We start from the raw sequence: 134,141 nt of genomic DNA on the forward strand, positions 1-134,141 counted from the left end.
GATGCCACACAGCTGGTTCAATATCAGTGAAGTTTCCCTTTATATTCATTGTCTTGTGTGGCGATCAGCAGTGATGTGGTGGTTCACTTTTACACTGTGATCTGTAGCCTATAGTTCGGCTTTAGCTTCTAACTATCTTTGTCTTTTTAACCTGTTGTTGCTGCTGAGTCAGTTTGACATCCTGGATATATCCTTCAAGTGCATTTTTTATGGATATAATAGGTGGGAATGTGTCAATTGGTCCGACCAAAAAACTTTCCCAAAACTTTGGCAGCACAGTTTTTGCCCTTGGAGCAGTCTATAACAGGGTGCATAATTTCTAAAAGTATTCAAGTAACATGACCACATTTTATAAAAAGACACAAAAACAGACACCATTTTGCCATGTCCCTTTGATAATTCATGGACTGGTTGTTGTTGGGTGGCATCACTGTATATGCAACAATTTTTTTTAAATCGAATCAAATAACAGGTGACGATTCTGGCCTGTTGAACAAAGTAACACACACCACTGCCTGTACGCTATTACTGGTATTAGGACTTTTATTGTTTCTCGGCAGACAAAAATTTTAAGAAAAACACAATTAAAACAGCAACAGTGAATCATTTTTCTGTTTCTTTTACCCACTAAGCTAAATATCCTCTATGTGAAGTGAAATGCTCTTAGGCAGGCACATTTATATCTATACACAAGCACGTGTACAGTAACCTCCCACCCCTGAAGAATAGGGCTCCTCGGGAAGCCACATTTGAACCAGAGTCCCGTACGGTTCTGATCTTCAAGACTCAATCCCGACTTGGAAACGCAATGTACAATACCACACCTGCCTTAGTTCTGCAACCAGATCCAACCAGCAAAACTGTGTAACACTTGCCTCAGCCCTGGTACAGAGAAAGACCAAGAATCTATTAAAAGTGCTTTGAGCTAAATGGTATCATTCTAACATTTGGCAGCTTTGTTGTTTACTAAGTTCAGTTTAGATGTTAACATTTGCTAATTTGCACTAAACACAAAGTGTGACATCTACTGCATGTCTGTCCCATCCCAAAAGAGAGAACCTTCTCTGTTGTGGGGAGTTTTCCTTAAAGATAGAGGGTGTCATCTGCTGTTCAGACTGTAAAGCACCTTGAGGCATATTTGTGATTTGTAATATTGGGTCATATAAATAAAACTGTCTTGAAGTTATGGTGCAATCGGCCTTTGTTAATGGTATTAACAACACCTGTGCTTTTCCTACTGACAAGTCAAAATACTTGCTGTGAAAAGGCCTATGACAAACAAGACCTTTTAATAGTTAAAGTAGCATGACTTTCAATTATGCAAATTTTCCAGGCAAAACATTTTTAAAAATTGCATACAATTTTTTAAATAAAGACTGACCCTGAACATTTGACAAAAGAAACTAGGGCACCAGAGTCATCTAGGTCTGTCAATGTATCTGTCAATATCAATATATGACGCTCCCACCTGGTGTAGGAATCAGACTGATTTGCAGTTTGCACGCTTTAATTACAAACCCTAAAGTCTTCACATTCTCTCATTCACTTTGTGAGAGAGAGCAGCAATAGCAGCTAACAGATAGTTTGCACTGAGATGGCTCTGAGAGATCATAATACAGAGAAGTAGATCACTGAGCCTTTCTTGCTTAAGCATTAAGTACAGTTGTCAACAAAGAGGGATTTGCTAAAGAACAGGCAGTTGAAGGATCTTGTAAGAGCACAAAACAAACACGGGGAACTGGCAACAACCACGCAGAATTACAAGCAACAGAAAAGCCACACTGTAATCTGTCCTATTAAAAAGACATATGCCAGAGAAACACTGAATGTATGTGATGCGTTTCTTTTCACATACACTGTCTGTGTTCACAAAACAAGGAAGGCAAACAACCACTTATATACCAGTATGCTACACCATTATGTTCAATATTTCTGTGCTTAAAGGATTAATAGACTGCTCATTTAGTAAACTGAGAAAATTCTATAGATTATATACTGTATGGAGCCTTGATCTTACAGTGGTACAGCCTCAAACAAGAGGAAGACTGGTTTGCTTTTCTGTCTCATATGAATGAATGGTTGTCTGGCTCTGATAATGCAACTGTTATTTTCATTTTTTACAGTCTAAATCATAGTTGCTCAAAGTGAGGCTTGGCCCAGAACCATTTTGTGCAACCCCTGGACATGACCTGAAAAACGTGCATTATATTTAATCATCCAAGGTCCATTTCAATAGCTTGCATTGAGTTATCTACTCAGCGAGCTCTGGGCGGGCGTAACATGATGACTGTGCCGTAGGAGTCGGAAAGTAAACAGCCAAGATGGCAGCTGCCGAAGGACCGTGTCCATTCAATTTAGCTTTGGAAGAAACGCTAAGCCAGCTGCACTTATCTTTTTCCTTGAGAGAGGAACAGAAGACTGCCCTAGAAGCCTTCGTTTCCAGGAAGGATGTTTTTGCCTATGGGATACGGCAAAAGCATAATATATCAGTTAGCCCCACTGGCCGGCAAACAAATGGCCAATTGCGTGTGGTGGCATTTAATATGCCTCAGTTAGTGCGGCCCCTTGGGTAGGAAGGGTGTATGTATCGGTGAGGGCCAGACTCAAAATCTCTCTAGATTTGAGTCTGGATTTCCAGGCTAAGGGCTGTTGGCTAAAGTTAGAGCAATTTTGGTAGTCAAGTTGACAGTTTAACATAGAAGTGGTATTTGTCCATTTTCCAGTGCATCTCTCAATCACATGCTGGCTCCCACAGTTGGCACTCAGTCGTCAAACTTTGAGAACTCCTGGTCTAGATTATCATTTTTTTTTTATTTTTTTTTTTTTAATTTTTTATTTTTTTTTTTTTAATTCAACAGATGCGGGGGTCGTATCACAGTCAGAATTTCCTAAGTTGACTTGTAGTCGACAAATCTGGTGGGGTGGATGTTTTTCCTTCAACCTACAATGTATTATTCATGGCCGCCACTAGGGCTGGGTATCGTTACTTGATACCTTTATGGTATCAACCGAAATAACCCAGTATCAAATAGTACCAAACTACACCACTCAAACAACACCTGCATTTGATCCATTTTGTACCCAGATCTGAAAAAATAACAGTGTAATAATGGTTTTGCTCCCAGCCAAACACCACAGGCAATCTTCCATTTAATGCAACATGTGATTGGCCCACTACCGCAGCAGCTACAATCCATACAGTCTTGACATTTTAGTGTGCAGACTTGCCACCAAAATGTCTGACAGTATGACTATGCTACACGTCTATGGTATTTGGTGGCATTTTACGCAACTTAATGATTTCATCCAGATGATGGATATTGAAAAAAGTCTGTACATAAAGACGGACAACATGACAGTTCCCCAAAAGTGAAGCTGAAACATCTCAAACGCCTCCTGGTGGCTGGCTGCAGTATAGTATAGTATTCCACTTGATACGTGGAAATTGCAACTGGGCAGACTGACTCCGAAAGACATCATCAGAGCAACATGGCAACGGCCATATGCGGGATATTTTAGCTTCACTTCTGTACAGTGGGGGTGAGTGGAGACATGTCATCCATCTTCATATACAGTCTATGGTATGGAATAAAAAAATAAAGAATCAGATTAAGCACGGCAGTGGAGGGGATTGTACCAGCGTTTGGTTCAAATGTAGTTTAACTGACTTTGTTAACATTCAGAGTGGCAAACAAAAACTAGTCATGCTGCCTTTTCATTATCCTTCTCTGGTTCCATCACAATAAGTTTTGTAGTTAGGTAATTTTGAGACAAGGCTGAGTTTACAGCAGTGCAATACTCTTATCCTGGGTTGCTCTGTGTACAATGACTCATCTTAGAAAAAAAGTGCAATGATGAGACAAAATGAGATTAGACTTTTCTTTCTTGACCAACGATCCCAGTCGTAGATGCTTAGGGGGCAGCCCTAACAGATTAATTGATTATTAAAATAACTGTAGCTGCAGTCCTACCTGGAACTGTATCTAACCATAAGCCTGCTCACCATCAACTGAAAACTTCCCTAATGTCCCTGCTTAGAGAAACATGGTTATTTACTTGAATACTCTTACGACTAGTACGGCTTCTACCATGAGAAAAACAATAGGGACTTTTCTACTTCTTACCGTGCCACTAACCCTGACGTCGTAAAGCCGCCCCCAGTCATCCTCGTGGCTGTCCACCATCATCATACTATCGTCTTCCTCCAGGAACCACTCCGCCTGCAGGTCAACCTTCACCTCCTCCCCCATGGAGTGCATCCCTACGGCAGGGAACAGCCCCTCTGCCGACACGGGAACCTCCACTGAACCGACCTGCATAGTGGAGGGATGTTAGAAAACAATGGGTGAAGAAACAAGAGACAACACAATACATACAGACAGCTCAGCCAGAGCATGTTTGCACTACAAACATTACCGAATGTCATTGTGACTAAAAACGCCTACCTCTTTGCCATTTTTGGTGAAAAAGACTGTAGTAAAGCCTGCATCAATATTTTCTGAGTGTATTCCACAGCCAATGCGGTCACCACGAGCACACTTTGGCCCAAACTGCTGACCCACAGGGTTGCCATTATATAACCTTGAAAGAATGAAGAGATGAAAATCAAAATATAAAAACTAGATAGTTACTGCAACAAAACAACATTTAAATAATTATTCTTTTTACAGCTAGTGTTCTCCAGGTAGACAGCAATCGCTGCATTAGGGCAGCTTCCTGCTTGTGTTCTCTGCTGCAAGTTTTCGACACCAGTAGAGTAACATACAAGGAATTTATCAAGCAAAAATGCAAAACACTGGTTGGTTCCAGCTCCTCAATTATGAGGATTTGCTGCTGTCTTTGAGGTTATTTGGGTTTTGGATATTGGCTACACAAAGCAAGCAGATCTAAGAGGTCACCTTGACCTCTGGGAAACTGCAATATGCATTTTTCACTATTATAAACTTTCTTTTCTAGTACTATAAATTCATGGACTAAAGATTTATGCTGTTGAAAAATGCAGAGTGAGAGCTAAGCAGAGCCATATAGGGAATGACTGATGTAGTTATGTGTGGATGCAGCACCAACAGGCCACAATCCATTTTCTTAAACCATGCAAGAAACCAATGCTGTACCGTGGTGAATAGATGACTGTGGTTTGACTTACTTGCCGTTGTCAGCGTGGTAAGCTACAGAGTATGGCAGCCAGCCAGGCTGGTGGTCCAGCCTGTAGAATTTAGGCACCAGGCCCACAGCAATGGTCCCCCTCACCCCTGTGTCCACTATTGTCACCTACACACACACACACACACACACACACACACACACACACAAAGACAACCATGGCACCAATTAGCAACACTTGGAGCAGGCCTTTATAGAGCTTGCTCAGTCAATGTATGTGGGTTTTTTTAAGGTATTTCTAAAAAAGAACAGCATGAATTTACAGCACAGAGCCAAAATCAAAACACAAGTCTTATATTGAGAGAAACTTCAATTTCAATGAAAAGCTATACTCAGGAAAAGACGCCCCCCAGTAAATCTCTGCCTTACTGAGTCCTCATTCTGTCTGGTTGGTATGGCTCCCTGCCAGATGCCCAGAGTCTGACTCCCTGCACGGGTATACAGCTGTCCAGAGTAGAGATGTGCTGGTACACCGGTTTAACCACATACCATCAGCTATTTCTATTACCGTCAATACTGAGATCAACACTGTTTTCAAAGGGCCAAGTGAACACAGCACGGTACAGCAGGAAACACTGCAATGCTCTCACACTCTAGGAAGTATTACAATATGGTAAGTTGGATCATAACTCCCGAACAAGCCCTCAAAATTCCAACACAGTAACATTACCATAAACCACCAAGTGTCAAGTCAAGACTTTTTTTTTTGTTTGTTTTTGGATTCTCCCAAAATACTTTTGCATTCTCTCTAGGGCTGCCCCCGGAAAGTCAGATATTCGAATCATCAGTCAGAGACCCATCAGTCGACTACGACTGATTTGTTTTTTGTTTTTTTGGCTAGTCAGGTTGCTGTGCAGTGTTCTTCTGGGGATGTTTTGGTCCCCAGATTTTGTGGTGAAGTGACAGCTTACAGATACTTAATACGACAGTCTTTGGCTTTTGTTTGATATCTAGTGTTGGCAAGAAATGTTGCACATCCCCGACCTGTCGTTAGCGCAGTTAGCTTGTCTACTATGTTAGATGAATGCCGCTGTCACCCTGAACGTCCCACTGAGCCCGTTCAAATCTTAAAACTTCATATGGAAAAAGAACAAATCCTTGAATATTCGTATTTAAGGGCTGAATCTGATTGGACTGGCAAAATTCGGAGTTGGGTACAGCCCTAGTTCTTGTAATAGCTTTTCTTTACTTACTTTTCTAGGATTAGTTCAGGGTTTCCCACACATTTATTTATTTATGGCGACCCTCTGTGATATCAACATCCGGCGCCTTCTGGTGTTTTTAGTCTATTTGATGTCCAACAAAGCTGCAATTTACAGTTCAGTGTTTAGTTTGTAAGGTTTAATTAAATCTAAGACAACTGTGGTGTAGAGTAATTCCTGGAAAGTCTGGTGTCTATGGAAATAATACGTTAACCATGATATTTCGGCCACAATAACTGTGGCATGTACATACACCAGTACATCTCTCATCCAGAGATCCACAGTCACCTCATCATCTGTGGCGTTACTCCAGCCTGCTAGTTTAGTCAAATCAGGGCAAAATGACACACACTACCAAGCAGAATTAGGCGAAAGGCAAACACAAAAAAATAGCCCCATTCGGTGTTCTCTTCCTTTGTCGATGACCTCTCCAAGTCATCTCTCACCCCTCTAAATTCTCTTCCTCTCCATCATTCCTTGCATGCCCTTTTCCCCCTTCCCCACTTATCTGCCTCCCTCATTCTCTACCTCCCTCTTCAGCCCAGACCTTCAAATCGCTGCTCCTGCATTACGGCACATGTGAAACCAAACTTCTTGGGTTTCTCTGACTGAAAATTCCTGGCACAGTTCCTTTCCAGTTTGGCACTTTAAGGATAATACTCTACACCCCTGCTTTGTGAAAGAGCTAAATTCTTGGCCCTGGCAGGTCATCACTTCCACACGTAAACTGTTAAAATACCATTTGTGTCTGTACGATGGGAATAAAAGTTAGAAAAACATGTGAAATGAGGACAGAGCCGGAATGTCCTCACCGATGAGCCGTAAAGTTATGTTGATATGAATTTTTTCAAATAAGTCTATTAAAACAAGTGGAATGCTGCAGATGTTCAGCTGGGCTTGAAGAAGACAGATGATGAAAACTGGAGAACGTGCAGCAACAGAGACAGAGGAGAAATGAATTCCTTGTGAAAGCAGAACGAGGAGAAACATGAGGATAGCAGTGACGCATACCTCGACGGAAGCCTGACCTTTATCAGAATAAACGCTCCCAAATTTTCGAGATATCTTGGAAACTGACAGCATGTGCGTCACACGGTGGAGAATAATGTAGCATAAAACTCTGGGTAATGACCACACTAAAATCCACTTGTTTAAATGTCAGAGAGATCTATCAGGCTCCAAATGTGATTCTCATTTAAATATAAACGTTGTTATCGTTGAGATTTTCTTGGTAGGGAGGAGAGGGAGTGATCTGGAGGTCAGATGAGGGTTTGACATCACATTTAATAGAAATGTCACATCTGGCACAAATCTGGGACACCTCATTGCCACAATAAATAATGTCAAAGCACATTGTCAGCCTGTTTAAATGCAAATCTGAAATGTTTCAACATATGTCCAAGGTTTGCTTCTCATCTGAAAAAGAAAAAAAAAACCTGAAAAGAGTAGTGGAAGAAGTAAAGCTTTTACGCTGATGCTGCATGGTCTTGTCTGGCTCTATTTGCAGCTTGGCAGAATGACGTAGGTTTTCAGGATAATGTATAGCCTAATGTTTCCCCTGAAGCCTAAGAACACAGACAAGGAAGCACGTCTGCCTCACCTGCCGTCTCTGAACCACACGTCACAAGGCGTGCTCTGACGTGCACCATCAACAAACAAGCTGGCTCATAAATAAAACACTGCAGCCCTCTGCACCTAATTTATGTCCGAACTCTTTCAACCTTCCCATGCTAAATCATAAAAATACTTTCTACCTCACACTCTTCTGTATGTATGAAAACTATTAGAACGGCCTCATCACATTTGCTAAATAAATGTCCAATAGTTTCTACTGCTGCCAGCCTGCCTGCCCGTCTGCTGAAAAACACTGTGTGTTAGACTAATCTTTTTGCTCAAAGATACCACCTAACCCACACCCTATCCCTCATTCCAATGCAGCTCGGACATTCTTGAGGTAGTGGTTTTGCACTGGTGAACTGGGACTGTAGGGGGGCACTCAGAATTTAATATGAAGTTGAGAAAATTGTCAGCAATGGGATTCCAGGGGATAAAATTGCTGGCTGGATGGTAAAGCAATCTTGGGCACACACAGGGACGATGGTATGTGGTGGTGAGCCTATCATATTGTGAATAATCCCCCACCCAACATTTCAAAATGAATGATTGTGCAAAGGACTAACAGTCTACTTATTTCCTAATGATAACCACATATCCACAAAAAAGTAGACAGAGGTAGAAGCTGAACTAATGATACACAAATAAATCCAGGGAGAGCTAACAGTCAGGTCCTGCAACTCAATCAGAGCTCAGTCACAATTACAATGTCAGACTCTGACTTACAGCATCACTATCAATGAGCCTTACCTCAAAGTAGCAATTTCCCTTTGATAAAGGATGGCCAGCCACATAGCAACCCACCTCTTCAGAGTTCCCTTGGTAACTAAAGAGAAGAAATTACAGGTTAACAATAGGTGACTTCTAATAGGTCCAACTGCTGTATGCACAATCAGAAATACATCTCGAAGAACAACTTTGTCTTTTCGATGAAAGACTGCTGAGACACGTGCAACAGAAATGAGACTAAAATGTGCACACATTATCAACAGTTATGTAACAATGAAAGCTGATTTAGAGTTGCCCTTTAGCCAATGACTATCGGAAGATATATTAAATGCCATGCACTTGATTATTGTCTGTTGCTTATTTGCAAGATACGATGTCTAACAGCTTTATATCAGAAGGGAAGGATGTTTTGTTAAGGAAGGGAAACTGGAGATGCAAGGACAATCCTGTTCTGAGCAGCTGAATCATTTGCCATCATCTTTACGATAAGGAATCACATTCACAACTACAGTAAACTGCATGGTAGGTCCCTGAGGTTTACAGTCAAACAAAAAACTTGGTTCAAACAAAACAATCTACAAAAACGTATTACGTGTCATGTTATGCTGACCTAGAAACAAGCCTCCATTGACACTGACAGTGGCTCTGAATAGAGTTGAAGCGGTATACTGGTTTCAAAGTATACCGTGGTATGAAAATTGAGGGTTATCATACCATGTACATTTGCTTAATTACGGTATAGAAGAAAAAAGACAACCAGAGAATCTCACCTGCCCGAGCACACTTAGTTCCTTTCCTCCTCAACTGCCTGTCAGACTTTTTTGTTTTGGAGGCAACCAAAAAAACCTCCAGTTTTCATTCCTTTAAGGGTCATTTGTAACTGACATTAATAATAGTAACTGTGTAATACCATGTACCATGATACTGTGAAACTGTTATATCTTTTGCTATACCATTTTTGCACCACAAAATCTCATACCACTGCAGCCCTTGTTCTGAGGTATGCAATTGACGAGTTTGGGTTTATCACTGTAAAGCGGAACAAACAACTCCACAAGCTGTTTGTCTTCCATCTCTTACCTCCATTGTGAGTCAGTGATATTATCACCCCTACTCTTTCTCAAATACAAACATTAAAATGTTTTAAATGGGTACAATCAGGGTCCAACATTAGCACCCACCACTCGCTAAATACAAGTAAAAACCTACATTGCCAAATAAAATAAATGAGGTAAGCCTCATAAGAGAGACTGCGGATGCAAGCGGCCGAAATGAGTTTCCTCTGAAGGCTTAGAGATTGGATAAGTAGCTCAGACATGCGGAGAGACCTCGGAGTAGAGCTGCTGCTACCTCGCATCGAAAGGGGTCAGTTGAGGTGGTTCGGGCATCTGATCAGGATGCATCCTGATGCCTCCCACTGGAGGTGTTCCGGGCTTGTTCAACTGGTAGGAGGCCCCGGGGCAGACCCAGAACACACTGGAGGGATTATATATCTCATTTGGCCTGGGAAAGCCTTGGGATCCCCCAGGAGGAGTTGGAAAGAGTTGCTGGGGAGTGGGACGGCTAGAAAACTTTGCTCAGCCCACTGCCCCCACAACCCGGCTGAAGAAGGGCGGCCAGACTCGAGATGCTGCGATAAGGATTCAGCCTACGCGCTTTACCAGGTAAGCTACCAGGGTGCCGCATGCTCATTTGTTTGTGTTCTTTTTAATTCTATACAGTTTTATGGCCGGTTAAAAAGTATTTTGGAAGGTAATTCTTTTCTGTTTATTGGCCACTGTCAGATAGACCAAAAAGCTAATTTTGGATCCTGGGTACAAACTAGTACAACCCTCTCATAGGCCAAATAGCTCATAGCTAGGAATACACTGATATGATCTTAGCATACAATGGGCTAGCATGTTGATGCTTAGCAACACGCAAACCCTTCAGGATTTTATTTACAGCAGTGGCTTCAGAGCCTTTTTCTATCTTAAATGAATAGGAAAAACTCAGCCCATAAGAATGATTATAAGACAAGAAAACACGCCCGCCCAACATCTTGCCAGGCATGACCAATACAACGGAGAAAATATTTGAAAATATGAAATAAACCCACTACAGCACATTCAAGTTTCAAAAACCACCAATGAGAAGGCAGAGAAACCAACACAATAAAACACAGAAGGATCTTTTGAAATAGACCCAAATCAACAAAGCCATATTTCAGCTCCACTTCAGTTGAAGAACAGGCTGACCTGAGTGTGTCTCCATCCTTCTGTAACCTCATGTACCGTTCCTGTGCTGGGCGCCCATCCCCAATATCTCTGATTCGACGCCTCAGATTCAGGAGGCATCTGTGGTGCAGGACATTGATGTCATCCATCTGAATCAAAAAAATGGGGGACAAAAATCATACATTACCACAATTTTTTGCAGACTGTACAAAGAAAAACACAGCTGGGAGAAAACATGCATTAGATTCTATGTGCCAACAGCCCAGCTACTCTCAAGCATATGCTCCCAATTCTTCTATTCAATAGCTGCTTGAAAGTTTACACTCTCATACAATATTCCTGTAACAATATCAATATGTGGCCACGATGATGGCACTGAGGCAGATTTAACAATTGGAAACATTAAATTCTACTGTTTTCACATTGGTACTGATTAAGAAATTCTTGACATATGTCCTGTGGTTTTCTCGGCAGGTAAGACTGTAGAAGGTTTTCTGTCTATCGTAGACAGTTGGACACTGACTGCTCTTGTAATTAAGTCCCTTTGTCACATCATACTTTAAAGGTACTGGATTTTCAGTGAGAGTGCAATGAAGCAGAGACACTCAGACAATAGCAGCATATTTTAGATTAACACAAAACAAGGTCAGAGAAGACTTCAACAAAAGGACACCCATTTCATGACATAAAATTTAGCATTTAAATACTGCAGAAACACACAAACTTTGACAGTCATTTCATAAAACACCACTCAGATGTACAGTCAGCTCCAGAACTGGCAAGTCTGAAACAAATAGCTATAGCTTAATGAGGCATTTGCATGTAAGATGCCTCTGTGTCTATGTTTCTGTTGGGAATTCTAACTTAACTATATGTGTTTACTGACTTTATTAAGTAATCTTTTGGTGAAGCAAATCACGTATGTATGTAGGACTACAAGTAACAAATATTTTCTCAAATGAGGGATTAAATGTTTGGTCTATAAAATGTAAAAAAAAAAAAAAAACCAGTGGAAAATGCCCATCACTGTTTCTTAAAGCCTGCGGTGACGCCTCAAAATGTTTACTTTGTGCACCATACATTTTAAAATCTAATAAAACCAGTTTACATTCAAATAAGACAAAGAAAAGTAGCAAATCCTCACAACTGAGAAGCTGAAACTAAGGAGCGTTTGGCGTCATTCTTCATCAACTGACTAATTGATTAACCCACTAATTGTTTCTGCTCTAGATACATAATTTGAAAGGTGAAATGTTCAGTTTTTATAATTAGGTGCGTGCATACAATAAAGGAGAAGACACAGTCTACTGACAAGCAATTATAAGCTTATATACTGTATTTATGTATTTGTACAGCCTCACTTTCACTCCCTCTGTATATGTTAATATATGCAATGTATTATAATCTTACATATTTCTTTATCTCTCTCTGTGGAGGTTTACTGTTCTTTCACACACTACCACTACTGTTATATTTTATTCAGGCAAGGTTTGATAAACTCATTAGCTCAGCATGTTCATATAACCCCCATGTCACATAATTATGTGTGATGTTACTTATTTATTTTTTTTGCAGTATTACCTTGCAGTGATAAGAGATGATTTTGGGCCTCTCTAATGTGCCAATAAAACACGCATTTGCAAGAAAAAACAGGTGACTAGCCCCAGAATGCACGAAGACAGACACACTGATGAAGCTGCCGTAAACAATACTCCTTATATGCATTGATTGTAATGATTGTATTCATCTGTTTTTGGTTTGGGATGTTGTTAAGTGATGGATGATCTCATGAGAGCACAGCAAACATGATCCCCAGCTCAATTTAAATTTAACTTTCAAATACAGAGGTCTATATCAGTATAATACTAATAAAAAATAAATATTAACTATATCTTTTTCATACTACACATTCAGACCCTTTAAAGGATTTTATGTACTTCCCTCGATCAAATGTTAAATGTACGTTTCCCTGGCTCAACTTGTTGAAATTACCCACCTACACCTTGCTGCCTACTGATGTTACACTCCTTTAAACCTACGTCTTCATATTTAAAGGAAAGGCAGTTATCTTGCATTTAAATATTTATGTCTCCACAGTAGCTGCACAGATTTTTACCAAACTGCATTTGAAATGTCCACCTCCCTTCTTCTCTTGCAATTGAACTGTGATGATAGCCCTTACCAATCTCTGATCATGTTAGTTTATATCAAGAGACATATGTAAAATAAGATACAACTTTATCCTGAGGGCAACTGCTGTGCAGCAATTGCAAAAACAATGCTAGAGAACAAAGTGTGCAATATACAAGGACTAAAATTACATAGCAGAAAAAGCAAATGTAAAATATAATATACATTAAATTTAAACTAAATAATAGAACTAGATAACAGTACGGTGCAAAATATAAAAACTAGCTATCAGTAAGATTAAGGCTCAAAGTATAATAACTCGCTAACAGTAAGATGCAAAATACAAAAGTAATCTAAGAGTAAGATTCAAAACAGTAAGCTGCAAATAAGATGCAGTACAGTACACCTACAACGACGCAAACAGGTTGCCAGTATAGATGATAAATACAATATGGTTGCTTATATTTTTTTGCACAGTGTCAGATCTTAAGGTTGTGGTTGGTGGTAAATCTTTAAATGTTAAATCACAAGGGAGACAGATGTTAAGAGTGTCTTATGTGTTATATGGAGGGAAAGCAGAACAGGGGAACATAAGACCCTGGGAACGTAGGAATGACCCCCAGAAGTCTACCCAATATTAAAACAAAAGACGTTTAAAGTGCCGCAACGAGGGGGAGGTGGGCGTGCCAATGTTTACATCCTGACGCTGTCAAGCTCTGCAAGCTAGCTCCCGTGCTAACGGTAAAGCTAACCTAAGTTAAGCTAGCATGAATGTCCAAAGCCAACTGCTGCCATTTAAGCTGACATGGATTACAGCTGCGTGTTACCGACATAACATTTTAAAAAGGTACGTATTTGTTTGTCAGTTGGTGACGAGGCGCGAATTTAGTCGCAAAGCTAAACATGGGTTAGCAACATTAGCGGCTAACGTGATAGCTTCTTTGCTTTAAAGCAGAGGTTCGGCGCTCCGCAAACAGGAAGACTATTGCTAACAGTGGAGCGGAGAGCAATGATTAATTACAGGTGCCAATATCGATTAGTCGAACGCTTACCTGTTATCTAGGGGGCTAATGTGACAGAAAATCACTTTTGTCCATCAGCTATCCATAGCTCCTCATAAAAACTTTGGAAACTAGAGTTCGGCGCTTCTCAGTGACGTCACACCGCGTTACTGAAACAGCCACTCGCATTGAGTTTTGGGAAATGGTGACAAGCTTTCAGCCAATCATGTTTCTCGGATTGTGTGCGTCCGTGTGTATGTGTCCAATTTGCCCCACTTTACTTGAGTAAAAGTGGAAAACTATTATGCTAAAGCACCAAAAGTAAAAGTATTCATTTTGCAGATTCGTCTATATTATATTACTGAATTAATGGAGCATTAATGTGTGCATTAATTTAATGTTGCAGCCAGTAAAGATGGAGCTAACTATTTTATATACTGTTGGGTATCTTAGCCTACAATAATACAAAATGATTTATGAGTTGATTTACATCTTGTATTAATAATCTGAATCCACAAAGTAACTAAAGCTGTCAGATAAATATAGTGAAGTAAAAAGTGCCTCCATAATGTTGTGGATTAGAAGTGGCATAAAATAGAAATATTCAAGTAAAGCACAAGTACCTTAAAACTGTACTTAACTAAATGTACTAAGTTACATGCCACCACTGGTTTCATGACCCTAAACTGAAATATAATCACCGTAGCAGAGGTCAGGGGCATACTACTCCACAGAGCAGCGTCCCACCACAGGGTTTTGTGTGGATTCTGGTTGCTATGTTGAAGTGGCAGCAGAGAGACCTTCCGAGCCAGCTGGGATATAATTGAGCCAGGGAGGCAGAGAGGAGGAAGAAACCGTGTGGCTAGAGGAGGAAAAATGAATAACCCAAGGGCAATGTGGAAAAGAGAGCCCCCGTTGGTCTGACGTGTGTCCTGGAACATCTCCTGATGTGTGGAAACAGAACAGCTAGGGAGCTGATGGGAACACAAGACGGCAGGTGATTTCTGCCCTCCTTGCCAGGATTAATTAGACCAACAGCCCACTGATGGCAAAGCAAATTGTGGCCTTATGTGGCCCCAAATTCCAGTGGGAAGTACAGGCCAGTGGGTTTGTCTGTGTGTGCTCTGTTATGTCTGCATTACTACTGCAGGAGCAAATGTGACCCAGTGCCAGGCAAACTGTGCACAGCACATTTTGTGTCTGTACGTAAATGTCCTGCTTATTTCAAAGGCACCAGTACAAGTCAGCATTGTTACATTAATATCCAAATTCTGCTTATGCAAGCGTTCTTTTTTTGGTATCATGTTCATATTGCATCTGTCCACAGAGCGCCCATGGCAGCAAGGCACTGTCAGATAACACAGGAGACAATGAGGCTCCAGATAAGAGAGGAATTCTTCAACACTCTACTGATGATCTTCGTGTGCAGATCCTTGGCTTTGCTTTCATTTTCTCCTTTTATACATACATATATTCCTGCAGTGCCACAGTGTGCTGCGTGGAAGTAGAGCGTCCTTACTGCAGTTATCAAAGTATAAAAATAACAAATATTTTGCACAAATAGAATTGCTGATGCCATAAATGTTATATTGGTTATAATAGAAGACTCTTCCTCACATTTTTCTGGGACAATCTCACAGAAAGCTAACAAGCTTACATAAAAAGTTTCTAAACTTCTCAGAAGTGGAGGTTGGAGAATACTTCACAGGCTACTGAAGTACTTTAACTGCAAAGTAACTTTTTGTGTCTGTATTGAAGAGTATAAAGACTTTGCCCTGTATATTTAAGGATAACAACATCATTATATACGCAGCAAATAAACTGTATTTTTTCTGTCACAGAACTGTTCAGACATGGAAGCTGAATGGCAGGATCAAATGTCGTGTGTTAAGTCGTGGGTCAAGGACTCAGTAGCGATCTTTTGAAGATGGCACCCGTGTAGAAAATCCCAGCTGGCTGAGTGGAGCAATGGATTGCATTATTAGCAGCTTGGCTCGGGCTGGTCGATGTGCATTCCTGCAAAAGTGAGTGCTCCTCCTCCTCCTCCTCCTCCTCCTCCTAATTATCCAGATGATTACTCTTCCAATTCAAACAACTGGTGAGCAAACTCCTTCGTTGCCCTCACACTTTAACATTTGATATGAAGTGAGTTAATATCTGATAGCTGATGAAATATAATCTAGAAGTTGAGTTGCTTATTAAAGACAAGATTAGCCTTCTTGACTCAGCAGTGATCTGATTATGCGGAGCCACAGTTTCACTTGTTACATAAAGTAATGTCACACTTCTCTTTGGTAATATACATTTTTAGGGAATCTAATTTCTTTAATGTTTAATTTATAATGCATTCATTCAACATCCTCTAAACTTTGATGTGTGTTTCTGTCATTTGGACAGAAAGACAGAGGTGTAGATCTCAGCTGTGGTGTTATATGTTTCTCAAGGAAATATTCTCTACATGATCCGAGCAGGAGAAATCACACAGCTGTGTATTTATTGTAGCAAATGGCATTGCAGTGGCGAGGCTGATGGAGGCACATATACATTTGTATTTGTTACCATGGCAAATACTATTCCAGAAAGGTCTCTGACACTGGAAAGAAAGTGCAAAGAGCCGAAGTGTTTGAGCGTTTGTAACGTTGAGCGTGAGTGGAAGAAGAAGGCTGGATGTATGTGTTAGTATATAACAGGAAAGGGTGGAGAGATTTTGATAATTTCTGAAAGGAACATAATCCACCCCCCACTTGCTCTCTCCCTCCCTGCCACCTCCCTCTCATTCTCTCCCTCTCCCTCTCCCTCTCTCTCTCTCTGAGTCCCAGCCCCTGAAGGTGTCATAACTGTGCTCTCTCTCTCCCTCACTCACTCACTCTCTATCACCGCCTTTCAGATCTTTAAAAGCTGGTGCTTTGCTGTGTCTCTCTCGATCTCCATTTGTCTCCTCTGGCACTGCAGGGGACTCAACCGGCAAAGCACCAAGGAACAGCTACTGTATAGAAACGGGAAGAAGACTGAGGAAAGGGGAGAGAAAGGGAGAGAGAGTGAGGGAGAAATATACATCCAGAAATAGCATCAGCCACATTTAACTGACAGAGAGGGACAGAGTGGAGAACCTGAGACCTGGACAGAAAATGCCTATCCTTTCTAACTTAACAACCGTTGTTTTGTTGCTGATTGCTCACTGCGGATCATGGACCGGGGCAAACCGCTTGGGCCCCTTCAAGGTCTGTCCCTCCTGCAGGGATCCACTGGGGGCAGGTCGGCCCCCCAGGGACCATAATGCTGCCGGCAGCACGTCAGTGTTGGCCCAGGGAGAGCCCTGTGGTGTGTACACCCTGAGCTGTGCCAAGGGGCTCCGCTGTGTTCCCCCACCAAGGGAGCACAGCCCCCTCCAGGCTCTGTTGCAGGGAAGGGGCATTTGCGCCAAGCACAGCAGGACTAGTCCCACTGAGAGGCCCCACCCCACAGGTAAGATACTGTATACACACACACGCACACGTGCATGAAATCATGTATGCACACGCACAATGCATGCACCTACAGATGCACACAGACACATGCATGGACACTGCAGGTAGGCGAGACATGTGCATTGGCACAACCACCACACGTTACTGTATTTAAAGTGCCGTGGATTGCATGTGATGCTGTGTCACTCACCAACAAAAAGAAAGGCCAATTAGTGTGTGACATTTAAGCCTGGATGCATTTGTGCACCGCAGATGAATTTGCAGACCTCAAGCATCCACTAGTGCTCAGCAGTGCCTCTGGAGTCACTGTGATAAAAATGTCATTTGTCATTACAGTCCTGTTGTAAAGGACTGTGATCTGTTAATCAGATATGACGGCAAATCACATAAAACAAGCAGCTTTGATTCAGTCTCTGGGTGCTGCAACAGTGTGTAAGTGAAGATGCATTTCCCTGCGTTTATTTGATTTGTACATATATTTCATCCATTTGAATGACAGGGGTGCATGACAATCATCTGTCCTACAAGTCAGCCTCTCTGTAGAGATTTAAGAATGAATGTGAAACTGTCACAGTGTCACCTACATCCTGATCAAGCTGCTTTTTATTGCAGTGATCTCCATCTACTGTTCAAACTGAGATACTGCGATTAACTATCTGAAAAGGAAACATACTGATGGAAAATTAGGTCTCTCATTGAATGACCACCCCGGATAGATCTCATCTGAGTGACTGCTCAGTACTGTCTTGTGCAAAAATATGCAAAGATTGTCTAAATATCATATATGCAGCTTTTACTGTAAAATGTGACATTGGATGTGGTTTGATGTTGACAGCTACGACAGTTTTATGTCAGATTCTCATGCCCGTGTGTCGTTTCCTCTCAGGTCCCCATCCCTCACACAGTGGTGACATTGAAAAAGTAAGTTCATGCTCTTATTTTACAGTCTTTAATGGGTGAAGCTGATGGAGCATCACCTAAATGATGAAAAATCTGAGATGTATAAAGCATTTTATGTGGCAAGATTGTGTTAATACACATCATATGTGATGGAGAGGGTTGTACATCGAGCTGCATTGTGTTACAGAGAGTTATTACCATAGATCCTCTGCTGTTTGGGGTGTTGCAGTGGCATGTACACACACTGCCCTGAAGCCATGCATTATGGTGCATGATGTGTGTGCTGCTATGCGGCAGAACTAATTGAGCATGATGTGAATCAGGAAAGTTTCAAGTCGGCCGCTGCCGCCACAGATTTCTCACTTTGCGAGCCGGGTGATCTGCAGCATTTGAACTAATATGTGTTGTTGTGATCGTGGGAACAACGATAGTCACAGAATTGATCAAAATGACATAGTTTAAGTGACACAAAAACGCACAGTCACTTCAAACCATTCAGTGACCTGAAAAGCCAAAGGATTGTGTAACAATATGGTTATATAATGTTACACAATATGTGACATCTGATATATATAAATATACATATTCCCTGCTTCTGGCTCTGATGCTGCATCACTGTAGCGAATCCTTTGTGATTCACATCGACATGTGTTGTGATCAAAGAGGATTTCTGCCAACACAATCACCTGAGGGGAGATAGCAGCTTGCCTCTGCCACTCTTTAGATGAAGACAGGTCTTCCCTCTTTGCCTCTGGTGATGTTTGAAGTCACACTCTGCGTTGCTGTTTTCAGGCACCCTGCCGCAAGCTGCTCAATAGTGTCCTGAGGGGTCTGGAGCTGACAATCTTCCAGTCTGACCGTGACATCTATATACCCAACTGTGACACTCGTGGCTTCTACAGGAAAAAGCAGGTAGAGTGTTACAGTCACCTGAAGCATCATGAGACATGTTAACTTTATGTGATGTGAGAATGTGTCTTTGCTGCACCGACTTGGTGTCTCTGTACTGTATGCATCCCTGAGAGCTGCACTCCACTGCAGCTTTCTGTTCGGTGCATCCAGAGATTTGTCTGTGACCATAAGGGGCTGAGAATAACTGACACTTCTCTCTCTGAGCCTCTCAGCTGTGAGCTCAGAGAATCAGTACTGCGCTATGATGACATATCATTTTCTCTCTCTTCTCTCCCTCACCACCTTTCCCCACGCTCCCACTCAATCTCCGCCCTCCTTCCCCTTTCAAAAAATCTCCCTCTCTGTCTTTTAATCTCACACAGTGCCGCTCCTCCAAGGGCATGCAGCGTGGCCACTGCTGGTGCGTGGATGAACTCGGCACGCCCGTGCCCTCACGTGCCAGCGAAGATGGTACTTTACCATGCGATGGGGAGTGAGGGATGAGTCTGTCCTATTGCTCTGAGCCTGGAGGAAGAGGAGAAGGTGGTGGAGGAGGAAGAGGAGGAGGTGATGGAGGAGCAGGAGCACAGGGAGAGGGGGTGGCTTTAGCATGTGCTAGACACTGCCTGGACAGGAGGTAGCAGGGATAAACCACTTCCTATGGAAAACACACACCAGTTAACGTTCATGTCCTCTCTAGAAGCAAGACACACACACTCTCACAGTCCAGCAGCAGCAACAATAACATCTGCCTGAATGTTCAACAGTTGCAGCAACGTCCTCTGCGTCGTCCAGTGACATGCTGCATGCTCACATTAATGCTCCGTGAACTGCCTCAGTGATCCAAGCGGTATTACTCCGAATGATCTCTATATTCCCTGGCTCTTGTCCCGGCTTTCTGGTAGAATTTTATTTTCCTTTTTACTTTAGGATAGCTGACACTGCCTGTGTTTGTTCTGATCTCAGTGGGCTGAAATACTGTTACGCAGGTGATGTGACACAAATGTTTGAAAAATGTGTCTCCCTCACCGTCCTCTCTCCCTCTCTCCAAAGATACACTGATATCAACATACCTAATTGACAGAATATTTCTTTTTCTATTAATTTATTTTTGAGTATGTGTTTCCATCAAGTACTGCTTGAATCTTACAGTATCTTATATATATGTCAAGTCAGAAAAAATAGTCATACAGATATGATCCTGGATGCTTCTGTTCATTTTATTCGTCAAAATGGCGTTCTGACTGCTTATTAGTTGATTGTTTGTACATATGTTGGAATTTTGTGGTCGACTGTGTGTTCTGAAGTGGCAGACAAAAAGCTTACGGCTGTTACCCTTTTCAAAAAGTTGTAAGGCATATTTTTATACACGTCAATATAATATTTTATATATGAATTGTTGGTTTATTTAATGAACTACAGTACAATGCCATGTATTTTTATATTGTCAGCAGTTTCTTATTTAAAGACAGAGATTATTTTATTTCATGTTAGGGAGAAGTGTTGTGCTCTAAAGGCACCTTTATGGCAAAACTCATCACACTCATCAGAGCTCTATTCAACTGCTGCACATCTTATGGTTATATCTCATGTTTTTAAGTTCCTTTTTATTTATGCTTTGTTTATTTGAGAATTGAGAATGTCCATGTTACTATTATGTTTTATTTTTTTGGCACATCATACTACAAATTCTGATTTCAGTAGAGGAAAAAAAAAGATCAAATTTGTTATTGTTATGTCTTTCCCAAGTCCTTGCAAAAGTCATGAAATTGTGTGCTATTAAAGTGTGATTAGAATTTATCTATTTCTGAACAATCTTGTTGTGCCAATGTGTGTGCCGTGATGATAGGTCCATGCACAGAGGACCTGTAAGATTTGCAAATATGAAAATAAAACATAATGATAATAAAAATGGAGAAGAATTAAACATATATTAATATAACGACGGTTGTTGGGTGTTTTCTTTCTGTGACTTTGAGTACTGCTGCTGCTGCTGATGATGATGATGATAAGGAGAGGAAGATGAGAATAACAATTATGTCTATGATGTTTTGGGATTATTTCAGGAAAGCTTAATTACATGTTTAAAGATAGACAAGATTAAAGACAAAAAACACANCTTTGAGTACTGCTGCTGCTGCTGATGATGATGATGATGATGATAAGGAGAGGAAGATGAGAATAACAATTATGTCTATGATGATGTGGGATTATTTCAGGAAAGCTTAATTACATGTTTAAAGATAGACAAGATTAAAGACAAAAAACACAAACAACATAAACCAGAAAACCCTGAGTATGCCAAAAATCTAGTGGTTGAAAATAACCAATTAAATTTACTTAAGTAAAACTTTCACTTTCTTGTTCTTATATTTATGCTACTATTCTTTGACTGCACTGCATAAATATTGTACTTTTTCCTCCTCAACTTTGATTAAACAGCAACAATTACGCCTTCTAGTGACTTTAGGATTAATATTTTATATACAAAACTGAATCATCCTATGACACAAAGTTGAGCAACTCTGGGCAACAGTTAATAAAGTAGTTAGCCAGTACTATACTTCCACATTAAATGCTGCCTACATGTGATGATAATATTAATAATAGCCGTGATATAATAAACTCTATATTATGACTACTTCTACCTTTGATGCTTTAAGCAGGCGATATTGCCAATAATCCCTTCTGTACATTTACATATGTAGGATTTTAAATGTAATGGACTTTTTTTTACAGGCTAAGACTACCACACAATAATGTTTAGCAGGTAATATTTACCATGTTCACCATTTTAGTTCATTGCATTAGCATGCTAACATTCACAAATTAGCTCTAAACACAAGGTACAGCTGAGGCTGAAGGAAATGTCATTAGTTTTGCAGATATTATGTCATAAAGCAAAGTATTGGACAATATTAAATTATGACCTGATGATGGCACTAAAGTAACAATCACAGTAATAATAATTCGTCCGAAGAGGGACATTAATGTCTGAACCAAATGTCATAGCAATCTAAAACTTGTCAAGACATTTCATTCCAAACCACAAATGTCGACCCCATGGTGGTGCTAGAGGAAAGGTCAGAGGATCACAAAAGTCCAAGAGATAACTCGTCTGGGAACCATGGAAGTCTGTATGAAATTAAGTGCCAATTCGTCAAGTAGATGTTAAGATACTTCACTGGATAAAGGAAAACTTTGAACTACTGCACTAGCTGAGAAGCCAGGGGATCACCAAAGTCATCAGGCTCTTCTTGGCTCCACATCTGAACCTTTGTACATACCTGGATATGTGTACCAAATTTCTTGGTAATCCATCCAGTAGGCGTTTCACCCAAAACCAAAAATGTCAACCTTGCGGTGGAGCTTGAGGAAAAGTCAGGGATTGACTCTGACTTCAAAGCAATCTATCCAATATTTGTTGAGATATTTCAGTCAGGCCCAAAGTGGTGGACCAACCACCAGACTGTCATCGTCATCCATTGAGCCGTGCTGCAAAATGATAGGAATACATCTAAAGCAATAACTCAAAGGTCAAGTGTGTAGGATTTATAAAAAAAAAAAAAAGAATTGTTGTTCTAGAAAGAGTCACTGAATGAGTCTACATATGGAGCAGGTCCTCTATCACAGAGTCCACCATGTTGTTTCTACAGTAGCCCAAAGCAGACAAACCAAACACTGGCTCTAGATGGGGCCATTTGTGTTTTTGTGTCAGACACTGTAGTTCCTCCTCCTCCTACCCTTTCATGCTTGACACATGGGAAAAGTTTCAGTCTTGCAATCTCACGACTAGATCAAAACTTCAGCAGCCAGAGGAGAGACTGTTTCTGCAGCAATGATTTAAATTCACAGAAACAGAAAAATTAAGTTTTGCAATTTCAGATATGCTATTAAATGTAAAAATACAAGGTCTGCCCCACTGGATCCCTGCGGGAGGCCTGAGCAGTTTGTTTGATCCACACTCACATGAGAAAAATCAATTCACTGTGTCAGTCCGACTACAACAGCACTTTTAAAACACATGTTAACATGTTAGTCCGACTGAAATTGTACCAAATCGAATTTCTGAAAGTCAGACTACCACACCCAGATAATGTGACTGGGAGTTGAATTCCTCCTGCATGTACACAGCCAATCAGACCCAAACTGGCTGAGGCACCCTGCGCATGCGCCACAGTTTCCACCTTCGACCTTGAAGACAAAACGTCTCAAATGCATAGCAGAAAAAAATAGAAGAAAAAGTAAAGCTAACTTGTATGTCAATTGTTTGATCTGTGACTTAATAGGTCAAAAGGAAAAAGGTCCAATACTGACAACCTCAAAGGAGACATATTGCCACTCATCGTAGCAGAGTTGGACATACTTTGGTCAGTTAATCGATTCCCCTCCCGTGCTTGTATATTGGGACAAGGACAGTAGTCCAATTCGATGGCCTAGTCTAGCTGTAACCGTAGCTCGACTTGAGAAATCAGCAACAAAACCACAAGTGTTAGAGTAATATTGTGCAAGAATTGGTATTTTTACAATGTGACGCCACTGCAGTGTCGGTGCAGGGGTTTGTGCTGGCTGAATTTAAGTTGCTATAGCCCCTAACTGAAAGTCCGTTTGGTAAGGTAGTCTCCTACCGCCTCACTCACAGGGCGCGCTAGCTAGCTAATTCTTGTCTCCCATTTCTAAATTAAATTGGATATTGGCAGGGACGTCCATTCTGCTGTCAGATTGCAAAGTTTTTGTACTGTCCTGACGTAAAGTGCAATCTGTCTCACAGCGAACAGAAAGACAACCATGCACTAGTTTGCTCAGTTACAAGGCATAATTCACGCAATGCTTGCAGTGTATTAGGTTGGGAGATTTATAACAACAGTCGTTTGCCTCTGCCATGACCAAAGTTCAGAGAATACCGAGCTAGCTTCTTCTTATAACTTGCTGATGGCGTGTGACGTAGTGCCGAAAAGTGTTTCTCCCAGGTGATCCTACCAAAGTTACATAGTTCAAGAACAGGTGGCACTAAAAGAGGCGCCATTCTTCCTATTACAAGTCAGTGTGCCATCAAAATGACCTGAAGCTGTAATTTCAAGGTAGAAAAAGTTGCTTTAATTTAGAAAGGATAGGCATTGTTCAGGTCTCAGAGATGCAAAATAAATAAATAAATAAATAATTCCATCTTTAGCTTTCTCACAAGCTGCTGAATATGGAGCTTTACAGTCATCTGGAACAAACCATAAATATTTATAAGCACAAGCACGCTCAATCTTTCTGCTGGGATGGCTACAATAGTGATGAAGATGATGAAGTGTGACACTAAATCAGTTGCCAGTCCCATTAACAAAAACAAAGACTTCTGCACAGTCACTCCTGGAGCTCTGACTGCTGTTCATATGAGCAGGTTACTGTGTTTTACTGATTCAGTGTGAGGCTCTCTGCCCTCTGCAGTCACAGTAACCAGCAGCAGTGAAACAGAGATTACACATTAGAGCACATTAGAGTCATGCTGCTTTCCTGCCATTACTAGGCACATAAAGGATCATTCTCTCCTGCTTCGCAACACAGGGACCAGATACATGCCTGTTTCCAAGGTAACGGCATAGAATATCCCATTTGTCCATGCGTGATATGAAATGAAGGCCTCGCAGAAAATGAAGGAGGAAGCATGATCCTTTGTAGAATCACACCACCACACGTCCTACTTCTCTATCTAGGGTGGTTTGCTATTCTTGGAGATTCTTTTCTGTGCATTGAGCATGAGATGAAGCCAGTGATACGTCTGTCAAGCACAATACATCCACCTACTATTCTGTATACACTGTTAGTATGTAAGTATGATGTGAGTGAAGACTCAAGCACATTTCTGTTTTGAAATTACAAGAGTCTTCGATGCAGATAAGCTCAGTTCTCTGGGTCAAGGGTTAGAAAATGTCCAGATTTTAAGGATGATAATTGTCAGAAACTCATTATTATCTTAGATATTTCTATAGCACATAATTTACTTGCACACAAGCAGCAAGCAAAATGTTGAAGAGAGTCGATACCAAAACTCCTGCACTCATTTTGTCTTCATAAGGGATGTTACCTTTATATTACTTTGTTCTGGTATTCATTAAGGTCAATATATATAACACATCAATATGATGTACATGTGTCAGACTGAGCCAATGGGCAATAAAGAGCTTTTCACACAGACAGTGCTGTGTTCGAGGCATATGGGAAAAAGGGAACTTCTAATACAATAGATTGACAACAGGCTATCAATTTGGAATACACACACTAAACAAATACTTCCCTACATTCAAATAGATAAATATAAAATACAAAAGAACTAATGAAGCATCCCCTGAAGATCTTGTTTTTGCTTAGCTCCACTGGTTCAGCTTCTCACCTTGCTGCAGTGATGTGCACGTATAGTCCAGGAGCCTGTGACATCACTGTTGCATGTGGTTACAGGTTCAACCAAGCACACAAGTGACACTTTCAACCAGAGAGGCAAGTGAAACACTGATTTTCAACCTGGTTCAGTGTGTAAGATTTAGGGGGATTTAGTGGCATCTGTCAGTAAGCACTGCAGATTGCAACTCGCTGAAACTTCTCCCAGTTAAAATTCATTCTTCAGTAGGTTTTTACCAGGAGCTGAATTATCTGCAGAGGTCTCCTCCTCTCCAAAACAAATGGACCTGGTGATCAGTGTTAGTGCTCGCCCATAACATGCTACTGCATGCTCACCCTTTTTCTCTTATAACCTGATGTGTGCTTGTCCTTTTTCTGATCCAGACATTGAGGTGGATTTTACCAGGAGCCGAATCATCCACAGAGGTCTAAATAAAGTAGTTTCACGTTACAAATCAGTGTATCTCCAGCGCTTTTTGGCATGGATGCTAGTGTGTGCTCGCCTTTTTTCTCTGATAACTTAAGATCCAGATATTGAGGAGGTTTTTACCATGAACCGAATTATCCACAGAGGTGATTTAAACCACTAAAACACTAAATAAAGCAGCTTCACATTACAAATTGGTGTTTTTCCAACACTGCTTGTTGCATAAGGGCCTCTAACAACAGTGGCCAATGCGAAAAAGCAAATACTTGAAAACCTGAATGGCCCTATCTAGAGCCAGTGTTTGGTGGTTTGTCCATTCTGGGCTACTGTAGAAATATGGCGGTGAACATGGCTATATTCGTAGACAAGGACCTGCTCCCTATGTAGATATAAATGGCTTATTAAAAGGTGATGAAATCACAACAATTCTTATTTTCAGGTGATTATACACGTAAGAAAAATATACTTATTATATTCACTCTGCCCTGTGATTCCTACACACTGGACCTTTAAAGGAGCACTCCACTGATTTTACACATAAAGATCTGGTTGGTCCTACTCGGTGCGTGAAAACCAGGCCCACGGGAAGTGTGCCAGGCTTTAGGCCCGTTTCTACTGAAGAAGTTCCTGGTACTATTTGGGGGGCAGGAACTACTACAGGAACGTCCTCTCGCTCGGCCCTCTCAACCGCCGTGTCTCCACTGAGAGAGCGGAATAGGAGGAAGGTTCCTGTAAAGTTACCGGGCTCTGTATGTGACGTAATCGTTGCGCGACCATTTTGACCGGGGCGACGTAGGGGCGTAGGGACGCAGTTAGCCGTTAGTGGTGTCTGTAATAACTCCGGTCACGGTCCGTGAAAAAAATATTTTTTCCAGCAGATGTCTTAGTTACAACATGATTGAGCTAACTGGAGTAGTTTCATGTCGTATCCGACAACGGGAGGCTTTTAACAGATGACGTCCTGATGTTAGCTTTGCTGCTGCTGTTAGCTGTCCCTGTCAGCTGATGCTTTCTAGACATCGTGATTTCCCAAAACTGAATAAATACCACACATAGCAACACAAAACTGCTTTGCTAGCTCAATCATGTTGTAACTAAGATATCTGCTGGAAAAAATATTTTTTTCACGGACCGTGACCAAAGTTATTACAGACATCGCTAACAGCTAACGGTTAGCCCAGCTAATGTACGATAACCATGTTGTCATTTACAAAACTTCACATCCTGCCCTGAGTATATCCAATCAGCACCAAGTAATCCCCAAGCCCCAGCCAGGAGTTTCTCGGGGCCGTTCTGAGTACCTACTCCGAGGCAGGGACTTGTTTAGCCCCTGTAAAAGTTCCAGAACTCTGTCCTTCGGGGGTGGTTCCTGCAGTGGAGACACGCACCAACAGCCCCGGCCCCGTAAAATTACCCTTAAGTTCCTGCGGTGGAAACGGGCCTTTTGAAGCCAATTTTCATAGTGGTCACACAGTGGTACTGCAATTTCCAGGGTCCATCACGTGATGCCCTGCAGCCCAAAAAGACTTCTTACCATAGACTTAAATGACTTTAAATCCGCAGATACATTGTTGGAGAGTCTCAAACCCCGTGAAATGACTAACAACATTTGGAAAAGTCTGAAAGTGTCACTTGACTGAATTGTTTTATCCCCATTTAAGTTAGCAGAGCGCTGAACCAGGAGTCAGCCTCTTCTGGCCGTGCTTGGATGTGCTCGGTGGCTGTAAGTCTCTCATGTGCCTGCTCTATAAGCCCAGCACCGATCATCTGGGTAATTTCATATCGCGGAAACAGAGCTTTTTTTTTTTTGCTTCATGTGCCACTGAGCAACTTGACAGGGAATGAACAGGGCCCCACTGCCAGTGCTGTATCCAAATCTCTTGATACATCCATGGTAAAAACAAAACAGTTGTGTAATGTATTCTGTGGCTCTACAAGGAGAAAATAACCCTGATAATATCAGAGAGAGGTCATCAGGGTTCAATCTATATTTAAGTGTTGTGGCTTTTTTAGGATTACAAGACGCCTTTATTTTATAACCATCTTGTGGTCTTGCATGTACAAAACAAAACATGTGGAAAAGGAAAGAAAGAAACAAACAAACACAAAAGAAACACAAACAAGTGAAGAGACTACCAAAGACTTACAGATTATCTTGATAAAGCGCCGTCTTTCTTATCCCCCAGGCTGTCTCCAGATAAGTGGCTGATTTGTTCAAAGTCGTTCAAACATAAACAGATATTTTAGTCTTGGGGAGTCTTCTATATTTACAAAATTGATATCTGTTTTTTATGATACTGAACAAAGTATCACAGTTACCAGTAAAAAGGACAGTAGAAAACAAAATGGAATTAATTTTCTAACATTTATAACTGAAAGTCTGTCCTTCAAACTGGAGGTTTGGAGATTCTTTACCCATATAAGTCTGGATATCTCAAACTCTGCAGCACAAATATTGACCTTTTATTTTTTTATCTGTCTCTCACACATCCACCAATAGTTTTATGGAAGTAGAAAACCACATTGCTCCAACACCCATAAAACAATACAGGTTCATATAAAACTGTGGCCAGCTCTGTTTATGTCAGAGGTTTATGTACAGTAGTTGTACTTTGTTTAGGGATTATACTGCCCCCTAGAGGTTAAAAAGCTCCTCTCATGTTGAAAAGCTGCTGTATCATTTATAGATCTGTGTACATCTGGGTTCCTCCAGGTAAAGTAGGACACCAGAACAAACGGTCAGAATGATAATGCATGGTTTGAACCAGCCAAGCTCACTGTCTTTCCAGTTTCATCACTCAATCATCATCCATCAGTGGTAAAAGAAGTTTACTACTCTTACTGAAGTAAATGATCTTAACATTGGCACTGTACACTAGCAGTAAAGTGATGGAATAGAAGCATAAATTAGCATATGATATAAACACTCAAGTGAAGTGCAAGTACATAAAACTGTACAGTAGGCTACTAGTTACCTCTTTTAGGGTTAAGGGTTCAAGTACCATGTAACAGATAACCGAACAGCCCCCTTGCTGTGTTATCTACACCTTCAGCAAGTGAGGTTTACCTGGAAAAAGTCCTTTCAAAGTGACCAACTATTGAGACTGTCTGCTGCACCAGTGGACTTACTTTAATGTATTATCTGCATGGTTTGAGTTTATTTAAGGAGGAGCAATCCCTTAAAAGGAAATGAGTTTTTCAGTCAAAATCAGGGCTCAAATATCTTTGAGTATGTGATCAGTGAGAGCTCCATCAGCAGCTGCTGACAGGTTAAAACTCTTCTGCAGCTCTGAGACATTTCAGCTGAGATATGAGTCACTTCACATGTTTGGAAAGTTTATAAAATGTTTTTACTCATCCTAAAAGAAAAACCACACACGTGTCACTCTGAGCACTTGTGTCCAGTTCAGATTTATTGTATGAAATAGACTGATCCAAGACAAGCTTTTTTATGATAAGAGACACCTTCAGTAATAAATCCTCTGAGCGCTGACAGAAAAAGTCCAAGTGATTTGATTCCAGGTGAATCTCACACACAGAGGGTCAGTCTGTCAGTGTGAATGCGTTTTAATGTGAATCTGATTTAGTGTAAAGTCTGCAAACTTTATTTCTCTGTATGTTCATAAAGATGAAGTTTCTGCAGCTTCATCCTGATCTTCTTTGTCTCACTAGGTCTTTGTATGACTCAGTGCTGGATGATGGTCCATTGGTGAAAGACATTGACTGCCGACACAGAGGGGTGTCCTTGCAGCCCAACTGAGGTTTGTTACAAAACTGTGTGTGTGCTGAATGTGTGTGTATTTTGTCTGCTCAAAACAACACAAACTAAAGATTTCAAACACAGCCACCATAAAAACTGTTTATTGAGGTATTGCGTCGATTTCAACTTGCAAATTTCCAAAAATTTCCAGCATTGACTTACGAGGAGGGAGCAGAGAACACAGAAGTCCATGTGAGCTCAGGAGGTCGAGCCAGCTATAGCTTGACGGACATTCTGGATGCTTTTTAAATTTTAATCACCTCACATCATCTGTAGTGTTTTAGTCCGCAGGCTGTTCAGCTGACAGGTGATAGAGGAGCAGATAATGTGACCTTCACCCTCATATTACATATTATGCAGTAAAACTGTCTTATTAAGGCTTTTTAATTGATCATCTGCAGGCTTTCAGTTAAAATGTAACTGAACAAGAACAATTATTAATACAAACTATAAATCAACTGATACCTTACATGTATTAAACCATCCAGCAGTATATAAAGTAGTTGAAATCTGCTCCAGCTTTACTGGTTGCAACGTTTTTATTTACGCAGTGATTGAAACATATATATATGTATATATATATATATATATATATATATATATATATATTATTATTATTATTATTATTATTATTTTTATTTTAAGTCATTTTGATGTACATTTTTACTGGAGTAAAAGTACAAAGGTACTTTTTATTTTATATACTTATATTTTTACTTAAAGTACATTCTGATATTAATACTTCTGTACTTTTACTCAAGTAAAACAGTATTTCTTCCACCATTGAAGTAATGTACCAAGTGCCGACGTCACAGTCAGAGAGCTGTACCCACCCACCAGCGATCACGTGACACCCCAGTATCGCTGTCATTGGTCCCTGTCACCTGTCAATCATAAACTCACCACGTGGTTGATAATAACATGGGTGGGCTCGAGGGGGCGGTGGAGGACTGTCAGCGATGATTTGGGAACATGAAGTCACGTATTAATGAAGTGAAGTAATGATTCATACCGCAGGTTGAGAGTGTGCGTTAGAAAAATAGCGTCAGTTTAACAGGACAGCTCGAGAGGTGACCTTTGGTGTGTGTGTCCGTGTATGTGTGTGTGTGTGTGTGTGTGTTTGACAGAGACCCGGGGAGGAGCAGAGACAGACACGTTAGCTAGTTTAGCTTAGTAACGGTAGCCATCAGGAAGAGGTGTCACCGCCGCCTGCCGCACCAACAAGGGACAAGGAGAGCCCGTCTGTGGTCATGGCCGCCCTCGGTAACTCCGGGGCCACTTCCAGTCCCATGGTGGTCCTGGCTCCGAAGACTAAAACGAAGAAGAAGCATTTCGTGCAGCAGAAGGTCAAAGTGTTTCGAGCCAGCGACCCCGTCCTCAGCGTCTTCATGTGGGGCGTCAATCACTCGGTGAGTCAGTGCAAGCTAACTTAGCTTAGTTAGCTGTTAGCTGTTAGCACGCGAGCCTGCTGCTGGTGTTACAGCGAAATCTGTGACCCGGCAGATTCTGTGACACCACAGGATCAAACTGTAGTTATAGACTAATGTTGGGGCTACATGTCGACAGGTGGTGTGCTCCGGATATACTGACGGGGCACAGACACACCTGGACACACGTTTACACCTGTCAACAACAAGCAGCACCTGGATATGGGGTCACAGTTGTTGATTAAAATGCTATTAAAATGCTATGGATATTGGTAACAGCTATCAAAATTCAGTAAGGGACAGTGGTAACAAATGTCCTATTTCAATGAGTCAAGTGCAGTGTTCATTTCCTAAATTACTGTACTTTACTTCAGTACAATTGTAAGCTACATGTCCTTCTTATTCTACCATATATTTCTGCTCCACTACATTTTGGAAGCTAGTATTGTACTTTTTACACCACTGCATCTATTTAACATCAATTACCAGGTACTTTAAAAGTTTAGATTTAATAGTCATTGACTAATAAATTGCAATTGATTATTAAGAATTACTCAGTAGTACATAAAGTAGTTATAATATGCTCCACCTTTACCACCTGCAATGACTTACACATTAATGCAGCTGTAATTATACTAAAAAATATAAGTAGCCTATATTTTAATGCTAATACTTAAGTACTTTAACTCAGATTTTTTGTGCAGGTCTTTTACTTGTTACTGCTTTTTTTACTTAATAAAAAATGCGAGTACGTCTTCCATCTAACGTTATAGTCTCAGGTGTGTACATGGTGACACTCAGTTTGAGTGTCAGTGAAGAGGCCAAGTCAGTATTATAGATAATGCTTTCAAAAATACAAATAGTTTAGACTAGATCTGCAGTTGATCGACAGAATATGAATCTGCAGCATTTGCAGCTTGTTCCTTTCTGACATCATAGTACATAAAATATCTCGTACACAGTTGCCTAATAATCCATTATTATGTTTTTGAAATTAATTTTAATGACCCTTAAAAGAATGACATCATAAGGGTTTTTTAGCTTGCACAAAGGATTTATTACAGTTGAAACTTAATAACATGGATGACGTTTCGGTACTAGACCTTCATCAGATTTTTTTGCCTGATGAAGATCTAGTACCAAAACATCGCAAATTAATTATATATTGCAAGTTAGACAGTGTGCGTGAGTCCTTCTGCAACTTTTTGGTCTTCTCTCTCCAACGCACCTGTCTTGTTTAATAGATGTGCTAAGTGTTTCCTTTGTTCTAAATAAAAAGAAATAAAATGGAGGTAAGATTCACCATCTGGTTGCATTTTTTTTTCTAATACCGTAGATAAGCAAAATGTTCATAATAACTGTCAAATTTCATATTACAGTAACCCTTAAAACCAGTATATTGTTGCAACCCTATTGGTCAGACAAGACATTTGACGACATCACCGTGGGTACTAGGATGGACATTTAAAGTGTGTTCTGACATTTTAGAGACCAATCAGTTAATCAAGGAATTAATATAGGGCTGCAAAAAAAAGAAACCCCAACACAAGGTCCCAAAGCCAAATGTGACATCTTCATATTGCTCGATTTGTCCCGTCTACAGTTCAGACCCTCAGTATATTCAGATTATGATGACAAAAATGAGAAAGGAGATAATCAGACGCATTTCAAATTGACTGTCAAAGTATTATCTACTAATCGTTGTAGCTCAACAGAAGATCACTTGATGACATTTAACGTTTCTCGCAGCCCTATTTTAGACTTATGTGCTGTTTAATGGTCGTCTTATAGCAATTCCTTTTCCATCTTTCAGATCAATGATCTCAACCAGGTGCCTGTTCCTGTGATGCTGCTGCCCGATGACTTTAAAGCCAACACTAAGATCAAAGTCAACAACCATCTCTTCAACAAGTAAGACACAGACATGAGTAAATACTGAAGCAGGATTGGTTGAAATGTGAATAAATAAGACTCATGAGGAAGTACCAGACACTGTCTTGTCTCCTGCTATTCATAAACAGATGAAGTCATGACGTCTTAGTTGGACTGTAGAGTTTAACTGGTGTTTTGGTTTATTGGAAATTTCTGTGTGTGTGAAAGATTTGTTTGTGTGCCAGCCTCTTCTCACTTCCCTACCTCTTCCCGTTTTGCAGAGAAAATCTTCCAGGACATTTCAAGTTCAAAGAATACTGTCCTCAAGTCTTCCGTAATCTAAGGGAACGATTTGGTATTGAGGATCTGGACTATCAGGTACGTGTCTGATTTACGAAAAGGATGTATCATTATTTCTAAATAATTCTAATTTGAGTAAGAAGGTAGCTGATCCCTACACTTACCCGTGTGCTTCATGTTCTCCAGGTTTCGTTGACCCGCAGCCCCCCGATGAGGAGTGCCGATGACCAGGGAGATTGTCTGCTCCTCAACTCCTACGACCGAACACTGGTCATCAAGCAAATCTCTAGTGAGGATGTTGCAGACATGCACAGTATCCTGTCTGAGTACCACCAGGTAAGATCTGGATGGTTGAAGGAAGAGTCTGGCGATGTTCTCTGTTTTTCTCATTATCAGTAAATCTCATGAAAGAACCAAAAACCAACAATGTGTTAATTTGGTGTCTATATTATCCTGTCCTCTCTGTGGCGCTCAAGACTTGTACTGTGAATCTTTTAAATGTGTCACAAATATATACTTAAATTTAGGGCTGGAGCGACAGCTACACAGAATTGAACCTATTTTAAACCTGCTGTAGTTTTTGGGGGCTGTTGCGATTCCAGGTGGTTAGCTGACTCTGGCTATCTCGAGTGACTCTAACAGTCGCATCTCCGAGAGGAACAGATGGAAAAGGGTCTCTGAGCGCTGATTTGAGCTGATTTGAGCCATTCTGTTTGTTGATGAGGCGTTACCTGTCATGAGAGTTGAATCCTCGAAGGGAGTCGACTAAAAAGTCTGCTGGTTCTGCTTTGTTCAGTCTGTTTCTATCTGCTGGGTATCGGACACTAACTAGCCAGCTGTCCGCAGATAGTATGCTGTTGTCATGAAACACAATCAGCTGCGGTTTTTTGCTCTGTCTCTGCTGAAACTGATTTTAAAAACTGGGTGTCCATGCTCTACTTGAAGCATTTGGGATATGTGGTAACATATATTTTGTCCGCTGTGCAGGTGTTTTCCATGAAGGACATTTCAGTCAGGTCTTAGTCTAGTCTACTATAAAAATTAAATTGTCAATCATCCTCAAGCTTTTATTTTTTTGGCCGTGTCACCCAGCTCTGGTTTTCATTGTTAAAAAGTAATGCTGAATTCCCTTTAAACAGCTGGATGTTGTAGTTTTTAACAAACATTAGTTAAACAAGAGGAAAATAGTGCATTTGTTGGGGACTATTTTCTACAGCAGATTTATTCACATGTGGTGCACTAGGGAGTATTCAGGGCTTGCCTGGGTTCAGACATCAGAATCCACCTACTCCAACGAGTTGACCGATTCATCTGACATCGTGATATGAAACAGTGATTTCTCAATTAAAGTAAAAACCGACCAGTGAACACCACTGGGGGACTAACAATTAGCCAATCAACACCACAGTTGAGATTAACCAAGCTGTTTTCAAGCAATAGGCACGTTTGAGAGTAGTCTCTTACACAGATGCCAATGACGTCAGCACGCTGGCTGACTCTGTCGTCTGTGGACATTCCCATAGGAAAGTAGTAATAGAACTAAGGCTGGCTCCCAGCGGCAGTGATGTGATTGGATCCAAATCCGTGTACTTTCGTACTTCCTCGACCAACGGCTGATTAGCTTTGCCTTACACCCCTACACCGGAATTGCTGTTCCCCGAATTGTTGTCCATAGTACAACAGAAAAGGAAGTGTTCAGTGCATCACAAGAAGAGATTAAAATGGATATGATTTTATTTGATTCAGCTATATTGCAGAGCTGCAACGTCTCTGTTACATGTAACACACGTGCTGTGCCTATGGCAACGCCGTCACGTGGTCTGATATCCCTGCCTATTTCTATTACAAAATGAAGGACGAATGTCCCCAGACTCCTATTCCAATGTAAGGGAGGCTGGTCACGCGAGACTAGTTTGAGATGAGCCAGGCCTGTGCAGATTCGATCACCGGTGGTCGCGGCACAATGCATGCTGGCTAGATTCGTGTCTGACTTCATCCCCACCAGCTTTTGAAGTCATGCAAAAGTGGACAGCGATACTCACGAGATTGAGTTGGCCGCAGTTTTTAGAGCCTGGTGCTGAAGTTGCTTTCCTGCAACTGCAAGACCCAGGGCATGATGGGAAACACCTGGCTCTCACCTGATCTAACAGCTGATTGGTTTAGATGTTGACACAACAAGATGACATTTTAGATAAAGTTTTTTATTTTTGTTGAATTTCAGAGATTTAAATTTTATTTGTCTGATTTGAAGGTTTATTCTACAGAATACATATTGATGAAGTTTAGTCGTCAGAGACTTAATACACTTATCATAAACTATACAGAGTCTACTGTACATTAAGATTGGACTGTTTTAATTTAGCATCACAAAGACTGGTGGTCAGTGGGATGTGATGATTCTTATAATAACGTGTACAGATGTGAAGCCCTGACGGTATCTGACTGATCTTTAATGAAAGCTGTTGTCTTGTGTTTTTTTCCTCTGACAATATTAACCTTATAGTCAGACACAATTTATTTAGCCTCTGTAGTTGAGGGGACAGGTCAAACTGATATGATGCTGATTTACAGGAGAATTAGTATAAAATGGAGGTTGAACCATGAACAGAAATTACAGACCGCCTGTAAAGCATTTTAATAGGCTACTTTGTCATAATTATTAATTAATTAAAACACTCGGAGGCTGCGAACAAACTGATATTTGGTTCTGATAACATTTTAAATAAAGTGGCATCAGATCTTCTGTCACTTCCTGTAGAGACTGTAGGCTGCTGGAAAAATGTCCGACTTTACTTAGGCTTTCTGTCACCGTCTCCTGCTGCAGCTGTCCGATCTCGTCCACTTTCCAACTTTCATCTCAAACTAGCCTAATGTCAAACGGTGTGCCGGAACCAATTAGGAATGACAACAATAATGGCAAGCACTATAGGTGAGATTTTCGCTGCCATCGTTCTAAATCCACATCATCCTGATATCGGCCAGCATCTTAGTTTGTTTTTATTGTACTCTGTTCCACTCTTAAAACCTCAGGAAGGCTAGCAAGTTGGCATGGCTGTGCATCAGCGTGGACTTCAAATGATGTTAGATTGAGGAGGATATGTGGGTCTCCAGTGATTGGTTAGAGAAAATTGAATCCCTTCCCCTTCGCAGATTGGTTAGAGTAGACGCAATGTCAGACTGAAGATGAAAACACACTGTAATGAGTTGACAGTTCTGTCTAATATCAGGCAAATTAGGGGCAGTAGGAGGATGTATATGTGATTGAGTAGAAATAAAACTACAGTATGTGTGTGCTCATGGAAAAGAATATCACTAGACAATATTCAAAGCTCACACATGACCTGGATTTGAATTAGATTTTGTTCATGTGCTGCAAGATTATTCATTATTGTTGTTAACTGAATTAAATCTGGACCCAGATGTGGCAAAGAGCTGGGTGACATGAATTTGGGAATAAATCACAGCTGATGCTGCCGCGAAAATCAGGCTATAGTTAAACTGCTGTCTGCTCATTCAATTACGCACTCCGTCATTCATTAAAGGTTTGCCTGTCGGTCTCCAGACGTGGTAACATCACACACAGAGCCAGGATCACTCACCTCCCGTCTGCTTCACTGAACTGTGTATAAAGCTGCACATCTGCGGCTCTGTGTGTCCTACTTTCACAGAACATTCTCTTTAACCTTTGTCGGGACCTTTTGTTAGCCAAAACCCTAAAAAACCTGAGTTCCTATAATGAGCACTTCCTGGGGGATTTTTTTTTTATTTTTCTGCCTCTTAGGTGAGGGAAGTCGACCCAAATATGACTATTTTTAGATTTATACATCTTGCGGAGAGCAGCACAGTGATACAGTGAGAAGGAAGACGTGTTCGAGGACGGCGAACATCTGTCCTGCTGAAGTGTCCCTGAGCAAGACCCTAAATGTGGCTTTAAGGTGCCTCTCTCCAAAGTGAACCTGACTGCTGACCTCCCTGTGGGGAAACTGAGAATACAGACACAACAAAATCCCTCGTCATCAAGGTTATAACCCCGCTGTGCGCTGGGAACAAACACTCTTTTATGTGATTGCTGGTGTATTAAAGATATGCAAATGCTCATATCGACGCATCTGTGTTCATGTAAATAGCAGAGTACATTTGTAGGAGAGATAAGAGCGAGGTGACACACTTTCACCTCTATTTTGTTTGTTTCTGTGAGGCTTTATGTCACATTTGCTGCCCTGCCGTGGTATCAGCGCTCATGTGGATACTTCAAAACTGGGTCTCACTTTGGCCTAAACACACCACTGTGTAAACTTTTGGCTGCTTTGAGCTCCTATTGGAATGTGCAGCCTGTGGTTATGCAGCCTACATAGAACTGGGAGGGAGATGAGGAAAAATGGCAGCTCTGTTTCAGAGTGTTTTTTAATTCACATGGCCCTGAATGAACTCATTGTTATCAGAGCTTCTGCGTTGGCGTTGCACAGTTTCCCTCATTCATCATCACAGTTTGCAGGTTGCATTTTGTTGTATCAGTTTTCTTGTCAACATTAACTTTGAGGTGTGTGTTACTGTTTCATATTAACCGAGTGAAATACTGAATTACTTAAATATCTTTGTTTTTCAGCTGCAAAAAACTGAATATTGAGATACTAAATACTAAAAGTTTTAAGCCTGATATGACTGCTGTGCTGCAGGGGGCTTTATCATTGTTATACTTTTGGCTTTGAGGCATTATTTGGATGAGTATTCAGTGTTTAGGATGAGATTTTGTGTTTTTTTAGGCAGGTGTATGGATTTGATCTTGAGACCAGCTTCAAACAAACATTTCTGAATTGTTTTTGCACTTAAATAATTCAATCACAGCCTCTAAAGACCAGATTAGTTATGTTTTAACCACAAAATGCTGGCAATTTTCCAACGGATTTCACTTTCGAATTTCCAATGTCAGAATAAAACCATGAGAGTTTCACCTCAGTTGGTGCGCTCCCCTGATCTCAATTGTTTAGTGTTAGGTGGTCATAAGCTCAGTCTGCGCTGTCTTAAGTCAGTCTTTTTCATGTCTTGATGTTTCAATAAAACCAAACAATCATAATATTATTGTGAGTTTTTAGTCTTGACCATAGATCGTATATAAAGATGGACGATGGATCTCCACTTACCCCAACTGTGCAGAAGTGAAGCTAAAATATCGCGGATATAGCCGCTGCCATCTTGCTCAGGTGACGTCATTTGGAGTCAGATGGTGTTTCTCAAAGTCAAGAGAGGCAAGGCAAGAGTCCTTCCTACCATTCAGTGAACACACATTGGACGGGCTAACGAGTATCCCCAGGTGTGTGTCATTAACCCTCAGCGGACTGAGAGGGTTTAAGGGTACTGTGATAATTTTGGACTTTGCACTCTCTAATGTTGTTTTACAATTTTGAAAAAATGTCAGCAGTTTCTTTCAGAGTCACATGACTTTTCGGGAGAATATATTTCTGCATTATACTTTAAAAAACAAACAGCTAGGCTCAATGAAACGTTTGGGGCACATCACTGCTGTAAATGTGCTGTAAAAGTTTTTTTAGGTTTATGTACTGTATGTTAATCACATTATTTTAAAAATCTCATTATGTGGCAGCGGACACATTGGAAAGTGCAAATTATGAGGTTTCTGTCAGTATTTTCACGCTTGTATGATAAAAACTTGTGGAGACATTAACCCAAGTAAATTACATATTCATTTAAACCCTGCCAAGCTGCTGCAGGTTTCATTGAAGAGGCCCTGCCTTCACTTACAGGAAATCGTGTGCAAAGCATTGTGGGGATTTTATACCAGCTGAGGATCCACACGTGCATTCTGGGAATTTCTCTGAAAGAAGGGCTCAGTCCTTGGTAAAAATCCAGAAGGATCCTTGATAGAGATGCACCGATCCAGCTTTTTCAGTTTCGATACCAAACCCGATGTGGTGGCTTTGAGTATCAGCGGATACCCGATGCCGATCCGATACCATGGTTGGCCGAAAAAGCTATATACCTTTACATGTAGAACAGAAAAGACTAGAGGCATCAGGCATTGATGACTACACAGTTCTTTCCTAAGATAAAATGAAACAAGATGAAACAGATTAATGCAATGATGAACGATTTATTTTTAGCAAAAATAAACAATTGTGCAACAGCAGTTGAAATAGTGTGAAATACCTCCACACAGCAGATTCTCTCCTTCGCTCCATGACGTATGACATAGCTCACGTCGCAATAGATTTAAAGGGAAAGGATCGCCTCAGGTATAGGTTGCATTTTCCCATACCCGATCCATCTATTTTGATGATATCGGGGCCGATATTTGATCCAGATATCGGATTGGTGCATCCCTAATCCTTGACATAGGAACAGTCCTTGGTGGAGATCGATGACGTAGCGTCCTTCAAATTTGGCCATTTGAGAATCCTTCCTTGACTTTGAGAAACACCCAGTCTATAGCAGTGGTTCCCAACTGGTGGGTCGCGGTCCCAAAGTGGGTCACGGGCCCATTCTGAATGGACCACAAGTGATTCACGAATCTGTCAAGTTTATAAACAAACACACTTTTTTTTAAGTACAGGGATTTTCCAGCACAAGCTTTTATTTTGAAGTGCCGTTTCCTGTTGTAGAGTGAGTGACTAACAAACAGCATCACAGAGACAGCAAACAAGCTCATCGACATGGCCAAATACAAGTATGACGCTGAATATACCGAACTGTGTGGAGCTTGAACTAATGACTAAGGAGAAATCTGGACCCTGTGGCTGTACGAGTTGAGAATCACTGTTCTATGGTCTTGTCTCGTGCAAATACTGACGTGAACGTTGTCAACCATCAATAATTGCGCTGTCTCCAGCACCAAACAGCAATTAACATGCGTTAATTAGTCCATTAACATGGAAAGAGGCCCAAGAATGTGAATATTATATTATATTATTGGGTGATAAATTGTGCAAATTGTTCAAATTTGGTTTATCTTCATGGATTATATAGATGCCGACTTGACGAGAATACTGTCGACATATGACGCCTTTGATCTTGTTTCTAGTGCGATGTGTTTTTGTGGACACATAAGTCATTATTAATATGTCATATTTCTTAAAGGGAGATGGGTGTAAGATTTTCTCCAGGAGCAAGATGGGAAATAATCTCAAAAGGAATTTAATTGTGACTAAAAACTCACCTGACATGTGTCAGGGTGTCAGACTTAAGTCTCTTGTAGTGTATGGAGGGCATGGATTAGTTATGTGCAAACCTTTGTTATAAACCTTGAGCAGAAAGCATTAATAGTGTTAATTGAGTTATTTAGTTCTTGTTTGGTGTTAATCCATGTGGTAAAAGATTTGAAATGAGAATATGTATTACAATATGTAATTTTGTAGTGCTGTAAATGACAGACGATTGATGTTTAATTAAAAGCTAATTTGCAGATAAAATAAACAGATTGGAATCCAACTAAATAAACACCTGCAAGAAAACTAAAAGGGATTGCTGTCATGATATAAATGATTTGGCAAAGCATGTACTTTAAACAAATATTATCTCAAGGTGCAGTTTGTGTTTTGTCGTATTGCACCACCCAGGCTACATTATTCACATTGCAGACTCTGCCGATGATGCTGGGTTGAAGGCACCATTTGTGTTGCTGCGTTGTGCTGTTGTCATTTTCTTTTGTGTAGAGCTGCAGTGATAAATAGATCACAGCTAATCGACTGGAAAATTAAGTTCTTCTCAAGCTAGAGGGCCAAATATTTCCAGCCTCTCAGTTTCAGGATTTGCTGCTTTTCTCCGTTGTCTGAGATCATGAACTGAATATCTGGGACAGACAAACATTTTGCAGCATTTTGAAAAGGTCATCTGAGGTTCTGGGAAACTGCGATTGGCATCTTTTTGTAGTGCTTTTTATGCCTCCCTGCCAGCGACAGTCGTGGCCGGAGATTTTGTTTTGGGGTTGTCTGTCGGTCTGTCTCATTCTCATGAAAGAGATTTTCCAGCAACACCATCAGGCAATTTCTTCAAATTTAGCACAAATGTCTCCTCAGACTTATCGATGAACTGGTTTGAATTTCGTCGTCAAAGGTCACTGTGACATCATAATGTTCTGCAAAAATACTTTTATGGCCATTATTCCACAGCATGACTCAGGAACAGAGGGGAGACATTTGGTCGAATACTGAAATAGTGACACTAGTTTTGGGTGTCCATCTTGAGACTGTGCTCATTGTATTTTTCTTTTGTGCTGCGAGGTTGAGGATGTGTGTAAAGCTTTCATGTTATAGAATTTGTAGCTTCTGTACAACAACATCCACAGTTAAAGCACTGTCTTCTGTCATGGTGACAACTTTTCTGTTCTCTGTGGTTCCTCTGGTCATCCACCACAGGCACATTGGTTCTGCTGGTATTGAGCTTCAGGTTATTGTCGTTGCACCATGTGATGAAGCTCTCTATTAGTCCTTTGTAGTCCTCTGTAAAATAGTCTCTAAGAGAAGACAGCATGTTTCTCACTTGAAATTATTCACAGGAATCATGTCTTCAATTTTGTGCTGCCTGTTAATGACGCTGTGGGCTAATGGGCATGTAGCTACTTCCATGTTTCAGATGATACGTCATGTTTGTAGTCGACCAATGAAGATGAGTTTACATATCACCTTGGGTTCGTCCTTCACCTTCTCAAAACGATCCCACACTTTGGATTTCCTGCCCGACATGTTATTAACTAGCCTGTGGAATAACCGCAGGTACCAGCCCTGGAAATTAACCTGACTCCTGTCTGACTGCTGAGGTTTCGATTTATTTTGACAAGGTGCAGCTCCTAATAGAGTTTCATGTTTGCGTTTGCGTTTTTTGCGAGCAATTAAATCTTTGCGACTACCTTTCTGGTCGACTGACGTTTGGTCAACTTAACATGTAGGCCTCTAGTTTCGCAGACTGGGCGAGGCGGAGGTGCAGCGCACCAATCAAATGTGCCCCTCTCCTCGCCCTTAAATGCGCCGCGCAAAGGCGTAATGAGAGTTTACTCAATTCGCCATGGCAGAAGAGAGCAGCAGTGTCAGACGGCCAAACTTCTTCCAGGAGGAAACTGATGTTTTGGTCCGGGAGGTCCAAGCTCGCAGTGTCCGAATATACGGAACTGCGAGCAGACCTCCACGGGCTGATGATGCAAAGGTAGCCTGGGAGGAGGTCACCACAATTGTAAATCAATGTTGCGTTTCTCTCGTGCGTGCGCGCTCTCTCTTTCTCTCTCGCAGTCTCACTCTGTTTCTTTTCTTTTGACTTTTCTAAGATGACAGATGCTGAATATATACTCCCTATCTGATGCTGTGGCTGTTTGTGGTTGGCTGAGAGGGATGTGAACTCATTAGTTTGCAGCTGTGTTAATCAAATCAGGTTGGGTTTCCATTACGCGTGCCAAACGTGCCAAACGGTGCCAATCCCCTTTGATCTGACATCAGATGTGACGGGACAGTCGATATAGAGATACATTTATGTGCTGATTGCAGATAGTTGCATTGAATAGTGGTTTTTTGGGTATTTATTGCATCGTTAATGTGCCTGATATTCTGGAAACCTGCCTGTGAGGTTTTGGTGACGTGTGCGCACTGTCCGCCGGTCAGCCAAACTTCGGCTTACACCGGCTGCGCTCCCCCTGCGCTGACAGTAGACCTGGTTTCAGCTGGCGAGCTTTTAGCGCACCTTCGGCGAAGCCTTTTGGCACGAAACTGTCACTGCGCCAAGCTGGATCTGTCGACACCTCCCCCTGCTGCGCCACCACACCCATCTCAGCGCACCTCGGTCTGCCAAACTACCAAACTGAGCGCGCCTCGGGTTGCGCTGCTCGAAACTAGCTCTGCGCAGGGTTCGCCACCCTGCACCGTGCCGGGAAACTAGAGCCCGTAGTCTGGACAGACATGGATATAAACTGCAACTTGACTGGTAAACCGAGGCACACAACTGCAAGGCAGTAATTCTAGTTGGTGTCTCAAATACAAAACGATAAATTGATCAATAGATAAAAATAATTGGCAGATTAATTAATAATGAAAGTAATAATCAGCTGCAGCCCCAGTTTAGTGTGTGCTGAACACAGGTGGACAGAAAGAGACCCCATGTATACTACTGCTGTCCATGTTGTTGCCAGCTTTCCCTGCTGCATGGGGAGGGTGTAGACCGCCATGTGTCTCCTCTGATACCCAAGCAGCCATCAACTGCCTCCTCTCACCTGCCAGAGGAGAGCCTCCTCCACCAGCAGGGTGTCACAAAAATATTCAGGTGCCACATCCAGCAAGTACGAGCTGCTGTTGCAGTGACAGAAACATGATACCTGAGGTTTCACCAGGGCTCCAGAATAACCCTGAGGCACTGTAGCTGGGGATAGAGCCTGGTCTGTTGTGGTGTTGAGGGGTTTTCCACTGTGCCAGGAGCCCAGGGGTTAGAAATTTAAAAAAAAAAAATGCATAAAACAGTGTTAAGACAAGAAGAGCGGCGTCTTTTTACATTCTGCCCAGTGTGTTTCAGGGGACACTGAATTAGGTCAGTCTGAAGTTAGTGTCTATTTTAACTGACAGAGCACGGCTCAAAGTTTAACCTGGATACACTCAGTAATTGCTTTGCGTTCAAAGTGACCTTTAAATATGACCAGATGTAAACCTGTAAAGGGACAGTCCACCCCAAAATTAAAAACTTCATATTTTTCCTCTCACCTGTAGTGCTGTTTATTAGTCTACATTGTTTTGGTGTGAGTTGCTTAATGTTGGAGATATCAGCTGTAGAGATGTCTGCCTTCTCTCCATTATAGTGGAACTAGATGGTACTCAGCTTGTGGTGCTCAAAACGCCAAAATACATTTTTAAAAAAACCTCACCAGTGATATCTCTTCCCAGAAATCATGAACTGGTTACTCAAGATAATCACCAGACCTTGTTGTGAGCAGTTTCATGGAGGAATTAGAGATGCACTGATTGTGAAATTCTGGGTTGATACCAATACGGATGTTTGAAATAAGAATTTGGCTGCCTGCAGCTAACGTTAACCATCTCTCCTCCCGCTGATGTCAACTCAGATTTGTTGTTTATGATGTAGTGGGTTCACTGCGTCCTTATGTCCCGAAGGTGTCCCGGGGAAGTAGTCGGTTCATTCCAAGCACATTTTGTATCGTCTCCATGATGATGTGACACCATTAGTCTCGAGCCCTGCTTTTCAGCCTATGCAAAATTGATGTAACACAACGGATAAACATCGGTCACTGCCATCAGGGGAATGACAGGCTGATGGCAGGCAACAAAATGAATATCAGCCTGTACCGACATGTGGCCGATGAATTGGTGCATGCACCTACCAACTGTATCAAGGCGCAGAGGGAATCATGCTCTAGAACTAGCTAAGAACTGAGCTATCTAACTTTACAGCTCAGCCGAGGACAACACCACGAGTGTTTACAGTTTCTCCCATGAGTAGATGCATTCTTCCTCCTGCATGATGATACAGTTTGCAGGTATAGTTTGGTAAAAAGAAAATTGTTCCTACGTGAAACTGCTCACAGCAAGGTCTGTGGATTATCTTGAGTAACCGGGTCATAATTTCTGGAAAGGAACATTGCAACTGAGTTTTTCAAACATATTGTTTTTGGCGCTTTGAGCACCACAAACTGAGTACCACTCACACCAAAACAATCTAGACTGATAAACAGCACTACAGGTAAAAGAAAAATATGTGTTTTTGATTCTGAGGTACTGCCCCTCTAAGATTGTTTTCGTATTAATCTTTCATCTGTCTGTTACTCTTTTACTCTATTTAACCACCTGTATATTTAACACTGAGGCTGCCCATGCCAAGGAATCCACTCTCTCTACCTGCCATGCAAATTCACAGTTGTTTCCTGTCTGCAGCACATAGTCAAGTGTCACGGCAGCACCCTGCTGCCACAGTTCCTGGGCATGTACCGGGTGAGCGTGGACAGTGAGGAGACCTACCTGATCGTAATGAGGAACATGTTTAGTCACAGACTGGTGGTACACAGGAAGTACGACCTGAAGGTGAGGAGGAACTGCACGCACATCCTTATTCTCATCTCTGGTTCACAAAGCAATGAGGAAGTTATATAGCAGTTATCTCTAAATGGTCCAGAGATGGTTTGGAGTCAGGCCATTGTTACCTTTTTCTCTCAGAGCAGAAGCAGTTTCATCCTCCTCTGTGTTTCTGTGTCACAATATTTATAACAGTTTATTCTTGCAGGGCTCTCTGGTGTCTCGTGAAGCAAGTGACAAAGAAAGGGTAAAAGACACATCTCACTTCATATCCATTTTGTATCATGATGTGAGGCTGTCTCCTCTTTATGTCCCGTGTGTCCTGCTAAAGATTTATTTTACTCCTAAAGGTAAAAGAGCTTCCTACCTTCAAGGACATGGACTTCAGGAACAACATGCAGAAGGTGTACGTGACCGATGAGCAGAAGGAGAAATTCATGGAGAAACTCAACAGAGATGTGGAGGTAGCTGACCTTTTACATGTCTTTTAATGTGAAGCCTCACTGTTGTTGCACACCTCCACCACACAGAGGCAGCAGCAGCACATTAAGGACGCACCACTCCTGTGATGCCATTTTGGCAGCAGGAGGATTGAAGTAAAATTGATTTACTAATAAAGAAGGCAAACTTAGATATCAAATGATTTGATTGAACATAAAATGATTTGTAGATTACTTGATTCGTCAAAGATTAATCAGCAACTATTTTGATCGTTGTAAAAGTCATTTTTTAAGCACAGTGCAAACAATTAACAGGTTCCAGCTTCTCTATGTGAATTTTTCAAAACAACTATTACGTTCTCTTTTCCTCCTACAATGAATCATGAACCTTGTTGTCAAACCTTCTTAACGCAGTCCCTCTTCTGTTTCCTCCAGTTTCTGGTGAAACTGAAGATCATGGACTACAGCCTGTTGCTCGGTATCCATGACGTGGGTCGAGCTGAACGGGATGAGGAGGAGGGTGAGGAGGTGTCCAACGAGGAAGAACCGGAGGCGGAGAACGGCCTGGCACCAGGCGCTACGGTGGGCTCCTATGGCAACTCTCCGGAGGGAATCGCTGGTTACATGTCTTCCTGCAAACCTCTGGGGCCCGGGGAGTACGACCCTTACGTGGATGTGTACGCAGTCGGGAGCTGCCCAGGTGATTACTCAAGATAAGGACTGAAACAACAGGTTTTAGGTAGGGCTGTTTTTCCTCCTTTGTTCTCAAAGAAAATCCTGTTCACACAAGCACTGTTATAAAAAAATCTCCGTCCAAGTGAAGACACAAAAGCACAACTGAAGAGGTGTGGAGAGCTTGCCAAACCGACAGATGGTGAGGTCACCCTAACCTTAAAGCCAAGCTGAAAAGAAGAAGATGTTGACTTATCAGAAGCCAAAAAAAAAAGCTACTACCAGAAGTCGTGTTGTGGGAGTGTTGCATCATGTCACAGTGACCTCTGTAGCGGATTCTGGCGCCTCTGTTTCTCAGTATAGTCGAAGAGTAACTGTACATTTATGTGTCAACATGTAAAAAGTCCTGTCCTAAGAGCCAGCACTTCATTGGTTTGTCTGCAATTCCACAAATATCTCCTTACCTGCTATGCTTCACAAAGGATATAATGGCGCGTTACATGCCTAAGGTTCTCCCTATCCACACATGAACACTGCAGGTTGCCCTAGGCAGCCATTTTGGTAAGCTGCCAGTCAGTTCTTCTTGATCTTCAAGTATATGTTTTTAATATTTGCTGCAATAGAGATATGTAAATATTGCTGTTGCAGTCAGAGGGTGGCACAGTGGTGCAGTGGTTAGCATTGTCACCTCACAGTAAGGTGGCTCCTTGTTTGAATCGGGGGTTAGCCCTTCTGTGCAGAGTTTGCATGTTCTCCTCATGTCAGTGTGGGTTTCCTCCAGGTACTCCAGCTTCCTCCTACAGTCCAAAGACATGCAGGTTAATTGGTGACTCTAAATTGTCCATAGGTGTGAATGTGAGCGGATCATTCTAATAAAAGTTAGCATGCTGTAGTCCTTTACTCCAATCCTCAAAAGTTTTATCTGCAACTATTTTGATAATTGAATAATTGTTTGAGTCACTTTATAAGCAGCAATGCTAAGAATTTACTCCTGAAATGTGAGGATTTCTCTCTGTGATATATCGCCGTAAATGGAATATATTTTGGGTTTAACCTACTGGATGCAGACATTTAAAGACGTCTCTTTAACAATTTTCAAACATTTTATTAACACAATATTTAATCGATTAATCAAGAAAACAACCTGCAGATGAACCGTTATTTGTAGCCCGTCCAAAGACAGAATCTGTTTTAAATGTTCCTTTGAAGTCTTCGACATGTCTGTTACAATATCATCATCTGTGTCATCTGGAAAATAATGATACACTTTAATAGGCTTTGATATTTATTTCTTACCAGGGAGCTTTAATCTCGATGATACATCAGGACTGTCACAATACAATCCTGTCAGTACAAGCCCAATATAATAACCCTGATTGTTCTCTGTCTTTCATCTCAGGAGCCCCTCAGAGGGAGGTCTATTTCATGGGCCTGATTGACGTACTCACTCAGTACGACACCAAGAAGAAAGCCGCTCATGCAGCAAAAACTGTCAAACACGGGGTGAGTAGCGCCAGAGAGGAAGGAAAGAGGTGGAGGGGCTGCCGTCGGGTTGTTGAAAACACTCAGCCGTACCTGCACAGAGGCCAAACGTTTGATGTTCACTCTTGTGTCATGTCATGAAATGATGTATACAGATGTTGTTTGTGACCTCTCTTTGTCTCCATCTCCTCTCTCTGTGTTGCAGGCCGGTGCTGAAATCTCCACAGTCCACCCCGAGCAGTACGCCAAACGATTCCGCGACTTCATCTTTAACATCTTTGCGTAACACTTGGCGACGAGCGCCGCCATAAGTCGATCCAACTGAGAGCTAAACGTCTATTTTACCATTGACCAAAAATAGTATGCACACACAGATCGCTATTTAAAGACGGTGATCTGAGGCGAGACTACTTAACATTGTAGCAACATGATGTACTACTTCTGATGCATATATTTATTTTTAAGATTTAAGATGCGTTTCTTATAGATATTAAGCACTCTTTAATGGAATAACTCTGGAGCATTAGGGTACATTGAAACAAACTGCTGTTGATCAGTGTTAGACCACATCAGTGCGAGATCAAATATCATTTTCTTTTTTTTTTTTTTGTTGTCAGTCACTTTGCTCTGGTTTCCCAGGCATGAACTAAACTTACCGAAGGAGTTTGACACGTTTGAAAAGTGCGCTTATTTGCTTTCTTGCCAAAAGTTAGATGGGAAGATTCATATCAATACCGTGTGTGTCTGTTAAAGGTTTCCTGTGGAGTTTTTGACCTGTAGTAGTGTTTAGAGTCATATCCATGTCCCCATTTTGTGTCTCGTACGTGAGGACGCATATGCACATAGTCTCGCTAATGGTGTCACACTGCTCCACTGATCTACAGGGGTCAGTAATACACCAAGATATGCAGCAATGAGGCAGCAGAGGAAGTGAAAAATAAGACTGTTAGCAAGTGAACGATGCAGGATTTAAAATGCTTAAAAAATCAGCTTTGCAAATGTTTAATGAAAGGGAAAGATTTGTTAGTACTCGAAGATAGAGACTGTGGCTGTTTCCGAAATTCCTTACTAACATGCTACTTAGTGGGCTGAAACAGGAAGTGAGATTTTTTTAGTACATATGAAACCAGTATTTTGTGAAAAGCATCCTATTTTCGGTGAGACATTACAGTATGCAAACACTACGCTACACTGGCACACATGTCACACAATGCAGTAGGGTAGTGACGACAATGTTTATGACAACGGACAGCGGCGGAGGCAGCTCTGTAACGTCAGTAAGTAATAAATGCCTCTCTGGAGGTGAATAACGGTGGTTATAGCCTGATGTGCAATTAAGTGCTGCAGGGATGACGTTTTTCTGGAAGTTAGCGTCGCTCTGGTTCCCTCATCAAAAGGCCTGTGGGATTTTTATATTGGATTTTTGAATATTGCAGAAAATAAACTTTGTGTCAAACAAAAGTTTATGATAAAAACTAACATCATATAAGACTACCCAGGTGACTGCTTCTGTATTGTGCGGCTCGTAGAGAAGGCGCGTTAGAGACTTCTGCCGACCGATCTGGCTACATTCGTTTTAGGGCTCCATTTACTTGAATGGGAATAAATTATTTAATCGTGCAGCTCTTCTAGACTTTCCAAATGCTATGGGACCAAATCCTGCCAGTGAAACGTCATTTTCCTGGGGGTTGAGATGCTCAAACAAATGTATCCACTGATTTACAGACGTCTCTTTTGCCATTTAAGTCAATGGAATAAAATATTTTTGGGCCGCAGGGCATCGTGTGAGTGACCCAGAAGTTCCACTGTTTCGCCATTACGAAAACTGGCTTCAAATCGCGGTGCACCTCCTGGAGGCCTGGCAGGAACTAGGTAATTGCAGCTCAGTACATCCTGTTTATGTCAGGCCCCCTTGCTACCAATTTTTCCCAGTGACCACTCGTTGTATTGCAGTGAAAAGAATCCCCTGTGGCCCAAAAAGCATTTTCCCCATAGAGCGCCATTATAAAAGAGACGTCTGTAAAAATGTTGACAGGACACCTCAAACTGCAAACAAGGTCAATTATGAATCTTTCTATTCTGACTTTTGTATCCATAGAGGTTTTATATTTGTAGAACTTTCCTCAAGCTGAGCAAAGCGATTCAAAAATCTGTCGTCACATTGTAAAGTCTTTGAGTCAAATAGGAACTCATGGGCGGGGCCAGCGGGAGAAACACTACTCCGCATATTCAGTGGGCCGCATACCGTGGAATTAAACCTGGAAGCTGGAAAACATTTTTTTGGCCTATGCACCAGGCGAGCAACTCCACTGGAATGAATATGCACCGTCTTTGAATCCGATATCTATGCATTACTATAAAGCTATGGTTAATTTAAACAATAGTTTGTTGAACGATGGTACACATGTTGGATATGTAGTGCATAGTATGTGATTTTGTAGTGTAGAAGACTCCACAGGATCCCCTTTATAAAGTGAAGCTATAGGAGGACCAGGAGATGCTATGCTAAGCTAGTTTAGCCTAGCATAAATACTGAAAACGGGGGGAACAGCTGGCCTAGCTCTGTCAAAGGGTAACAAAATCCTCCTGCCAGCCTCTAAAGACGACAGTTTGCAGTTTATATGATGTTATGTGCACGACTTGTACTTTTTACATCTTGGTTTTTGTACAGATTAATCAAATAAGATATAAGATGCTAATTAGTGAGCTTTAGAGGAGCTGTTTGGCAGAGTTTTTATCTTTAAACAGAGCCAGGCCAGCTGTTTCGTTGTTTCCAGTCTTTATGCTAAGCTAAGATAACCAATGTTTCTGTCCGCTCATCTGACTCTTGTTGAGAAAGCAAATAAACGTAGTTCCTAAAATGTGAAACTTTTCCTTAAATCCTAGAATAATCTTTAATGGAGATGGGTATTAAAAAATGGTAATAATGGTAGTCTAGACTTTGCATATTATTATTGATCTATTGAAGCAGGCCATTTGAATTTTTAGTGTGCCAAATGTGTGGGATCAAAGCTTTATCTGAGCAGGATTTGCACTTTGCAAACCGTAAAATCAGCTCAGTTGTGACCAAGCGGTTCAACGAAACACAATTCGAATGAATCTCCACCAAAGTCTTTGCTAAATTTAAAAGTTAATGTACAGAACAGCCTTGTCAAGGGTTGGAAATTAGCGTCATCCACCTGCCTAATACTGGTAAAATATGCAAGTGGTTGCAAGATGTACATCACTCACCAGCCAAAATAATCTATTGAGTGGCTGGTAGAGTTTGGAATCCACCGGCCACAGTGGCAGGTGGGCAGTGAAGTTAATTTCCAAACCTGTGGTAGATGTGTGGTGTTAAATGGAAAGCATATCAAATCACTTGGCCTGTAAACATGTTGGGCGGCCCTGCATCTCTCAGCTACCACAGCCTGTAAGGAGGATGTGGGGTGACTGACCTTGGAGCATTTACCCACAAAGCTGGGCCCGTGTTAATGAAGTGACTCGTCCAAATGTCCGGATCAGTCCTGCCTTTTTACTGACATACCTTCATGTGTCGATGTGTGATTTGACACTTTCTGAAAATGAGCCCTTCCATCATTACTCTGGCGAGACTCCTTTTTGAACATGGTGTAGTGTTTGTGCATTAAAAAGACAACTGTGCGCTCTGTGAATCATTGTGGTAGGATAAGACTTAGACAGATATAACAATAGAACTATCGTCTGTGTATCGTGATGACATTTGAGATTTAGTGATAACCAGAGTACTGTGGTAAACGTCGACAATAACACTACATTTCAGTAGCTTCTGCAGTTAGCCTTAACACAGTGACATGATACAGCATTCCTAAACACTGGCAAGGCAGCGTAGATACAGTTCACCCTGTATGATGCCTCATCTCCTCGATGATTGCACATGTTGTATTTTTGCAAATCAGCTTTTGGACCAAAATATATTTTACAAAGAATTTCTGAAAGTTCTTTGAGTCATTATTGTTTGGAACATGGGTGTGGGTGGGGGTGGGGGTGGGGGTGTGTGATGACACTACCAATTTTAATGAAATTATGTGCAAACATTCATGCTCCCCAGATGACGAACCCCACTGACTTTGGTGACCTCTGACTCTTCCTTTAGCGCCACCAGCAGGTTCATATTTGTGGTTGTATGTAAAATTTCTGAACAGCTTTTTAAAGGATTGCCATGAAATCTGGTTCACATATTCATGTCCCCCTCAGGATGAATTGTAATCACTTTGATGATCCTCTGACTTTTTATCTACTGCGAAACTCAGGTCAAAATATTCATTTCCAGTACCTTTTTTCTTTTTACTAAATACCATGGACCCTATAAAAGAAGTGGATGTAGACATTGTGACATCACCCATTAGTTTGTTATGCTGTTTTGATGCTGTGAGTTCGGCATTTTGACCGTTGTCATCTTAATTTTTGGTGCCAGAAATGTCCATGTTTGGACCAGAGTGTCTGTAGGTCCATAAAAAAGTCTTAAAATGTCTTATATTCAATTTAATAAATGTTAGGGCCTTAGACGATAGCTCATTCATTCATTTTCCATAACCGCTTATTGTGTTAGGGGTCGCAGAGGGGCTTGAGCCTTTCCCAGCTGACATTGGGTGAGAGGCAGGGACTATCACAGGGCTGACACTTAGAGACAGACAACCATTCACTCTCACATTCACACCTACGGACAATTTAGAGTCACCAATTAACCTGCATGTCTTGGAGAAAACCAAGCTTACACGGGGAGAACACGTAAACTCCACAAGGAAGGGCTCTTCTGTGTGGCCTTAAAAGTAGTAATTTCTAATGTTTGAAATCTTTAAAGGTGCTGAATGTAACTGGGTGAAAGATAGATGATTGTTGACTCTCATTGAGTCCCACCCAAAGTGTCATCAAATACTGACGCTTTGGGTTGGTAGTTTGGTTAAAAATACATTAAAAAGGTCTAAAACAAGAAAGCTTTAAATTTGAGCGTCTGTAGACACTGTTTGAGGATAGAGCATTTAAAGGGTGAGGACACAATCTGCACACAGCCTGTCACTCAAAGCAGCCTTCATAACAGTTAACCAGGTGGGTTATATAAAAATTCACTCACCATATGGTTGTCATGAACGGGGGAATTGGCTACAGGGACCAAAACCGTTTTGGCACAAGGCTGTACACGTGTCTGTATCTGCTGTAAAGTTGGGCATTTTAGTTCAGTTGGTTTCATTTTCTGGCCCCGGAGGCTGGCGCTTGCTAAATACCTGCAAAACTAATGACATTCCCATCAGCCTTAGCTTTTTATTTTTATTTTAGTGCTAATTAGCATGTAGCGGCACAGTGGTGCAGTGGATAGCATTGTCACCTCACAGCAAGAGGGTTCCTGGTTCAAACATGGGATCGGGGAGTCCCTCTGTGTGGAGTTAGCATGTTCTCCCCGTGTCAGCGTGGGTTTCCTCCAGGTATTCCAGCTTCCTCCCACAGTACAAAGACATGGTGACTCTAAATTGTTCGTAGGTGTGAATGTGAGTGTGAATGGTTGTCTGTTTCTTTGTGACACTTTGGTGACCTGTCCAGGGTGCACCCTGCCTCTCACCCAATGCCAGCTGGGATAGGCTCCAGCCCTCCTGGGACTTCTAACAGGATCAGGAATATGATTGACATTATACCTGCAAAACATCAGCATGTTAGCACTGTCATTGTGAACATGTTAGCATGCTGACAGTCAGCCCAAAGCCTCAGAGTGCTGCTTGCATGCTGCAGATTTCTGTATCTTCAGTAAATGGTATTCTCAGGGAGTTTACTGGTAGCAAAGATGTAATTTGCAGGTCAGAATATCAGGTAAACTGTAGATGTTTTTTGTTATAGTTGTTCTAAGATAACATGGTTGAGGGAGGGGGGTGTGTGGAGGGTGTTGGTGGCTGCTTTTTGTCTCCCCCTTCCAGAAGATGTGTTTTCGCTGACTGGTTCCTTCCTGTTTCATCAGAGACAGAATTTGCTGACTGGTTCCTACTTGCTTAACCAGAAATTCAATGAAATAGGACAATAGGATTCAGGCAGGATAAGCAGCGAGACAGAAGAAGGGGGCGACGTTGAAGAGGTCAGCAAGCAACAAACTGCTGACGATCTGGAGAGCGACAGTAGGAACACGCCATTTCCAGGGAGCAGATCCCATTAATCAGTGCGAATCGCAGCCAACACAAACGTCCCTGCGTTCTCTCTCCATATGATGCTGACCTCGGTCGTGACCTTACTGAGGACACATCTAGGCTCGCTGCTGCTCTGGTTTGCCCAATGGCATCATTTCATCAGATGGTATGAAAAGGTCATGCCCGTCACTCACCGTGCCCCCATAGCACAGGGGGAGGGGGGGCTTCCTGTTATTGTTCTCTGCTATGTGGGGCCTGTTTTTCTGTTTCTACACCATTCCTGCCTTCAGTGTACGTACACACAGGATCATGCAAGGTAAAACACTGAGAACACTCACCATCATGGAGGTCAGGCAAACCAAAACTGATGATTAAATGAATTCTGATCTGTGGGAGCCAACTCATCTAAAGAGATTTTTGCTGGAAAAATCAGATTTGTATTTTTATAGACCCCCCCGGCCCCCCCGCGGATGGTTGTAATTCTTCTGTTGTGTAAACCAGTCGTTACATCAGCTCTCCAGGTGGCTGGTATCCGCCGATCTTGCAGGTGAAGATGCTGCGTGTGGAGGTCCTGAGCTGGTGTGGTTACTCGTGGTCTGTGATTGTGAGCTGGTTGGATGTACTGCCAAATACACGGAATAAACATTGGAGACGTCTTATGGTTGTGAAATGAACATTCAGTTCACAGGCAACAGCTCTGGTGGACATTCCTGCAGATAGCACGCTCCCTCGAGACCTCTGTGACATCATATTGTGTGATCAAACTGCACATGTTAGAGTGGCCTTTTATTGTGACAGCACACCTGTGCAGAAATTATGCTTTTCAATCAGCATCTTTTAACAAATCTGCGACCAAAATTTGAGAGAAACATATCTACTGACTGAATTAAGCCTGAAAAAGCAAAAAAAAGTGTTCAAATTTTTTGCTCAGTGTAGATTTACTCAGGTACTCCCCTTAAGGGAGGGCCTGCAGGCCAATTCTAGCCTGCGATGGAGTGCTGGGTCTAATTTACAATGAAAATAAATTGGTTCAAACTCTGATATTTTTTTGTACTTTTAATGGAAATAAGATGCCAGAGTGCATAAAAAAAGCTTCAAAATGGAGTTTGACTGTGGTCAGAGGTCCAGGCTAATTATTTAAATATTAATTATTTGTTGAGTATTCTAGTGAGGCGGCACGGTGGTGTGGTGGTTAGCACTGTCGCCACACAGCAAGAGGGTTCCTGGTTCGATACCGGGTGTGGGAGCCCTTCTGTGCAGAGTTTGCATGTTCTCCCCGTGTCAGCGTGGGTTTCCTCCAGGTGCTCCAGCTTCTTCCCACAGTCCAAAGACATGCAGGTTAACTGGTGACTCTAAATTGTCTGTAGGTGTGAATGTGAGTGTGAATGGTTGTCTGTCTCTATGTGTCATCCCTGCGATAGTCTGGTGACCTGTCCAGGGTGAACTCCGCCTCTCGCCCAATGTCAGCTGGGGTAGGCTCCAGCCCCCCTGCGACCCTCCAGAGGATAAGCGGTTAGAAGATGGATGGATGGATGGATGTTCTAGTGAGAAGGATTTAGTGGCATCTAGCAGTGAGGTTGCAGATTGCAAGTTGAATTTCTCCCGTGGTCCAAGCATGTAGGAGAACTACAGTGGCCAACACAATACCGCGAATGGCCCTATCTAGAGACAGTGTTTGGTTTGTCCTTTCTGGGCTACCGTAGAAACAACATGATAGACTCCATAGACAAGGACCCACTCCATGTAAACATAAGCGGCTCATTCTGAGGAGGCAAAAAGAAAACAATTGTTATTTTCAGGTGATTATACACTAAAGAAAACATAGTTATGAATATTATATACAGTTTCTGCCAATATCTTCCCCTAAATCTGACACACTGGACCCAAAAGTTTTATTCTGTTTGGTTTCTCCCATGAGTGCTGAATAGAAATTCTGAGAAACACATTTTATGGTTGAAAACATTTTTTTTCCCCAACTAAAATGAACTTCCCTTAAGCTGTGTGGGCGTCCCTGGGCCTTTACACCACTCCCCATTACTGACTGAGGATGTCCTGTTAGGGGTGTGTGTGTGTGTGAGAATGAGAAATGGGAGGGTAGACACTCGTTGCTTACTTGATTGCTCAGATAGCCCTCAACATCAGAGCTGGAAGGAGTCATCTCGTGTCTGTAGGCTCCACTCGGAACAGAAGATAGCGAGGCCTCGGGGGGGACCTGCCCTCTTCATCTCCAGCACACTAATCATCATCATAATCATCACAGCAAGGTACAGTAAATTCCAATTGTATATTTGTGGAGATGTAACAACCTGTTTCCACCTTAAATTTGTATAAAAGAGGAACTCCACTGATTGTGCACATAAATGCAGTTTACAGGTGTTGGGGAGAACTACTGCACATGAAATAAGTTTGGAGTCAGATAAATTGCCTTAAGTGATGTCACTTGAGTCAGCATCAGTTTTGTCTAAAGTAGTGGCTCCCAACCGGTCCAGCCACGGGGTCCAGATTCCTCCTTAGTCATTAGTTAAAGGTCCACACAGTTTAATACATTCATTGTCGTACTAGGGTTTGGCCATGTCATCAACCTAGTTTAACGTCTCTGTCATGTAGCTGTCTGGTAGTCACTCACTCCACAGCAGGAAACAACGACACTTTGTCCATGTACATGTTTGAAAATGTAGCATAAAGTGAACTTATAAACAGCTCAACAGCGCTAATGCATGGAAATTACCGCAAGAACAATGTTGCTTCCCTCTCCCACAGAGCACAACAGCAAAAGGGGAGAGGTAAGGCGGGAGACACCCCTTTATAGGAGGGGTACCCCCAAAGGTGAACGTAGGGGTACAGAAACTGACTATCAAACGTTCCACATGTTGAGTACGGAGGCCTAAGCGTGTCAGGTAATAACAACTGAAACAGATTTTGTGTAATTGAAATACTTAACACTACAAATGTACATCTGACCTTGCCACACACATTACTGCTGCACAACTGACCCTGTTACTGTACACCTCAAAGTGACAAATATGTTCTGAACTGCATGATGTTGGTTGTGAAATGGCTTTCTAATAATCTGTTGTGGTGTTGGTATCCACCCCTGAAAATCATTTGAGTAACACTTCAACCCAGCACGTCTGCCACCCTCCTCCTCCTCCTGTGCTTCTGTTATGTAACGTCTGAAAACATAATCAGATTAAACCCAAAGTAAATCTGAACTCTGTCCAGATATGAAACAGTTTCCTTCTGCTTCTCACTCCAGACCATGAGCGCTCACGAGCACAACCACTCACTGGACCACTATAACGGCACGCCATGGTTTATCTTCGAGTGCACCCTCCACCTGGACACCGCTGCAGACTACCGGCGCATCTGCCTCTTCCTGCTCTACCTTTTCATCTTCATGGTGGGCCTGCTGGAGAACGTGCTGGTTGTCTGGGTCAACTGGCGCAGACGCCACTCGGCCAACGGGGTTCTCTTCTGTATCATCAACGTGAGCCTGTCGGACCTGATGGTGATTGTGATCCTGCCTTTCTTCATGATGGAGGTGACCGTGGACAAGGTTTGGCTGTGGGGCCGCTTCCTCTGTAAGGTCACCAACCTCATCTATGTGGTCAACTTCTACAGCAGCTCCTTCTTCCTTGCCTTCATGACCCTGGAGCGCTACCTGTCCCTGACCAGACCCACGTTCCCTGCCCTCTTCCCTGTGGTGGGACAGCGCCGCTGGTTGCTCTGTGGAGGCCTGTGGGTGCTCTCCTTGCTCCTGGCTCTGATGGAGAACGTCCACGTGGATCTTCTGGAGTGGGACGAGCCGGGCTGTTACATGATGCCTGAGCACAACTACACAGAGTGGTTTGCCTCTGTGGCTTTCCTTTGCCTGATCTTCCAGTTCCTGGGCCCCGCTGCCGTCATCATCACCTGTAACGTGCTGATTGCTCGTGCAGTTAAAACAGCACCAGATGTGCAGGGCCGACGGGACGTGTGGCTGGTGCACGTGTACTCCCTGGTGTTTGTCGTGTGCTGGCTGCCCTACCACCTGGTCATGTTCCTGATGATCGTAGACGACCTGGACCCCTTCATCCTCAGCTGCAACACTATAGAAGTCCTCTACTTCTCATTCAACGTGGTGCAGGGCGTATCTCTGTTCCACTGCGTCGCCAACCCCATCCTCTACAACTTTCTAAGCAAGAGCTTCCGTGACAACATGATCAACACTGTGATGAACTACATTCCTAGGGATGCAACTATGGTTCAGACGGGAGCAGGAACCCAGCCAAACGCTCCCAACGGAGGTGGGGGAGACCCGGGGAAGCAACGCAAGCTAAGTAACACCAGCACCAGTCAGTCTGATGTCGGATCATAAAAATGAAGCTGAGATAAGAAAGGCGAGAGCTTCAGGAGTGAGACGTTTAAAGATCTGACAGAACTGAATCCAGTGTTGGTGCTTCAGAATACTAGAGGCACAGACTGTACGTCTCACTCTGGTCAGACTCATTGTGCCGTTTGTTACGAAACAGATGGGCTCACAAACACCTTCCTCTCATAATCCACTTCCTGTTTTTTTTCCCTTTTCTATCATTTATCTGATAACAGTTTTAAACGGAGGAAAGCAGGAAATGTTTGATGTTTTTCTTTCCCCCCTCAAAGCTGCTTGACTCCCACTCATGGCAACCTTTAAAATCTCCTGACACAGAAGAAAACGAACAATAGTGCCACACCAGGAATGTGCATAAACAAATCTGCTGTCCGTCTGTGGAGAGCCAGATAAGAGCAATCCTCATAACCACATAAACATCTTGCAAATGTGAAAATGTAACTGTGTTGTTTAATTACAAATCTAGCAGATAAATTATAGTTCAAATTATTAATGCGAGAGGTGTGGACTCAAGTCCTACATGTGATGACTTTAACTAGACCTGACAAAATCAAAAATGACTTGGACTTTGACACCAGTGACTTTGACTTTACTTGGACTTGAGCCTTGAATCTGTTACATCAATCTCCTTAATGCCAAACTCCATTGAAAAAAACAGTGATTTAACATGGCTAAACACAGGAGCTGCTGGTCTACCGCTACTTCCAACAGTTATTTTGTTTGTGTTATTGTGTCACTTTGGGGTTTAAAAGGGTTAGTGCGAATTCAGCAAAGTCACACAATAACACAGAGAGACTAACTGATCAAAGCAGTGCTCCTGTGTTCAGCAAGCTTAAATTACTATTTTTCTCAATGGAGTCTGGTGGCTTTGATAAAAACATAAATGGGCCTTTAGCGCCTACCCCATTGACATGGGCTGTATGATGAAAAGCTAAAGCAGGGACAATACTCTCAATATGATGTACATTTAAACGAATATAGATTTTTTTAGGTGTCTAAGTTACATTTTGTTGCTGCCCCTGTCCACAGCAGTACATTTTTAGCCTCCATGTTGGACTCCAGCCTGCTTCTCCAAACTGGGGGTGTGCTTGCTGACGTCTACTGTATGTAATACACTGACTATGGATAAATACCTCATATAAACCCACTTAAAAAAATCTTTATTATCCCTTTAATTCATCAGATGATCCACTTAGTTTGTACGAATCCGACAGCATCCGATTAAGTCGCAGTAAAGAACAACGAAGAGCTAACGTTACTTTACTGAACGCCAGTTAGAAAAAAATTTGTTTATGTATAAAAACTACACAGGCTCAACAAAACTAATTGCAGAATTCAAAACTTGAAAATTGAAATTGAAAATTACAGAAGAAGAGGCAACAACTTCAGACTTTGTTTGACATTTTAAGTTGCACAAACAACAGTAAGTCAAGGCTAATATTAACATAGTTAGTGAGCTAATGCTTAGCTAACGTTAGCTTAACGGTTGAGGAACTTTTAACAATCTTGTTTTAACAAACAGCTCCTAAAAACTAAGTTAGATTTAAGACTATTTAAGGCTTTTTTAATGTCACTGGAAATGAAATTTAGGACCAATTTTACTCTAACTAAAATTAAAGGAAGAAAAAAACACGAACCAACATAAATTACTTTGGGCTCAGGACAATTTTGCTGAAATGTTTAATGTAACATAAAACCTGACATCTTCGGTAAATGACCTAGCATTTGTTGGTGGGTTTTCTTTGCAATTTTGTGTTTCCACTGCCTTAATTCCCATTGTGACGCGAGTTTCAAAAACCTGCATAAAATACAAAGAGCCTCTTAAGCCAGTTTTCGCTGAATTTGCATTTTCTCATGTCAATCATCTCCTCTGAGCATCGCGGCCGGAAAATGTGAGTGTGGTTGTTTCAGTTATTCTGGTCCACGGATGTAAATGCAAGAGGCATTCTGTAAATTATTTTTAAAAATAAATGATGCCAATTATTCTGAGATTTTTTCAATGCAACATGTTGCTAATGGGAGCGTATCTATGTTTCCAGGGTTCTATGTTTCCCGGGTTCTATGTTCCCCACTTAACCCTGCAAAAAAGGTTTTATGTTCCCTGCTTACCCAAAAAAGGTTCTATGTTTCCCGGGTTCTATGTTGCCCGCTCAACCAAGCGAGAAACATAGAACCCTTTTTGTGTAAGCGGGGAACATAGAAGCTTTTTGCAGGGTTAAGTGGGGAACACAGAACCCGGGAAACATAGAACCCTGGAAACATAGGGATGACCCCTTGCTAATTGCCTAGCATTTTTAAGACTTTCGACAGACTGATATAAGACATTTAAATTGTAATTAAGGCTTTATATTGTAGATTAATACATTTAATGCCATTCAGGACTTTAATGAGCTGCAGGAATCTTTAACAAATAAACACAAATTTTGAAAAGCACTTATGATTTTTGTAAGTGAAATATTGGCATTACATTAGTTGACAAGTACATTGGGACTTGTTCAGGACTCGAAGCTCAAAGTTTAGGACTTGGGTTTTAAGTGAGAAGACATGAGACTTGCTTGTGACTTTAAAAACACTGACCCACCTCTGCTAAATGCCTATTCATCTCTTCTCTGGATGCTGCTGTAGTCTACATGTGCTGTAACATGGCCGCCTGTTAAATGCAATAAAACTCCATCAAGCACTGATTTTATCACTTCAAGCTGCAGAACCTGAGTTTGTACTTTGTTATCACGGAGGCACAGCAGTGAAAATGAACAAGTTTGGGGACGTGCGTGTTCGGAAACTTAATGTGTTTATTTAACGGAGACACTTTGCTGTTGTTGCACTTAGCTATCTCCCTTCTCGCAGTCTTTTTCACATTTACTTCCATTTTGGTCTTCATCTGGAATGTGTCGACAGTTTAAATGATAAGAAGGCAGGAGGAGGAAAAGGGGGTGTCTGTCCACAGATGGCACAATGGCAGGAAGAGACCGGGCTTTAAAAAGAGGCAAAGGTCACAAGCCCCTGGAAGCAGGAGGTTCACAATACTACGCAGATTTCTGCAAGTTCATCACTGAAATTCTGATGATGGATGGATTTTGTGGATCAGGTCATTGAAAACAGATTAAAACATCATGTCCGGGTGGATAACAGTCTTCCTAGAGGCGTTTATTTAATTCTTTTCAAAAACAATAATTTAAAAAAAAGGCCAACATTCATAGATAGCTTTAGAAACAGATAATGGCATGTATAAAGGCATAAAAAAATAACACATAGTTACAATGTCATCATAAATATGAGGTAAGCCACAGATATCACACAGACGTGATGGGCACTTAAATATTTCTACAGAACGACATGCTTTAAACGCTCTAAACAAGTGAATACAGCATGTGACTAATGGCAGATAGACAGCTTTCATAAAGACGCCTCCTCAACATTAAAAACATGTTTTATGTCTCAACGAGAAACAAAATGAACTTCATAACGTGGCTGGTCATGCTGTATTTGTAAAGTGAAGAATTAAACTTTAAAAGACATAAAAAAGTGTGAAAATAGTGACTGCAAATATAGGAAAATAATTTCTATGCTACAATGAGGTGCTACTTTAATAATAACAGTGTAATTATCAACCACTGACATGAAAACCTATCGTCATATTTAGGTTGTAAAGATACAGACTTGTTCAGAGTACATATTATAGGCAGAGCAGAGCGCTGCATGACATGGTCAACGATCCACCAGCTTCCCTTCTCTCACTGACACAGAACAGGATACACTGCCACCAAGTGGCTTCTTTTTATCTTAGTTCAAAGAGGCCGAACCTCCGAACAGGTCGACTCAGTGAACGGCATCTGACAGATAAGATGTCCACTACAATCTAAAAGTCTAAGTCTATTACTGAGCTGATTAATCGATTAGTCGACTGATTGAAAAGTAAAATGTGGTTTAGGAATAAGAAGGAATACTTCACCCAGAAAATGACCATTTGTGTATATATGTCTTTAACCGTTAAAGGATTTTTTGAGACAGACAGACAGAGGGATGTCGTACGCAGTAAAGCCCTCTGAGGCAAATTGTGATTTATGATATTGAGCTTTATAAATGAAATCAAAAAGAATGGGATTGAATTGTATATCAATGACTTACTGCGTGTTACAGCTGAAATACATGGGACACAAAGGCTTGTCCATGTGTGCACCCCACTGCTCATTGTTATATGTACGCGGCTGGTCTATTTTTTTTTTTCTACGACAGGTAAAAACTACATAAAACTGTGTAAAAAACATGTACAACCTGTCTACAAATCATTAAAAATACCTCATTGTACAAGAGGCAATGATACCAGCAGAGCAACCGTGTGTGTGGTTTTAAATTTCACTTTAAAATGAATCAATCAAATATATGCATCCTGTAGTTAAAACACTCCTTTTAATTAATTTAGCACCAGTTAATAAAGCCTATATCAGTGGTTCCCAACAGCTCCAGCCACAGGGTCCAGATTTCTACGTAGTCTTTAGTTCAAGGTCCACACAGTTTAATATATTAAGCTTCATACTTGCGTTTGGCCATGTTGTCAAAAAGCTAGTTTGATGTCTCTGTCAAGTAGCTGTCCATAAGTCCCTCACTCTACAGCAGGAAATGGCACTTCAAAATAAAAGCTCTGTGCCGAAAATTCACTGCACTTCAAAATAAACTGTATTTTACAAATTTGACACATTTGCGAGTCACTTACGGTCTATTCAGAAAGGACCCATGACCCACCAGTTTGGAACCACTGGCCTATATGTTTCCAATCCCAGCAGACCCAACTGCATCATCACTTGGAAAACTCACTGCACACACAATAAAGCTGGCAGCAACCACATGCTACTGAGACGAGTCTGTGTAGCAGGTAAAAAACCCTGCTCCGCCCTGCCTACCTGACGCATCATATCTGTGCCCCATGAATTTCAGCTGTTACCTTGAATACCTGCAAGAAAACAGTTCTTCTTCAGGCCTCCACGGTGAACGGAGAATCCAAAAAACGTTCTTCATGAATTGAAGTAAACGGTCCACATTTAAAAACATCATTTACAAACTCTCACACAACTCGTGCAGTATGATCCAAGTCTCATTTATCCAGTTGCACGCTCAGTTCTCCAAAACATTATGATTTAAGACATGTACATACGACCAGGTAAGCTCAGGGTGGGCTACTGGTGGGTAGAAGTGATTTATATTCTTACGTTTTAGCAGAAATACATCTGTTTGGGAAGTGCTGAGCATAAGACTGGATATATGAGACTTGGGATATACAACAAAAATTGTGTGGGAGTTCGTAAATGGATGTTTTGATGTTGTTTTTTTGTTGTTAAATGCAGTCTCTGTTGACGTCAATTCATGAAGAATGTTCTTTTTTTGGATTCTCCGTTTACTGAGGAGGCATGTGAGGAAACAAAAGACTTCTTCATGAATTCAAGGAAACGTGGTGAGTAACTGATATACTGTCATTTTGCAGCTGAAGTTTTCATTTAAGACATTTACTAAGAAAAGATGATGATTTGCTGCATTTTTTTCTATCATCATAAAGTGAATATCTTTGGGTTTTGGACTGTTCGTGGAATAAAACAAACAATCTGAAGCTGTCACCTGACATTTAGAGCAAAAGTGACAACCATTTAAATTTTTTTCAGGCATTTTACAGACTAAACGATTAATCAATTCATTAAAAAATCAATAATAAAAATAATCATTATTTTCAGCCCTACTAGTCTATTGTATACAGTTTGTGGTCCACGACAACCAGACACAGAGGAAGTGTCAGAGAGAGGGAAAAGGGACGAGGAGAGGAACACCACGCCGACACATCAGGCGTCCACAGTGGGCAGCGGTTCTTTAGAGTGATCATTGTACATGAAGGTCTGCTCGATGTTGAAGTCCGGGGGCAGGTGGTCCTTGTGGAGCTCCATGTGCGATGACACCAGCTTCAGCGTGGAGAAGTAAAGGCCGCAGACGGTGCAGCGGTACATAAGGGCGCCGGCGTGCGTCTTCAGGTGGCAGATCATGGTGGAGCGGCCTCTGAAGAAGCGCAGGCAGACTTTGCACTGGTAGGGTTTCTCCCCGGTGTGGATGCGCAGGTGGTAGGTGAACTCACCTGAGTGTGCGAAGCGTTTGCCACAGTAGCGACACCGGTACCATTTCCCACGGACGCCTGCTGCCCCGACTCCTCCGTCCTGAACTGAACTCCCATTGGTCAACATCCCAGAGGGCAGGTTGTGCATTGACCCTTGGAAAAACTTATCTGGTATGCTGAAGCTCATTCCCAGCCCCAAACCTAGGCTGCTCATTTTGACAAGGCCACCGACTTCCCGTGGAGAGGAGGAAGACGGTGGGCACTCCAGAGACTGGTCAGCTTTACGTTTGCCCAACCAGCTCGGACTCCCGACACCTCCCCCGGCCCCCAGGGACTCGTTGGTGTGCAGGCTGAGGTGGTACTGAAAGGCAGAGGAGGAGCGGAAAGTCTGTGGGCACAGGAAGCAATGCAACTCCTCCACTCCCGCCATACCACCTCCCCCGACTCCATCCGCCCCGACTCTGTAGGCCCTCAGCGCCGACCGCTCCCGCTCCTTAGCCGCCGCCTCCTCAGCGTGTACAGTCATATGTCTATCCAGCAGGGAGCGCTCTACGAAGCAGCGGGCGCAGTGCGGACAGGTGAAGACGGGCAGAGAGAGGTGGGCGAGGGCGTGCCACAGCAGGGAGCACAGGGACAGCTGGGGGAGGTGACACACACCACAGCTCAGGCTCTGAGGACACACGTGGCCCAGCAGGTGGTCTTTGACCGTCTGTGTAGGAGGTAAGAAACATAAAATAGATATGAGAATCTCATGATTAAAAAGTGACTCCATATTTTTAATATCTGTCCACATTACTGTCAGATTTGTTTTTGTGAAATCAGTTGTATGTAGTATGTATTATGTTCCATTTTAGCTACTGTAGCTTTCCACTTTATTTATTGGTTCTTATATTATTCCAAGAATAAATAATTATCTGCATGCTACATCTACAGGTTGTCTTGAAAGAGAAAAAGTCTAATCTAAGCTTCCTGCCGAATTAAACGGACCGTATTGTATATACACAATATATTAAGGCTGCAACTAATGATTATTTTTTAGGAATAATTAAGCTGTAGTTGTATTTTATGATTTAATGACTGTGCTTACATGCACAAAATATTCAGGTTTGTGACTTTAATCCTAAAGAAGAAAAGTTTCCCCACTAAACTGTTCACATGGCTAATGAAAATGAATATTGACCCTTTACATGCAGCCGTGCACACTCGGATTAACATGCTCTCATGTGTAAAATATTTAAAGTAGAACAGCTGTTGCTTCTGCCAGGATTTTTGCAAAGTTTTCCAGTGGCAGCAGACTTGTTGGACCGCGCAAACGCAGCCTCCCTTGTTCATTCCTTTAACCACCTTCTTGAAAAGGTCGGCCTTGTGATATTTGCGCAAATCTAAAGACCTGTTGACATCCAAGTCTTCTGTGATGTTTAAAAGTGTGTGTTTCTCCTTCTGACCAGATATGTGGATTTTTGTTATGGGCATGCATCTCTACCACAACCTGTTAAATGTCCACTCACCTGGAAGTCCTTGCTGAGAGTTTTGTTGCACACTGCACACTGCAGCTCGGAGCTCGGCCCCTGGCCGCTGCTGGTCAGCGCCCCCTGTGGTATCGTGTAACTGGAGGCTGTCTGGTGGTGGTGACGCAGCAGTTTGTTTTGGCTACAAAACTGCAACTGACACATGTCGCAGGTGAAGAGCTGCAGCCCAACGTGGGAGAGGGAGTGGGTGACACCGGCGGTGCGGTCTGGGAACGAGGTTCCACACAGTCTGCAGATCCCCAGCTCCGTCAGGTGAGTCTCAGCGTGTCTTCTGATGGCGGCAGGGTCTGCTGGCAGAGGCACCGCGCAGGCTTTACATGACAGTGTGTTCCCCGTCACCTGGAGGAGTGAACAGGATTATTTCTGTTGTGTGGACTCACGTTTATCTGAATATTTTACTGCTGACAAATGCAAACATTACCTGGCTGCTTGAGTTCCCTCCCTCTCCATTCTCCACGTACACAAGGTCATCTTCATCTTCCTCCTCATCTCCTTCCTCCATAAAGTTCTCATCGTCGCTCAGCTCGATGATCTCACCTGCCAGCTGTCTCCACTGCTCCTCCTCCGTACCCTCTATTGCTCCATTCCCTTTCAGAGCCTCCCTCTCCTCCTCACTCACTCCCGCTTCCACCTCTGCAAACATCAGCCTGCCGTCCCTCTGGACGTCCACCACGCTGCCCTCCACTGATCCCACCTGCAGGCTGGCCAGAGGCTCTCCTGAGGATGACGTTGGGTCACACACCTCGGCTCCGAGTTGAGCTGAGGAGTCAGGGAAGGAGCAGGAGACAGACTGTGCAGCGTTGCTGCTCTGTGGCAGAGAGCTTCCCGCGCTCTCAGAAACCATTTGTCCATCTGTGTCTCTGTCCTCACACCTGCCTTCGGCCTCGTCTTCCAGCCCCTGCTCTGTCTTCAGCTGCAGCACAGGCCCCGGAGGCAGCACGCCATCACTCTGACTGGAATGACTGTTGGCTAGAAGACTGTGTCCTCCTTGTAGTTGATGATCTGCTGCCATCTGCCCGTAGCCGATATGAGACTGCATGTCCTCTGCCTTCAGGTCCAGAGACAGAGCCACACTGTGAGTGTCCCGGCTGATCCTGGCTGCCCTGGCTTGGAAGAGAGGCGAGGGAGCGGCAGCAGGGGTCGGGGCAGCAGACGGACCAGCTGGTGAAGACAGAGAGGAGCAGGAGGCGGCAGAGGAACACACAGATGATGCAGATACAGAAGCTGCACTAACGGCAGCCACTGTGGACGCAGCAGCAGCAGCAACCATGCTAGAGTCCAGGGCGAGGTCTCCAGGACTGCCTGCTTTACAGTTTGCAGACACTGAAGTCTGCAGGTCTGGGAAGGTGGCGTGACAGGCCCTCACCAGTTCACTAACGCCCAGCCTCTCTGCCAGCTCATACAGCACCCCGACATCTATGAGGTCAGTCAAGATCTCCCCCGTGTACACAAATGTCAGCACCTTCTCAAAGTTGGCTGGGGAGATGAACTCCAGAGAGAAGGCAGCGCTGGACGAGGATGGAGCCCGGGCGAACAGGTTACGGAAGTATGACCCAGCACAGGCCAGCACCGCACGGTGTGCTGCAAATGTGCGGTTGCCAACCTGCAGGAACACATCGCAGTATCGACGTGACTGGCGGCAGCTGTTGAGTTCAGCGAGAAGGCTGGCAGCATGGCTGGGACCCTGCAGCCGGATCCTCATCTCTGCTGCTGCTGCTGCTGCAGTCCTGGTGCGCTACAATCCAACTGCAGGAGCAGAGAAGACAGTCGGTCACAGCACAGGAAGAATATGTGTGGTACGTACTGTAACAGTCAGGTAACACTTTCTTTCTTTCCGAATGATACACTTCAGATTTGAATGTTTAAAGACATGTTTTCAACCAAAAACCCCAGAATGTTCAGTTTACAATGACACACACCTATATAACAACACTGCTAAGTGACTATGGTCCTATGAAATCACCAAGTATTAGAACAAATCAATGACTGGATGTGACTGGGGCAGCTGTGGCTCATTCGGAAGATCAGCTGTTCGATCCCAGGCTCCTCCATTCTGCATGTTGAAGTATCCTTGAGCAAGATACTAAACCCCAAATTGCTCCTGATGGCTGTTCCGTGAGTGGTGGTGCGTGAGCGTGGTAAAGCTGTGTAGGAGGTGGCACCTTGTACGGACCTTGTAGCCTTGGCCACCAGTTTGTGAATGGGTGAATGTGACATGTAGTGTAAAAGCGCTTTGAGAGACGCTGTATAAGTGCAGGTCCATTTACCAAAAATGAACCAAAGATAAAAAACGGACGTAACTGTTTTTGGAGCCAAAGAAGAACAAGTAAAATTAATTTCTCGGCTCTACAAACCAAGTCAGAAAAAGGTGCAGTTGTGGACTGACTCAAAATAAAAGCCTGAATTTCAACATCCACATTAAGACAATTCTAAAATCTAGGCACTATCATCTAACAAATATTTCAGAAGGATTTAGGTTTCCAGCAGGCTGGCTTCCTGAGTGTCAGAGAATTAATATTTAGAGCCTGCACACACTTCTGATCTGCTGCTGCCTTACAAACCATCCAGATGTCTCAGATCATCTGGGTCAGGTCTGCTCACTGTCCTCAGACTCAAAACTAAACATGGAGAAGCCGCAGTCAGTTTCTATGGACCACAAATCTGGAGCCAACTCCCATAAAACTTTAGATCTTCTTCAAGTCTCAAGTTTTAAATTATACCTTAAAAATTTTGGGGTTTCTTCATTCACATATTGCAGCTTATTTTTGGTCTAATTTTGTATTTTACTCTTTTAAATCCTCCCTATGTCTGTCTTTATATTGCTTCATGCTCCCTTTAGGTTTTGTCTTAACACCTTTTTATCTCTTTTGCACTACTCTTTGAATAGTGGTTGTAATGCATCAGCAAATACTAAGTAGAATAATTTTATGTGGCCTTAAATCAGATTATTACCACAGTGACTGACAACTCCAAAGTGCATTGCCATTTTTAGATAAAGTAAACGTGAACGTCATGGATATTTGTCACTTAGGTTGCTGTCTTAAACTGTAAGTGGATTACTTGAAATAGCAAATAAAACATTGATTAATTTACAGTGACATGTCAGAGAATACAGAGTGGGTGCTGGATTTATAAGCATTTAAGACCTTTGTTAAGAGATATTTTAAAGTGCTTAAGAAAAGAATAACTGTCATTAACTGTACAACCAGTGATGAAGAGATAAATGAAGCTGTGGTTACTCCTCCTCCACCTCTATCACTCCATCACACATAAAAACAACTGTATGTTTCCAAAGAGCCGCTGTGTGACATTAGTTTGTTTTGTTATGCTTTATATTCTTAATATACATTTTAATTTCAGCTCTTTATCATGAAGCTAACGGAGCTTAGCCAGTTTTTTTTCCCCAGACACGTTATGACAACTCAGTTCACTAAATCAGACACATTTTACAGAATTATTCGGAACAAAAATCTCCCTGGTTTTAATATAAACGTGTCGTTAGTGTTAATATAATTACTCACTCATTAATAAAGATGTCTGCAGGTGACGATTACTCCTCTCTTTGTTTTCAAAGGGAGTCTGGTGATCGTCCACGGACTGTAAATCTTATAAATTATTACAACCCCTCTGATCGACCGTCGCTTTTTGATGACGTATGTCAACAAAACTGTACTGAGGTCACCCCCTACAGTCTGACAGAGTCACTGCAGTGAGAAGGCTCACACAACACAGTGGGTGGAGGAAGTTTTATAGTACATATGCTCCAGATTTTGATTATAAAAGTGGAAGAAAAAATATTTTAGAATATAAAAATAATGTATATACTACTACTACTACTACTACTACTAATAATAATAATAATAGTTACAATAATAATCTTAAAAAAGTCATTTAAAAAATAATTAATAATTAAAAAATAATTTGAAAAATTATTTAAAAAATTAATAAAAGCCTAACCCCGACCCTACACAAAAAAAACCTAAACTCAACCAAAAAAAAAAAATCCCCACCCAAAAAGTATTGGAAAAAAAAAACAAAAACAAAAAAAAAACAAAAACAAAAACTTTCAGGATCTGCTCAACACATGAAGTGAAAATTAAATGTCAACTAAGTGTAGTGTAAGTGCAATTTATAATTTTTGAGTTTTTAGTTTTCAATAGTTGTCAAATATGTTTTAAAGTTGGTTTTGAAATGTTCCTCTGTTAATTAAACCAGAAAGAATCAGCTTGAAAACAATCTACAAACACATGTTCACTAGCTTTCCTAAAGTGGTGGAGGAAGTATTCACATCTTTACTCAAGTAAAAGTAACATGGTAAAAGTACTCTGTTACAAGTTAAAATCCTGCATTCAAAATTCCAATGGTAAATTAGTTATTAGAAAGTATTCATATTAAAATATACTTACTAACTACCAAAAAGTAAAAGTAGCCCTACTCAGTATGTCAAATGGCCCATTTTAGAATAATGTATGTTATACTATTGGATTATAATTAATTGTATTAACTGCTTCATATACTGCAGGCTAACTTAATCCATAATAATACATCATATATTATCAGTTGATTATATTTTGTATTACTACTCTGAATCTGCAAACTAACTACAGCTAATAAATATATGTAGTGGAGTCAAAAGTGCAATATTGGCTTGTGAAATGTGGTGTAGGCTAGTAGTATGAAACATGGGCGGATTATGAGACAATGGGCCCCCGTCGTGAGCTTGACTCCTGCTTGCAACCCTTTGCTGTATGTAGTACCCCTACTCTCTCTCTCTCCCCATTTCACACTGTCCTGTCCATTAAAGGCAAAAGCCCAAAAAATAATCTTTAAATTGAATGACATTTTGCAGGTGAAAGCCAGTGGGCCCAACACTGGGCCTGTGCTCGGTAGACTTGTTCAGTTCTCCATCCATGAGTATAAAGTAAAGTACTTTATAAGGGCACTTACTGTAAGAACTGCACCCGAGTAAATGTTCACATACATTCCACTAATACTAGCTTGGTTAAAAACACACAAACGTTATGCAGCAGACGGGTCGAGACAAAATGAAACACACCAAATGATCGTAATAATGCTACTTAAAAAAAGTTTATTTTATTCCAGTAACCATTTGTTTTAGCTCATGAGAGATTCACACAACCCACAAAGTGTCCGAAATAACAGTGACACCTGCAACTCTTCATACTTCACTGTAAACTCATGGGGCAGACCTACACAACAGTAACATGAATGTGAATAATGTCTTTATGTTGTCGTCGTCGTCGTCCGGCCATCCCAAATCAAACTGTTAACAAATTGCCACATGTTTACATCATGTAAAAGCATTTTGTTTACTGGTTTATGCCTTCATGACATGTAGGAGAATAAGAAATTATGAGAGACAATGAAAAAAAACAAACTTGACATATTTTCAAAACTACCAGTAGAAATCATTTACAAAATTGAGTCTTTGATTTTTCAGTTGTGTCTTCGTTACAGAGTTTAACATTAAGTATGTAGTATAGGTACATTTACAGTATATTAAAACGCCATATCTTTGACCTGTGAGAGTAACACTGACATATTTCATATTCCAAACCATTCATTTTTCTAGTCTAAGCAGAATAATCTCAGCTGATTCGTCACTGAAAAACAGTTTATATTGGCCAAACTGGCCTCGATACTGCTGCGACAGGCACACATAACTAACAACATGACGTACTGTAGGGTTTATTCGTAAAGCCAAAGAAAATAAGAGCTGTTTTGGTCCAGTCACAATAAATTTGAGTAAAAGCAGCACCCTCTCGATGTATTGACGGTACAGTCGTCTGATGCGGTTCGCTCTAAAACTTGTTGCTTTTCATCATCATAGTTGGATTATTGCACTTCTTCTGGAGGAAGTGAAACAAGACGCAGTTTGGCTGCTCTAAAATTACAGAAGACGGCTACAAAGTTCTACTTGAGTCATTTTGAAATGAGGTCAACAACAACACAGTATTTCAGCAACATATCTGTCATCAACAAATCGAATGAATATTGCTTTTAAGTTGTTTGATATGTTGTTCAGTCTTCAGGAACATTTTTTTTTTTAAATCCTCAGTACTACGATATAGTCCTGTCATTTTTCTTAAAGTACGCCCTTCTCCAAAGTATCCAAGTTTTTAAAAGGTTTCTAAACATGAAGCATCCTCCAGTCGTCACCAGCACCTTCGGTTTGCGCTACGACACCCGTTTCCTGGAGCTGGTTCGGCCCAGGCTGGCAGTGCTGGACCGGCGGGAGAGGATGGGTGTGGCAGTGGTGGGGGACGTCTCGTTGGGACAGCCGTGTTGGAGCAAAATATCAATGCAGCCTTTGCTCCCTGTTTTTCTTGCTATCCTCATGGCTGTCTGGCCCTGGTTATCTTTTGCTTTCACATCGATTCCGTACTGTGGAGAAGAGAGAACATGATGTCAAGTCATTTATAAGATTATATACACAGCAAATATGGATTAAAGGTAGAACTGTGTGTGCGGAGAGTTGCATCTCTTTGCTATGTGCTGCTGAAAACCAGCAGCATCAAGTGCATTTCTTATTAAACCACATGATAAGTATTGCAGCACCCATTAGACAAAGTAGACGAGCATCTTTGTCTGTAAGACACAAGACCAGAATACTAACAGCAGATAACTCTCAGGCCCCAGAGTCCCACGTTAACAGCATATCAATTGGTTTTTGGAAATTACAATATGGACTAAGGCGAGCCGTGCATTATTAGCTAATCATGTGTCTTGCAGTGTGGAGGGGCTCTTTGTGCAAAACTCATTTTAAGACCTTTATTAGTTTAGATTGTGCCTTGATGTTGCACATTCCTAAATCTTCAAGTTGTGTTAAATCAAAGTGCTGCAGGGATGAAGCTTTCTTGCAGGCAAACCTGGACGTTAGCATCACTGTCATTCCCTTGACAAAACTTCTGAGTCATTAAGGAAAATAAGCTCTGTGGCAAACAAATATTTGTGATACATACACATTTAGTTTAGCAAGATAATCCTCATAAATTAACATAACTTTTATGATTTTTGAAGCACAAATGTGATCGCCAGAAGTAAGAAGCTAGCGTTAGGCTATAAATAAACTATATCACGGCCTTCTTCTGACCTGTAGTGCTATTTATCAGTCTAGATTGTTTTGGTTTGAGTTGCAGAGTGTTGCAGATATCAGCCGTAGAGATGTCTGCCTTCTCTCCAGTATAATGAAACTAGATGCACTCAGCTTGTGGAGCTCAAAGTCAACAGCAATGTCTCTTTCCAGAAATCATGACCCAGGTACTCAAGATAATCCACAGACCCTGTTGTGAGCAGTTTCATGTAGGAACTATTTTCTTTTTACCAAACTACACCCGCCAACTGAATCACAGCGCAGAAGGAAGTGTGCATCTATTCTTGCGTCCTCCTCGGCTGAACATTACAATAGTTCGCTCAGTAGATGCACGCTTCCTTCTGTGCTACACCAACACTCTGCAACTCACACCTAAACAATCTAGGCTGATAATTAGCACTACAGTTAAGGGGAAAAATATGTAATTTTGAATTTTGGGTCAACTGTCCCTTTTTGCTGATGTTAATCACAGACCTTATTTTCGGTATTTAACCAAAAATGCTATTAAAAACTCACTGACTTCGAGGCAAGGAAACTGGAAGTGCAAAAATGCTAACTCATATCTGGGTATTAGGATTCTTTCCTGCAACACTGGAGTCCTAGTTGGTGTCTGTCTGGTCTGTGGGCATATGACGCTGCCATGGAATCCCTTTTAACTAAAAAAGTTCAACCTGTTCTCACCCCAGGTCATCAAATACCGCTGAAGTGTCACTCCCTCTAATGTCTAATAGCGACGCACTGGCCACACAATTGAAACACATTGTGACCAGTTGTGAAAGGGTTGCAGTTAGGTTTAAACAACAAAATACTTGGTTGGGTTTAGAAAGGCTACGTCACATAGCTTCTTGAAAATATATCATGAGTGACATTATTAGTGTGCAACGATTGTGTGTTCATTGCGTTACGTTGAAACAACACTGACTTTTGGTTTCACACTGGACACAAACTGCGGTCTCCTGCATGAAAGTCCTGTTTTGTTTGACCCCTACATCCTGCCCTACACAGACCTTCTTGCTCTTTATAATACATAATTTGCTCTCAGTGTCAAGTTGGCTCTGGAATTCTCTCCCCGAGGAGAAGAGGCTGGCTAGCACATTATCTGTTTTTAGATCATTACCTCAAACATATTTCTATAGGAAAGCTTTCCCTTTCAATGCCTGATTCGCACTTTTGTGATTTGTAATTTCTGCGTTTTATTTCTTTTTGTTCTTTTTTTGCCTCTGCACACATTAGTCATTTTTTTCTAAATATTGTATAGTTATTGTTGTCTGTTTTCAAGCACTTTGTGAAGCACTTTGTAACCTTGTTTAGATAAGTGCAATACAAACACAATTCTTCTCTTATCATTCGAAGTATTGCCTCAGATGGGTTTATCCTGTAGTTGGTTGAAAGCCCAGTGCATCTCATAAAGACGTCACAGGGATGCCTTCAGTGTCGATATCGACAAGTGACGCCTTTGGAATGAGAAAGGGCTGAAAAGTTTCAGGGACTTTTGAACCACAGAACATAAAGTCCCTGTTGCACGTTTCAGTTCTAACACATCTGAAGAGATGTGTAGATGAGGCAAATTAGGCCTATGATGCATTAAAAAAAGAGGAAACAACAACAGTCGTGCTGTTCTTCTGTGTATTTCCTGCTGCGTATCTCTGATGATTCTTTTACACCTGGAACTAAATTAACCCTATGGTTCCTCCAGTTGAAACAACTTCCTGAGTTCCTCAAAAGGTTCTTGGTCCCCTGGGGAAGCTGCTGCAGTGGAAACAACTTTGTTGTTTTTCATGTGCACTGAACTTGAAGGTAACAGAGTACATTCACAACATAAAGAGGACAGTAGGTGGCCAACAGGGGCCACGGCAAGACCATCTCAGTGTGATCCACGTCCTGCTTTATCATGAACATGTTTTGCCTTTTACAGCCTTTTTTTCTTGTCATTTATGAGCAGCTAACAGTGCATAGAGGCCGGACTGTGAAGAATCAAAGAAGGACAGTGAAAAAGGAGAAACCCACCCAAACGAGCAGCTGGGTCATGACTACATCTCCCAGCTGACAGGCAGCGTGCAGGGCAGAGCGAGGCGGTGAATTCAACCCGGCTGGCACAGCGTTGATCTGATCCTTGGTGCTGTGGGCCAGAAGGAGCAGCAGCTTGGGCAGATCTCTGTCAGTCACCGCTGACAGCAGCCACGTCGACATACCGTCACCTGGAAGCTGGGGCCCCGGGGCCGGCTGAAGAGGAGGCACAAACGCCTTCTGTTCGTACTTAGCACGAATCCACGACTCTCTTTCCTCACTAGGGAAACAGACACACACAGGACAGGAGTGAGTGACCACAGTGACCATAGTGTGCACTGAGCTACCTGTCTGAGGATGTAGGCTCTTTAAAACAGATGTTTCACAATCAACACAAGTGCAAATTCAGTGTAACTGAAGTACAGATTAATTTGTATTTTGGATTTAAACTCACAAATCTTAAGAATATACTGTACTCTTACAGAAGTAATCCCTCTCTATCAATACTTATGACCCAATACAAATGTGTAGCTGTGTATTTTTCTGCAGAGACACCGCCCTCTGCCTGTATACTTCCACCATCATTGGTAACTACTACAAGTTGATTTAGATACTGCACAGACATAAACTGAAACCATCTGCTGCCTCATCAATCTGAAAAGCTCTGTTCCTATATATAAATGTGGTGATACCCACCGTGTTGCATTAGGTGTGGGTTTGGTTCGGCCCTGGGTGCAGCTCTCCCAGATGCTGTTGGCCATGTGGTTTCCAATGGCAGCCAGGACTTGTGTGAGCTCCCCGGGCCAGTCATCCAGGTCCAGCGAACGGACACGAGACAGGTGAGTGCCCAGGTTTCGATGGATCCCCGAGCACTCGATGCAGATCAGCGCGCCCAGGTTGAGACTGGCCCAGGTGGGATCTGCAGGGCGAGGGGAAGAGAGAGACCAGTTACAGGAAGTCACAGGCGTAGATTTTGGGAGGGATGCACACTTAATTCTTAGAACATGTGGGTCTGTGCCCCCAATAAAAACATGAAAAAGACATTGAATCAAACAAAAATAGACACATTTATGCCATAAATTGAAGCAGAAAGTAATAAATTGGTGCAATAAAAATTCACCAGGATGCAGGAAATTATGCCCCAATTTCAAATGTGTGTCCCACAGTTGTAATAAAACCTACGCCTTTGCAGGAAGTACACCCATATTAAACTAACACAGATTGCTGAATAGCAGTGGTGGGAAGTGATTAAGTAAAGTTACTCAATTACTATACTTAAATATAATGTTTAGGTACTTTACTTGAGTATTTCCACTTTCAGCTACTTTATACTTCCACTCCATTTCAGAGTATATTGTGATTTTTACTCCACTACATTTTATACGTTACTAGTTACATTGCAGATTCACATTATTAATACAACATAAAAATTCACAAGCTACTCAGCAGTATGTAAAGTCATTTAAAATTAGCTCCATTTTTACCACCTGCAACATTTAAGTGATCAACAATCATTATAATCCAATAATATAATGTATGTTATTCTGTAAGGTGCCATTCTGCATATTGAGGACTTTTACTTTTGATACTTTAAGTTCATTTTGATGCTAATACATTTGTACTTTTACTCAAGTAAAATTTTAAATGCATGACTTTTACTTGCAGCAGTATTTCTGTGCTGTGGCATTGCTACTTTAGTACTTCCTTCTCCACTGTGGAGTGGATATAAACAGTGTGAAATATGTGACACCCCCGCAGGCTTCGGATGGGGCATGAAAGCAGAATCATCCTCCAGAGTAAATCTGCAGTTGGAGCGAGAGACGCCGACATTTAAGAACTCACTTGCTGCTTCACAGTCGACACACAGACTGTTGCCCTTGGCGTTGCGGATGGCCTGCAGCGCTACAGCCTCACTCTGGCTGCTCCTCCGAGCCTGCACAATTACAAACAAACAAACAAACATATCTGAATCATTTATTTCTCCACACCATAACTTACATTACAGAGGACAAATTGTATTCAAAATCCGTGTTACGTGTGTACTGATTATGGAGACACTGTACTGTAACACCCCTGCCCCTCTGCCCCACTTCCTCCAGCCATGTCACAGGAACTCTCCAGACTTGTCATTCACTTCTCCATCTGTCCAGCAGATGCCCTCAGACTTTCCCACCAGTCCCAATCCTCTGACTCCCACATCAACCTGCTCACCTGTTCCTCATTTATTATCCACCTGCTCTCTTTGCCAGATTGTCAGTGTTGCTTTGCTTTCCAGTCACCTGTACCTGGACCCTTATCTGTGCCTGCCATGCTTCTGTTCATCCCTGGAGTTAAGGCCTTTGCACACTGAATCTGTTTTTTTGGATGCATCCCCGCAACCCCTAACAGAATAAGTGGTTATGGAAAATGAACATTTCCTCCTTTGCCTCTCTCCACTGCTTATCTGGCTGTCACCACTCCAACCCTGTCTTTCATTTGACACCACAGCTGCACAAAGGAGTAGAGCTGTCCTCCCTCTCTGTCTCCACATTGTGTGTGCAGTCCTCCTCCTCCTCATCATCATCCACCTGAATATTACTATCTGACCTGTTGAACGTGAGCTATCTATCTGAGCTATGAATTGATTCTGTGCGCCCTTCCTCTGTGAAATTTTCTTCACTGATTCTTGGTCAAACAGTTCTTTAAAGGCTTCTGATGGATGCGAAAAAGCAGAAAATTGAACCTGTTCCAAAAGTTTTAATGACGTACGAAAGTTTGGGACTGAGTGTGCAAACATGATTAACACAACATGAGGTCATATTTCTTTTTAGATGACAATTTCAAAAGACTCAGTGTGCAAAGGCCTTTACTCCTGTTTGTACCACAGACTATTGACCTTTTTCACGGCAGACATTTTGACGTGTCATAGTAGGAAAAGCACAGGTGAAACTGATAACATTAACGATGGTCCAGTTCCATTAAGTTTCCCAGTAAGTTATTCCAGTGAGCCAGCATGCACAATACTAGAACGTCCCCTAAGTGGAATGCAGCCATCATCAGTGTCATTGACTACACCTGTGCTTTTCCTACTATGACAAGTCAAAATGTCTGATAAAAAGGCATGAAAGTGCTCAAAATAGTGAAGCCAAATCATCTCAGTCGCCCCCTGGTGGCTGGCTGCAGTATAGGCCATAAGCCCCGCCCCCTCCACGTAGGCAGCTATAACATGGCCAAAAATAAAATCTCAAAGTACATGTCAAATGACTTTTTCCTAAAGCTGCTTTCTGTTATTGTATGTAGTTCTCATCAGGCTGGTGTACGCACAAGTGTCCGTTTTAATTAAGTTTTAATTAGTTAGTTGATGACATAAAAATTGTGCTTGACGTCATGATTGACAGCTATATGTACCAATAGGTGTGCTCGGGGTCAAGGGCGCTGCTCGTGATTGGTTAGTCGGATGTATGGGCGGGAACTCAAGACGGCAGAGATCGATGCTCGAGATCGCTACTGCGCATAGTGGCTGCGTCACTGTGCTCAAGATGGCTGCGGTCCGGGACATTTTGGCTTTATTCTTTCACAATGGGTGAGTGAAGAGGCTTTGTCCATCTTTAAATACAGCCCATATTGTCACCAGAAAGTGTCAAGATGAAACTTTTGTGATGAAAACTTGTTAGTAAAGAACTGTAGCTGGAATGCTAACTGCTAACATGCTCGCCAGCTGGGATTTAATAGCATTAGTCAGTCACAAAAGATTTCTGAGCCGCTGTACTGTGTCTTCACAGTATTGTTCAGCATTTCATTCAGTGAAGAGTTTTATTGAAGAGAGGAAAACAGCTCCCCAGGATGCTAATAGTCAGTTAGCTAGCTCACCAGCTTTATTTGTAAGATAGCTTCCAATACTTTGGACCAAGTGGCACCTTCAGGGGCTTTAAAATGAAGCCACAAACTGCAGTTCTTTGAATGACCACTTGAGGCTAGCTCTGGAAACCCGTTAATCCCTTAGATTTTAATAATGACCAGACACTGGATGCCAAGATGGCGCCTATTCATTCTAATGGAGTTGCTCACTTGGCTCATATGCCAAAAAAGTTTTCCAGCTTCCAGGTTTACTTTCGCGGTATGTGGCCCAGCGAATATGTGCAGTGGTGTTTCTCCCGCTGGCATCGCCAGTGAGTTCCTGCTCAGCTACATATGCGCGGTAGCCTGGAAATCCAGACCCAAATCTAGAAAGATTCAGGGTCTGACCATGAGTAATGGAAATGGCCCAACTTGAGGGGCAGCACCAAGCATGCCTTTGTAAATATCACTGCACGCAATTGGATAACNGCTGTCGTCATCTGTTTAGCTCACCTCTGGCCCGCCTATATCAGATACACCGATGTGATTGGTGCAGCTGGGTTTCATGGGCATAGGTAATGAACATTATTACTGATTGCCAGAGGGACTCGCTGAGCAAATTCAAATTGTGCTCTCGCGAGAACTCTGGATTTCCAGGGTATATGCTTGGCTCACAGACTTAACATTGTGATGACGACACAGGTTTTTAAATTGCTTTTCTCGGCTTGAGGAAAATTTTACTTATATAGAATCTCCATGGCTCAAAAATGCAGAATAAAAAGTTTAATAAGTTTTACAGATTTCTCTTTTACAGTGGTGGTCTATGGGATTAACACTTTTTTGGCCATTTTTTCCGCTGCAATACTGTGAGTGGCCATTGAGAAAATTTGCTGCAAGGCTGACTGGCTCTTGGGGACCTGGGAAATCCCCATAGACCTCCATGTTAAAATGACCAACTTTCCAACTTTACAGCCTGGTACAAAAAATCGTTTAGGTCTTTATAGCTAATTTTCCTATTTATGACAACACAGCACCAGCCTATCATCCAAATATGGTCCATTCTAGCTCCAAAATATTAATATGCCATTGGACAAAATGCCATACTTGAGTCTTCAAAATGGCAGTCCACAAACCAATGGGTGATGTCATGGTAGCTATGTCCATTATTTTGTATAGTTTGTATGTTTTGTTGTTGCGATTTTGCATTTCATAGGATAGCGAAAGAATGGCCTCTGCCTTACTCTGCCTCTGATTGGTTTACCTTGGCATTCATACTCAAACACAAACCAATCCAGCCAACAAAAGCAACAAGTACTAGCCAAGTATAGGCAGAGTAGGGCAGGTCATTCCTTCACTATCCTTACAAACACAAATCAGATTTTTCCCTCAAAGATCAGCACTGTTGGGTGGCTTGCTATTGGTTAACAGTGCAAATTCACAGGACAAAGATCACCAAAAGTGGACTCAACATGACAATGGCCACATGTACCCAATCTACAGCGAGTCATTTGGATTTGATTTATTGATTTATTTTTCTGCAGTGTTTAAATGCTGTGATGTCTTGGCCTTCCCTCTCAAAATCAAATCCGGTTTATCAGGACAGTGTGAGTGTTGTTTTATCAGATGTGATTGACCTTGCTGGCAGCAACCAAACGGCTGTCATCAGATTTTGACCCAGATCTTGCCAATCTAAAACTGGTGCTATAAAGCTAAGCAAACGTGTGTGCATGTAGGATCCCATCACTGATTGATAAAATAGTTTTCTAGGACCTTTTTAAAGCTTGTGTACCTTGTTTCTGCCGCTCTCACAGGACTGCAGGCTGGCCAGGATCTGGCTCTCTATGGCCGTCACCCACGAGTCACGGTCCTCCAGGCTCTGAGCCTCGAAATGCCACGTCTGCCCGGTGAACGACACTATGATAAAGTCTGCATTCTCTTCCTCTGCGAGTAGAAGGGAAACAAGTAAGGACTCAAGTAAGATTTGCATGTGAATAGACATTTAGTTAACAGTGGATTAGTATGATGGACATTTTGAATCCAGACTCGGTGAGGGATGTACAAAAAAATCAAATGCAAAACAACAAAAGACAGCTGTTTGATGGAAGGTGAGAACAGAAAAATCTTTGGTTATTACAATGAAAACAAGTCGAATGAGCAACTCAAGCTCGGGATGTCAGACACACTGAGGAGGATAACAGACAGAGGAAAGATATTGTATGTAAATCAGAGCACAAGCTGATTCAGCTCCATCACCCTCACTTGTTACCTGTCTTATTAATGTTTCTCAAGCTACCAAAGCTCTTTAATTTCCACATTTTGCGTTTGGCTGCGGAGCGAGAGATAAGCACAGGAGAGGAAAAAGAAGAGAAACACAGAGAGACAAGGACGACAAGTGTTAAGAAAAGGCAGTTAAAAATGTTCAGAGGAGGACAAACACTAATCTATATCCTCACTGAAGAGACAGAGGTAGAAAATAGAGGCATCAGAAAAAGGAAAATTGCGTAGGAATATGTAAATAATGTGAATTTATAAACATTATTTTGATGAGTTCAAGTTGTTTATAATAACAAATGCTGTTCTCAGAAACGCAGCCTCAAAAACATACTTTAATCTTTTATTAATGAATTAATTTTCTATTGATGCGCTAAAAAACCCTGGCGCTTTTAACCACTCACTATAATATCTGTGTATTTGTATATTTACACAGTCAGCATAACAACACATAACATTTGAAAAACACAAACTGAATCTCTGGGTGGAGTTACCTTCGGCCTGCCCGACAGCTGCATCTCCTTTCTGATTCATGCTCTTCTTCCTCCTGTTCTTCTTCCTGTCGCTCATGGGAGATGACTGGCTGGAGTCTTTTCCAGCAAAAGGACTGGCTGCTCCTTCAAGGGCATCTGACGTGTGGTGCGAAAGAAACAAATCATGTATACATACTGTATGTATGACAGCATTGAATTCAGCCTCAGTGGAGCTTAAAGGGGAACACCACCTAAATTAAGTTAATTAATATGTTATCTCCATGGCCTAAGGAAGTTTAGTCAATTTCCATGAACATGATTCACTCTCCCTCAAAGCCAGAAACCAGAGAAGTAAGTCTCAAACTTGTGATGTCATTAAGTATAAATGGGAGCCTGATTTTGTGGACCCACAGAATGTTTGTTTCCTTTTTATACCCAAATGACCTTTATGATATAGTAATGTTCCAGGCTGTTCTCATGCACTGTTTGTACATTTACCTACCAAAAGTAATGCTGCAAAATTCTTACATATCCTTGATCCCAGTTCAGACCACTGCACTGCCATTGTTGGGCTTGGGAGAGTGTTGTACATGTTTACCAATATTTTTGGAAAGTCTTAGACTATAGGAATAACGTGTCAATTTTTAAAATGGGCGTACCTCACGTGTTTTTGAGCCTGTGGCAATGACTGAACAGTTTTTAGTTCCTGTTATACGTACCAACACTTTGTGCTTTGGTGGATAGTGAGGAGGGGCAGCGTTGAAGTCCTCTGTCTCCTCCCTGAGGTGACAGACCGCCGGACCGATCATCGACCACAGACAGAGTGGCCGGACACAACTGAGGAACTGACAGCAAAAAAAGGAAGTGAACAGTTTATATACAGCGTGTCATATTTATATGATGTACAAGAACGAAATCCTCTCAGTCGACTTATTTTAGAAGTCAGCTGTCTTTATATATCAAGTTTCTCCTCCTTCATGGTGCTGTTGTAACTGATGTAGATCCTCTGTAGATGCTTGTGAAGCTCAGAGACTTGATATACAAACATTAAATTTTCCAAGCACATGCAGTGGGACACATTTATATTGTAAGTCAGGAAAAAGGAGTTGGAATTATTAACTTTAAACTTGGGTTGCAGCAATAGAACTGACTTGTTTGTGAGTGACACATCACCAATAGGGAAGTCAGGGAATATTTAGAGATGGACGAACATGATGTTGGTTTTGGTCTTTTCACTGGTTTTGTTAATGGTAGGAAAAATATATAATAATGCTAGTGTTCTTCTTTAAATGAAAGGCTCAGTGACATGTGCACAAGAACAAGTACCTGTGCTGGTGCTCTCAGCGGCTGCCGGCTCCTTGCTCAGCCCGTTGACTCCAGGTACAGCGCCAGGGGGGACAGGTGAGGGCCCCGCAGGAGCGACGGCTCTCGGAGGACGTTTCCCGGGAACTTTAACCGTCACACGCAGCAGGTCGATCTCCTTTCCGTGGATGTTCTGTGTGTAGTCCTGAAACAGACAACATGTCACACATATTAGACGCCGTCACCAGGAACACAGATGAACAAGACTGTGTAACATTTAGAAAAAGTCAGTCTTCCTACTGCAAATTAGAGGATGTATAAATTGGTGGGTGAACAAAACTTTGCTGCTACAACCTGATTATCATAGCAAACTTAGTACATAAACTCAAGTACTGTACTTAAGTGCAATTTTTGGGTACTTTTACTTGAGTATTTAAAGTTTGTGCTGCTTTATACTTGTACTCAACAACATTTTAGAGGCTAATATTTTACTTTTCACTCCACCACATTTATCTTTCATTTTAAGTTACTGCACAGATTAAGATTTTGCAAACAAAACATGTGATCAAATAAAAATATGACACTGAGCTATAGATTAAACATATAGATAAAAAGTACTCAGATCTTTTACTTGAGTAAAACTACTAATACCACAGAGTAGAAATACTCTGGTTACAAGAAAAAACCCTGCATTCAGACTTTTACATTAGTATAAGTACAAAAGTATCATCACTAAAATATACTTAAAGTACCAAAAGTAAAAGTATTCATTATACAGAAAAGCCAATTTCATGATTATATATATATATAATATTACAGGATTATAGTATTGATGCATTAATGTGCATTAAACTTTGCAAAATTGAGGCTAAGGATCAAGAGTCTTATCTCAACCTGTAATAATGCAAAAAGATAGATATTTGCCTCTGAAATGTAGTGAAGTCGAAGTATACCGTACCATAAATTGGAAGTACTCAAGTACAAGTACCTAAAAATTGTACGTCAGTAAAGTACTTGAGCAAATGCACATGGCTACACTGCACTACGGGCGGTGCAGGAAACTCAATCACAAATATAAATGTCAATAGTGCGTAAAAGTTTTAAAGTGATCTCCACAGCTTTGTATTGAAAACCACTGAAGTTGAAACTGCAGTTAAATCTAAAATGCTGCAGATTCTGTTTTCTCCACAGTGAAAACTCTTCATCCTTCAGTGTGTGTTTCAGTGCTGCATCGATCCGTCCTGTGGTGTTCTCTTACACTGGAGCTGGAGTGGTAAGACAGCGTGCCATTGTTGGACAGGGTGACGTATTTCTTCTTCCACTCTTTATTCAGAGAGCTGCCGCTTCTCTTCCACAGGATGCTCTGTCAAAAACAACAAGCAGGGTCACTGCACTCACTCGCAACACACCGCGCTCTGAATCTGCCTAAATTTAGAGCTGAGACAATTTCTTCAAAGTGTAAAGTGCTCTGACAACAATAGCTGAAAGCACAGTATAAATAGAACACCCTTGAGAAAGGTTGAAACTGATTTTTTTTCCCTGGCTGCTTATGTAAGATGAAATAAATAGTTTGTTCCCACCTTGTTGCTGAAGAGGGAATTTGTACACATTACTGGGCTGCGAGCAAACTGATGCATCATTGAAAATTCAGTTTATCTTGTGTTCTGTTTTGTGATGTTAAGCAAACCTGTTTGATGGGAACGCCCCGCACACTGCTCAGGTCTCCTTTAGTATCACCGGATTTTTTATCTGTGTCCCGATTCTGAAATGAAAAGTGTTTGTTTAATAAGAGCAGGAGATTCATATGAAAGTCCATCTCTGCCAATGTGATGACAAAAACATCCTGTAGTCATTATAATGAGAGGCTTTCTCAAAAGAAATTAGTTACTATCTCAAAATAATGTCAGGAAATCAGGAAAGAAACCATTTGCAAATGTTTATTGGTCCAGACAGGGTTATTATATACTGAAGATATTTTTGGGCACTGTAGTTTGTTGTCGTTCCAGGAAAACACATCTAAATTTAATATTCTTATTTCTTATATTTACAATTAAGATTATCTCTCATGACATATGGTGGTGTGCCACGACAGTTTTTCCTGAATAATTATGGTTTGTTTTGTTTTTGAAGATTATATAATCATTTACTTTGGGTAACTACTGATGTGCTGCAAGTAAAGAACACCTGGGATAGAAAGCTTATGAAAATTATTATTTATAAAAATTTAGCACACCAGTCAATTCATCTCAACGTTATTCAGAGGGCCTATGCTGCGACTTATAAACTTTATAAAATGCGTGTAGTTTCCTCCTATATCTTCACTTTTTGTTCTATTAATGCCCCAGTACATTTTTACATGTGTTTTGTGACTGTCCCCTTATTGCTACGATTTGGAAATTTGTTAATGATTCTTAATCAGATTTGACTGGTTGAGCTTTGATCCAAACTGATTTCTCTGCCTTCTAAATGACCATTCATCCTTTGGTCCTAATCAATATAGGCTATTGTTCTGAGGCTTTACAGCTGCAAAAAAGACAATTTTGCGAATGTGGTATACTTTAAATCTTTCTTTGTGGTTCCACTGGATTCTGGCCTTTAATAAAACAGAAAACTTCAAATGTACAACAGCGAAGATTAATAGAGAGCGCCCTAAGGGTGCTGTCAGACCTAGAGTCGTCTCCTTTGGTCTGAATCGGGGACCAATTTTATTACTAAGTTGTATAATTGCCCAGAGTTGGTTCATGTTCTTACGGCAGCATTTACAAGTGGACCAGATCAAATGCCTTGTGTGAGAAAGCTGCTCTTGATTGGTCAGAATTTCCATGTGGGAAAAATCCAGGAAGTAAAGCAAACGTTGAAGAAGAGTACACTTGCAAGATAAATGTGACACTTTCTAATGTCACAATGGAGGGACAACTACGCAGGTTGATTTTAGCGCTGCTCATCGTGGACTATATTGCTGTCATTGTTCATTTTAGTCAAACCATACAGTTTGAAAACGAGGCGCGGCTCCAACTAGAAAACAATGTTTTGATGCATTGGATGTGCTGAATGTGCATATTAAGGCAGTACAGGAGGAGGTGCACATTAATAATCCTCCAGGACTGTAACATGCTCATGTTTAACCCAGACAATGTGCCATGTGACTGCAGTTGGTTCACATCCAGGTCGGAACACCTTCTCACCACAAACCAACTGCACCAGAGTTCCTTTGTAACCAGACTGAGAGCACCTCTTCAAGAAGGTCTCGGTCTGTTTGTTTTGGTGCACACCTGAGTGTGATTGCTGTGTTCACACCTGCCAAATGGACTGCACTTTGGGAGCAAAGTAACTTAAGTTTGATTGAACTGAACCAAACAGGGCTGGTGTGAAACCAACCTAAGACAAGGGGCATGGATGGATATCACAGCTGCCCTTGGTGGTCTATAGACTTAAATGCTTTAACCTCATCTACAGCCTTCCTTATCTCAAAATAATGACACAATTACTATTTCACAAAGTCATTCATATGTTTTCCTACAAAAAGTAACATGCCCAAATTCTTACATATCCCACATAAACTTTTTCAACATAATGAGAAAATTCTCAACATAATGACATTAGTTTGAGATGTTAAGTGAATATTTTGTTATACTAAGTCATTCTTTTGAAATACTATTTTGTTATTTTGAGATACTGACTCATAATTTCGTGAGAGTTTCTCATCATAATGTCTGACAGGATTATTTTTTTCCATCTCACTGGGGGAAATGGGTTTCCATAGATTTCAGCTGAGAGTTTCAGACATGGAGCTGAATGGTGTGAAATGATAGCGAGAGATGACAGGAGACTGAAAGGTGTGAGACACTCCGTGGTTGGCAACAACTGACCTTGAAGAGGGAGGGCCGTCTGGGGATGGTCTTCAGCTGACGTGAGTTGACACTACCTCCCCCCTCTCCCTGTGCAACCCGCAGGTCCCTGTGACCGATCACAGGGGTGGAGGGGAGGGAGTAGGCGTAGCCACAACTCGGGCCATTACTGGCCTGAGCAGAGGAGTGAGGGTGGGGGAGGAGGACAGTGGGGTCAGGAGGTCAGGAGGATGGGAATGGAGGCGTGAGGGAAAAGATGGAGAGAGTGAGAATGAGCTGGACAATGAAAAACAGGTGAAATAAATTCACAAAAAGTGGGTGATGATTGACGGCATGAATTTTTTAGCCGTCGATCATTGTGAACGAGGGAAACGTGATACTGATGGAGCTGAGATGGATGTGGAGGGAGTGATGGAGCGTCTTGGAGATGGCATTTAAAATGAGATTTCAGTTTGATAGATGATTTTAACTTTATAATGCATGTAACTCTGCCCAGAGAGAGTGTCACATTCTCACTTTGAATCCTAAAATCTTACTTGAGTCACGTTTTAAAAGAACTACATGTATTTGTTTCCATTGAATACCTTTTTAAAGAGATAATTATGTCTCTTTTATTCATCAGTACTGAAATATGCAGGGAAAAAAGAGTGTATTGGCATCAGGACGACTTAAAAAAATGCTCCAGAAGCAGAAAATGTGAAAAAGTATGTTAATTTAGAAAACAACACCAGCATGGCAACAGCAGAAGACTTGCATCTGTGGCCTATTTTTATCAGGTCTTATGTAATATCTGTCTAGACTGGGAAAAGATTGTGTTTACCCAAACAAAAGAACAATAACAACCTGAATGTGTTAATAATCAGCGCTCTAATATCAGCAGAAATATTCAGGATAAATTTCCTATGTGTGAATCTGTGCAAGACAGGGCTGTTAGATTTATTCTGGGTATGAGCAAAACTTGTCTGTACAGTGGGAGATGTGGGATGGGAGCAGTGTGAGGTCACTGGTGGATATGTGTCTCCATTTTTTTATATATATTTAGGACAGTAAAATATATAAAGGATACAGAAAATTATGTTATATATCTATTTAAGAAGCAAAGATTTTAATGTGTTCAATTTTGATATGGTATTTGAAAAAGTAGCAATATGATAGTGTAAACATGCAAAATCAAGTTACTAATATTCCTTAATATACTTGAAGTACTAAATGTAAAAGTACTCATTATGCATCACGTGTATTTTAGTATTCATGCATTAATGTGTTCATCGCCTTAATGTTGCAGCTGGTAAAGGCCGAGCTAATTTTAACTACTTTGTATAATTGTACGTATATGTACAGTAATATCTGATTTATATTTTGCATTAATAGTTTCAATTTTCAAAGTTACTAATGCTGTCAAATAGATTTAGTGCAGTAAAAAGTACAATTTTAGCTTCCAAATGTAGTGTAAGTTTAATGTATAAAATGGAAGTACTTAAAGGGATAGTGCACCCAAAAATGACAATTCAGCCATTATCTACTCACCCATATGCCGAGGGAGGCTCAGGTGAAGTTTTAGAGTCGTCACAACACTTGCGGAGATCCAAGTGGAGAGGGGGTAGCAACACAACTCCACCTAATGGAGGCTTATGGCGCCCCAGATTCAAATGTCCAAAAACACATAATTGAAAGCACAAAATATCTCGATACTACTCGTCCGTAGTGATCCAAGTGTCCACCATGTGTGTTCACGTGCTTTCGCTGGTCTCGTGCAAGCGCGCACTCGTGAACGTGGTGCACAGAGAGGCAGTCAGAGCTACAGGCTACAATGAGGCTAAAAACAGAGTTCAAATGATGTTTTTTGAAAAACAACTTTTTATGTCGGGGCTTCAGGACACTTGGATCACTACGGACGAGCAGTATGGAGATATTTTGCGGTTTCAATTATGTGTTTTTAGACGTTTGAATCTGGGGTGCCGTAAGCCTCCATTAGGTGGAGTTGTGTTGCTACCTCCTCTCCCCTTGGATCTCCGCAAGTGATGTGGGGACTCTAAAACTTCACCTGAGCCTCCCTCGGCATATGGGTGAGTAGATAATGGCCGAATTTTCATTTTTGGGTGCACTATCCCTTTAAGTAAGTGCCTCAAAATTAAGTAGAGGTACTTGAGTAAATGCATTTAGTCACTGTATAATAGAGTCAAGTATATCACATTATAACAGATATTTTATTTTTAGCTTTGTTACCAGAAGATGTCTTGTTATATTTTTCATGTTTTCACATACAGTATAACAGTGTCTTGTAATCCCATTTGGGATGAGCCAAGTGTTTGCCACAGACATAAACACAAACTACAGCTGTTAGATGAGGTACCTGTCCAGGGAACGATGCTGATCCTGGTGTGGAGCCTCCAGAGTGACTGGGAGAGTTGGGAAGAGACTTGCAGGCCTGCAGTGCCGCCTGCTTCTTCTGGGCTACAATCTTCTGGGCAGCTGGAAAACACACACCAGATGTTAAACTACTAGTAGTTGCTCCTTTATGGTGAGCCAGGCCTTTCCTCCTGTGTTTTAACGGATAAAATATTAGTCAGCTCACCCTCTGAAAACACTCGGTCGACGTTGAACCCGTAGGTCGCGCAGGTCTCATAAAACAGCGAGTGACGCACATCGATACACAGCTGTCTGGCTCTCTGATCCTCAATCACACGAGGGTTGGTGCTACTGATTTTATCTGGAGGAAAACAAACAAGATCAGTGAATGGAAAACTGCAAACTAGGATAAAAACTGTACTATAAAGGACCTATATGACACAGTCTTGTTGTTGTAGTTTGCTTCTAGCACTGTTATTCTAGGCTGATGTTTTCTTTACCGATTAATCTGCTGCTTATTTTCTTGATTAATCAATTAATTGTTTACTCTACATGTGGAAAAAACAAATCAAAACAAAAAAGCCTTTGATGTTGTCCTTACATTGCTTTTATTTTGTCCAACCATTGATTTGGGTTGAACTGTCCCTTTAATTATAATAAAGGTTAGTATTCTCTTAAGTCCCACTTATAATTAATGCAATTAATGTAACGGTCATTAAGACATGTTGTCTTTATGTTGTTCACAACTCATGAGAAGACTATCGTGAGAAACTCCCTTAAAATGTTTTACAGTGTACTGTATGTGACATGTCCTCCATGATTTAATCACAGAGTAAATCTACACAGCTGTGACGACTCGTGTGCTGACCTTGGGTGCCGACCACTATGACTGGGATGTCCGTGCGGTGTGCGCTCAGCTGGCTGTAGAGCTGGTAGAGCTCCTGGAAGCTGCCCTCATTCTCCAGACTGAAGACCAGGATCACTGCGTCAACCCAGCTGCTGAACTGAAGGAGGGAGAAGATGATGGATGATGAAGTCTGCAGGTATTACAGCTTTGCACACTGACTGTCTCTCTCTCTCTCACACACACACACGAAGAAGCACCTGTGCATCGGGTGGTCCAGCCTCCTCCCGGATCAGTAATAAATGACTCTGTCCGTCCACCAGCACTTCTTTTTTATACCTGCCACCTGACCGGGACAGTGACAGACAAGTTATTCAGCAGGGTGACAGATGGAGCCATCACACATCAGCCTGCATAAAATATTTCCCCTAACAAAAACAATTTGATGTGACACTCAGAAGCAAGAAGCCAAAGATATATTTTGTTTATATGAGTTAATATTTAAAACCAAAAACAAGTTTAAACCAGCAGTAAAAAAACAACTACTTAATGACTTAATCAGCAGAGGTTTCTTCCTCCCAAAAACAAACTGACCAGGTGATTGAAACTGCTAAAAAAACTTGTTACAAATCAATGTTCGACTCATCGCAGACATGCCGCTAACCTAGCACATGGACCCAGATTGTCTGCAGAGGGCTCTTCCTCTCCAAAACAAATGTACCAGGCAGTTTAAGCTGGTAATTGCACTGAATAAAGTCATATTTTTCAGACGCGTTCCACACAAAGGGACTGTTAATTGCGGTGAATGACATGGAAACACAAATGGCCCTGTCTAGAGCTAGTGTTTGGTTTGTCCGTACTTAGCTACTGTAAAAACATGGCGGACTCTGTGGACGAGGACTCGCTCTTTATGTAGATATAAACAGCTCAATGACGATTCTTATTTTCAGGCGATTATTCACTAAAGAAAACATAGTTATTATTTTATATTCCAACTCTGCCAATATATCCTCCTAAATGCTATACGCTGGACCTTTAAAGTATCAAAAGTTAAAGTATTCGATGCAGAAAAAAGCTTCTATAGTATTATATATTATATCATTAGATTATTATTATGACTAGTTTCATGATTATGGATTAATCTGCTGATTGTTTTCTCCATTAATCGATTTATTGTTTGGTGTGTAAAAAATCCTGACTATAGTGAGAAATGCCGTCACAATGACCCAGAGCCCAAAGTCACACCTTCACAATGTTTGTTTTGTCCAACCAACAGTCCAAACCTCAACATTATTAAAAGGAAATTCAACCTTGAAATGTTTTTGCATAGTTTCCACATTTTTGTCAGTCAGTAACTTATCAATTGTTTTAGTTGTACTTGTACATTTTTATATATTTTGTGTGCAAAAATCTTAATTTGTTAAGTACCTAAAGCTGTCAGATAAATGTAGTGGAGTAAAAAGTGCAGTATTTCCCTCTGAGATGTAGTGGAGTAGAAGTATAAAGTGGCATGAAAAAAGAAAAGTACATCTACGTCACGTTTTGTACTAAGTACAGTACTGATCTAAATGTATTCAGTTACGTTCCTCCTCTGTAGAGGACACACGATACAGAGGATGTGTTTAATGTTTCTTACCATCAGGCTTCTCAAGTGCAACATAACTGCCCGTGATGTATTTATTCACCAGCGCTGACTTGCCGCTTTTTAGACTTCCCAGAATGCCCTGAGAGAAGAGGGAAGGAAATACAACACCATGAAGTTTATTCAGGGTCAGCGTGCACGTTCGACCACATTGTGATGCCTCAAATATAACTCTCAGACTGAATTTAAACACACAGTTCCTCTATAAAATTTGTTTTTGTTCTGTTCAGTCATGATTAGTCGTCAGTCTGTCAGCAGATCTATAATTTCTGCCATTAGACTGCCTTAATGTTTATTTCATCCATATATGGAAATATAAATGGTGTAGAGTATTCAGATACTCTCAAGTAGCAATATGATATTAGAAAAATATAATATGACAAGGAAAAGTACTGCATTTAAAATATTTTTTATGTACATAAATATAGTATCATCAGTAAAAATGTACTTAAAAATTAAAAAAAAATCATCACTAAGTGGCCACTTTATTAGGTACACCTGTACAGTCTGCCTGCCATAACATCTATAAGTTTTTGTTGACATTTTCTCAAATGTGTAAATTAATTTATATGTTAATAGTTAAAGGTTGTGTTGTACAGTAACAACATTATGTGGGGAGATGTTTATTAAGTTTTGTTCTTCTTATTTACACCTCTGTAGTTGGGTTCAGTCCAAAGTTAGTGCAGACTTTAACCAAATTTATGGAAAATCTGCTGAAGAAAATGAGAAAATATGTGTCGTTTCATTGATATAAGCAGTAGGTGGCGCTAATTCTGGTGCACATGAGATGACACAATTTAAAGAGCGCCAGTCAAACCTTGAACAAAGAAATATAGTAGATGTATAATAATGAAGGGCACACTGGACAATGGAAAGAGAGAGTTTTGAACTAATATTACAGCCCTGTGTGCAGACTTAAGATGTTAAAAGCCTCCAGAGATGACAAAGAACGCCATGACTGTGCATCACAATGTACGTCATCATTTACTTGCTGAATCTGTTTCTATCGTCACATTTGCCTTTTATCAATACACCAACTTTTCAACCTCCCCAATCGTGATAACTTTTGTTTTTTGTTGTCAACTGAAAAATGCGGCTAAAAGAGTGGGACGGAAACACACCTCATGACAGTGTGGACATAAAAAGCATCATTAAATCAGACTTCATGGTAGAAAAGTTGCATTAGACTGTATAGGTGTACCTAATAAAGTGGTCACTGAATATATAATATAATATAAGACTCAAGGATATTATTATTGCTGATGCATTAACACCTCAGCAGCATTTTAATTTGGTCAAAATGGAGCCAATTATAACAACTTCATACACTAGTGGGTAGTTTAATCTGTAGCAATTAATCATATTTAACAAGTTGATCATATATTTGAGGGCTTTATTTGCAAAAATGGATATTTCTGTTCTTATTTTTTCTCCTGAATCATGTTTTTTGTGAGAATAACATCAAACTGGTGTTGGTTTACTCATTTTAAGAGTAACTGCAGCTGTCAAATAAATGTGGCGTGATAAAAACGACAGTATTTCACTCTGAAATGTTGAGCAGTGCAAGAATAAAGTGGCAGAAAATTGTAATAGTCTAATAAAAACATTATAACTTAAAAGACTTTTCTAATAAAGTGGCACAATTCCGCTTAAATAAAATCCTTCTGTCTCTGATGCAGGTGTGTACTGGTTATGAGTGGTACTGTAACTAGTACACTTTTTGTCTCACCAGTCTGAGCTCTGGGATGGATCTGCTCAGGGTCCACTCCTGGCTGTTGGCAATGTTTACTAAAGAGAAAGAGAGAGACAGAGATAAACAGTCAGTGACGCAGAGACGCAGAGAGAGATTCATCATTTTGATCATGTACAGTAAAAAAGGGCAGCCATCATAACGGCCTGTAGGAGAGCAATAAATCACACAGCTGCTGCGCCATAAGAACACGTGTGGCCTCGCAGGTCGCCTTAATGAATATAACCTTTCAGTCACGACGGGGGAATCCAACAAGATGCAGCCGCAACACTCGTTATCCACTTTGCTCCCCTTGTGCATTAAATGACGGGCAGCTGTGAGTTACGCTGGCCTTTACTGGATGCTTCAGTTCAGCTGCCATTCAAACACTCAAAGACTCGTCTGTGGATATGAACCAGATGTCCCCTCTGAACGAGAGCTGCTACTAACAATTACTTTTTTTGATTCTTGGATTAACCTCTTGACCATGATGTGTCAAAAAATAGCAGAAAAGGCCCGTCACTGTTTGATCGAGGTGACCAACCAACAGTCCAAAACCCACAGATGTTCAATATGCAGTGATATAAAACAGAACAAATCCTCACATTGAAGAAGCTGGAACCAGATAATGTTTGTCATTTTTGGCTGCGTGCTGTTTGCTGGCACTTGTTTGCCTTTTTTTTCTATCTTCCTTCTTTGTAGCTCAGAAGGTGATTATCATATTGCAAGCAACCTCTTAAACAATTACATAACATAACACAGCCTAAACTCACCAACATATTGAAACGAAATACACCAAACTTCATGTTCTGCATGACCTTCATCCCTTTCCTAACAGCACAACTACATCATCTTTAATCTCTGTCATTAACCTTTATTGTTGTTAATCATTTCACTCTGTATGTGTGTTTCCCCAGAGGGGAAATCCAGATGTTGCAGCAGCACTAGAATAGAATAGAATTATGATGTAAATTGACAGTGGTAGTTAATACCGCCCAGTCGCCAGAAGAAGAATGTTGGCGTTACTGGTTTCTGCACACTGCAGGCCCGATACATTTGTGCATTTCATACCTGTTATCACCATTTCTAAAGTGACATAACATATAAGCTGACATTGTCATAGGGAGCTGAAGGGGACAGTGGAATCTGCAGACCACTGCTTGAGACCAACAAACAACAAAACCAGACATCAGCCGAGATTGTGCCACTAAAACCGGCTATTTTACACCAAAATATGATCTTTACCTAACCGTCACCAAGTTGTATTTGTAAATGTCACCACACATTAATTCCAGTGTTGTTAAAGTTTTGAACTTATCCACTATATAATAATATATAAATGTAACATATCCATGGTTTACAGTAACATACAGTGCCAACATTTATTCTGGTGATTGGGTTGGGTTAATAGCAGCGAGTCAGTAAGTCTAGTCTAAGTGTAATTAGTGTACACCACTCCACCAATATATAATGTGATTAATGATACTTAGTGTTGTCTGTATTAATATAACAACATAACAGAAATATATTATATACTATAAGATGTAGTAAGACAGTAATACAGTATAACACATTACCATGATATAGTACAGTATAGCATAGTGTGGGATATAAGATATAGAATAAGGTGCAATCTAATAATAGTATAACACACTTTACTATCAAAGGAAAGTATTAAGTCTAAATTAGCATATCTTAGCATAACTAGCATTCATTAATATGTTGTAACACAATGTGACTTCTCTGTATTGGGCTATTTATGATTGTTTGCTACTTTAAATTTGTAGCGTTGGCTATGAAAGTAAATGGTAAATGGCCCTGCACTTGTATAGCACCTAGTCTAGTCTTCTGACCATGTAAAGCACTTTAACACTACATGTCGCATTCACCTAATCACACACTTAGGTTGAACAAACATCCTCTTTTGCCCGGACATGTCCACTTTTCATGTCATGTCCGGGGGGTGTTTATAAATTGATGATAATGTCTGGTTTTCCTCGTGTGTGTGTGTGTGTGTGTTAGAGTCCAGCACGGGCCACATATTTCTGTCCGAACCCGACAGTCATTCTGTTTTGTTATGTCCGAAACCGAACCGAGCCCGACATTATTTAATGACTAAAGCACTGAGTTTGTGTCACACAGTTGTTATGGTTAAAGGGCTATTTAACAGGCCGGGCGTGCGCCATGGGTGCTCCGCGGAGAGGGAGACCTCCGTGTTTGAGACAGGAGCGGGCGGCTGGAGGTCCGAGGCTTCCAGCGAAAGGAGGGGTAGAAACAAACAGCCAATGTGTGTGTGTGTTCTGTTCAGGTGTTGTCACGTAAATAACAGTCCCCAAGCAATAAACAGGACAGACAATAGGATTTTATTTATTTTTACACTACATTTTCACTGAAAGCTGACCGAATCCGACCCGAGCCCGAATACCATTTATACATTTTTGACCGAACCCGTCGGGACCCATCGGGCTCGGATCGGGTAGCCACACTCTAGTGTGTGTGTGTGTGTCCCCTACATATAAACTTTAAATATATTAAAATTATAAGGCATCTTTGAGTAAACTGCGAGTATCATTTAAGTAGGCTATCTCGTGGTCACCCTACACACACTGATGTCCGAGGCTAACATACAAGCTGCCACCTGCTATACAGCTTATACGCACAAGGCTCTATAATATAACATAATGTACACTGCGTTCCAAATTATTATGCAAATTGTATTTAAGTGTCATAAAGATTAAATTTTTTGNTGTCCGAGGCTAACATACAAGCTGCCACCTGCTATACAGCTTATACGCACAAGGCTCTATAATATAACATAATGTAGTGCAACACTATAACAGAATATTAAATGTAATATGGTACGTCATGGTGCAGTGTGGTATAATAAGATATGATATATGTTACAAAAAATTGCAGATGAATTTAATATGGAGGAGTTTATATTATAGTCATTACTGCTGACGGTCTGTGTAACACATTGGCCACACAGTCCTGCTATGTGTTAGGTTTTGATCTCGTCCTCTTGCTTGAAAAATGATTGAATTGATAATCCAAATATTTGCATTCATTTTTCTGCCAGTTAACTGAACAAATAATCGACTAATCATTTCAGCTTTTGGTGCGTTGGCTGCAAAATGAGTGTGTCTTGGTGTGTGCTGGAGAAACTACATGAACCTTCCCATGTACACACACACTCACACACTGTGTCGACCACAGGAGGAGTAGCTGATATCACTGCATCAACTAATGGGGATCCTAATAATGCAAATCCACACATGCACATCATACAGTACAGCAGTCTAGAGGGGTCGGGCTGCGAACAGCTGTGCCAACATCCCTACTGGGTAGGAGAGAGGTGGCATGCCCCCAATGTGATGTGACGCTCACACCCAGATGCCCAGCTGCAGCTTCAGAGGGACCAGAATAGAGAGAGAAAAGATGAGCCCGAGGAGGGACTGAAACTGATTCACAGACAGAAAGAATATACACTCATTTGTCAGTTTATTAGGGACAGCTAGATAAAACTAAAGCAGTCTAATACAATAGTCCTGCTGTTAATCCTTCATTGAGGTTTTAATGTTCAGTTGTGTTGAACCTGTTTTAGAGACGTGGATTCATTTGTATGATCGTTTTGGAGGCTGTAGTTTGTGGTGCTGTGTTTGGCCTACTCTTATTGACAATAATAGAAACACCTGTCAGTATAACACAATACAATTCAAGAGCAGCACAACCTAGATCCTCTTAAATGATCATATTGTTGAATCAACGCCTCTCTAAAACAATTTAAACACAGACTGGAGGGTTTATCGCACAACAGTTGTATTAGACTGCTTTAGTTTTAGCTTGGTGTACCTAATAAACTGGCAACTGAGCCTACAGCCATGCTTGCATCTTTTTGAGGCCGTACCGAGGGCTCTGAGGAAGAGAGCTAAATGCTAACATTAGCATGCTCACAATGACATATGTTGATGTTTAGCAGGAATAATGTTGATGTAAGGCTGATGGGATTGACATTTGTTTTGCGGGAAGTTTTTTTTTCAGACAAATAGGAACTGGAAAATTTCTGACCTTCTGACCAAAACCCCTTTCGCATTGTTGAGCATGTTAGCACCACTAGCTGCTCTGACACTGCTGACTGTGCTAACAGAGCTAATACTGATAACATAGTTAACACTGATATAGAGAAGTTGCAGCTCAAAATTTAGGCACTTTTTCACTGGGGTGACCTGGGGGGAGACCACAGGCTGGACACAATGTTTTTTGCGCAGCAGTGTTTTTGGATTGGTACGGCATTACAAGCAGTGATCACCTAATAAGTGGCACCGCTAACTAGCTCTCATCACAGCGCATTTATGTGCAGTGCAGTATAAGGAGTAGCAAAATGAACCTATAAACTGACACGCGTAACAATCAAAAATATTCTTAGTGGTTAATTGATTAACAGTTGACCGTGGACATCCGTAGTCGTAAACCAAAGTGGAAAACAAATTGAAATTTTGAGCTGATGATTGCATTACTGTAGATAAAAAACCATTAAGACTCAACGTCTGGGTGCCATGAACGTCTGTACAGAAATTTATGCCCATCCATGAATTAGATGTTGAGATATTTCACGTTATATGTGAATTTTGACCTGCCAGTGGCGCTAGAGGAAGAGTCAGGGGATCACCAAATCATGCTGGGGAACATGTTGTTAAAACTAATTCAGAAACAAATTAAACACTAAACAGAAAAATACAAAAGAATGAACAGAGAGAGACAACAGAGGGGACGAGGAGGTTTTGGCAGACTGTAGTGCCCGCTATCCTGGGTGTGAATGTGTGAAGTGTCCTTCAAAGACAGATGATGATTAAACTCGCGCCTGCCTCTAAATCTATGGAGCGTCCAGGCCAACACTGCACAGATGCAGCCAGTGATGATGTGCTTCACATGAGAAAAAAGGGGGCTTATATATATATATACGAGCTGCTGCTGCAGGCAGCTCTCTGAGAAAAAGGGCAAGTCCTACCACACAAACAGACACACACACACAGAGTTTGTCTATCTTTGTCTGAGTCAAAGCTCTCTTTATGCCAAAAGTGATCAGACAGTGTGATCCTTCTGCTGCTTCGACACACAGATTTATACAGAAAGCCAATTATCCACACTCCCTGCTCCAAACCAATCATGTGTGATCCACTCTGCAACCCCCACATGTAGCCTGTGGCTCACATTCAGAAACTGCCAATTTTCTAACTTAAATCTTTTTTGGGAGGAATTTTGTCACAATCCTCTCAGTAGCCTGTGTGTCAATGCACGGTCACACACACACACACACTCGCACACACCGCCTCCTCCTCCTCCTCCTCCTCCACCCCTCTGTTTCATCAGACTCTGCCTCTGTAGCAGTAGAAGCAGCAGTCCTGCCGGTTGCCATGGCAACACTTCCTCCTGCCCTCAGTATGTGTACGTGGTGTGCAAATGTCTATGTGTGTGTGTGCAATTGGCGGGGCTAGTCGCACTACTTGCGTGTGTAACAGTGTGAATACACAATGAGTGAATGAATACATAAAACACACACACACACACACACTCACTCCCACAGGCTGACACTCGCTCTTTCTTTGAGCAAACATGTTTGTGAAAGAGATGCACTGTTGTACGCTACAGCCGCCGACACACAGCGAAGACGGGGGAGAAAAAAAGCAGCGATGGCAACTCATTGATCCTCAATCTTAAAATGCTACATGAATGCTTCTGACATGATGGTGGTGGAATTTAAATTGAGTGCCTGACAGAGACAAAGACAGGAGTGCGAGGGAAGGAGAAAAAAATAGCCCCATGTAGTGGTAGAACATGCAGTGGGTGGTATATCAAAGACAGGATTAGAAATGTTCTTGATTGGCTGAGGATGCACACTTCCCTTTTTGACGTGGGTGAACAAATATCGCCTCATGTCTTTCCCTCTTTATGGAAATAAAGCTGAGGCAAAAATCAACCGGAGGAGCGCAACCCAGCTGCGATCATGCCACCAGCTCCTCTCCCCTTTGGCTTCATTATGAGATTTAAACCCATGCTGGGAATGCCGCTTAAATTTGTGTGTGTGTGTGTGTGTGTGTGTGTGTGTGTGTGTGAGAGAGATTACCCCTCCAGCGGTGTGAAATCTGCCCGCACTCTGAGGGGAATTAGATTATAACTGTCCAAGACGATTCTATTGTCAGTTCTCAGATCAAAGAACTTCATCTGTCGTCGATGTGGCTTCGGGAAAAATGTTTCTCGACACATGACGGTGTTAAACCCTGTAAATGTATTCTGTGTGGGGTTCTTTAAAAAGATCAACCCCACCCAACCCCACCCCGACTCATTTTAAATGGATGCCTGTGCACAGATGAAGGAGCCACATGTCTGATAAATGTTTGGCAAAGGAACTAAAGACCGGAGTGTGTCTGTTAATGGTTTATTGTCATAGATGAAGGCAACATGAAGAAGATATAGAGCTGAAGAGGTAACAGTGATGTTGCGTTTGTGACCTCCTACCTTCCTCCTCACTGGAGTCCCTCTGTATATAGACAGGAGGCGCCGTGGAGGATGACCCCGCCGCCCCAGAGCTGCTCTTTGTGAAAATGCCACTTATGAACTTGAGCATCTTCCTGTCTTTAGCGGAGCCTCGTTGGCCCTGCTGTGCCTGCTGGGCCTCCCTGGCTAACCCCAGATCTTCAGAGAGGCTGTTCAGATCACTGTTATCCAGCGTACGGCTTTTACCTTTGCGTGCCGGCTTGTTGCCCTGGGTAACAGGCCCGGGTAGGGAGGCCGAGCCTGTCTTTAGCCTCTCCTTCCTGGGGATGTCCCTCATCACTGCGGCCATGCCACCTCCAATCTCCAGAGGTATTCCAGGTTGAGCTTCATCCCGCATGTCCCTCCATCCATCGGGCCTGCTTGCCTCGGCCCACGAGGCCCTGCAGGGGCCCGGTGAGCGCGTCTGCATGCGGCAGTCCTTCCGGTCCAGGCTCTGTGCTGAGGTAGGGCTGCGCTCTCTACCGTCCCTGGATTCGCGGCCACGGGTGGCGACACTGCTGTGAGACTTCAGGAGACTCACAGGACGCTGACCCACAGGACGGATAGGGAGGCTGGTCCTGGTTGGGGTGCGACTGGGCTCCACCACCTCTGTTGAAGGTGTTGTGGTCAGTGATGGTGACCTGCATTGCTGTGCCTCTGGGGTGGACGGTGTCTTCTCAACTCGTGTTAAGTCGATCTCTGCAGACTTCGTCTTCTGAACCGTCGTTCTCTCAGCAGGTAAGGGGATCGAGAGGTTGCACGGAGGCTTTTCACTTCCTTTACTCTGCTCAGCAGCGGAGGGCAGTTTATCTTTCAAAGGGCTGAGGGGTTTTCTCTCTCCATCTTTGAATTCATCACTTAACTTGCCACCTTTCACTATAGCAGCATCCTCAGCTCTTTGTGGTGGTCCAGCTCCATTCTCAGCCCGTGCTGGGGCCTCACCTCCACCCTCAACTCTCGTCCCGGCCTCTTCTCCAGGCCGGGCCTCCACCTCCTTCCCCTGGGTGCTGTTCTTGGCCTCCCCTCCATTCTCCTCCACAGCCTCTACCTTGACCAGGGTGAGGGAGATGAGGTAGGTGGTGCGTTGCTGCAGGGCGCCGCCTCCACTCATGTGGTCAGGCTTCAGTGGACACACAGCAGATGAATGAAACCAGACAGAGCGACATGAACGACTGACAGTTTGCCAGCGTGTTGGGATGTGAGGGAATCTGACAGCACGACTGAGACAAAAAACTTACATGGAGGGAGATTAAGTTTCTCCTTGGAAGATACAACAGCAGAGCGGCTGTTGGTTTCATCCATCCCCCAAATCCCTATTTCTTTGTTTCGGATTTTAATTTCAGTCACGGATTTCTTCTCTGACTGAAATTTTCATTTCTCTGGGACACAGAAAATAAATCCACTCTTCCTGACAACCTTCAGCACACTGTCAGTGCAGTCCAAGCAGCTCTTTTGTTCCTAGAAACACCCAATTAAAATCTACTCGCTGCATATGTATGCTGCTACTGAGGCTAATAAATCTTCATTATGGCGCTTCATTCCTGATGCTAATTATTTACTTGACCTTATTTTTATGTGCAGCAACCCCATCTCATATGTTGCTCAGTCCATCCTCTTCACTCAGAGCAGAAAAGAAAAATCAGGATTCAATTCAGGATAACAACTTCCCCGCATCATACGTCATCAAGAATGTGATCAAGAGCAGCTGTAAAGGTAAAGTCTTTAAAAATTCATCAGTGTCACCCTAAGCATTGCACAGCACACCCAGAGCTGTATGCAGTCCAGTCCAGATCATGGGCTCTCACTGCAAGCCACACGTGTGTTGACAGCAGCATCCATTCAGAGAGCGCAGCGGCAGGAAGGCAGGCAGCCTCACGGAGACGCACAGGAAGGACATTGATGAGGGGAGCTGAAGGGGATCAGAGGAGGAGAAGCCAACAGAAGCCCGGGCGGATATCTGGAGATGCATGACCGAGTCAGGGCGCGTCCGGCCATCACGCCCCTCTCGCTGTCTCCCGGGCAGCCTGTGTCCTCTGAGCGCATCAGGCGTTGAGCATGACAACACAGCGCCGGCACAGAGGAGGCACTGAGGCGAGTCACTGCTCCGATAGAGACACCGTCGCACAGGTTCAACGAGTCCAATCACACACACACACATACACACACCCCTCACACATGCACAGCTCACAGTCTGCGTTTCTCTCCCTCGCCAACACACTGATAGGAATCTCCGATGTCCCTCCCTCTACATGCCCCTCCTTGTTCCAATAGGCAATCCATACAATGCAGAAGGATCCTGCTTCTCTTCTTTCCCTTTCCCTCCTTTATTTTCTCTCTCTCCCTCTGCTGCTCCTCTCAGACTGTGCAGGGTCCCTGCTCTTTATTGCTCATCCCTCCCATCCCCATCATCCCCTCCCCTCCATCTTTCTCCCTGCATGCCGGAGAGGAGGGGGAGAGGCAGCGGGTAACGGCTGGTGGTAAAGCAGCAGTGCACACACAAGCTGGACCTGCTAAATGAGGGGAGACCGCAGGAGAAAAGATCAGCAGCAGGGAGTGGAAAGCAGGCAGGGTTTGGAAATAAAATATGGATGCATGTTAGTGGAGGGAAAAATACACTAGGACAGGGTGTGTTTTCCAAGTGTCTCTTCCCTGTCTCATTTATACAGCTGCCAGAATAGTTTCATCAAGATCATCCATCTGTCTTCAGCTGTCTATTTGTGTTTGTGTGCTGCACAAGTGTGTGTGTGTGTGTGTGGCTCTGTGTGGCTCCTCCTCAGTAGGAGGCTTGGCTTGTTTGTTGCTAAGGTGTTACAATCTTCCTGGCTCTGGTGGCACAATCATCTCCTCCATGTCCTTCCTGCTCCTCCTCCCTCCCGTGGTACATTCTGTATCGCAATCGCTTCCCAGGATCTGTGTATCAAAATGGTGTTTCTCTCTCTCTCTCTCTCTCTCTCTCTCCCTCTCTCTGTGTGCGAGTGTCTCATTGTGTCGTACTTGTGAGTGAAAGAGATTTCCTGTGAGTGTATTGATCTGTAGTCTATTGCCTACTACGGCATGTGTTCATTAGCAGAAGTGGGTAAGCTCTGGGCTCACAGCATGAAGCAGAGCATATTGGACATCAATAGCTGGACCACAGAATGCAAAAAAATTAAAACATGTACTGTGTGAATAAAACAAATTAATTTCAAACATAGTGTATTTATTTTTCCATATGATGCATGTAAAAAAAGATGTGCTGGATTACTCACCTGTGATTAAAGTCTGTTGTGCAAAATACAGTACGAGAAATAAACAGAATTAGGGCTACAACTAACAATTATTCTGATTAACTCCAATTATTTTGTTATCAATTAATCGTCTAGTCCGCAAAACCTCAGAAAATAGTAAGAAAAACGTCCAGAACAATTTCCTAGAGGCCATGTTGTTGTCGTTGAGTGCCACGTTTAGTCTCAACAGTCAAAAAACAAATATATTAAGTTACTAAAATGTAAGACAAGACAGTCTGTTCTCACTCCCAACTCATCAAATATTGCCGCTGTGTGATGTCGGCCAGAGACATCGATGCATAGAGATACCTTTTGCATCAGTTTGATACACACCAGGTGCATCAGTTTTAGAGGCAGCGGGCAACAGCTCAAAAAGTCAAATATCGCCGCTCAGTGATGTCAACGTCAGACACCGGTGCACAGATACACACCAGTCAGCAGCAGTTTGTAACGCTAACAGCGACTACTGTTAAAGAGTGAGAATGTCAGTATTGGGAGGGCGGGAGGGGAGGTGGATGTGTTTAACAGACTCCAGGCTTTCACCTGGGAGCCTGCTGTTTGTTTCCTGTGTAAAATTTAAGCCAAAGCATGATTTTTTGTAATCTTAACTACATGCTTTTGTTGCCTAAACTCAGCTATGGAGTTTTGTTGCCTAAAGGTAAGGAAGTAAATGTTAAAATGTGTGGTTTACCCAGAGGCGTAGCATCAAATACTGGGCCCTTTGCATGAGCAGTCTCTGTGGCCCTCCGCCCTTCCTGTCTTGATCCATGTCTTTCTTTTTTTGAAATTCTCTTTTTGTTGAGTTATTTCCACAGACTTTAAAGCCCTATCTTTCCAGGCCCTCTGTAGGACACTGTTAGGGCAGAAGGAAACGTAAAAGTGAGATACAGTATGTAATACAGAAGCTAAAACGGACAGATAAAGTAAATGTAAATACAGGTATGAACAAAGAAAAACAAAGATCCATGTCTCTTTTTTGCACCTTTTAAAAAATTTTTAAGTCAGATTGCTTTCTTTCCCTTTCCTTTCTTTCTTTCTTTTCTTCTTTAGGACCCCAATTTCCCTTTTTTAGGGAAAGACATGAGCAGCAACAGCAGTCACTCACTTGGCTGTGGCTGCGTTTAGAGACAGATCTTAGCACAGGGGCGGACTAAACCATTTTGTGCCGTACAATGTTCAGTTTGTCAACCGATTTATTTAGCCAATTTTAATTAATAATTAATTATTTAGAAATGAAAAAAATTGCAAACACAATCAAACTTTTCATTCCAGACTTTTTCAGGCCCCCCTCACATTGGGCCTGTCACCCCCCCTGGCTACAATGCCCCTGTGTTTACCTAGGTCATAAGTTTAATTTAAAAAAGACTATGCATGTAATAAGGGGAAATTGTACATTTCCTGTGAGAATGGAAGCGGAAACTGATACATGATCTGTGAACATCTAAAACAGACGTAGGAGGATACCTAGCCTGTCATATTTAGACATGTATGTCCACTAACAACACAGCAGTATTTGACAAGTTGGGATGAGAAGCAAATTTCCATATTTGAGAAGCTGGAGCCATAAAATATTTGTTTTTTTTCTAAATTGACTGAAGTGATGACTCGACTATCAAAATAGTTAACATTTCTAATCAATTTAACGACTTGCTGCATACAAACGGAAATTAAAATACAGGAATAACTGCAAAAGGATCTGCTGCAATTATGCCACATGCAACAAGAGAAACACTGCAGCAAACATGATTGCACATCCATCACTTGAATTATTACCGTTTGTAATTTCATGTTAATTACTCTGATTAAAAAAAAAAAGGAAAGACCTTGATGTGAAATAAGAGGATGCATTTCCCCACAGTGCACCAGTCTCAGCCTCCCACCATCATCCAATAATGCACGATCTGACTGTCCACCTGCTCAGCCCGCTTTCCCCCTCCTCCTCCTCCTCTTTAACAGTCAGTGAGAGGGCAATAACTACTCTCACTGAATACAAAAGACCTCTGACAACCAACCGCCTTTGGCTCAAGGGGAAAAACACACGACCTGAGAGAGGACCGCAGCCTCCAACACGGAAGAGAAGTCATGAATAAAACCTCAGAGAAGAAGCTGCTTTTGAAAACAAAACAATCCAATCACACTTTCAGGGCGAGTGACGTTATGCGTGTGTAAAACAATCCATTTTTAACAAGAGGCGTGAGGACATGACTTGTCTGTGTGAGTTAAAGTGCACGTCAGGCTGCTGCAGCTCGCAGTGCTGCACGGTGAATCTAATTATTTTGAAATAGACACCCACATATAACACAGAAAATCAGGTTGTCTTCAGGCAGACGGTTTTTAGAAACACTCTTTTCTCTCTGTGAAGACACTCGCATGCATGCATAGAGAACAAAGCACACACACACACATTGACACCTATGGGCGGGTGCTGTCAGATGGACACTGGCCAAGGGCAGTGGTCATGCTGGGTGATTTTTCATTTCTCCTTCACTGGGAGCTGTCCTTTCTGTCTTTCTCCCCCGCTTGGCTGCCATGCTGCAGTGAACACTATACCAGTCAGAATCACATTTAAATGTCTTCATTTAGCTCCACCTCACCCCTTTTTCCCCCTCACCATCCCCATCTCTTTCTTTTTGTGTGTTTTTTTCTCCCAGCCTTTTTCTTGGCACACAGTCAGTCGACCACATCCCACTCGCTTATTAAGTCCAAAGAAGAGAGGTGGCTCTCTTTTTAGCACCAGTGAACTCTACACTCACAGATCCAGGCCCCACCGAGGATACACTGACTTTGATCTTCACTCCAGCAGCCTAATTATACCCAAATAAAAATTTCAGCTGAATGTTTTAACACTGGGGATGTGCTTCTCAGAGCGTGTCAAGATCTGCCAGATCCTAAAAAGACCTCAAAGCTCCCCAAAATTCATTAGGGGGCTGATTGACCTTCAGTTCACACACAAACAGCGGAATGAGTTTAACAGCTGATGAATAACTTGATTAAATTAAAAGGTAGGACAGTTATTTGATAAGGTTATTCCTCCCAGTCTGACCTCACTAGTGGTGGAAAAGTACATTTACTGAAGTACAGTTGTGTGGGACATGAATTTTATAGGGATATTTCCAATTTCTGCTGCTTTATGCTTTTACTCCACTACACTTCAGAGGGAAATATATTATTACATCACTACATTTATTTAACTGCTTGTAATGGTGTGACCGTCCCCGACCTCTCTTAAGGGCTGAAATAAGAAGCCAATTAAAGTGCCAAAAACTGCAGTTCCTTTAATGGCCACTTGAGGGTGGCTCCACGAGTGAGTCAATCCACATGAACATTTTAAAATGTCCAACTTTACAGCAGAAATAAACATGTTTACAGCCTGGTACAAAAAATGGTTTTGGTTTCTAGAGCTAATTAACCTGTTCATGACAACTGTACGGGGGGGTGAATTTTATATAACTCATCCATTTACATTTTATTAAAACTTAAAGTTATGCATAATTAAGCGCAGGGCCTCTTTTAAGTGACAGGCTGTCTGCCAGATGTCACAACAGTCTGGCTTCTCCTACAGCTTCAGCCTCTCATCTAAATATTGTCATTTCTGGCTCCAAAAATCCAAGATGGTGACAGCTGAAGTACCAAACTCAACTCCACAAACCAGTTGGTGCCGTCATGGCAGCTACATCCATTATTTTTATACAGTCAGTAAGGGCGTGGAAGCTTTAAGTGACAGGTGGGTTCCAACTCTTGAAAAGTTGCCACCATGGCTACAACGTTGGTTGGGTAACGTAATCATAGTGTAACACCACATTTGCAGACTGTAAGAGTAGCTGTAGCTCATAAAAAGTTTTGTTCAGCATATGGTTGAACTTTAAGACCCTCTCTGGGTTTAGATTTTCTGTTTTTCCTTGTAACGTTTAGTCTGTTTCGTTTCAGTGGTTTTAAGCCTGCGAAAATTAGCATTAGCATTACCACAGTTGACTCATGCTGTAAATGCACTGTGCTAACCAAGATGTCCAAAATGCTAAGCTCCACGCTTTAAAATGGGAGTCCACACACCAACAGCTAATGTAATGTGGCTATGTCCATTATTTTATACAGTTTATAGTTTTTCCCCTTTGCAGCTTGCAGAGCCATCAACTTAATGTCTTGCACGCTGGGCACACAGGGCCTGGGTTATTTCAGCTGGCTGCTCATTCTGTCTCCCTCCCGCTCACACTCATCATCTACCCTTCTGGTCTGGTTTTCTTATTTGTTTGCCTTCACAACACCACACATACATTCCACATTACAAACGGCACTGACTTACAGACCACAGATTTATTTATCTGTAAGCGCTTACTTTACAGGGTCGTGGGGGGTTAGAGCTGATCCCAGTTGACACTGGGAGAGAGGCAGCGTACACCCTGGACAGATCTTTGGACTGTGCCAGAGAACCCGGAGAAAACCCACACTGACATGGGGAGAACATGCTAACTCTACACAGAAGGGCCCCAAACCTGGGTTCAAACCCGCGACCATCTTGTTGTGAGGTGATAGTACTTTACCACTGTCTTTCTTTTCAGTTTCAAATTCATTTCTGTTCAAACTATTTGAAATCTTTTGTGATCTCCCCTTTTGTCCAGCTCACTGAGCTACGCTGTGACAAAATGGGGACTCCCCTGGTGGCTGTGGCTCAGGAGGTGGAGCGGTTGTCTACCAGTTGGAAGGTCAGTGGTTCTGGCCCCATCAGTCTACATGTCAGTGTCCTTGGACAAGGTACTGTACCCTAAACTGCTCTGAGGTTGTGCCATTGTTGAGTCCTGTAAATGTCTACCTGATGAGCAGGTGGCATCTTGTATAGTATGGTACTATTACTGATTGATTATTGTACATACAAAACACGATTAACTTACAAAATATGATGCATTACTAAAGATTAACGGCCCCTCACACCCACACAGGTGTTTTCAGTTATCCATACATTCATTCATTTTCCATAACTGCTTATCCTGTTAGGGGTTGCGAAGGGCTGGAGCCTATCCCAGCTGACATTGGGTGGGAGTGGGAGGGGTGAGAGGCAGGGTCCACCCTGGACAGGTCACCAGACTATCACAGGGCTGACACATAGAGACAGACAACCATTGACACTCACACCCACGGCCAATTTAGAGTCACCAGTTAACCTACATGTCTTTGGACTGTGGGAGGAAGCCAGACTATCCGCAGAAAACCCACTCACACGGCAAGACAAACCAAGCTCTGCACAGAGGGGCTCCCCCACCCTGGGGTTCGAACCGTCTTGCTGTGAGGCGACGAAGCTAATCACTGCATCACCGTGCCACCGTCAGTTATGTGTCTGATTAACCCTGCTCAGGTCTGTGTTTTACTTAGATATAAGTTCAAAATGTAAGAAGCAAAATGCACTTAAAGTATCAAAGGTAAGTGCTCCTTAAGGTCAGAAAGGCCCCTGTCAGAGAGGATCACTGCTGTAATTTTTAATAATGTGTTTTTAATGTACAAATCTTAATCTGAAAAGTATAGTAACTACAACTGTCACATAAAGTTAGCTGAATATAATATTTCACTCTGAAATGTAGTGGTGTCAAGGTGAAGTAACCACCCAGTAAGTACGATTAAGTAAATGTACTTAGTCTCCATCGCAGGTGGACAAATTATTATGTTGTGTGTGTAAGATAAAAGATATTATTTTTTAGAACCTTGGATTCTCTATGATTAAACACTCTGAAAGGTGCCATTTTGCACACTGAGTACTTTTACTTTTGATACTTTAGGCACATTTTGCTCTTGTAGAATTTGAATGTAGGACTTTAACTTGTAACAGAGTATTTTGTCATTGTGACGTTGCTTCCTTAGTAAAAGATCTGAATACTTCCGCCACTGGACGTCACCTGTGCTTGTTCTACAGAAAAAGGTTGCAGATGAGACGAACAGGGAGTTTGACAGTAACACATTGTGTCACATTAACAAGAAATGGTGGGAAGTAGAGATAAGAGGAAATGATGTAAAACTGATCAGCTTCACATGTAAAGGCCCTGTTTGTCTGAAAGGAAGTGGCTTTGAGGGCAGTTGCAGATTGGCAGACAGGAAGTAGGCCGCACAGCAGGTCTCATCCTGCTGCCATGGCGATGGCTGCTGAGGGATGTTGCCATTGGTTGCCCGTGTCCAGAGGCTGACTGATAGTTAAATGCCACTACCTACCAGACGCTGGGAGGTGAATTTTTGCCCCCGTAGTGAAATGAGAACGAAAATGAACATCGACTTCCCTGAAAAAAGACACTAACTGAGACAGGAAGCACAGAGAAAGATATCAATCACCTGCGCTATCATGTTTCCCCACACCCCACGACTAATGCTGATTATGAGAGTAACTAAACTTACCGTGAACCGAAATCTGCACAAGATTTTTCCTGTATATCATATCAAGATATGCATTAAAGTGAGCACCTTGAGAGTCAGACCATGCTGCAAATTCTTATAACCTGTCAGTCAGCGTACAAGTATATGTGTTGCTGTCTTCTCTAAATACAAAGAAACTATGAGCTTACCTTGAATGCTGTGGAGGTAAACTTTAAGACCTGAGCGCAGCTGTTGATCCGCAACTCTTTCAAACTGCTTGGAAAGTCTGTTGATTGCACTCTGGAGAGATTCATGCCTCTTGATCTCTGCTTTTATTGCAGTGGAGTTTACTGATTTGCTGTTGCTGGTCATCCTGACACATGGATCTCTTCGTACACTGAAGCTTAAGTGCCTCGCTTCAGCCCATTTGAACTGCCTTTGAACGCTTGTTTGTTCCACAAGATGAACACGAACTCTAAGACACAGAAGCAGCAGAAAAAGAAGCGGCGGCGGCGGCTCAGGGTGTCTCTCTCTTGCTTGCTCGCTCTCTCGACCACAAAGTCAGCTCACGACAATGTGTCTCAGTTTCCTCTGCAGGTTTGAACTGAACTGAATTCACTTCCTTATTTCAAACTATATTCTTCGCTACACGGCAGCTCTGACTGCTGTGGTGGCCACACCATTGAAAAGGCTGCTGTTTATCTCCAGTAACACGCTCTACTGCTACTAGTAAAGAAACAATCATTTTAAAACATATTAACGACTTTTTAATCACAGTTGATGTGTTTTGGCTCTAGATCAGAAGACAAACTAAGTTTTTAGCTGTAAAATATCCACTGCTTCATATTTACACTTTTCATCAGTACACGTGCCAAAAAGTATGTGTTTCTAAGGAAGCCCAGTGTTCTCTTAATTGATGTTTTGACCTGTCATAAGGCCACACAGTGGGAACCAGCATGTGCTGTCATAAATCTACTAAGGCCTCTCACAGGTGACACAAACCCTGTGAAATACAGGATGCTTTTGCCTCTTCAGGCCTAAAAAAAAATCATTCAAGTGAAACAACCCCAGAGGGGAAATGTACTCTGATTTAACAGCTGTATGTGAGATCACTAGTAGACAGTTTTCACAGGTTGAAAAGGTTGAGAACCACTGCTCTAATCTGTGATATCTCACTACTGCAGTGGTGGGAGAAGTATTCAGATATTTCACTTAAATTAAAGTAGCAATACTACGGTGTAAAAGTACTCTGTTACAAGTAAAAGTCCTGCATTCAGACTCCTACTTTAAGGTGCTCCAGAGGGCATTCAGACCAAATCTGTGATTCACAGTTTTATCGAGGTTGTCTGCTCACAGTTTTCAACATGGAGGTAGCTGAGAAGGTGATGGTGCTAACAATAGAGTGGTGCAGGGATGACTTTTTTTTGTAGGCCCACGTTGAAGTTAGCGTCACCCTGGTTCCCTCGCCAAAATGCCAATAGGATTTTTCTGTTGGATTTTATATTAGTGCAGAAAATTAGTTCTGTAGCAAATAAAAGTTCATGATACTTTTATTACTTTTGTTCAGCACGATAATCTTCACAAATATACACTGCTTTTATTGTTTTTTAATGTGTAAATGCAGTCGCCAGAAGTAAAAAGTTAACGATAAGCTGTAAACAAACTACACTACGGTCTCATGACTTTAACTTCGCCACCACAACGAGGCTGTAAAGCCATGTTTGGTATGATGAAGTTCTGTAGTCTGTATGTTCTGTATAAATATTGTATATTTATTCTCTGCTGTTCTCTCCTCTGCTGAGGACACCATTACTCCACTAAAGAGCAAATAGTGGATTGCTGCTGTATTAATGTTCTGAATTTCGTATACACAACCTTTACTTAAAAGTATTAGTATCAAAAAGGCCTACATAAAGTACTTAAAGTACTCATTATGTAGAATGACTTAAGTCAGAATCATATTATATTATTGGATTATAGTTATTTATGTATTAAAGTGATCACTTTAATGCTGAAGCTGATAAAGTTTGGGCCAATTTGAATTACTTATGCTAGGTAGAGGCGTCTGCAGTGATGCGGGCCGGACCATCGTGGTGAAGAGGGAGCTGAGCTGGAAAGCAAAGCTTACGATTTACTGGTCCATCTATATCCCAACCCTCACCTATGGTCATAAGCGACTGAGAGAATGAGGATGTGGATACAGGCGGCTGAAATGAGTTTCCTCCGTGGGGTGTCTGGGCTCAGCCTTAGAGATAGGGTGAGGAGCTCAGACATCTGGAGGAAGCTCGGAGTAGAGCCGCTGCTCCTTCACGTCGAAAGGGGTCAGTTGAGGTGGTTCAGGCATCTGATCAGGATCCTCCTGGGTGCCTCATGTTAGAGGTGTTCTGGGCACATCCCTCTGGTAGGAGGCCCTGGGGCAGACCCAGAACACACTGGAGGGATTGTATATCTCATCTGGCCTGGGAACGCCTTGGGGTCCCCCAGGAGGAGCTGGAAAGTGTTGCTGGGGAGAGGGACGTCTGGGGTGTGTTGCTCGGCCTGCTGCCCCCGAGACCCAACTTTGGATAAGCGGGTAAAAATGGATGTATGGATGCTGGATAGCAGTATATTAGATTAGTTACTAAAGCTTGAAAATATAATTAGCTGGATAAGAGGTACAATATTTGCCTCCAGACTGTAGTGGAGCAGAAGCAGAAAGTAGCATGAAATGGAAATACTTAAAACTAATAGCTACATTCCACAACTGCACAGCTGTTCATTCAACTGAAAAACAGATCAGATACAGTAGATGAAAACAGTGAGCTGTCAGAAGGTGCTGTATGTGAAATCTTCTGGTCTACAATATCAGTCCAACAATCTGGTATTCACTATGAGCAGAGCAGCCACAGGATGTTACAGATTACTCTTGGCTTTCTGAACTCTGGCTTTGGTCGAGTGCTGTTGTGAGCAATTGATCAAAAATCAAATTTATGAGTGAATAAATGTCTGCTAATGTAAAACAGAGCTGAACATCTCTCTGTTTTTCTTTGTCATGCTGTATCACAGATGTCGCCCTGATGTATTACCAAGCCTATTGTGTAATCCTTGTGTAACAAGTGTCCTGTCATCACCACATAGGGCCTGCCGATAATACTCACTGTGCTCATACAAATTGGGAATCCTGTCATCCAGTCCTTTACATAATCGTCAATGTTAAAACGTTACGTATATCATTTCTATTTATTGTTTTCACTGATTTTAATACCAGCTTTACTCACACAGTGAAACTCACAACAGGTTTATCTTTGCAAACGTACAATGTGGTTGTGAGTGTTCAAGGTAGCAAGAAGAAAATGAATGAATAAATGAATAATAAATTAAATTAAATAAAGATAAATTAAACTGGAAAAGGCTCCAGTTACATCAGTATTAAAGGTTCAGCAGCTATTTTTTACCGTCCCTGTTATATGACAGCTGATTTCGTCCTCTGCTTGAGAGTAAGGAGCTCCCGGACCTTACTGTCCCCCCAACTTGTTTACAATTTAAGCTGCTTTTTAAATCTCATGGCGGTGGGTTGTACACACAACACATTGTCGAAATGTCACACCTGTCCTGTCCTGCCAGCTGTCCCTTTTGCACAGACGTTGATTTAGCGCTGTTACTACCTCCGCAGCCGGCTTAAAGGCGAGACAACTCTGTCCCTTAATGCTGCGATTGTACCTTTTATAAAGAACTGCAAGGTGGATTAATGGCGTGACATTCCCGCCTTGAACAGGCAGTGCCAAGGGCTTAATACATGTCAATCACTGCTTGTGCACATGCTGCACTGCCAACATCATATACAGCAAAGACAAGTTAAAAGAAGGAAGAAAGAGAGAACACAGATGACGAAAAGCTCATCTTAACTTCCAATTTCACAGAAGAAGCAGAAGAAGACCGACGTCTTCTCTGATTGGTTGTTTTCATTCAGGTGCGGTGGATTCTTGCAAATTCCACAGGTACCACTAGGAGGAGCCAGAGGGACATGATTCTTCCTAAGATTATCTGTCTCATGTAGTACTGTCACGATATAGTGACGGTTTGTTCTAAATTAAAGTTACCTACTGTAGCTTTAATGCAAAAAAACCCCAAACATTTTATTTTCAATTCATGTTGAGTATTTAATTTTCTGTGTAAAAGATTATAATGCCATATGAAAAGATTTGTCTAAAAGTTGGTTATAGTTTCATCTGTGTTGAGACTAAAGGAACAAACAGGTTTAAACTCTTAAAGTGTCCCTCCCCTCTAAGGTGTGTTTTGCCTGTTTACTTCTTGGTTGTTTACCTTGCCTGTACAGGATGAAGTGTGTGCAGAGTTTGATTCCAGAAAGCTGCTCTACCTGCTGGGGAAAGTTTCCTTGAGTTTAAATGTTTGTTTTACACGTGTACACACAAGCAGGAGTTTGTGACAGCTAGTTTGAGAGCCATTCATGGTGCAGGACACAACTTACACAGGTGTGATGTGGAAACTTGAACCCTCTGGTGCACATTTCAGTGAAGTAAAGGACATCTTTAAATCAAACTTTTAAGAATGCACCATATTTACATATTAATAGATTCTGGATTTTTTATTTAGTGTGTTTACATGTGCACCAATATCCTGGTTAGGATAGTGTTTTTGGAAAAATGTGCTGTGCATGTAAATATATCTTACACTGGTTTCAGAGCCCTCGATAAGCCATTATTTCAGTTTTGAGAAACCTAGATAGTAAAGCACAGTACAGTGGCATGTTAACACCATGTTGTCCAGATTTCTGAACACTCTTTGTTCCAGACAGTCTCTGCTCTCCAAATTTGGTTCAGAACATAGAGGCTGAGATGGCGAGAAACAAAGACACAACTGCACAAATATGATCAGAACCCTGCATACTGTTAGAATCATGTGTACAGGTACATGAATAACATGTATCATGTTCCATGTAAACATCATATATCAAAATTAAGACCAAAACCAGAATGAGGCTTAAAACTGGGGTACTAAGGCACATATAAATACACTCGTTGAGGGAGAAGGAGCAGATCTAATTAAATTCATTTTAATTTTTTGTTAATTTTCCTTTTTTCCTGTGGAAAAAAACACATTAGACTTATATTATTATTTATTCCAACCAGAGTATTTTTATATGTGGTTGAACTGTCGACCACATGTCTGTAGGGAATCATTAACCTTTGACACAACATTAATGCAGACCATCACTTAGTACCATTACTTAATATATTAATTAAGTGTACACTGTTAACATAGACTTGCTGACTCTGCCAAGAATTACACCGCTGTCACTTCACCTTCTAATTTTTGCTTCCAAGTGTTCTTGCACAGCCCAGTCCTTTCTTTAAATCTATTCTTTTTTAATTTATTATTTTTTTGACAGCAGTCTTTATAACAAATTGTGAGAAACAATAATTTATCCTGCTGTTTAGATTTTTTTTTAAATTTAAATTTAAGAACTTTGTACATTTTTGGAGGGATAAAATGTACATATAAGCGCCATGAAATATATGCCAGGGGGAGACTAGAGGAAAAACAGAGTAGCAGTCAGTGAGGTAGGGTCTTTTGCACGATACCGCCCCAAAATCAGGCCGTAGGGGTCACGTGTATTTCACCCTCTTGGCCCAGCACTGAATGAACACATTTTTCTGAAGATGATGCAAAAAAAAAAAAAAAAGTATTAAATATGTTCTTATTTTAGTTTTATACACCTCTTATTATTTATTTATTTCACTTCCTGTAATTATCTGTACTGTAGCTGTCTTTGTGCTGCTGCAGTAACTGAATTTCCCCACTGGGGCCCAATGAAGGTTTATCTTATTTTATCTTGTCTGCAGTAATGAGCAATATCATGAACATGATAGTGAATATTATTAACCATGCACTCTTACTCTAACCTCTAATTTCAGATCTGATACTGTACATCTTTTTTTTTCAAGCTCTTAATTTATGCGTCACATGCACAGCAATTACAGCGAAGTAACTAAAACCTTAAAGGGACAATTCAGATTTTCTGAAGTGAGGTTGTATGAGGTACTTGTCTATAGACTGTACATTACATTATTATAATAGATTACAGTAGATGGTGGTCAGCACCCCCCAGTTTGGAGAAGCAGGTTGGAGTCCAACATGGAGGAGTCAGCAACGAAGCAGATTTTAGTCACATAAAAAAAATCCCACCTAAACAATATCAACATCAGTTTAAGTGCATGCTATATTTATAATATTTTCACTGTTTCATGTTACTCTCAGAGATTTCCAATGGGAAAATGAGGCTGTTATATTGCTATTTCTAAAGCCAGACTGCATTGAGACTACTGCTGTTTTGAACAGATATTTTGTTTGTGTTATTGTGTGACGCTGTGTTAATTCAGATTCACCAGAAAGTCACACAATAACACAAACTAACTAACTGATTGAAGCAGATCTAGACCAGCAGCTCCTGTGTGAAGCGAGCTTAAATTACTGTTTTTGTCAATGGAGTTTAGTGGCTTTAACAAGAGCATAGATGGGGAACTGAAGCTGCTGACGGTCTCTCAATATAACATTCATTTAAACTGATATTGATTTCTTAGGTGGGACTATTTTAAGGTGGCTAAATTGGTTTTATTTTGTTACCCCGTTCACAGCAGAACATTGTTTAGCTCCCATGTCAGAATCCATCTGGCCTGCTTCTTCATACTGAGGGCATGAGGACTGACATCAACTGTATGTAATATACTACCTATGGATAAATATCCTATATAATCCAACTTAAAAAAATCTCTTTAAGTGTCAGGTTCCCTTCAACAATGACAGTTAAATATATATAAGTAAATCTATCTATCTATGATATTATATCTTTAAATAGTTGTCATATGTCAGTGTTTCCTTTGTTCAGCATTGTTGTCCTTTTTAACAGTGAGGTCTATTTCTATGTAGCGTACACTGACAGGACCACAACCTGGAGTCAGTTCTGTGTAACAGTTATGTGCAGCCCACACACTGTCTTTGCCAGTTAAACTGATTCTGATTCAGATTTCATTTTCATCCTGAAATGATGACGCCGGTTGACAACCTGACGTCACATGCGGCGCATACGTCATCTCATACGCCCTCAGCGCTGACCAAAAACATTTGTGTCCAGACGTTAGCGCTCCGGAGAGCCCGACAACACTGGCTTTTTTCCTTTTATTTAATCAAGTCTTACTCACAAGCCGATAGAGGTTCTTCGAATATGGTCTGTGGCGGTTTCACCTGTTCCAAAAATGCGCTTTGTTCCCTGAATGTGGTTTATATGGTGAGTATTCAAAATGGATCATCATGCTAAGTTTTAGCGAGCTACGTTAGCTTAGCCTCAATAGCTTCTGAATGAACTGGCGTAATGTAAGCTAGCAAGTTAGCTACAGCGCAGAGAGATAACTGATTTCGCCTTTTGTTTAATATTCCTCTGTTTTCATTTTGCAGCCGACCAGTGGTATGGGTTTATTTCTGTTCATTACATATTACAACGTTAGACATTTGTAGTGTTCGTTAGATAACTAGACATAAATGTAGAAAGTAGTCATTTTAGCTAAACTTAGCTAGCTGCTAGCTATCGCCATTATGTGTATGGAAGCTACCGTTAGCTGGGAGGCCAGCTGACCCAAAAACGTGAAAGTGACATGCTTGGATGGTTTATCTGCCACATCCTCTGTCCTTCTTACTCACAAAAAAAGATTTAATCGGCTCGTGTTTGTTCGTGTTTCAGTCATGTGAGTAGTGATAGTCAACATGTTGTCTCAGCTCGGTTAACGTAAACTCACCGTGAACTGATGGTTAAATTGAGATTAAAAATGAAATATGGAAACCACTGTTTCACGGTACTTCTTTTGATAGCAGTAAGTATGACCTCTCTATAACTTAACATTGTGAATAGATGTCTGAGGGGAGGTTAGACTTCATGTTTTGGCTGTGGTTCCTGTTGTTGTATGTGATATTTTCTTGTTCCTGTTAAATATTCTAAATGTATCATGTACACTACAGTTACAGAAAAGCAGTCGTTGGCAATGAAAAATAAGTCTCAGGCTCCCTCAAACAATATTATTAAAAATAAAAATAGATAGATCACGCAAGTAGAACAAAGAGAATCTACACTAAACATAAGGGATGAAATATAACATTAATAATAAACAATAATAATAATAATAATAATAAATTTAAATGCATAATATCTGCCTAGGTCTTTCTCTCTCTCCCTCTCTTTATCCATCTATCTATCTATAGAATAGCAAACAGTTTTGAATACTAAATAGTATTTAAAAAAAGAGTGGCCATATGAGTGTAAATGACACAGGTAGTAAAGCCTCAAATATGCACCTGAGTTAACACCAAAACAAAAAGTCTCACCAAAATTCAACCACTATAAAGTAATGTTGCATTTATTGCAGGGCTGTCGCATTGCATCACATTGTACAGCTGTTTCTATTGTTCTCGTCTCTAACTGTGTCACTGTTGCTTAGTAATGTGTTGTTTTGTGCCTCCCCTGCCATGTGTTGAGTATTGTTGGTTGATGTGTGCATTGGGCAACAGAACATTAATGTTTAACTGACCTGTCATGTCTTTTATCTGTCGTGCCTATTTTTATTGTCTAGAACTGAGGAGATTAGTCCAGTAAGATAAGATAGAAGTTTTTATTTTTCCCAGAAGAGCAGCTGCCGTACAAAGTAGGAAAGAGTGCACATAAAATAAAGCCTAAACAAAAAGACTAGCAATAAGGTGCAAAAAATATAACAAATTAGTCAATTAAGATTAAATGAATAACTATTCTGATAACTGATAAATTAAGTCAGTTTTTTTAAGCCAGAATACCAAACATTTGATAGTGCCACTTCTAAAATGTTGTGTTTGCTTGTCTTTATTATAATAAACTTAATATCATCGGTATAAAATTGTAGATTAGACAGAATAAAAATCAATTTGAAGATGGCATCTAGGGCTGTGGTAAATTGTGGTGGGCATTTTCCATGTTTTCCGATGTTTACACACCAATTAATTGAGTAAATACCTGTCACATTGATTGGAAATAAGGGGTTTTGGCTATTAAAAGTAAATTTTGTCGTCATACTAACTGACCCACGTAATTTTCTAAGCTGAATGAATTGTGGATCCCTCTGTGTGAGTCAAACATGCCTTCCTAATCATTTTATAGACCATTATTTATCCACAGTTTGGGTCAGACATAACTGAGCTATTGAGTCAAAAACATCTTGATACTGTTCGCCTTACACTCTCCTACCTGCTGTCTTTATCCTTCTTAAGTCTGCCAGGTATGCATTATGTGAAAGACATGGGAGTAAAGGTAGCACTGGATCATTTGCCTGCTGTTGTGACACACTAGCAGCCACACAGTCATTTCACTGTTGAAAGAAACACTAAGACACAACCCACCCAGTCAGAAAACTTTGGAACGTGTTCACATGCCACCAATCATGTTGACAGCTGAGCTGACTCACTGTAACTGTCACGAGTGTGATGCTGTAGTTGCTGTGTAGAATTAGGACAGTGACAGCAGTGAAAGAAGACGTATAAGGGCAAGAAGGACAAATAGTTCCCTCGTGAAAGGATGAACCCGTTTGAGTTAGACGTGACAACCAAATGTGAATTCTGTTATGTTTTGTCAGCTCCCTTAAAAGGTAAAGATCAGTATTTTAAGCCGTTAATATCACAGGAAATAAGCAAGACTGTTATAGTTGAGATTCTGTTAAAAGTAATCAATGAAAGGAACAAAGAAATGTGACAAAACATTACAGTTAAGTCAGTGTTTCTAATTTGTTTCAGATGATTCAGCAGTCTCATGATCCAGGGCCTTGTGAAGAATTGTTAATATCAGACTCTGAACTCTTAGTCAGCCTGTTTCCTTCTCTTCCACCCTCGCTGTGTTTCACTTGTGTTATTTATTTGGCAAACACTTCAGCTTGAATCATCACAGAGCTAACTGGTGTTTAAAGGATAACTGGTGTTAGTGGTGATCAAAACTCCGTACTATGACCACGTGATGGCTCACTTCCATCTGACGCAGCCTGCCTCAGCTGACTCTGGTTAACTTTGTTCCCTCTGCTCCCTGCAGCTGGTCGGGCTGCTGCTGATCGGAGTAGCAGCATGGGGGAAGGGGTTCGGCCTGGTGTCGAGCATCCACATCATCGGAGGGGTCATTGCGGTGGGCGTCTTCCTGCTGCTCATCGCTATCGTTGGCCTCATCGGAGCAATACACCACCACCAAGTCATGCTCTTCTTTGTATCCTTTCCTCACATTGGCACTGATATACAGATAATTATTGTGCTGTTTCCACTGAAGTGTGACTTTAAAAATGTGGTCATGTTGATGTTATATTCTTCAGTTATGTCGTCTTTACTATGTTTTTGCACCATTGTTTCTTTGACCTCTTCCTCTCAGTACATGGTCATTCTTTTTATCGTATTCCTGTTCCAATTTGGAGTTTCCTGTTCCTGTTTGGCAATGAACCGTGGACAGCAGGTGAGAAAACTCTATTATGTCTGCAAAAATAAATAGTTTTAAAGGTCCAGTGTGTAGGATTTAGGGGGGTATAGTGGCAAACATTGTGTATAATCACATGAAAATCAGAATGATGGTGTTTTCTTTACCTCAGAATAAGCCGTTTATATCTACACAGAGAGTGGGTCCTCATCTCTGGAGTCCACCATGTTTCTACAGTAGCTCAGAACAGACAAACCAAACACTGGCTCTAGATAAGGACATTCGTGTTTTCTTGTTTTTGCGATATATAGTAAACAGCCCTTCTGGGGCTAGCGGCGTTCGTAAACAGATATTTTTTAAGTTCATGCTTTACTCATGGGAGAAGTTTCAACTGGTTGCAGTCTGCGATCCTCACCGCTAGATGCCATCAGATCCCCCACACTGTTCCTTAACCTTCTGTGATTTATTTTATTGTATTTATTTATTTATTTTAACAAGAACTTAGCTTCATTTTATTCATATTCTTTGCTTTTCCAGGAGGCACTTCTGAACTCCGCTTGGGGAATGTTGGTGAACAACACAAAGACTCACCTGGAGACCCAGCTGGACTGCTGTGGGCTGCTCAACGTCACTGCCAGCCGGGTACAGTTTGATCAGGACCTGCAGAGCTGCCCCGCTGTGAGTCTTAGATATCAAGTTTTTCATCACATTATTGAGAAAAATGCTATTACTTAAAGGGGACCTAATATGCTTTTCATTATTTTCAGTGTTTGAGTGTCTGATGTTCATATTAAATGTGGCTTATTTTCAAATAATGAGGTAGACAGGCTCTAGACCGTTCTGAAAACTCTGTGTTCAATGTTTCTTTCGACTGGAGACAAGCTGATTTCTTTATATGGTCATCTGCTTTAGGTACACACAAGTGCTTATAATACATACACTGCTAACTGTAGCTACATGCTAACGTCAGGGAAACATATAATCAACATATATATACATAACATATAATTGTGGTTATCAATGTTGTTAATTTCTCCCCAGTTTCGGATCATATTCCTGCTGGAACAATTCCAGTTGGGAAGATTATGGTTTAGAAGCTTTTATTGGTGCAATGTTGGTGCAGAAACGCAAAGAGCGCAGATACTGAAGACTTTGAAACGCTGACCAATCAGAGCAGACTGGGCTTTTTCAGGAGGAGGGCTTAAAAAGACAGGTGCTAAAACAGAGCATCTCAGACAGAGGGTGAATACACATGTTCCAGCACAGACCGTATGAGGAAGATGAAGTGTTTTTTAAACATTACAACACGTGTTCTCGTAGAAACCAAAAAGTATGAACCGGAAAATTATCATAATGTTGTGTTCACACTGGGCGCGAATAGAATAACTTACACCTGGTGTGAGCACAACATAACAGGTCCCCTTTAATAGAAAACGAGCTTGAACAGAACTATTGCAGATTTGCTGCATAATAAAACTATTTTTTCTGTTTCATTCACATTATATATCATGTTATTCAAATAAAATGTTCAACTGCATCATAGATAGACACTGCAGTTTCACAACATGTTCTCAGTTACACAATATGCCCCACTGAATAAAATCACGTAAGCACTTCCCTTAACCAGGAGAAGTTAAAAGTAGGCCACTTTCTATAGACCTCAGAATAGATTTTGGTAGCTAATACTGGCTTAGCTGACGAACCGTTGACTCATACTGCTGAAGACTAAAGGCCTCTTCTTCTTTTTTGTGTGTCTCTCACTCCAGTCATGCAAAAAGACACCCCTCGGCTGTTACACCTGCGGGGAGAAGATGCTAGATCATGCAACAGAGGCTCTGAAGATCCTCGGGGGCGTTGGACTCTTCTTCAGCTTCACAGAGGTGAGAGTCCGGTCTCCAAACCTACATCTGCTCACCATTCACTCATGTAACTAGTCTGATACATCTTTGTAGGACAAGAGAGAGACACTGAACTGAGTTAAATGTTGCATGCACATTCAACTGATTGCTGTATTTAGGCAAATGGATGTGCACGTATCCCCAAATTGGCATCTTCGGAGGGGTGGATTGTCTGTCATGTTTAAATTGAGGGTTTCTCAGAGATTTTTGTTGAGAAAATCATCCTGTAATCACAAGTTTGACAGTTTGATTTTTTGTTCCCCCTAAAAAAAGACAGATCACACCAGAATTAAAAAATGCCAAAACTTGTTGAGAAATTATTTCATTTTAATAAAATCTCCTCAATCAATTGACCTGAATCACACTCAGGGGCATCAAAATGTTTGACTATACATCATTTATTGTTTTTCTCACTGTCGCCTCTCCACACTAACTGTTGACCCGCTGCTTAACTGTTACTGGTCGATACCACTTGGACTACAAAGCTTAACCACAATGCGCCCGATACCACAATCTTGTCCCAATCTATAAACAGATTCTGCATATGTATGCAGGCACAGTTTAAAGAGACAGGCACTAAAACAGAGCGTCTCAGTCAGAGGGGTTAGTCAGTACAGGCAGTATGAGGAAAAGAAAGGGTTTTGGAACATTAAAGCATGTGAACATGTTCAGGTAAAAACCCAACATACAAGCACGAACCTGAAAATGAGCACAATAGGTCCCCTTTAATCTTTTTGTCTTTCATGTCTTTCACAGATCCTGGGAGTGTGGCTCGCCGTGCGCTACAGGAACCAGAAGGATCCACGAGCAAACCCAAGTGCTTTCCTATAGTCGGTCCCACGTGCGCAGCTCAGCGCTGCAGATGCAGTTTCAGACACACTGGTACACATAGAATCATGCACATCTAGAGGCAGACACACAGAACAACACCACACCAACCACAACGACACGGAATGGACGAGCGCACGCAGCACCTGATTTAACACTGAGAAACGAAACACACGCACACCTTCACCCGAGACTGAGAAACTACACCCACCTGTCCAGAAATGATGCCAGAGCTCCAGCTGGAAGACCTGGATACTTATGTATGAAAGGATAACTTGTAATACCAAGAAGTGTGACTTGTTGGTGTCGCGACCCAGCCTTGATTTGAGTACCAGATCTCCTGCTAGTTTCCAACTATGTAACAAGGGATGAGACATCTCTGCATGTGTCCTACGCCTGCACAGACAAACAGCCTCTCTGTTGATTTCATTCCACACTCCAACCAAATGACTGTGCCGTGTCCAACAAAATAACTTGTATGCACCTTGAAATTTTTTCCTCTTGTCTCTAATGTAGTGCCACCACTTAAAAGACGAATATATTCCTCTGGTCAGTGCTATCGGTGATGTGTAGAACTGTAAACCCAAACATGTCCAGTGTGATGAGTTTGTGCGAGGGCGGAAAAAAGAGGGCACGTACTGGACATGTGGTGTAAAGTAGTTTTCGAATTGTATGTAAATGTTCTTTTGTTTTTTCAGACGCCACAAATGCCGGGATTAAACAGGATTAGGAAGCAAGAGTAGATGTTAGGTAACGTAGTTGCTAGTCTCTTGGGTTCAAAATATTTATGAACTGTAACTGAGCCAACTAACTTTTAACAGTCGGAGATATTAGGATGCCAACGGACTGCAGCCTTGATGTTGTACATAATCTTTTAGAAATCATTCTCGATGGGTTTGCCATGTAGTTGTCCCTCTCGCTGGGAGGTTTGCCTGCATAGTTGAGGTCTTTGATGGCCACAATAATACACCCCTCCTGTATTTAATATGTTCCTTTGTGTCGCACAGTGATGTTGCTTAGTGTAGACTCTGGTAGTAGAGAAGTGGATTCAGGTACGTATCATTTTACCTCCTGTCTAACTGGAAGAAATCACAAAAAAAAAAATAAAAATAGTGCTGGTTAATTTGAAATAATTGGGTAAATTTGGCCGAAACTGCTCATCGCAAACCCAGTTTTGTTTTTAAATGATGTTTATTGTAAATGTGCTCTTGGTTGCAATTATTTTTTGAATATTTTGAAACAGTTATTTAGATTTTGTTCTCAGTTGCCATCCGCTCTTTTTGTTCACCAGTGTTAAGATGCTTTGTAAAAAAAAATGTGTTAAATATTTCAGGATCTATTTAAGTTAATTTTGAGGACGCACACTAGGCTGAAGTTATGTCGTAGTTTTAATGATATAATTTTGATGCCTTGCTCGATGTTTGACATTTCCTGTTTATAAATCACTGCTTATTAATTCTCTCTTTTAAGGTGTTTCTCCTCTTGTTTTACTGTTGAATTGCTTTTAACTTAAAGGACTAACACAAACTGTAATTACATGTCTTACTTGAACCTGTCGACTTGGCTGGTAATGGATTTCCTGCTGCTGATTCGGAGTCATCGCTGGTGTAAACAAACATTTTGACAGATCTTAAGCATTGTTATGCCATATATTAAACCTCACTTTGAATTTGTGTGCACTTGTTATTCAAATGTATCTTGAATTTTTGAGACTTAATTTTCCAAATAATAAAACCTCAGATTGGAAACTGTCGCACTTGAGTCATGTTTAAGTAAATATGCAGCCTGAATGGTGTAATTATGTTTTTGATGTGTGTTCTTGCTCTGACAGTGGTAATTATGGGTCATTTTGAAGCTCGGCTACCAGCGAGGGCAAGTTACTGAGTACAGTTTAGAGGTTTTACTTTACTCAAGTATTTTGTTTTACTCTCATGCCACTTTATACTTACACTCCTCTACATCTCACAGACAAATATTGTTAGTTATTTGACAAAGTAAGACTTGGACAGGGTGACTGCAGGTTCTTAAAAAGTCTTTGAATGTCTCCCCAGCAACACTTTACAGCTCCTCCTGCGGGATCCTGACGCCAGATGAGATACATAATCCCTCAAGTGTGTTCTGGGTCTGCCCCGGGGCCTACTACCAGTGGGATGTGCCCGAAACACCTCGAACAGGAGGCACCCAGGAGGATCCTGATCAGATGCTTGAACCACCTCAGCTGAGCTCCTTAGACTAGGTACGCTCCATAATCCACTATCTCATTCTTTCGGTCACTACTACTTTCATTTATCCATCATTTAATTCTTTTTGTCATAATGAGTCAGTTAAAGTTCACATTTCTGAAGTAACAAGTCTTAAGACCTACCACTGAACCTAATAGTCTTTTTACTTTACACTTGCACTTAGTTACCCACATTCCTCCATAAAATCTACCCCTACACAGGACCACATATATGCCTTAACCTTATACTTACCTGCAATGCTATAAGCTAAAGAGTATTTGTCCAAAAATCAGTCTTAAGTGTGGTTAAAATTATCTTGAATAGTTCCTTAAACACAGGCAGATTATGAGACAATGGGCCCCTGGACACAGTCATGCAGAAGGCCCCACCACCTCCCCCGCACAGAAGCAAGACACAGACTTTATAGTTCTTTAGCGCCTTTTTGTTGTTGTATATCTTTGTATTTTTGATGCATCTCTCTGCGGTTTTGTGTCTCTTTGCAGTTGCTTTGCATCTCTTTGTCTTTTTCTGGTTATTTTATTACTTTCTGTAAGTCCTACTGCGTCTTTTTGTCGTTGTTCTGTGTCTCTTGTAGCCATTTTGTGTCTCCTTGTGGTTGTTTTTTCCTTTTCCATAGTTGTCGTGAGTCTCTTTGTGTCTCTTTGCAGCTGTTTTGGGTCTCTTTTTAGTCTTTTTGAGTCTCCTCCTGGTCACTAAGTGTCTCTTTGAGTGACATGTTGCAGGTGCAGGCCAGACGGGACCCCTGACACTTTGGGCCCTTGTGCCTGAGCCCAGTAGCATTAGAATTAAGAGTCTGCTACCTGTAGAGAAACTGTTTGAATTGCATTACATTTATTTGATAACATCACCTACTTTGCAGTTTCAATTTATAAGTACACAGTATAAATTAGTTTCGATATATATTATTATAGATTAAGCTGCCCAGCAGTATATAATGTAATAAAATTTAACTTCATCTTTACCAGCTGCAACATTTAGGTGACAAACATTTGTGTACATTTAGTGTTTGTCACCTAAATGTACTGTACTTTAATAACATTTTGAGGTACTTGTACTTCACTTGAGTATTTCCATTTTCTGCTACTTCATAGTTTTGCTCCACAAAATTTTTTTTAAAGCTTAAGTTACATTGCAGATTCAGACATTAATACAAAATATAGATCAACTAATGAATTATGATGTTTAGATTAAGTCACACAGCAGTATGTTAAGTGATTAAAATTAGCTCTACCTTTACCAGCTGCAGCATGAAAGGAATTTTACCATGTGAAATGATGTAAACATTAATTATTACTGTAGATTGTTGTGTTGCTGTTACAGTACTGTACTTAAGTAATGTTTTGAGATACTTGTATTCACTTTAGTATTTCCATTTTCTGCTACTTTATACTTTTTACTCCACTACATTTATTTTAAAGCTTCAGTTACTTTGCAGATTTAGATTATTGATACAAACTATAAATCAGCTCATAAACTATGATGTATCAAAATAGATCAAACTACTAGCAGCATATAAATCATTAAAATTGGCCTCACATTTACCAGCTGTATCATTAAAGGACTGCTTTACCCACAAAACAACCATTTGTAAATCAGTTAGTCAAACTGTGTTACCTTGAATTTGTGAAGAAACATGCCTCCACAGAAAACAGCAAACATATTGATTCATTGACTGACAGGGGGCCACGTTTAACAAACAGCATCTGTTTACAAACTCTCACACAACTGGTGCAGTGCAAATCAAGTCTCTTTTATCCAGTCGTATGCGCAGTACTTCCCAAACACATGTACTTTCACTAAAAAATCTTACTATTGGGGTATAACTTTGAAAAGAGCATAGATAAGTTTCACTTTCAGTTCAGTTTTAAATATTAATATATTAATAAATCAGTATGTTTGCAGTTTTCTGTAGCTGCAGGAGAGAAAAAACAAAGTTTTCAAGGTAACACATCATGGAGTTGATTTACAGATGGTTATTTCATGGATAAAATATTCCTTTAGGTTTTCTTTAATTAAGTATTTGCATTTTTTTCCTACTTTATAATTCGACTCCTCTATATCTACATTTGTCTGACAGCTTTAGTTACTTTGCAAATTTAGATTATTAATACAAAATATAAATCAACTATTAACTATAATCACACAAATGCATCAGTGAATACAATTCACTTGCATTTGTATTATTATATTTTGTTGCTAACACTTTTGTACTTTTGTTACGATTTTAAATGCTGGAATTTTACTTCTAAAGGATAGTTTTACGCTGAAGATGTGAGTACTGCAAACTGTCCTGTGAGGTGATGTTGTCACAGAGGACGACAGAGTTCAGGTGCAGCGACGCCAGAGATGTGACACGTTTCACCACATGATGGCAGCACAGAGTCTCTGCAGCTGCCGTTTCTTCCTGTTCATACTGGGTGTTATTTCAGCCCTGCTCTGACATGGATAAATACCTTCAGACAAGCAGTGAATCTATACACAGAGGCTACTGACTGTTATCTTACAGATTGATTGCATCCAAGCTGAAGGTGGATGGCATCAACATGGCAGCTGTAAAATTAATTTACTGAAGCAGTAGGTTTTGATTCCCTGTGATATTCCTTCAGAAGGCCATTAATCCCTTCAGCTGGGACGGGTCCAGTAATGTGGGGGTGGGTTGTAGAGGGGAGGGGCAGAGCAGAAGGAGAGCTCAAGTACACTCTGATCGGGGAATAGAGACAACACACAAGGATATTATCCAGATACCTTTCAACCAAGGTTGTCCTAAATGAGGATAAACTGCTCCTCTGCCCTCATCCTAATGGCCCATGGCAGACTGTCACCATCACCGCTGCCCCCCCTTCACGAGAAGGCGTGACCTAATCTCTGGCGTTGGTGCACCCCGCCAGGGAGCACCTGCAGGTTCACTTTCCTGAGACGCAGGAACATTTATGTAAGTGAAATGTGCCTGGTAAGGGCTTTGGGTCTTGAGTGTTGCCGGTGGCTGGGGACCAGCATTTTTTTTTTTGGAAAACTGCACCACATATCGCATCCCCTTATCCTGTCAGCGTGCTCTCCTGAGGGCCCGGTGCCAGTCCCCACCCTGTGATGCATGTCCATATGCCGGGTGTATTAGCTCGGAGAAGCTGTGGAGAATTGCACCAACAGGGATGGCCATCTGTCCTCTTACAGATATAGCATGGGCTCTGCGAGCGCATGAAGGCAGGATCTTAAAACATTTGGTCCATTATATCACAGCGCCATGGTGAATGGGTTTTACAAGGGCTCGTCCTATAGGCAGAACTAATTATGTATAGCTTTTCAGCATGGGGCAAGATAAGGCAGCCTTCAGATCAGTAGGGACCAATACATTGTTTCTTATAATAGAGCTATCTCCAGTGGAGAAGGAAGTATTCAGACCTTTTACTTAACTACCAATACTGTAAAACCACTTTTTTAATTAAGTCCTGCATTCAAAAGCTACGTGGGTAGTACATATCACATAACTCACAGCTATATTGGTATGTTTTGTTTTGCTTCTTTTAAAAGTAAAAATAAAATAAGCAGCTAAAGCAACTCAGGGAGACAACAAATAGACAAAACAATGATTAAAAATAAACTAACCAAACAATAAATAATACTGGACTGTACTGAGGTACAGTCCAGTATTATTTAGAGGAGAGTCTTCTGGTAAAAGGTTGCCATATCCTTAGATTTTCTTTGGTGGTACCAAATTATTCTGTGTATCTTAAACCTAAATGTTAAATTCAGATTTGCTTCCGAGTGTCTAAAATTCAGCTTTAGGCCTTAAAAATCCTACAGGTCAAGTGTGCAGGATTTAATATTATATATATATAATATATACTATATACTATTGGCAAAACTGGACTTTAATATAGTAAGTATGTTTTCTTTAGTATATAATGAAGTGAAAACAAAAATCATTGTGTTCTTGTTACCTCAGAATGAGCCGTTTATATCTACATAGGGAGCGGGTCCTTGTCTCTCGAGATCACCATGTTGCATCGCCATGTTTCTACAGTAGTTCAGAACAGACAAGCCAAACACTGGCTCTAGAAAGGGACATTTAAATTTTCGCATTTTCGCATTGGCCACTGAAATTAGAAGCCCCTCTGTGATGAGCCACATTGGAAAAACACAGATTTTCTGCTTTATTCAATGATTTTTCCAGTTTCAATCACCTGGTCTGTTTGTTTTGAAGAGGAGGAGACCTCTGCCTGTAATTCAGCTCCTGGTGAAAACCTCCTATATGTCTGGTTTAGGAATAGGATGAGCACACATTAAGTTATCAAACACAAAAGGTCACCACACATTAGCAGTAGCTGGGCTAGCAGTCGGTCTCTGATATGCCAAACAGCATTGGTTGAACACAGATTATTATTAATATTATTTTTATTTATTTAACCTTTATTTAACCAGAAAAACCTCTTGAGATTAAAAATCTCTTTTTCTGCAAAAATGCAGAATAAAAATATAAAGCTTTAAAACAAGCAATATGAAACACAAAATAAGATTACTAAAAAGAGAAGCCAAAAGTGTGTTTATACATACTAGAAATGAACCATAAAAACACACACACAAAAAAACGGCAACCACACATGATTGCAAAGACCAGCTAAGACACACCGTGACATCAGCATATAGAAGATTGTGCACAAAAATTTTGCAACAGTATTTTGAAAAAGCCGATTTGCAATGTGAAACTGCTTTATTTAATGTTTTCACTAGTTTTAATCACTGGGTCTGTTTTATTTGGAGAGGAAGAGACCTCTGGGGTTAATCCAGCTCCTGGTAAAAACTTCCCGAACAATGAACACTGAAAGAATTCTAACCAGGAGAAGTTTCAGCTGGTTGCAATCTGCATTACTCACTGCTAGACTCCATTAGATCCTCTAAATCTTACACTGTTCCTTTAAATAAACAGATGAAACAAACAAACAAAAAATACATTATTATATATCATTTAGATCCACAAAACTTCCAGATATTTAGGAATGTAATTTGGATGATTACTGCATAATTAACATATTCATTTTGCTGTAGTTTGATTTTTAAGCAGTCATCCAGAAGAGATGCAGAAGAACTACTCAGGAGTTCAGATAAATGGCTTTACTTAAATGGAGAATATAAATTTAAAAATGATCCGTTATGAATAAATCCTGCATTTAAGAGCCTCTTTAAGTGAAGTATCACGAGTAAAATGTACTCAAAAAAAAGTACTCATCATGTACAATGGACCACTTCTCAATTATATATAATACATGACTGTATTAAAATTATTGATACAGTAATGTTTGTATCACTTAATGTTGCAGCTGGTAAAGGTGGAGTTAATTCAAATTACATACTGCTGGGTAGTTTAATTTATCTAATATTTAATATAAAAGTACCTAAAAATCATATATAAATGTGTTTTTAACAGTATCTACATGAAGTGTGGGTGTTTCCTGAGACACTGGGAACAGGATCACTGAGGATAAACCCAGTGTGCTGGCGATGGGTTGTATCTGGATTCAGATTCTTCTCACAGCTCTGCGAGGACAAACAGGAAGGCAAATCATTCTCATCAGTGAGTGGAGACAAACGGGTCAATACGGCCTATCAATAATGAAACAGAGCAGGGATGCATGTTGTTAGTCGTCAGATGGAAGGACAGCACAGGTGATGTGGGGAGTTAATCAGAGCGGTCAAGTCTTAAAGTGGTATTACACTTTAAAACGGCACTTCATTTATACCTCTACCCTGAGTTAAAGGATGGGTTCAGGTTTTCAGGTCTGTCTTAGGACAATAGTCAAGTGCCTGTAATCGTCCCTCCTGTTTATACAGACCAGTTAAAGATCCCTTTCTAACATGTTTTCAAAGGAGGAGATCTGGGTTGAAATCCAGTCTTTATGCTGTGCCGAGTGTTGGAGATATCAGTCTTAGAGATGTCTGTCTGTACAGTTTGCATACAGTCTCTGTCAAAATAAACACACTAGATTGGTACGACACCGTTAATTGATGTTTTCTTTCCCTCAACAGGAAAGGCACGTGGTTACGTTTTGACAAAACACACACGTGATTGTGTTTAGGAAAAAACAAACAGGGTTTGGCTCTACAATCATACGGGAAGCAAACACCAGCCTCTAGGACGAAAGTCGGTGGTTGTTGGACCCATCCACCACCACTCCCGCTCACCCTACTCAGACTTTCCCCACCTTAACTTTTGATCTTGTCACGCCGCGTTTGCCCTAATGCCACCAGTTGGGGACGGCTTTTTTTGTTGGCGTCTGATGCCAGAAGTCACTGACCAAGCGCTGGATTTCGATGACTTCGGAGTGAGACTAGGTTGACCAAACTACGCCAAACAACCGTATCACCGCACAAAAGGAAACATGTATTCATGGAATCTCGTGACAGCACCAGGTGTAACCTAAATGTCGTCCTCCTTGGCTGAGCTGTAACATTAGCTAGCTCAGTGGTGCAAGGTGAGCTAACAGTAGACACATGCCTCTTTCTGCACGGTCAACCAGGTCTCACTCCCAAGTCCCAACTCATCAGATACTGACGCTTGGTCAGTGGTCCGCACAAAGGCATGCTTCAGTGGCAGTATGAGACATTCCAAGCGATGGCTCCGGCAACTACTGTATGGAAGGAGTGATAAAGTCCACATGAAAAGGATAGGTGGTCAAAAAAACTCCAGACTTTCACAGAGGAGACCGCTGTTCTTGTCCTTGTTTCTTTTGAAAAGACTGCATTTTTTTTTAAAGATATTTTTGGGGCATTTTTAATCCTTTAATCGATAGGACAGATGAGCGTGAAGGGGGGAGAGAGAGAGGGAGTGACATGCAGCAAAGGGACACGGGCTGGAGTTGAACCCGGGCCGCTGCGGCGACAGCCTTGTACATGGGGCGCCTCCACTAAGCCACCGACGCCCCAGAAAAGACTGCATTTAACAAGCAGAAATTGTGCATTTCCTGTGAAAACGGTAGTTTATTTTGAAAAGGGAAAAGATAGAGATGAGCCTAAATTGACGTGCTGTCCCTAAACGTCCACAACTGATGCAGGAGGGGTGTCTAGTGGGTCATATTTTGAAGCGATGGGCCACTCACCATGTATTGGGTTGGTGGGTGTAGTTTGGTAGAAAGAAAATAGTTCCTATATGAAACTGCTCACACCAAGGTCTGTGGATTATTTTGAGTAACTGGGTCGTGATATTTTGGATCCCCGTTAACTGCCACTAAGGTCACAATATAATATGACTTTAAAGGTCCAGTGTGCAGGATCCAAGGAGATGTATTGGCAGCAATGGAATATAATATAATCTGTATGTTTTCCTAATTGTATAATTACATGGAAATAAGAATCATTGTGTTTTTGTTACCTTAATGAGCCGTTATACCTACATAGGGAGCGGGTCCCTATTTTGGAGCTCAGCATGTTCATCACCATGTTTCTACAGTAGCCCAGAGCAGACAAACCAAATGCTTGCTCCAGGTAAGGCCATTTTCCTTTGACCACCAGGGTTAGAAGCCTATCTGCAATTAGCAGCATCAGAAAAACACTTATTTGTTACATGAAACTGCTTTATTTAGTGTTTTACTTGTTTTAATCACCAGGTCTGTTTGCTTTGGAGAGGAAGAGACCTCTGCAGATGATTTGGCTTCTGGTAAAAAGACTCCTGAACATCTGGATTAGATAAAAGGTGAGCATAGCAGTCCATCTGCATCGTATGGAACAGCGTTGGAGAAACGCTGATCTGTAACATGATACTGCTTTATTAAGTGTTCTCACCACTTTTAATCACTGAGGAAGAGACCTCTGTAGATGAGCCGACTCATGGTAAAAACCTCCTGAATGATGAAAACTGAAGAAATTCTAACCAGGAGAAGTTTCAGCCGGTTGCAATCTGCAATCATCACCACTAGATGCCACTAAATCCCCCTAAATCTTACACTCTTACAAATATAACGCTAAGTCACAAGTTTTCAATTTTCTGTAGGGCTATTGCGATGTACCAGTATCAACAATAACCTTGATATTCAAAATTAAATATTGATCATCTTAATAATACACAATAATTCTGCACCTCTTAAATTATTTCTGTTTCTTCCTGTTCTCACTTGGTCTCCCTCGTCCAGCACCATCTAGATGCCTTTTCACTTTTTTTTTTACAGTTATTGTGACAGACTCTCTTCACCTCACTACACTTGTATTTTGAGTTTAATATATTTTCCAAAAGTGGGCGGCTCGGTGGTGTGGTGGTTAGCACTGTCGCCTCACAGCAAGAGAGTTCCTGGTTCGATCCCGGTATGGGGTGCCGTTTGTAAAGTGTCTCACGCTGAAAATAACATCAACATTCTGCCACATTTAGCTTCAAACAATGTTTAAAAAAGTATTGTGAATTTTTTTAACGTCACCTTTTACCACATTTACAGCAATATTTGTTAACTTAGAAATATATTAAATAGTTAAATCTAAATATTAAATGTGGCACCTAAATGTTAAATGTTAAATCCAAATGCTAAATCTAAATCTAAATATTAAATATAAATATAAATGTTAAATCTAAATATTAAATATAAATCTAAATGTTAAATCTAAATGCTAAATATAAATCTAAATGTTAAATGTTAAATCTAAATGTTTTGGGTGGAGAAATTTTATTTGACGTGTACTTTGAGTTGTTAGTGTCCCTTCGGAGGGACTAACAACCGTTAGCTCTTAGCACCGTTAGCAGTGTCTGTAATGACTCATTAATTCTTAAACGGTCCGTGAAAAAAATATTTTTTTCCAGCGGATGTCTTAGTTACAACATGATTGAGCTAGCAAAGCAGTTTTGTGTTGCGATGTGTGGTATTTATTCAGTTTTGGGAAATCACGATGTCTAGAAAGCATCAGTGGCTGCAGCAGCAGCAAAGCTAACATCAGGACGTCATCTGTTAAAAGCCTCCCGTTGTCGGACACGACATGAAACTACTCCAGTTAGCTCAATCAT

General features: G+C 41.4%; 7 protein-coding genes across 11 annotated transcripts in view; 4 read left to right on the forward strand and 3 right to left on the reverse strand.

The window, feature by feature from the left end:
* The window catches only part of spryd3 (SPRY domain containing 3), a 77,658-nt gene extending 63,434 nt beyond the window's left edge, over positions 1-14,224 (reverse strand). The window contains exons 1-6 of the mRNA XM_050064478.1: positions 14,107-14,224; positions 10,946-11,073; positions 8,730-8,805; positions 5,147-5,271; positions 4,446-4,581; positions 4,125-4,313 (exon numbers count right to left, since the gene is read on the reverse strand). Of these exons, the coding sequence (XP_049920435.1) occupies positions 4,125-4,313; positions 4,446-4,581; positions 5,147-5,271; positions 8,730-8,805; positions 10,946-11,073 (654 nt within the window). The 5' untranslated portion in view covers positions 14,107-14,224. The remainder of the gene's footprint in view (positions 1-4,124; positions 4,314-4,445; positions 4,582-5,146; positions 5,272-8,729; positions 8,806-10,945; positions 11,074-14,106) is intronic.
* A 2,229-nt stretch (positions 14,225-16,453) lies between these two features.
* Positions 16,454-21,255, forward strand: igfbp6b (insulin-like growth factor binding protein 6b). The gene is made up of 4 exons (XM_050064511.1): positions 16,454-17,520; positions 18,409-18,443; positions 19,215-19,334; positions 19,697-21,255. Exons 1-4 carry the CDS (start codon positions 17,184-17,186, stop codon positions 19,808-19,810), a joined length of 606 nt encoding a protein of 201 aa, XP_049920468.1. The 5' UTR covers positions 16,454-17,183; the 3' UTR covers positions 19,811-21,255.
* A 9,560-nt stretch (positions 21,256-30,815) lies between these two features.
* Positions 30,816-52,035, forward strand: pip4k2ca (phosphatidylinositol-5-phosphate 4-kinase, type II, gamma a). The gene is made up of 10 exons (XM_050064479.1): positions 30,816-31,293; positions 33,125-33,222; positions 33,465-33,561; positions 33,670-33,819; positions 45,357-45,503; positions 45,703-45,741; positions 45,845-45,958; positions 46,370-46,634; positions 48,006-48,109; positions 48,294-52,035. The coding sequence occupies exons 1-10, from the start codon at positions 31,135-31,137 to the stop codon at positions 48,372-48,374; spliced, it is 1,254 nt and encodes a 417-aa protein (XP_049920436.1). The 5' UTR covers positions 30,816-31,134; the 3' UTR covers positions 48,375-52,035.
* Positions 52,036-52,076: 41 nt separating this feature from the next.
* Positions 52,077-58,624, forward strand: gpr182 (G protein-coupled receptor 182). Its single transcript, XM_050064491.1, has 2 exons — positions 52,077-56,480; positions 57,473-58,624. The coding sequence occupies exon 2, from the start codon at positions 57,476-57,478 to the stop codon at positions 58,571-58,573; it is 1,098 nt and encodes a 365-aa protein (XP_049920448.1). The 5' UTR covers positions 52,077-56,480; positions 57,473-57,475; the 3' UTR covers positions 58,574-58,624.
* Positions 58,625-61,719: 3,095 nt separating this feature from the next.
* LOC126402447 (zinc finger and BTB domain-containing protein 39) lies at positions 61,720-69,849 on the reverse strand. The gene is made up of 4 exons (XM_050064439.1): positions 69,730-69,849; positions 66,630-67,954; positions 66,188-66,547; positions 61,720-65,388 (listed from the first exon to the last, which is right to left on the reverse strand). Exons 2-4 carry the CDS (start codon positions 67,908-67,910, stop codon positions 64,414-64,416), a joined length of 2,616 nt encoding a protein of 871 aa, XP_049920396.1. The 5' UTR covers positions 67,911-67,954; positions 69,730-69,849; the 3' UTR covers positions 61,720-64,413.
* A 2,459-nt stretch (positions 69,850-72,308) lies between these two features.
* Positions 72,309-110,314, reverse strand: agap2 (ArfGAP with GTPase domain, ankyrin repeat and PH domain 2). Of its 5 annotated transcripts, none has more exons than XM_050064430.1 (19): positions 109,943-110,314; positions 93,604-93,662; positions 91,869-91,956; positions 90,493-90,578; positions 90,257-90,392; positions 89,615-89,749; positions 89,393-89,511; positions 87,061-87,213; positions 84,879-84,953; positions 84,450-84,554; positions 83,216-83,396; positions 82,609-82,734; positions 81,911-82,045; positions 81,412-81,471; positions 80,935-81,086; positions 77,172-77,262; positions 76,026-76,248; positions 75,330-75,609; positions 72,309-72,613 (listed from the first exon to the last, which is right to left on the reverse strand). In XM_050064430.1, the coding sequence occupies exons 1-19, from the start codon at positions 110,103-110,105 to the stop codon at positions 72,407-72,409; spliced, it is 2,574 nt and encodes an 857-aa protein (XP_049920387.1). In that variant the 5' UTR covers positions 110,106-110,314; the 3' UTR covers positions 72,309-72,406. The 5 variants fall into 5 exon arrangements, with proteins under 5 accessions (XP_049920387.1, XP_049920384.1, XP_049920388.1 ...); XM_050064427.1 differs by lacking the exon at positions 109,943-110,314 and adding an exon at positions 100,120-102,518; XM_050064431.1 differs by lacking the exon at positions 81,412-81,471.
* Positions 110,315-116,815: 6,501 nt separating this feature from the next.
* tspan31 (tetraspanin 31) lies at positions 116,816-124,669 on the forward strand. Its single transcript, XM_050065226.1, has 6 exons — positions 116,816-117,018; positions 119,827-119,994; positions 120,154-120,234; positions 120,733-120,873; positions 121,962-122,075; positions 122,850-124,669. Exons 1-6 carry the CDS (start codon positions 116,956-116,958, stop codon positions 122,922-122,924), a joined length of 642 nt encoding a protein of 213 aa, XP_049921183.1. The 5' UTR covers positions 116,816-116,955; the 3' UTR covers positions 122,925-124,669.
* Positions 124,670-134,141: the final 9,472 nt, after the last annotated feature.

The sequence above is a fragment of the Epinephelus moara genome, chromosome 16, assembly GCF_006386435.1.
Source record: "Epinephelus moara isolate mb chromosome 16, YSFRI_EMoa_1.0, whole genome shotgun sequence".
Classification (NCBI taxonomy): Eukaryota; Metazoa; Chordata; class Actinopteri; order Perciformes; family Serranidae; genus Epinephelus; species Epinephelus moara.

Bases quoted from the DNA above. Each gene is read 5' to 3' on its own strand.
- LOC126402447 (XM_050064439.1), bottom strand. From the start codon at position 67,910: ATGAGGATCCGGCTGCAGGGTCCCAGCCATGCTGCCAGCCTTCTCGCT. The intron at 66,548-66,629 runs GTAATGTTTGCA...TCACTCCTCCAG, and splicing joins GAGGGAACTCAAGCAGCCAG to GTGACGGGGAACACACTGTC. The intron at 65,389-66,187 runs GTGAGTGGACAT...CCTCCTACACAG, and splicing joins CTCTCAGCAAGGACTTCCAG to ACGGTCAAAGACCACCTGCT.
- agap2 (XM_050064427.1), bottom strand. From the start codon at position 101,248: ATGAGTGGAGGCGGCGCCCTGCAGCAACGCACCACCTACCTCATCTCC. The intron at 89,512-89,614 runs GTGAGCTGACTA...TGTGTTTTCCAG, and splicing joins CGACCGAGTGTTTTCAGAGG to CTGCCCAGAAGATTGTAGCC. The intron at 87,214-89,392 runs GTACCTCATCTA...TCCTCTGCTCAG, and splicing joins CAGCATCGTTCCCTGGACAG to GCCAGTAATGGCCCGAGTTG.
- pip4k2ca (XM_050064479.1), top strand. From the start codon at position 31,135: ATGGCCGCCCTCGGTAACTCCGGGGCCACTTCCAGTCCCATGGTGGTC. The intron at 45,959-46,369 runs GTAGCTGACCTT...TGTTTCCTCCAG, and splicing joins AACTCAACAGAGATGTGGAG to TTTCTGGTGAAACTGAAGAT. The intron at 48,110-48,293 runs GTGAGTAGCGCC...TCTGTGTTGCAG, and splicing joins CAAAAACTGTCAAACACGGG to GCCGGTGCTGAAATCTCCAC.
- gpr182 (XM_050064491.1), top strand. From the start codon at position 57,476: ATGAGCGCTCACGAGCACAACCACTCACTGGACCACTATAACGGCACG.
- tspan31 (XM_050065226.1), top strand. From the start codon at position 116,956: ATGGTCTGTGGCGGTTTCACCTGTTCCAAAAATGCGCTTTGTTCCCTG. The intron at 117,019-119,826 runs GTGAGTATTCAA...TGCTCCCTGCAG, and splicing joins CCCTGAATGTGGTTTATATG to CTGGTCGGGCTGCTGCTGAT. The intron at 120,874-121,961 runs GTGAGTCTTAGA...CTCTCACTCCAG, and splicing joins ACCTGCAGAGCTGCCCCGCT to TCATGCAAAAAGACACCCCT.
- igfbp6b (XM_050064511.1), top strand. From the start codon at position 17,184: ATGCCTATCCTTTCTAACTTAACAACCGTTGTTTTGTTGCTGATTGCT. The intron at 18,444-19,214 runs GTAAGTTCATGC...TGCTGTTTTCAG, and splicing joins ACAGTGGTGACATTGAAAAA to GCACCCTGCCGCAAGCTGCT. The intron at 19,335-19,696 runs GTAGAGTGTTAC...AATCTCACACAG, and splicing joins GCTTCTACAGGAAAAAGCAG to TGCCGCTCCTCCAAGGGCAT.